This window comes from Acinonyx jubatus, chromosome E1, assembly GCF_027475565.1.
Source record: "Acinonyx jubatus isolate Ajub_Pintada_27869175 chromosome E1, VMU_Ajub_asm_v1.0, whole genome shotgun sequence".
NCBI classification, from domain to species: domain Eukaryota; kingdom Metazoa; phylum Chordata; class Mammalia; order Carnivora; family Felidae; genus Acinonyx; species Acinonyx jubatus.
Window position 1 is genome coordinate 53,899,066 of NC_069397.1, and position 121,148 is coordinate 54,020,213.

Below are 121,148 nucleotides of genomic sequence, written 5' to 3' on the forward strand. Positions count from 1 at the left end.
TCAAGGAGATTGAAGGATGAACTCCATCCGTCACCACCAGAGCCCCCATGCTGAGCACATTTGTCACACCCAGCACCAGGGTGGGTAGGAGCCACTGAATACCAAGCGGCTTCTGCTGCCCAGATACTCTCCCACAGGGAGCTGCCCACCTTCTCTAGGTGGACACCCCGCTGGGATACCCCCAAGGTGCTTTATTGCCTATAGGCTATGGTGCCCCCCCTCCCTCCCAGGGATGCAGAATGAGGCAGCCAGGACCAGTGGGTTGTAAAAGATTTGTTTAATGCCCCAGCGCTCTGAGAAGAAACTCCAGTCAGGGAGGGCAGGGGGTGGGGGTGGGGGTGGGGGGACAGCCCCCCGCCCCCACCCCGAGTTCCAGCCACCATACTCCTACACCAGGCCCCCGCAGTCTTGACTAGAAACTAGTTAACATCAGGGCAGGGAGACATCACTGCTCCCGGTGACTCCAGGACAGGCGGGAAGGGCTTTGCATAAGAGGACAGCAACAGCCCACCCGGACCACACCAGGACCGGAGACCGCCGAGGTCACTCAACTGACCATGGAAGACATCTGTCACTGGGGACCCAAGGCCAGGATTTCAAGGCGGAATCCAGAAACGCCTGCCTGCACTAACCCTGGAAGTGCCAGGCAGAGAATCCAGTTGACCAGGAACCACAGTAGCTGACCCCTCACACTTCTGACTCCAAGCTGGAGATCCGCCTCCAGGTACAAGGTCCAGGGAAGCCGTGTGTCCCACAGGCCACCCTGCTGACCTCTTCCAGCCCCCCATTGTCCCTGTAGCCTGTGCTCAGCCCCAGGGTCCTGCCTCTGTGCCTCGGAGGCCCCCAGGCCCCAGTGAGCCAAGGGCCATGGCTGGCACAGCGGGGGAGGTGGGGACAGATGGCCCCCCAGCAAAGCGGCACGTGGGCGTGCAGGCAGGCGTGCTGTCTGTGCGGCCAGACGGGGACCCTGGCCCACACGCTCTCCTGGCAGGCCTCCCGGTAGGACGGCAGCCGCATCGACGGCGCCTGCGCCAAGCGCCGGCAGGCCGGGCGGCCACACCGAGTGGGCAGCGACCGGGGCTGGACGAAGGCCTCGGCCACCGAGCTGGGCAGGGAAGCGTGGCGCGGGCGTGGACCCTGGGCCCAGGCCTCGCGCAACAGGGCCTCCCGCCGAGCCAGCTGCTCCGGCCCGAGTAGCGGCAGGTCCTCTGGCTCCGGGGGCTCCGGGAAGAGCGGGAGGAAGGGGCGCCCCGACCGGTCGGCTCGAGGGAAGGAGCTGTAGTGGCAGCGCTCGGGCGACAGGGGGCGCGCTGGGAGCGCGCGCCGCTCGGAGGCCGAAAGGTGCCGCCCGCCGCGCCCGGCCTGCACCGGCCGTCGCACCTCCCGGGGCGGCCTGCCCGACACCCGGGACACGTCTGGCGGCGACGGCCCAGGCGTCGGAGGGCGGCCCAGGAGCTGCGGAGCCCTGCGCGCCAGCGCGGCACGACCCCCGCCCGGCGGCCCCCGGCCCGGGGGGCTGGGCGCCGGGGACGGGCCGGGCGTGGGTGGCCGCGGGCCAGGGCAGGCGGGTGGCGGGGGAGCGCGGCGGCTGCTGCCCCAGCTCTCGATGGTGCGCGTGGCGCGGTCCAGGGAGCTGCTCACGCCAGCCGTGGTCACCATGTCACGCGCCGCCTGCAGCATCTTGAGCACGCTGGCCTGGGCCGAGCCGGCGGTCAGGTCCGGGCTGGGCGGCCGCGCGGGGCTGGCCAGGCTCTGCACCCCGCTGAAGCAGCTGTAGATGCCCTGGGCAGCCGGGAGGAGACAGCCATGAGTGGCCAGCTCCTCTCAGGGACCTCCCGCCTCCCGGTCCAAGCACCAGCCCAGGCGTCCGAAGTGGTAGGAAGCTACTAACATTCGTTAAGCGCCTCCTATGCGCCCGGCACTACGCCACTGTGAGAGCAATTGCCAGGGAGCAATCTGAAGCTCCAAGAGGTTATCTCTTCCTAAAGGCACACAGCTTGTAAATAGCAGTGAGGGTTCGAACCCGGTCAGCCTGGCTCCGAAACACTGCCCAGCCTGCGGCAGAAGGGCTCTGCTTCTCTTCTGCTGTGTGATGCTGGAAGGCCCTCAGTTTTTACCTCTGTAAATGGGGCCATAGCCAGCTCTGACTTATCTGGGTTGGTGCCCCTAAAGCTGGGACCTGCCTGGGGTGGGGTGCCACCCACCCTACTGAAAGCCAGCAGGAAGTCCAGCCGAGACGTGTTGGGCACTGAGTGGCGCAGCTTCCAGTAAACCAGGTGCTCCCAGGCAAAGACCAGCAGGGCCAGTCCCATGGCCACCAGCAGCATGTAGAAGACACCCGCCATGTTGTCGATGTCCAGCTTGCTGCTCATTACCTCATTCTTCTCATTCTGGCAGATCCCCGAGAGCCACACCGTCTCCAGCTTCTGTGTCTCCCCTGGCGAGAGGCGGGAGCGGGGGGTGGGGGCACACCTGGCTCAGGAAAGACCCTCCCAATGCTCGCCCAAGCCTGGAGCAAGGAGGGGTCTGGAGCCAGTCCCTTACAGGACCACAGAGGGATCTAGCCAGCAAGGGCAGGATGGGGGTGGGGGAAGGGAGGTGGCAATGAGCAGGAAGAAAGGAAAGCAGAGTGGGGGCTGGGGTAGACAGTGCCAGCCTTGGACATGCCCACCCCCCCCCCCCCACACACACACACCCAGTAAAAGCTGGCAGACGTGGTATGTTACCTATCATTCACACCTGGGTCAAACCTATTGGTCATCTACAAGCCAGGCACAGAGCTTGGCACACAGAGACTAAAAGCCCAGGTCCTCTAGGACATCCCAGCACCTTAACTGCTATCACTCTCAATCTGTGGCACTGATGGAAAATCAGTTTGATCTCATAGCACTGGAAGCTCTGGGTTTGGGGGCAGGTTCCGCTGTACTGCTTACATATGTGAGCCCCCTGTCCCAAGGCAAGCCTGAGCCCCAGCTCTGGGATGAGGCAGGCCCTTGGCACTATCCTAGGTGACCTCAAGATGGAAATGGCCGGGACAGGGGTCTAGAGAAAAAAGACAGGATGTCAGCCTCCCCCAAGCCCCACTGTGTGGCCTGAGCTGCTTCCTGTCTTCCTGCCCTCCAGAGAGCCTCCTGAAATCCTATTTCCCCCTCCCTCCTGGCAAGCCCACCCCTTCCCCAGGTTTCCATGTGGTCCTTCCAAATACCACCCTCCCATCCTCCCTGCCCCAGCCTCACTCCCAGAGACCTCTTCCTGCCCACAGGCCCTGGGACTCAGAGAACGGTAGTGGAGATGCTGACCGGCCATCAGGCAGCTGTCCCCACCTCAGGTTCCACGGCCCACCCTGGACCCCAGGCCCCCAGCAGCAGCACCCACCATCCCCCAGGAACTGCAGGAGCGCCAGGTCTATGGCCCGCTTCCAGTGGGAGTCCTTCTGCATGGCGATGCCGTAGCCAGTGGTGGCAAAAACCTTGCCAGAGCCAATGGTGACCAGCTTGCAGCCCTCGTCCTTGCCCGCCATGTAGTTGAGGACAGCAGCATCATAGATGAAGGCATCCAGCTTCCTGGGGACAAGCCAGGGGTCATGTGAGGTGAGGATAGACAACCTGGGGCCTGACAGGGGTCTGGGCTGCATGAGCCCGCTGAGCACTGACCAGGCGGGATGGGTGGGCAGAGACTTCTCTGGTTCCCCTGGATCCTGAATGCAGAGAAGAGCCCTTTTCCATAGCTCAGGGACCCCACCTCCCCTCCTCTCAGAGAGGCCAGGGGACCCTCTGCCTCCAGAGAACACTCCCTCCGTGCCCAGCCCCTCCGTCTCCCTAGGACCCTAAGAAGGTCACAGCCACACTCAGATGAAGGCTGAACCCTGCTCAGTATCTCAGCTGCATCTGTGGGCCAAATGGCGGGCCTCCAGTTTTGCTTGAAACTTCACTCTGCCCCCAGACCTCCCTCCCCCTTCCCTACGAGTCCTACAGGACACCCCGGCCTCCATGGGTCTCCCAGACAAGGCCAGAGCTGAGGCTGGTCAACGGGGAGACATGTGGGTAGAGACGGTCAGAGGGTGGGTGCAGGGCTGAGGACCCACCCCATCTTGAGGCTGGTGAGCGCATCCTCCACCGAACGCTGGTTGAACTTGACCATGTGGGTGTGCATCTCTCGGTAGTTGCTGCGAATGTTCCGCTCTGTGCTGCCGTTGGGCACCGTGCCGAAGCGGAATGGTGGGTACTGATCTTGAGGCCGCTGAAACTGCGGGCAGAGGGCAGGTGCCATTCGTCACCTCCGTCCAAGCCTGCGGACACACCAGCGCTCCCCGACCCCATCCCCGGCGCCCAGCCCTGGAGTCTGCACTTGCAGAGTGAGGGCACAGGAGTCTGAGAGAGACCGTCTGGGCCACTCCTGCGTTTTACAAACGGTGAAACCTGAGGCCAGGTCAGGAAGAGACTTACCCAAGGCCACTCTGTCGGTGCGCCTGAGCCATCCGCCCCCTCGCCCCAGGCCCCAGCCCTCCCCTCAACCAGGTCTCCAGCTCCTTCCTACTCCCTGCTCCATTTCAGATTCCCCTTTTGTGTCCCACAGGCCTACCCCTGCTCTCAGCACCCCTCGCCCTCTGCTAGCTGTAGCCCCAGAACCTTCTTATCACTGAGGCCAGACACAGTGTCGATGTACTGCTCCTGGATCATGAAGGCGGCCAAGTTGGCGGTGTAGCTGGCGAGGAAAATGACGGCGAAGAAGGCCCAGACTAGGACCATGATCTTGCTGGTGGTGCCTCGGGGGTTCTCGATGGGCACCGAGTTGTTGAAGACCAGCGCCCACAGCAGCCACACAGACTTGCCGATGGTGAAGGATGGGCCCCCAGACTCTGGGGGTGAGAGGGTGGGCACAGAGGGACCCCAGTCTTCACTCTGTCCTGGGTGGGGCCTTATCCCCAGCCATCGCCCCTCCAGGGCAAGCCAACCCACCTTGTCTCCCTTTTCTCTCTCTCATTCTCTCTCTCTCTCTCTCTCTCTCTCTCTCTCTCTCTCTCTCTCTCTCTCTCTCTCTCTCATATATCTGATTGGCCCCTGCTTGCTGTCCAAAAGCCAGAGACCTCCCCCAGGATCCAGCCTTCTCTGTAGGGCCCCTGCAGCCCTGAGCCCACCCGTCCAGAATGCTCCCTCCCTCCCAGGCCTAGGTGAGAGCCTACTCTTGCCACTGGTGAGGTTCTGGTTGTAGCTGACAGGGCTGAAGTACTCAAACATGAAGACTGTGATGGCCACCACGGTGAGACACATGACAAACATCATCACCCACACTGAAGGGCTGTAGGGCTCTGGGAACAGAGGGAGGCAGCTCAGAGGCCTCATTACTGTCCTTCCCACCCACAGCCCAGAGCACTGGGTGCAGACAGGTGCGTCCACATGGTCCAAGTGGGGCCCGTCAGCTCCGAGGACTGAGCCAAGGGGTCTCTGACTCTCAGAGCAGCAGGGCCCCGGGAGAGACCACCCCCAAGAGAGATCAGGCTCTCCAGCATTCTCTGTCTCCCCTTCCCCTCTGCCCTGGGACCAGGTCCCATCACCCCACCCCAGGAAACTTCCCTTTGACTACACATCTCCCCTGGATCCCACACCGACCCCCAACTTCCTTTCACAAAAAGGGAGTTTACACCCCATGCTCTCTCCCCTTCCTCTCCCACCCCCTTGCCTGCAACCCACTCCATCTCCCATCCCCCTCCTCCTCCCCACCCAGCCTGATCCCAAGTATCACCAGCATGCCCAAGGAATTCTCTTTCCCTCTCCTCCCTCACCGGCCAGCACCGCTAACCACACTCCTGTTCTGGAAGTGCCCCGCCTGGCCCAGCATTGATGGCTGGCTGTTTGTTCTGCCTGGAATCAGGGTCTCTGAGATCAAGTCTCACTCTTGATCCTCCTGACAGGGCCCCAAAGCCCCAGGAGCTGGGGAGACCTACTGAGCTTCTCTGACCAATCTGTTCAGTGGCTTCAGTCTCCCAGAGCAAGCAGGCATTACTGCCATAAGCACTGTGTCCTTTGCCGCAATGCCATCCCGTGGGGCTGGGGCTTGTTGTCTCTTACGCAGCTGAGGAATCCTGATCAGAGAGGTTCAGTGACTTGCTCAAGGCCACACAGCAGGAAGGGGATTCTCTCCTCTGCTCCTGGCTGAGGCTTGCCTGTCCTCGGGGCTCTCTGAAAATCCCCCACTCCAGGGCCCACTGACTTCCTGACAGGACGCTGGGCAGCGGCCAGGACTGTGGCTGTCTCCCCAGCAGCTAGTGTGAGGCCTGGCACGAAGGGGCTTGCCCCCACAAGGCTGAATTCCTACTGCTACTTCCCACTCTCTGGGTTGGCTCCTCCAGCTCCCTGTGAAGCTTCTCCCCTGGTGTGTCCCAGCCTCCCAGGCGCCTCCTGAAGTCGGCCCGCCTTCCCGGTTTCCCTGCCCCTCACAGTGACCCCTCCACCCTCCTTACCCAACACTCAGACTCAGAGGGAACACGGACTTCGCCTCCTATCCCTCTGCATCCTACCGTCCTGCAGCTCAGGCCTCCGGCCAACCTCCAAGGCGCCCGCGGCTGCGCTGGCCCTCTGAGGCCCACCCAAAACTCCCCGTCTCTGCGCCTGCGCCTCAGACCCCAGAGCCATCCCCGCCCACCCAGAGCCGCACCCAGGAAGGCCGAGGGGGACACGGTGCCATTGCTGCGTGCCACCATCACACTGATGCCCGTCTCCACAAAAGGCACAGAGAAGTCCACAATCTCGGAACGCTCCTCGTTGATGGTGAGGGAGCCGATGGCCATGTCTGCCCGCTGGTAGTACACCTGGGGTCATGGGGGCCGGGCCGGGTTGGAGGAGGGGTCCCACAGGCTGGAGCACTCTCCACAGCCCCCACCCCCGTCTACCACCCCCCTGACTGAGTGGGCTGTTCCCATCTGGGGTCCTCAGAGCCCCACTTGCACTACTGACCACCCCAGGGAGCATCACTGGTGACAACCCGTCTCCCCTGCCGACTGGGAGAGCCGTGGGAGCTGGCCCCAGGCTCCGCCCTGACTGACCCCTGGCACAGGAACATCTAGGGGTGGCTGAGCGATGCATGGGGCCTGGGGTGGCGGGCGGACAGGGAGGGTGGGCTCAGGTGGACCGCAAGGGCGGGCCTACCTCCCCAATCATGCCGTTCCACACGCCTCGAACCCTCTTGCCATGCTTGCCGTTGGTCACCAGGTACAGGTCATAGGAGAACTTGACCACCTTGGCCAGCTTCTTGAGGATGTCAATGCAGAAGCCCTTACAGCAGAGCTTGGTGTAGGGGGCCGTGTCACCACTGCTGCCACCAAGAGACCACCAGCAGTCAGAGCCAGCAGCAACTCCCAGTTTGGCAGGTGGCCCCCGCCCCCACACCCAGGCATAAGACACACGCGCCTGCCGTCACACGGCAGCACACAGCTCACACCGGGCCTTCCTCGCACGGACCTGAAGGTGTGGTTGCTCTGCCTGCGGCAGGGCACAGTGTTGGGCACACAGCCGCCCGTGCTGGGGTCAGGGCTCTCCACAATGACAAAGGGCCGTTCTTCCAGTGTGGCCACCGTCAGGTGCCGGCTGTCCACTACAGGCTGCAGGGAGGCACTATAGCGAGGCCACACCGGGTACTTCATGTGGAGGACACCATGGTCCCAGCGACCCACCTGCAAAAGGTGACCAGCTTCAGCCTGGGACCTCCAGCCCGATTACCCCCACCCTCTAGGTGGGGGCCTCTGGTGGGACCTACCAGGGCCAAGAGTCTCCCTCCCTAACCTGGGGAGCTTTGGGGCAGGAGCATTTGGAGAGCAGAGCAAGGGGCTGTGCATGGACCAGAAAGGGGGGGGGCTCCCTACAGTCTCCTCCCAGCCTCTGGCCCCCACGCCTTCCCATCTAGCCACCCCACTGCTGCTGGCCTGCAGCATCTTCCTCGAGCCCAGACCTGAGACATCTCCCCACTCTCCCCACCCCCACCTCGGTACAAAATCCTTTGCCCAGTACTCAAAGTTTTCCACACTCGGGCCCACCTTACCCCTCCCCACACTTCCTCCTCAGTCTGTACACGCCCCCCCAAACAAATCACTTTAAAATGTCCCAGACCCTTCTGCCCCTCTGTCTATACCAGGCTAGTATCCCTTCCTGATGGCCTCCGACTCAACCCTCCACAGCCCAACCCAAACGTCCCAACTTCTGTGAATCTTTCCCCCGTTTCTTCCTTTGAAGGCAGAACCGGTTTCTGGCCCTCCTCTTCCCCCCCCCCCCCCATAATGCTTTGCACACATCTCTCCTCAAGCACTGAGCATCCCCAAATCTATTTGTTTACATGTCCGTCTGGCCAGCATAGCTGTGGGTTACTCCCCCAGGGGCCGGACTAGATGATAAGAGTGTTTGATCAGTTCTGTAGTGGAGGGAGGCTAGGGTGCTAGTCGAGCCCTGAGCCGAGATGCAGCACCCACCCTGGCGCAGGTGCAAATGTTTCAGCTGGGACCTGAAGGATGAGGGGCTGGATGAAGGGCAGAAGGGACCCTCTGCTCAGCTGTGGGACAAGAGGGACTAGGGACAAAATGAGAGGATACCGAGGGACCCTGGGCTCACCCCCTTCTCACCATCTCCCAGAGGCGGTGACGGTTGAGGGCGATCACAACCATGGTGGGCTGGACCAGGTACCCACCAGGGCTGAAGGAGAAGTCTCGGCCCTCCCAGGTGACATTCAGTAGGTGCCTGCGATGGGGGAGAGAAACCAGGGTGTCCCTGGTTAGCTCTGCCAGCAGCCCTGCCCAGGACCAGATGCCCCCTCCCCCACCTTCTACGTCACCACTATCACCACCCCCAAGTAGCACTGACTGTGCAATTATTGTTGTTTCTTTGTATTGACACCCCTCCCCCTGCAATCCTCACCACACCTCATACCTGGCTTTTTTTTCAGTTGAAGAAACTAAGCCCAGAGAGGTGAGGTTAACTTGGTCCCAGGCACACAGCTAGTGGGAGGTGTAGCCACCCAGGTCCGCTGAAGCGGCCCCCTCCCACTCCATGCCCCGGGCAGGTGCCCACCTGTAGAAGGCCTTCCGGGCAGGGCTGATGGGCCCGGGGTGGCCACGACAGTCCCCAGCCGGGGAGGGCAGGGCGCCGTGCTGCCGCTGGTAGCCGTGGGCGCCCAGGGCCAGGATGGCCACGCCGTCGCGGACCTTCTGGCGCAGGCTGAGGCGCCAGCTCTCGGTGACGACGCTGATGAGGCCCACGGGGAAGGAGGCGGGAGGCGCGTCGGTGCTGCCCAGCGCCAGGCTGGGCACCAGCCACACGTGTCCGGGCCCCACCAGGCCGACCTGCGCCGCCTCGGCGAAGAGCACCTCGGCCTCCTCGCGCGAGCAGTAGGCCACCAGCACCGGGGCGTCGAGCTGGCGCAGCAGGCGCTGGGTGTGTGCGCGCTGCCCGCCCGGGCCCAGCTCCAGCGTGAGCACGTCCAGCAGCCGCCAGCTCAGGTAGCTGGCGTCGGCGACGGCGCGCACCCCCTCCAGGAAAAGCGCGTGCCCCGGGTGCAGGCTGGTGATGACGGCGAACGCGCTCCAGTCGTACTCCTCCAGCACCTTGAACAGCACCTGCAGCTGCTGCTCCAGGGAAACGCCCAGCTGCAGGAAGGCCGAGCCCGGCTCCTGGGGGCGGGGCGGGGCCTGAGTCGGGGCGGGGCTCGGAGCGCCCCGCCCCAACTTCTGCCTCCTCCTGCAGTCCCCTAATGCGCCCGCGTCCCCTAGACGCGGGGCGTCCCGGGAGACCCTGTGCTGCAACACCCGCCTCCCGCCCCCGATGTGGTCCCTAGCCCCTGCTGCCCATTAGAATCATCTGGAGGGCTTTTTGCAGGCTCGCGCCCGACCAATGCTGGATCAAAGCCCAGCAGCATCAGCTGTCACCTGGGAGTGTGTCGGAAAATACACATTCTCGGGCGCATCGCACACCTACTGGATCAGAACCTCTGGGAATGGCGCCCATGAATCTGTACCTTGACACGCTCTTCGGGTGATTCTTGAGCCCGCTAGTTTGGGAAGCAGTGCCTCAGACCAACTGAACCAGACTCTCAGAGATGGGACTCTGGGCGTCTGTATTTTTCTAAAGCACTGTTAAGACAGCCACCACGCTGAGAGCTACTGCCAGGACCAAAGCTTCCTAGGAAAACACCCCACGGAGCCCTGTGGGTGAGAAGGTTCCAACTCCCCACTGCCTCCACCATCACAAATGCCAAGGGCACGCCAGCTCGAGCCTGGACTAGCGCAATCCCCTGCTAACTAAGGGGTCCCTCCTGCCACCGCAGGCCCTCCAAGATTTCGCCACACTGCGACTGCTGTCCCGTCTTTAAAAAAGCAAACCGGGGACAACCCTACAGGACAAGTAACCCAGTTCTTCCCACAGGCAAATTGCAAGAAAAAGAGATGTTGGAGGATCCTAGAGATTGTGGCTCCGAAGCCACGTCAGCCAATCGCCACGTGGAAACCTAACTGGTTTCTTGATTCAAGCAACCAAATTTAAAAATAAGCACTTAGGGCGCCTGCGTGGCTCAGTCGGTTAAGCGTCCGACTTCAGCTCAGGTCACGATCTCGCGGTCTGTGTGAGTTCGAGCCCCGCGTCGGGCTCTGGGCTGATGGCTCAGAGCCTGGAGCCTGCTTCCGATTCTGTGTCTCCCTCTCTCTCTGCCCCTTCCCCATTCATGCTCTGTCTCTCTCTGTCTCAAAAATAAATAAACGTTAAAAAAATTAATAAAAATAAGCACTTAAGATGTTTATGAAACAAGGGGGGAATTTGAACGCCGGCTGGATATTTGATGATGTTAAGGAGTTTTTATTATTTTCTAGATGTGATCATGTGGTGGTTCGGTTTTTAAGCCCTTATCTATTAGAGATATATACTGACATATGTCTGGATGGGACAATAGGATGCTTGGGCTTTGCCTCAGAATGACACAGAAGAGAGAGGAGTAGCGGGGAGAAGGATGGGGCAGGGTTGGTCAGGGGTGGACGGTACATGGAGTCATTATACGCTTCTACTTTTATGTATGCTCAAGTTTCTCCCTAATAAAAAATAATCATAAAAGAAAGGCAAATCAGATAGGTCTCTCCCCTCAACACCTTCTTTGGCTCTCCAGTTACTTAGGATAAAACCCAAATATCTTCCTGAGTGCTCAGAATCCCACCCTCTGTCTCCAACCTTCTCTCAAATCCTCCCAGCTCTTTCTACCTAGCTGCCTTCACACCATCTGATGCCTCCGGTGGGAACACTGCCCCCCATTTGAACCCACACACACACACACCTTGCCAACTCTCCCTCATCCTCCAGGCCTCAGCTTCTATATGATTTCTTAGGAGACCTTCTGACCAACCCTCTACCCAAACGGGGCCCTCTTAGACCCTCCTGTGTTTTTCCTTCAGAATGCTTGTCCCAGCTGTGACTGTAGATTAGCGTGTCTTTAAAACTTTGTCTCCACAGCCTGCAGATCTGTGAGGGCATGCCTCCCCCATGCTTGGGACAGCGGCCTGACACTGGGTGTTCCCCTGCGGGTTAACTGCATTGGATCCCCTGCCCAGCCTGGCCTCTGCCCCTGAGTCTGGAGCTTGACCGAGGAAGGCCCGAGAAGCAGAGAGAAGGTGGGCCGGGGCTTCCCACCTAAGCCAGAGGTGAGCTTGCCACCCACCCTGCCTCATCCAGACACAATGTGAAAGCAGCCCAGAAAGTTTATCTTCTAGAACACGAGAACATAATTGCCACAGCCTCTTCCCCCATCACCCATGTCACACCCTCAGCCCCCACCACCCAATCCCAGCTTCCCAGAGCTGAAGTCTCTCCCTGGCCCAGCCTCAGCCCCACTCTTGCAGCCCCAGCCTGGCTCCCGGCCCACGGGATGAGGGGACATGAGTTTGGACAGGCACCTTGGGGGTGAGGACCACAGCAGAGCCCCCACTGATGCTGAGGATGGGCACATGGGTCTGGGAGGAGATGAAGTCCAGGATCTGGGCCACGGCCTCGGTGCCCACGTTGTCCTCAAAGATGATGCCATGGACGCGGGCAGCGCCTAGGAGCCCGCAGATCTGGGTGAGGAGGCTGCTGGGATTGGTGTTGTTGACCCCCACGGTGAGCGGCTGGATCTCCAGAGGCAGGTCCACGAAGCTCTGGGAGGTGAGGCGGGTACGAGCTTGGGCCTGCGGTGGCCCCGAGCTGCCAAACACTATGGCCACCGTCATAGCTTGCTCACCCTGCCCCGGGCCCAGCCCTGCCCAGGCACCGAGGAGTGAGGCGAGCAGCAGGGCGGGCCCCAGGGCACCACCCATGTCCACCAGAGGGTCCTGCAGAGAGATCAGGGTGGGTACAGGGAGGGAGACAGAAGCACGAAGAGAAAAGATGAGCACACAGTGCGGGGGGGGGGGGGGGAAGGGGGGGAGGAGTCAGAGACACACACATCCCAAGGATGAAAGAAAAAAGGAGAAAACCTCCCTCCACAAAGAGAGGCAGAGAGGGAGGGAGAGGCAGACACAGATAAAGAGAAAGAGACAGGTTAGCTGAGCATCCCCAGGGCTCTCTGGAGGGGTGGAGGCAGGAAGAACGGGAGTCCCCATCAGTGCTCATGACTTCCATTCTGCTGTTGAACAGTTTGCTTGGCTGCAAAGGCCGGAGCCTTGGAAACTCATCTGTCTGGGCCCTACCCTGGGAGGACACACTGAAAATGCTAGTCTGGTGTCCAGGTGCATGGATTTGAGTCAGACAGACCTGAGTTCAAGTCCCAGCTCTGCCACTAACTAGCCGTGTGGTCCTGGGGAAGCCACTCAGGTAGGTTTTCTTGAGATAACATGGGACCTACCTCACAGCAGCATGGGGGCTCCCCACTGCTATCAACATCCTTATCCTATAGCGACAGCCCACATCCAGGTGAGAGAAGGCAGCTTCTGTGACACTCTCTGCCCTGCCTCCATGTTCCCCATCCTAAACTGAAACTAACATCCCTAAGGGCCCTGCTCTGCGTGGCCCTGCTTGGCATAGAGCCCCGTCCTCCTGGGCCTGAGACACCCCCACTCAACTTAGTAGTTGAGTGGCCTCAACTTAGTAGTACCTACTCCACAGCAGGGCTGTGACACCACTGACTTGGTCAGGACTCAGGGTCACCTGGGACCCTGAGGTCTCACACACGAGCTGTTTCCCCAGGCCGTCGCTAGTGTGCAGGATTTTTTTGACCTCACCCAAGGGCGTGATGCGTATCCCTGCTAAGTAAACATCATTGCTTTGGATTGGAACCAACAGCCAAGTCAGTGAGTGGTGCCCACTGATGCAGCTCTCTCTCCCAGCTGGACATCGGCCATGGCAGTGCCACCCCTCTCCATCTTCATCACATCCCCAGCAAAACTTCTGAACGGGGGATGCCAAAGGGACCAGGAGCCAAAGGGTGACCAGGGTGAACCCGGTTTAATTTAGGCTGAGAAGACAGGATTTTTGGCAGGGGAGGGAATGGATACTTGTTCTGGTGCCCTTGAAGTCCCCCCCCCCCACACACACACACCCGTGTATGGTTTCCTGGTACATCGACTTAGAACGTCAGCCCAGACACATGTATGAGTCTGAGATTGCAGCCCAAGCCACACCACACCACACCTCAGCTACCACCAATCAGGGATCTCAAGTTATACCCGCAAAAGGGACTGCTATGTCCCCCCTCCCTTGCCAGGCCTTTCTGTGCCCATCTCTGCCCACAGCCGGGTCCCAATAGGTTCCCTACCTCCTGGGCAGCCCCAAGCCTCCCCCGGCTCTGCCTCCCAGCTCTGAGCTCCAGGTCTGTGCTGTGCAGCCACCAGTCACATGTGACTATGGGCACTTGAAATGTGGCTCGTCTGAAGTGAGGTCTGCTCTAAGGGCAAAAGACATTCCCGATATTGAAGACTTAGAATGAAAACAAGAACGTGAAGTATCTCAATATTTTTTATATTGATTACGTGTTGAAATAATGTCACACGCACTGAGTTAAACATATACGGCGAGAACTAACTTCACCCGTTTCTTTTTACTTTTTCTAACGTTGCCACTAGAAAATGTAAAATGATGCATGTAGCTCTCATTTTGCTTCTTTGGAAAAACGTGACTCTAGATGCAGGATCCAGGCCCTCCCCCAACTCTTAGGGGGCCCTGCCCCCAGACACTCCCCCTGTGGGAAGGTGTCCCCTGGGACTGGAGTTGAGAAGAGGAAGTTGAGGCAGGTGGTGCCTCCCGTCAGGAGTGAGCACAGAATGCGACTGGACGGGAGGGGCTCCTTCAGGCAAATTTCTGGGCCTCGAAGAGCAACGGGCAGATTCAAAGAGGTTCAGACCCCAGGGTCTTATCACCACATGACATCCAGTCTCCCCCACAAGGCAGGAGGGTCATAGCCCCAGCCCTGGCCCCCCACCCCTCCACCTCCCATTCACCACCCCACCCTCCCACCCCACTGATCTGAAACGTTGCTCAGAGGGCCACCGCACCCTCTCCTCAGACAGCACAGCTGCTCCCTGGTGCCCACAGATGAAGTCCAGACACCTTGGTCCCATGATTAGGGCCCCACACACCCAGACACCAACGCATTCTCTCCCCTCCATAGACTCCACGTTCCTGCCAGTCTGTTAGCCAGACAGCCCCCACTGTCATCATCCCCAGGTCCCTGCTCTGTTGCTCCCTCTGGCTAGAATGTCCTCTTCCCATGGTCTCTCTCTTGCCTACACAACAAAATTCCAGAACTTTGAGGGCCCAACCTAAATCCCTCTCCCACAGGGCACCTGCCCTAGTCCCTCTGGGCTTGGGACACAGCAGGTGACAAGACATAGGGTCTGGGTGGGGCTGTAGGCCACCTGCCCTTCCTACCCCTACCCCTCAGAGTCTGGGAAGCTCCCTACTATGCCACTGGCAGGTATTTGCCCACCAGATGATGCCCCTGCCACACACCTGACTTTGTCTTAGGAACCTCTGCCCCCTCCCTCAGCGTCTCGCATCTTTCGCTAACAGGCTGGTAAATTACTGAACGCAGGGACCACAAAAAGACCCAGGGGAGGGTGGCAGTGGTCAGTCCTCTGAAACACTCAGCATCACCTTGAGCTGCCTGAGAACCTCCGCGCGCTGAGGGCTCTTCTCGCCCTCCAACCCCCTCCCCCATTCCCAGGCAGGCTCCCGCACACGGATGTGCGCACAGGCACACTCACACACCAGACACTGGTGGTTCCCCCGCCGCCCCCCGCGGCCCAGGCCAGGAGCTTTGGCCCCAGGAAGAGGCCCCACCCACCAGCTGCGCTGCTTCGGGGGAGCAGGGGGATCCCGGCTGCTCGGCCCCGTTATATCCACAGCCCTTTGGTAAGCGGCCTCTCCTTTGCCGTCGGGTTTCCTTCCCTCCTGCAATTCCGCTGAGCTAAAAATCCGAACCCAGGCGTCAGGGGAAAAGACCGCCGCTGCATCTCGCTCCCACTGGCGCGGGCACCAAAGTCTCTCCCTCCAAGATTAACTACCCCGCCCCCTCCACCTCCCCGCAGATTCCGCCCTGGCCCCCCGGGGGGCGCCCCGCCCCCTCCCCTTGGCAGGAATCTCTTACACTCGGGCTGTGAAGTTCGGGGTATTTTTAGGCCGGCGATAAATAATTCATAGGGAACGTGACATCAGGCTCCCCCCGCGGGAGGACGGGGCGCGAGCGGCGAGAGCCACCGTCACCCGCGGCTCAAGGACACTCGCGATGCGGCGGCGGCGGCAGCGGCGGCGACTCCGGGCTCCGGGACCCGTGCCACGCCTCCTGGCGGCCAAACTGGGCACCACGTCCGCGCCCCCCGCCGCGCTGCTACACTCCACCCCCACCCCGCAGGCGTTCCCGGCTCTCGGCCCCCACCCCCACTCACCGCAAGCCCCGCAGGCTGGCGGGGGGCGAGCTCGCCTGGCTGACGGGGCTGTGGGCCGGGGTGCCAGGGCTTGGCGGTGAACCCAGAAGTCTGGTCTCCAGCCTCCCGGACTCCCCTTCACGCTCCTGTTCAAATTCTTAGTACGGAGTTTAGGAGCAGACTTGAAACCGACTGGCGCAGCCAGAAACTAGACGGGCTCCAAGATAGAGCGCACGAGCCTTCCTCGGTTTCCCTGTGGAGCCAGCGGAGGAGACCGAGCCAGGGTGTTACCACCATGGGAGGGCTGGGGCACCCAGCCAGAAGTCCTGCCGGGACAGCAGGGCTAGGAAGCAGGGTGGATCAATGGTGTGAGCGTCAAGAACCCGGCTGGGAGCCCCGCGTCTTCGCCCACCGAGCAGGACCTCTGGAAGGGTCCTGGGACGCACACCCTTGGGGATTTCCTGGCTGCTTGATGCCTTGCCTTCACAAGGCCTGCCAGGCCTGGGCACGAAACGCCTTCTGCAGCAGGAGGCTCCGGGTTTCCCTTCCCCGCCGTCGGGGATCCTTGTCGGAAGCCCCGGGAGACCTGAGCAAACCCGCTGGTGCGACAGCCAGGGCCCAGCGCTGCGGGGCTCACGGTTCTCCCATGGTCCTCTTCGCCCAGCCTTCCTTTTGCGCCCTCGGAGCCCGGGTCCTCCGGGCGTTGGGTCAGCATTTGGGAAGATCCCACCACCCCGTGAACCCCACGCTGATTCCCTGAGGTCAGAGGAGGGAGCGCTATGCCGGGCGGGGGAGAGGAGGAGGAGAGCTGGGGGGATAAGGACCCGGGGGACTCGCAGCGTGCGAAGGGGCGGGGGAGTGTCAAGGGAGATGCGCGCAGAAGGCGCTCAGCAGACCTCCGGGAGGCAGGGGCCCAGCTCCCGGAACCACCCACAGCCCCCTTTCGTCCTCTCTGCCCAGGCCCTCTCCAGCCCCCTCCGCCCGGTCGCGGCCCCAGCCCCCGGCCGGGCTCCCCGGCCCAGCGGGCTTCCAGCAGCAACAGTTGCGGGGGCTGGCAGCCCGGACTCCCGCGTCCCCGCACCGCCCCCTCCCCCGCGGCGCCGCGACGCCCAGCGAAGGAGGAGCTGGAGGGCTCCGCGACCGGGGAGACGAACGTCTTGGGCGCCTCACCCGCGTCCTTCCCTCGCGTCCGCCTCGCGCCTGTCACCTCGGCCTCCCTCTCTCGCCTCCTCTCCATCCGCCCCGGGGCCGAACCCCAGGCCCGGTCCCCGAGGGTCCCGGTGCCCCGGGCCGCCCCCTCCTCGGGCTCCCCGCGCCGGCCAGACTGTCCCCGGGACTCCCGCGTCTGTCTCCGCCGTCCTTGCCCGCGCGGCGCCCGAGCCCAGCCCCAAGTTGGCGGCGAAGTTGGCGTCCCCGGTTCGCCACCCGCCACTCACCGGGGGGAAGGGGCGCTGCGCCCGCGCCGAGAGCCCGCGCCGGCCGCCTCCCGCGCGCTGCATGTCCCGGCGCCTCGGCCCCGCGCGCTGGCGCGCTCCGTCCTAGCTCGGCGGGCACCTGAGCCCGGGCAACGCGGGGCCCGTGTCCGCGGCGCGGCCTGGCGGCCTGGGCAGGGCCGGCCCCCGCCCCGCGCCCGGCGCCCCGCGCCCTCCCGGGGTCCGCTGGGCGCCTGGCTCCGTCCCGGGCTGGGCGGCACGCCGCGCCTCTGGCTCCCAGGGCTCGCCAGCCGGCTGTGGCTGAGCGCTCGCCGCCGCCCGCGCGGGCCCGCCCCGCCGGGGCCCGCCGCCTCCGCCCCGCCCCGCCGCCCGCTCCCCGCTGCTCCAGGCCCCTCCTTGCCCGCCCGCGCGCGGGACGCCTGGGTCCCTTCTCCCCTCTCCGGGACTGCGTCCCCAGACCCGACACTTGGGGCAAGTGCGGCCTCGGAGAAACCAACAGCCCGCCTGGAGCCCTGGGTTCGAGCCCGCAGCTCACTAGCTGTGTGACCTTGGGCCAGTTCGTTCGAGGATCCCTCGCTCTCTAAAGTGAGACCAGCCTCTTGGGGACTGGCACAAAAGACGGTGAACACGCCTCATAAACTGCAAAGTACTACAGAGACTGAGGTGCTGTTTTTAAAAGGCTTGTCCCTGTGGCTGGACACCAAGACAGGTTGGACCATCTGGGCCACAAGGCGGGCCTGAGGCGAGCTGCTGCCTGACTCCTCGCTCCCACTTTTTCTCTTCTTGTTTTGGTTCTACGGGGGGCTAACCAGAAAGGGAACTGGCCCGAGGGACCCGCGGAGCAGGCACGATGGGGTCCCAGGGTGCCTGAGGTGTGAGCAGAAGGCAGGCAGGCTGCAGCAGCAGAGCCAAGCCGCGAGAGGGACAGTGGGTTCCAGGCCTGACTGCCAAACACCCTGGCCCCCAAGAGTCCCCAGAGCAGGGAGCTGGCTCTGCAGCGCCACCTGGTGACAGGCGGGGAGCCGTGGCTGGAAGGTGACCCCGGGCCCCAAAAGAAGCTGCACACCAACCACTGGCCCTCCGTCACAGCTGTTTTATTTCCAGTACATTCCTGACCTGGTGACCCTCCACGGTCCGGCGGGAAAGAGCTGGGAGGGAGGAAAGTCAGCCTGCACTTCCACCCACCCCTAAAGTTATCTCTGGCGAGGGTGACCTTTCGCCAGGGGAAAGCACGCAGAGGGCCCTGGAAAAGAGGCGGCCAAGGCCCCGTGCCAGGGCAGGCAGGCGACACAGCTGTGGCGCAGAGTCCCTCTGGCTGACCCAGGCCCCTCTCCCCTGCACAGCATGCCTTCCGTCCCTGCCAGGCTGGGATCTAGACTCAGCGCCCCAGCAGCCCCAGCATCTCCTGAGGATCCAGCAGCTTCTCCCGGGGCTTCCCAGCACCCTTGCCCCGGGATACTTCCTCGGCATCCAGCTTCTCCCAGTCCGAGAAAGAGACAGGCCGGACCCCTGAGGCACAGGGAAGAGAAGTCACTGCCTCCACCTCCTCCTCCAGCCCCACCTCCAGCCCAGAGCACCCTTCCCAAGCAGCGGAAAGGCCCAGGGCTGCCCACCACACCTCCCAAGAGCTCACATGGGGCCCAGACCTCGGCTGCTGAGCAGGGCCTCGATGGCTGCATAGCCAGGCCTGGGACCCGGTGGCAGCAGCCCAGCCTTCAGGTCCTGCAACAGCATCTGGCCGGTGAGGAAGCTGTCAGTCATGGTGGTGGCGATGACGCCTGTGGGCCCCCGCTTCACCCAGCCACTGCAGTAGAGGCCTGGCAGGGGATAACAAAGGGTCAGGAAAGGACAGGTAGCTGGATACTTCTGGCAAGTCTAAGCCCCCAGGGCACACACCTGTGCATACACACGCGTGCACACCCCAAGCATACCCGCGCTGGCCTGCGGCCTTGGACTCTTCTCAACCTGTTCATATCACACCACCCCTTCCATCTCAATCTCCCTGTCGACGAGGAGCTCCCTGAGGGTAGGAGATGGGTCTTGGCCCGCCTCCAGTCTTAGCAGGCCCTTCTAAATACTAGCAGAATGGGGCGCCTGGGTGCCTCAGTCGGTTGAGCGTCTGACTTCAGCTCAGGTCATGATCTCGCAGTTCGTGGGTTCAAGCCCCACGTTGGGCTCTGTGCTGACAGCTCGGAGCCTGGACCCTGCTTCAGGTTCTGTGTCTCCCTCTCTCTCTGCCCCTCCCCCGCTTATGCTCTCTCTCCATCAAAAATAAATAAATGTAAAACAAATTAAAACAAAAATGCTAGCAGAATGAATGAATGGGTATTTAATCAGACTGGAGGCTCCTTTAGGACAGGGGCTGTGGTTTCCTCTCTAGTCCCAGCACCGAGCACAGGGGCCTAGCCCAAAGCACACCTCAGTCAAGTGACCGACTAGATCACCAGGCATATGTGGGCATGTCGGCTAGACTGAGAACCTCCCTCCTAGCTAGAGCCAGGAGGAGGGTGGCTGGGTCCCAGGACAGCATCCCGGAACAGCGTCCTGGCTCAGAGCGGTTTCTTAGTGCATGTCACTGGCCGAATGAATGAATGAACGGCCCCAGGTGACGCCAGCCTCTCCATCCCCCACCATGATTTCGTGCCCAGATTTCAGCATCCTCTCACCTGGCACATCTACAACCCGGCCTTCCATATTGGGGATGACCCCAAGCTTGGGGTCAAAGGGCACACTGGGGTCGATGGGACGGCTCTTATACCCAACGCTGCTCAGCACCAGCCCACAAGGGAGGTCTTCCGTGTCTCCAGTGGGCACTGCCCGGGCAGCCTCACCGACACCCTGTTGAGGAGAGCGTGGGCAACACCGGGCTGGGGTGGGGAGACTTGAGAAGACGGGTATCTTTGAGTAACATGAGACTTGCCTCCAGTCTGGTGACTGCCAGGCGAATGCCTGCCGCCCGTCGCCCGTCTGGTGATGGCAGCACCTGCTGGGGGCTTCGGAGAAAGCGGAGGCCCCAGGCGCGGGAGGCCGGTGCCTGGCGGGCAGCGTCCTCTGTCCCTGGCTTCTCCGTGGCTGTTCGAAGCAGCAGTTCTGTGAGCCTCTTCCTCGGGCGGGGGACCTCTGTCAGCAATGAGAACATCTCAGGCCTGGCCCTGGGTTACAGCCCTTGCCCCCAGTGCTCTCCCCCGAGCCCTGTCTGACCTAGACCATCCCCTCCCTAGAGAGCTGGGGGGCCAGGTCAGGGCCCCTCACCCTTGATTCTGTCCCGAAGGCCCAAGAAATCCGCAGGATCCAAAATGGGCCGGGTTCCTGGTAACTGAATCATCTCCCGAAGCTCCTTGGGGATGGGAGGTGGGGGAGGAGTTCAGGCCCAGAGCACTGTCCACTCTGGAGCCCACCCCAGAGACCAGACCGCAGGGGAGACACCCCACCCGCCACCACAGAAGGCACTAGGCCCCAGGGCCCTGCCGGGCTCCCCCTCTTCCACCGTAGGCAGGAGCCATTCTCGGGGGCTCAGTCCTGCCACACCTCCCAAGGGCAGACCATCTGTTTGGGACCCTGACCCCTCTCCCGCTGGCCCCGGCACCTTAATGGTGAAGGCTACTTGCAGGGGTCCGCGTCGGCCCACTATCCACACCGTCTTCACCCGACTCTGCCTCAGTACCCCCAGGGCAGCCTCTGTGATGTCCGTTTTCTGGCACAAAAGGAGGGCTTAAAGTCATCGGGCACTGACCAGGCAAGGGGCCTTTTCATTGGCTGTTTCCCTACCCTCAGTGGGGAGCAGCTCCGCAGCCTGAAACGGCACCACTGCCCCACCTGGTGGCCAGATGGAGCACTGCCTCCAATTCTGCAAACGGCTCCAACCAGTAGCCAGCCAGGCTCCTTCCTGCTCTTTCGTTCAACAAGTGTCCACTCAGTGTTTTGCTTGGGCCAGGCACTAGGCAAGGGGCATGGGGGTGGGGTGTCAGTGGTAAGCAAAAGAGACACGGTGCTGGCCCTCACAGAGCTTCTGATTTGGTAAGAGAGAGTGACACTTACCAAATGTTCACTAATAAGTATAAAATTGTCATGGCGGTAACGTGCCTTGAAACAGAAGTAGACAAGTCTATGAGAGGGTATTATAGGGAAACAGACCTATTAAGGCAGTACTGGAGGGCTTCCTGGAGGAAGGGACAGCTGAGCCAAGAACTAAAAGATGAACACAGGTTAACTGGCAGGGGGAGTGATGTACACACTGAATAGGTGTTTGTTTGTTTGTTTGTTTGTTTGTTTGTTTGTTTTTTAGGGCCCACGTAGCTAGAGTGCAGAAAGCAAAGCGGAAACAGTATGAGGCAAAGCTCACGGGCTGCCTTTCGGAAGGCTTCTGCCTGGCACCATAGGGAAACAGAGGCACTGAGCTCAGTTTGGAGGATGAGGCCTGAACCCTGCAGGCAGTGGCACCCTCTCCTCAGTGTGTCCCCAGCCTCCCCACACCCCCCCCCACCCCGCCTCCAGCCCCTGACCTACCCACTCACCTCCAGGTGCTCAGGTGGGGTCAGCAGGATCCGGGCCACATCCAGAGCCACATTCCCTTGCCCCAGAATCACGGCTGTGTCACAGCTCAGGTCTGGTGCCAGCTAGTAGGGAGAGGTCCGGGTAGGGCTCCCCTAGCTTTGGCCCCGGTCAGTCTCATCTCAGCTCATGCCCAATCCCCAGTCGAGCCCCCAGGCTTCCCTACGCTCAGAAAGTCCACCCCACCTGAGCCTCAGAGGAAGCCCCTCCTCTCCTACCCAGCCCCGCCTTCTCCCAGAGGCCTTCCCTGGCTGACCTCCCCCCTCAGGCAGCCTGATGCTTCACATCTCATCTCACTGGGGACCTCCCAGTTTTGGACAGCGGCTCCCTCACCCCCCAGCTGCGGCACCCAAGAGCTGGCTGAGGGGTGGGGAGGAAGAAGTAGCAGGAGTGCTCCCCAAACTCACCTCCCGGTTCTCAGGAAGCCCGTTGTACCAGCCCACAAAGGCCCGGGCCGAGAACACCCCAGGCAGCTCCTCACCAGGAATTTCCAGGGCCCGATGGTCCTCTGCCCCATAGCTCTGAGGAAAGACCCAGAGTGCTTGGCACCAGCTAAGGGGCCAGGCAGACCCTGGTAGCCCTCCTCCCAGCTCCCCTGCCCAGTGGCTTGGGCCTCACCCCTACCACCTTCCATCCCTCGGCCAGCGGCCGCCCTGCCCCAATCCCCTGCCCACCCTGCCCCCCACCCGTGGGCACTCACCAGCACCACAGCGTGGTAGGCCGCCCGGAGCTCCGGCACAGCCACGTCCCTGCCCACCACCACATTGCCACGGAAGGCACATCGGGCCGAGCGAGCCGTCTGGGTAAAGGTGTTGATGACATTCTGCAACAGGCCCCAGAGGGGAAGGGGTTAGGAGCCGGGCACTTCAGGAACCATGCCTGAGCCACCCTCGCCTCACAATGTCCCCAGGCGGGAACCCGTGTGACATAGAGCACCCGGGGTCATTCCATGCAGCCAGGGAGCCCCCTTTCCCTCCTCACCTTAACCCGTCTCCAAACCCCCTCCTCGGGCCCAGAGAGACCCACCTTCACCTCGGGGTGGTCGGGCGCCACGCCAAAGCGCACCAGGCCGAAGGGCACAAGCTGCTTCTCGTAGATGTCCACGTGGGCCTGGGGGTGGTGCTGGGGAGAGGGCGACAGTCGGTGGGGCTGAGGGAGAGGCTGGGCCCTAAGGCTCCTCCCATCCCCGATGGGGCAGGAGAGCCCAGCTCAGCGGGGGGCGGACACAAGGTGAAAGAGGGGCCCCCAACTCCCCAGCAGCCTGGAGACCCGGACAAGAGGACTGGGGCAGCATGGTGGCACGGGCAGCCGAGGTCAGCCCTCGGGACTGCCAGCCCATCACGAGGGGAGGAAGGAGGCAGCTCTCCCGCCACTGGAGTTGCGGCCGGGGAGCTTCATCACCCACTTGGCTCAGGCATGACACGCAGCCCTGCCTTTGAACCCTCCCATACTTCTAGAAATGCTCAGCCAGTCTGATGAGCTGAGAACTACGCTTTGAACTTGAGAGCCGCCTTAGCTCTAGCCTCCACAATCATCCTGTTGGAAAAGGGGTCCACAAGACATGGGAGGGAGGGATGTGGAAGGGAGAAGGAGATCGAAGTGGCTCACTCTCGGTCTTAGAAAAAACGAGCTCACTTATACGGTGGTCCCACGTGGCCTGCCCTCTGGAGCACCTACAGGGGCCACGGGGAAAGCAAAGGGTTGCGGTTGGGCAGACAAGTCGGGTCTGGCTCTGCCACCGACCAGTCACACGGCCCTGGCCAGTCCTGAGATCTGCCTGGGTGTCAGATTCTTCCTCTGCAAACTGGGACAGATAACAGCCCCCTCTCGGGGGTGTTGGGAAGCATCCAGGTCAGGACCGTGAGAGATGCTGGGCCACAGCGGGTTTGGAGTCAAGAGGTTGGGGCTCCCACGGATGACACTGCCCTGCCTTGGGGCACCCCCATCCGAGGCTCTTGCTGTGATGCTCCCGATTCAATGGGACTCCAGCCAAATGAGCTCCTGCCTGCCAGTCGCCCTCACCCCTACAAAGGCTCACACTCACCTCCTCACCTTTGTCCAAATCCCCTCTTGCCCTCCACCCACTGCCTGTGCCCAAGTCCAGGCTCCCCACCACCCACCTGTCCGAACGTGCCGGGGGAGTTATTTCTGGAGAACTGTAAGGCCCCGGGAAAGTGAATGGTGTAATTGCTGAAACGTCAGCGATGTTCGGGTCTCAAGGCTGTCGAGTGCGATAGCACTATGAGAACAGAGCCCCGTGATCGCCCAGGAGCCAGTTAGGGAACAGACCCACTGTAATTGCTTAACAGTCCTTGATACCGCACGGCTTCCCTGCATGCTTTCACGTAAACACCAGATGTGTGTTTGGTCTATGTCTGGAGGCTCCTCGTGTCTTCCTCCCACGCTTTAACATTCTTGCGTGTTTCTACCTGGCGAACATGAAATAGAGACCACGTGCCGTTTGCTGCTGCTGCTGCTGCTGTTTCGCTGGCAGAGGTCAGCCCTGCACGTCCGCTCGGTCTAAGTGTCTGAGGACTTTGTCTACAGTGTGTGGCTACATGTGCCTCCTACTGTCCCCATCCAGGCCAGCCACAGGCAGTGCCCGAACCACCTCCCTCACGCCCCACTGATGCTGTCTCCACTCCGCAGGGACCAACCCCAGCCCCTCCGCGGTCTGGCTCTGTCCCACAGCGAAGTTTCTTAACTTCTCCTACAACAGAACAGCTCTTCTGGGTGATGCTTGTGATCAAATGAGCGAGACCCGAAGCCCTTAGCCCCGCAGTTGACCCCTGTGAGCGTTCAATCAAAAAGCCACCCTTTGAGGAGCACCTGGGTGGCTCAGCCAGTTAAATGTCCGACTTTGGCTCAGGTCAGGATCTCACAGTTCTGTGGGTTCAAGCCCCGCGTCGGGCTCTGTGCTGAGAGTTCAAGAGCCTGGAGGCTGCTTTGATTCTGTGTCTCCTTCTCTCTCTCTGCCCCTCCTCCACTTGTGCTCTCCCTCTCTCTCTCAAAAATAAATGAATAAACATTAAGAAAAACAAAGCTGCCTTTTACCGTTACTGCTGCATGCAATCGCCTTGCCCACAAACCTGCCCTGCCTGCCCACCACCAAGGGACAGAGTGCAAACTGCTCAGCCTGGCAGTCCGTATCATGCACAACCTGGCTTTTCATCTTTCATCCTTCTTTCCTGCTATGGAGCCTTCCCTCCTGGTCACACCACCTCATGCAAGTCCAAGGCCAGCTCCCCAGTGCTAGACCTGCTGGTGTGTTTACTGAGATCTCTCATGGCCGACCTTGTCTTCAGAGAACTCTCTCTTCTCTAACTCAGCTCCCCCCTCCCCCTCTGGCTGTTCTTTCTCAGGCTTCTTCTCTTCTGCCCCTGCCCCCAATGAAAACATTCTCTGAGGTTCTTCCAATGTGGGACCCCTCCCCTCTCCCAGACACACATTCCCTGGGGAAGCTGCAGCCACTCCCTCCTGTGACCTCAGATTCCCATGGACCTGCTGCTGTTCCACTCTCTCCCCTGCCCGGACTGTCCCCTCCAAACCTGACCCCCTGGATGACACTGCAGACACCTCAAACCCATCCAGATGGAAGTCAACTCCCCATTCCCCCCAAACTCTCCCCTTCTGCTCCTCTGTTCCCTCCCATCCCATCCACCCAGAGCCCAAGCTAGAACCTGGGGCTCCTCCCCGGCTCCCCTCAACCTTGCCCAGTCGGTCAGTCATCCTCCCCTCCTGTGCCCGCTGCCACATCCGCAGCTCTCCATTGCTCTCCTGGCCACCTAGTCCTGCCTCCCCGCTCCGCTGTCTACCCTACAGGCAGAGAGACTTTCCTGTCCAAAATGGGCTGCTTGCCTAAAACTTTTCAGTGAAGTCAACCTACTTAGAGCAGTGGGCTTCTGAATCCCCTGGGGGGGGGGGGGGGAGTCTGTTTAAAATTGTTGATTACTGGGGCACCTGGGTGGCTCAGTTGGTTAAGCAACTGACTTCTGCTTAGGATGTGGTCTCACAGCTCATGGGTTCGAGCCCCACATCAGGCTCTGTGCTGGCAGCTCAGAGCCTGGAGCCTGCTTCGAATTCTGTGTCTCCCTCTCTTTCTCTGCAACTTCCCCCACTTTTGCTGTCTCTCTTTCTCTCTCTCTCTCTCTCAAAAATAGATAAACATAAAAAAAGTTTTTTTTAATTAAATTGTTGATTCCTAGGCCCCAGCCCCAGTTTGATCAGGTGTGAGGTAGGCCCAGAAATGTGCATGGAAATACCTATCCCGTGGGACTGATGGAAGGAGGGGGAGGTGAGTGGACAGCACCATGAGAAACTGCCTGCCTGCAGGCCCGGCCGGAGCCTTCCGAGGCGCCCTGGCTCTGGGCTCATCAGCTCTCCACGCTTAACACACAAGCCTGCCTTCCCAAACTCACCTGTCCCCAAAGGGACACTCTCTCCACCCTCCGGGCCTTGCCCATGGGGCTCTCTGCACCTGGGCCTCTCTTGCCTGCCACCTACCCCTTGCCCACCTGGCAGCTCCTTCTGTCCTTCAGACAGCACTTTGGACACCTCCTCCTCCAGGCTGAGTTGGGTGCAGCTCTTTGTACACCACGCCCTCCACCCCCAGTTTCTTACACTATCAGAGGCTTAGAAACTGTAAACTCTCTTCCTCTCCACTCCACAACCCTCCTACATTAGACTGGTATGTCCTTGAGCGTAGGGCTCATGTCTGTCCTGCTCACACCTATGTTCCTACTGTTGAGTCTGTGCCTGGAACGTGTCAGTGTCCAATAAAGGACTATTGAGTGAACAGCCTAGCGTGGTACCTAAGAGCAGCTCTGACCCATAAATACGCAGAATAAGCTCATGGTTGCCAGAGAGGAGAGGGTGGAGGGATGGGTAAAATGGGTGAAGGGGAGTGGGAGGCATAGGTTTCCAGTTATCTAATGAATAAGTCATAGGGATGAAACGTACAGCACAGGCAACACAGTCAACGGTGCTGTGAAAGCCGGGCACGGTGACAGATGGTAGCTACCCTAGGGGGAAACATAACAGCGTAACATACACACTGGGTGGGGGAGAATCACTATGTTGAATGCCTGAAACTAATGCAGCATTGTGTATCAACTATGCTTCGATTAAAATACATTTGAGGGGTGGGGGGTGGGGGCGCAGGTGGCTCACCTCAAGAGTCAGGAAATCTGACTCTTGAATTCCACTCAGGTCATGATCTCACAGTTTGGCAGTTCAAGCCCCACATCGGGCTCCATGCTGACAGTGCAGAGCCTGCTTGGGATTCCGTCTCCCTCTCTCTCTGCCCCTCCCTCGCTTGTTCTCTCTCTCTCAAAAATAAATAAAAATGAACTTAAAAAAAATAAAAAATTGGGGCACCTGGGTGGCTCAGTCGGTTAAGCGTCAGACTTCGGCTCAGGTCATGATCTCGCGGTTTGTGAGTTCAAGCCCCGCGTCGGGCTCTGTGCTGATGGCTCAGAGCCTGGAGCCTGCTTCAGATTCTGTGCCTCTCCATCTCTCGGCCCCTCCCATGCTCATGCTCTGTGTCTCTCTGTCTCTCAATAATAAATAAATGTTAAAAAAAATTTTTTTAAATAAAAAATAAAAATAAATACAGGTTTTTAATTAAAAAAAAAAAAAAAAAAGAGCAGCCCTGCCATCTGCCTGCCTGCATTGAGAGCCTAGCACCTTCCCCGTCCGGGGGGACTCTGGGCAGTGTCACTCAGCCTCAGTGTCCTGACCTGTGAAGTGAGAGTCAGGACACCTGCTTCAGAGGTTGTCATGGGGAGATGAGATGCTGTACGGTACCTGGCTTGGCTAAGTGCCACTGCCCCTGACATGTTGCACTGTGTTCCTGTCTGGGGAGCACACCCAGTAGCTTGGAACACCCAGTGGGCAAGGACTGGCTTGTAACTGGCTCTGTGTCCATCCCCCAGCACCTCTTAAAAGGAAAGCGTGTGCAAGGGTGCAGGTCAGAGCCCCTGCTCACACTGGGGGCACTGAGAAGCCTGCCTGGAAGGCCCAATTTTGCTCCCCAGATTTCAGGCTCAGCTAGCAAGTGCCCCTTACGCAAAACCCTCCCGGTCTCCCCTGACCCTGTGGGATCCCCGGTCTCCATCCCAGGGTCCAGGGCTGTTCTACCACAGGGCGGTTTGCCCATGCATGACCCCTCCACACGCAGCAGGTCCTCCCCAAAGCCCGTGGCCTCCTTCAATGAAGCTGAAATGCACCTTCTCCAGGAAACACTTTCTGACTGACTGCACCTCACTTAGCTCATGCTGTTCACATCACAGTAACTAGCTCTCTCCCCTGTGTTGCTTGGTCACTTTTCAGCAGGGTGTCCAACTCACGCTGGTCCTCCCCAAGACCGCCCCCCATTTAAAAAATTTTTTAATGTTTATTTTTGAGAGAGGGACAGAGTGTGAGTGGGGGAGGGGCAGAAAGAGAGAGGGAGACACAGAATCCAAAGCAGGCTCCAGGCTCTGAGCTGTCAGCACAGAGCCCGATGCGGGGCTCGAACCCACAAACCATGAGATCACGACCTGAGCCGAAGTTGGACGCTTAACCAACTGAGCTGCTCAGGTGCCCCAATCCCCCAGGTTTTAAAACTCCATGTCCTAGGCAAACTAGGAAGATTGGTCATCCTACCTTTTAAGTTTCTGCATGTATGTGTGTATAATAATATATTCATGCTTCCTCCTGTCTCTCCATAGACACCCCAAGTCCCTCCAAAGTAAGGCCACTGTCTCATGTCTTAGCCTAGGTCTCCATCCCTCCCCCCTCCCACCAATATCTGCCCAAGCCTCAAGGGTAACCAGCAGCCTTGGGGCCCTGCCCAGCAAGGCCAACACTGTAAGCCTTGAGACTCTGGCCTTGGGATAGGTGGAATGGGGGGGGGGGGGGTGGAGGGCAGCCTGAAAGAAAAACATAGCATGGGGAGGGCTGGAGCATGACGAAGCACCTATCAGAAAACTCTGAGAAGAGGGGGTAGCCTGAAGACATAGGACGTTGAGGACAGAGGAGAGAAAGAAAGAAGGGAAGATGAGGGGCAGGATACAGTTATCCTGTAGGTCTACACAATCCCTGACGGGTTTGGCCAAAGAGGCATCTCAGACCATCTGCCACTGACCGCTGCCTATGAGGCAAACACACTTCTCCCGTAGTTGAGGACCTAGACTGGGGAGCCCCAGATGGAGGTGACAAAGCATATAGGAAGTGTCCAGTCTAGATGGACTGGGAGACCCTTTCCCATCAGGGATCCAGGAGTGCTTTTAAAACTCACAGGGGTGGTACTTGCCCTCAGGATTGGAGCAGCAGGTGAATCATGGGAGAGGGAACCAGGAAGGCATGGCTTACCTTTAGAAGGTGTTGGGCGGTATAGAAACCAGCTGGGCCACTGCCCACCACACAGATCTGGGGGGGCTGCTCCTGGGTGGAGAACCACTGCTGGAAGCCTTTGTGGGAGGGAATGGGAAATGGGTGGGAGGTCAGATCAACACCCCCTCCCCACTTCCCAAACCAACAACAGTGTCAGAAGATGCAGCTTCCCAAGCTTCACCCCCAATTGCACTCTCCTCCTCTTTTTCCTCAAAGCCTTGGCGTTTGCAGGATCTCTTACTTCATCTGAACCTTCAAAGTCTGTGTCTTCATCCAGAGCCCTACGTTTCACCCATGAATGTATTATGCCTACTCAACACTCCCCATCACCCCTGAAGCTGCCGGCACAGCACTTCATTTTTCTTGCAAGGTTCCCCACCCAGCCAGCTAGAATACCACATCCTTCCAACCGGCTCCATATCCCAGTCTTGCTGGCGTGGACCCCCCCGCCATGCCCAACTGTGCCTCTTCTACCCACTCTCTCTCCACAGAATACTATATTGTCCATATAGACCCCTGTCATTCCTATAGACCCCTGTTTTACTTCGGACTTCCCTCTCGGCCCACAGACCTTCATAGAACCCTCATTCACCTCTTCTCACACCTGTGCACCTCACAGTCTCCCCTTCTCACTTCTGTGGACTAACATCTCACCGCACAGGCCCCCGCCTGCCCCCGTACACCACGCCAATCTCGTCCGCATGAGATGACCTCTCCGGTCTCGCCCCTGGTCCCCTCTCACCCCTCTCCAGCCCTGCCCCAGCTCCGCCGACCCCCACACTTGGCGCTCGCAGGCCTCCCCGCGCAGCCATCCGGCCCTACAGGTGCCCTGCTCCTACTCGGGGTGCTCCCGGGGAGAGGCGGCCGGGTCCGACGCCACGCCGACCAGTGCCACCAGCGCCAGCAACGCGGAGCCATGGCTGGAAAGACCAACCAGCCAGCGGACCCGACCCCGGAGATGGCCCCGCGCTCGGCGCTGGGGAATCCTCGCTGCTCTCGGGCTTCGGCCCCGCCCCTCCCTAGCCCCGCCCCCAAGTCCCGCCTCCCTCGCTTTGGGAGAGCGCAGTGTGGAGGCCACACTCCCCCCGCCCGAAAGAATCCCGCCCCAAAGGAGAAGTCCGCCCTCGGATCCACCCTCTATCGCTGAGGGCCCGCCCCCAGGACGTCCGAACTGTCGTGACTTAATAAATTTCTCCCCAACCTTTACCCTCCCTCCAATCGTCTAGATGCTAGGGTTGGAGGAGAGCGAATCGCCATCGCTGTTCCAATCCCGCCTGAAGGAGGGAGCCAATTAGGAAGGGGCTTACTTTACTTAGCCCCTCCCATTCAGAGACTCTCGTCGCTCTCTGATGACGCACGGGCCCTTCCCTTTTCAAAGCGAACCCTCCCTCCCTGCGTCTGGTTTCTTCCCAACCAATCACGAGTCGAGTTCCAAGGGCGCCTCCCTGTCCATTGCGTAATAACCACGGAGTCCGGAAGTCTGGAAAAAAAGGGCTTCTGCCGGAGCCTTCGGGGCTTTCTGGGCGTTCTACAGGCGTGACCCTGGCCAGATGCTGTCCAGGTCGGGCTAGGGAGCATTTTAAACTTTGGAGATCCAATCCCGTCTCACCCCCCCCCCTCCCCTTTACGTAGGTAAAGAAACGGGAGAAGCGGCCTCGGTTCTAAGGACAGGGCAGATCTCCCACCCTTGCCCAGCAGCACTGGAAGTAAGGGTGAGGCTGCTAAGGCACTGGCCTTGGGTGCAGAATTGAAGGGAGCGCCAAAAGCCCCAGTAATCAAGATAAGTAGTATTTTCATGCAACGTTTTGAAAGATCAAAATTAATGCCAAAAATCCACGGTGACCAAAATATGTATTTAAAAGACAGAATCCCTGGTCAAATCTGACCCAATAAACCTAATGCCAGCTTCAGCTTCCTTTTTCCCCAAGGTCCCTCTTTGTCAGACACTTCGTTGGAGAAGCCTTCCGTGATGCATCTTCTCCCGAGCTGGGTTAAGGTCCCTTCTTGCCCACCGCCCCCCCCCCCCACCCCGCCCTGCCCAAGACTCTACTTTAGCTCATCGTTACTTATTACACTGCCTTACTGTTTTTTAAATTGTCTTTTTTTATTGAAGTATAACAAACATAAAAGTGCGTCAATCATAAGTGTACTGTTTGATGAAACCACAAGATGTAACCATATAAGCACCATCCAGTTCAAGAAATAGGACATGTGCCTCTCCTTGTCACTTCCCCTCCTTCCTATTGAGAAGTGAATGACTGTTCTGCTTTTTAAAAAGTAATTGTATTTTGTGCCTGTCCCACTGGACCAGGAGGAGGCAAACTATGGCTTGCAGGCCAAATCCTGCCCAAGCTGATGGTTTTTACATTCTTAAATGGTTAAGAGAATTGCAAACAATATTTTGTGGCATGTGAAAATTACATAAAGTTCAAAAAAAGTTTTATTGGAACACAGTCATGCTCATTTCTTTATATATTCTCTGTGGCTGTTTTCACACTTTGATGGCACGAAGTGCTTTGAGTAGTTGTGACTGAGGCCACATGGTCCACAAAGCCCAAAATGCTTACTATCTGGCCCTTTACAGAATGTATGTCAATTCCTGCACTAGATGGTAAGCTCCATGAGGTTGGGGCTCAATCTCATTCACTTTTATATCCCCAGAGCTCTGTATAGTGCCTGGCATGTGCAAATGCTCCTGAAGAGTTTGTCTTAGTGATCAAACTATGTGTTATCCTTTCATGGGGAGGAAGAGAAGGACAGTCAGGATCAGACATCTCTGAAAGTCCTACAGGACTCCCCACCCAGAAACAGTATGTCTGGTGGTCGAGAGCGTGGATTCTGGAATCAGACCACTAGGCTTGAATCCTTCTCCTAACACTTACTAGCGATATAATATAGAGAAATTTAATTTTTCCAAGACTTGTCTTCACCATATGAAGGAAAAAATAGCAAAAATGTCTTGTAAAGACTGAAACTAGGTGGCGGAGGTAAAATTGTTGGCCATAAGTTCTGAAAATGTTAACTCTCATCACCATTGTCAATATAATCACCTCCCCTATAATTCTGTAAATTAGACCTCAGGTATCTGTACAGTCCTGGGAGGGCTTCATTCACTCACTTCACCCTTCCCTCCCAAGCCCCATGCTTTCCCAGCCCACATCCTTAGAGTAACAGAAAATTGAGCCTCAAAGAAATCGAGTGACTTGTTCCCAGGCACCTGTAGTCCAGCCAGGTCTCGTACCGGGGCCTTCAGCTACTGCCCAGCTCCCACTCAGGCCCAGGTCAATAACAATGAGTCACTGGTTATAGATTAGGATGGTTTTGATCATTGGCCAGGACTCCGCAATGGGACCTTTTCTGACATGGCATTTTTTTATGCGGAGAATTAGCAGTTTGATTAATCACATTCCCAGACCTGAAGGCAATTTCTGAGCTGTTAATGCATTTCGAAACAGCAGCAATAACATATAGCAAAGAACAAGGCTGGGGAAGCTGCCAAGGCTTTCTTGTTCCAGGAGGGCTGCTTGGATCCAAAACTCTGCTCTATCAGTCAGCCTCCCAGCAGGAAACAGATGGCACACTCCAAAGGACTGACTGAAAAGAGTTTAATGAAGGAACTTTGTACAGAGGTGTGGCCAGGATCAAGGGAATGGTGGAGCACCCCCAGGCTAGCAACGGCGGGAAGCCACTACCACCCCAGGTCCTGAAGAAGCAAAAGGACGGAGCAGTTTCAGAAGTGGTGAGAGCCATAGCTGTAGGAAAGGGCACCGGACAGCAGCTGTGGTCTTTGGTAGAGGAAGGCAGGGTGAAGAAGAGTAGGGAATGGATTTGGAGGCGCAGGGTGGGTGCTCCAACAGGACCAGGCTTCGAGGATGCCTTCGCCGGCTGTCTAGCCCCTCTGCCCATCCCATTCAGCCTCCCCACCATCAGGGCCAGCAGGCCCTTTACCTTGTCCAAAGGCTTCACTGAAAAACAAGGCAATTGTGTGCTCTGAACATGACCCGCATGTTCTCAACCTAAGATGATTTTGCCCCCTAGGGGACAGTTAGTTGGCAATGCCCGGAGACATTTTTGATTGTTACAACTTGAGTTCCTGGCATCCCAGCGGGTAGAAGCTAGGGATGCTGTTAAACACCCCAGGGTGCCCAGGACAAGCCCCAGTGGCAAAGAATGATCTGGCCACGATGTCAATAGTGCCGACGTAAGAAACCCTGCTTTAGACTAACTGCTCTGCTCTCCTGTCATAGGCCTGGCCTACTTCTCTGTTCCTGCCTCAGCCTCCAGCTGGGCCCCATCCTTGCACCCTCTCGCCCAGCCACTAGTTAGGGAGGTTCCCAGCCCTCTCTCAAGGCTGCCCACTTTTGGCTGACCCTCAGTGGTGTCCCAAGCACACTGCTGTCCTCCCCCAGCTGGCATCAGTGATCCCCTGTATCCCTGCCTTCCTCCCTGCACCTGTTCACAGCCAAGCCCAGCTCTTGACTCAAGCCTTTGTAGCTGCACCCTGCCCTCCTTCCCCTCCCCTCTAAGGCTGTCTGTCCTCCAGACCCTGTTCCCATCACCCCCTCCAGCCTCGGCTACCCACCCCCAGTAATTTTTCTCCTTGCAATTGATAGTTCTTCGAGGCCTACCCCTGCTAGACATCATGGAACAAAGCAGACTTTATCTAGAGCTCGCCAAGGTCAAGCTCAAAGCTATTTACACTCTTATCTATGCCCTTATTTCCCCTGGAGTGCCCTCCCCACCAAACACATACACCTTAATTTCACTGATGTTCTCGAGGGTCTTGGTTGCTGCTGAGCCACTGTCTTGCACAGGCTTCTCTGGCAGAGAAATTAGGAGAGTCTGCCAAAAGTAACCTCTCCCAGGGCACCTGGGTGGCTCAGTCCATTAAGCGTCCGACTTTGGCTCAGGTCATGATCTCACAGTTCATGGGTTCGAGCCCCGCATCAGGCTCTGTGCTGACAGCTGAGCCCAGAGCCTGCTTCAGATTCCATCTCTCTCTCTCTCTCTGCCCCTCCCCTGCTCATGCTCTGACTCCGTCTCTCAAAAATAAAGAAAAAAAATTTTTTTTTAATTTTTTAAAAAAGTAACCTCTCCCTGTGGCCCCTGGGGAGAGGCCTCTTTGGGGGACACAGCCTCAAAGAACACAGGAAGAAGCAGTGGGCAGTTGAGCATGGGGTCTCCTGGCGCCTGGGAGGCCCTGAAGGCCTGACCCTTCGCTCTCCTCACCTACTGCCCTGCCCAGGGCCTCTCCTATCCCCATTCCCCATCACCTTCCCATAGCCCTATCAAGGCTCAGACACAGCAGGGGAGGAATCCAGCTGTTTAGCGCCCTCCCCCACCCCCACCCCAAGATGAAGTTGGCTGAGATCCAGACTGACCAGAATGCCCACCACTGTTATTCCTTTCCCCCAGATATCCCTCCAAACCCAGAAAAGCAAGCGGGTTTCTCCAGAAATCCCAGCCTGAGCTCTCCACCTCACTGCCCCCAGTGCCTCCCCACTCCACCACCAGCAGCCAAGCCAACGCCCTGGGGAAGGGCCCATGCCCTCCTGGACTGAGGGAAGGCCAGCAGAAGCAAGAGAGCTAGGACCGGGCTGGGGGGTGGGGAGGCAGGGCGCAGGGGGCGCCCCCCCACCCTTTTACTGCAATCCCACCAGCTCTGTGATGGGAGGGGTCTGCACCATGAACTCCTCATAGCGACTGAGGAACAGCCGGAAGCGAGCCAGGTAGGAGTCCTCGTTGTAAGGCAGCCGCTTCTCCTGGAGGAACCGGGACACCACGGGCTTCACCTGTCAGAAGATGGGCAGGAGGAAAGGCCGCTGAGTCAGGACTGTGGGCAGGTCCCTCCCCACGGGGGGCCACCCTCCTCCCAGTCCCTTGCTCCATGAGGCTTTGGAGGAGATGAGGGGCAGGGACCATTCCTGCCTCTCCCCTCCCAGCAGGCAAGGGAAAAGGGTGAGGGGTTTCTCCCCACTTCCTTCCCCAGGGCTCCCAACTCCATGACAGTCCTCCTTGGCACAGGGGATAAAAGCTAGAGCTCCCTGGGGTGCCTGGGTGGCTCAGTCAGTCAAGTATCTGACTCTTGATCTTGGCTCAAGTCATGATCTCACGGTTCGTGGGTTCGAGACCCACGTCAGGCTCTGCACTGACAGCACCGAGCCTGCGTGGGATTCTCTTTCTTCCTCTCTCTCTGCCCCTCCCTCCCTCACACATACACATTCTCTCTCTCAAAAATAAGCATTAAAAAAAAAAAAAAAGCAAAAGCTAGAGCTCCCTTTTACCAAGCACGTACTGTGTGCCTAGCATTTCAGATCCATTTCATTTCAACCTTAAAGCCTGCTGCTAGCAAGCCCTGCTTACCCTCATTTTCCAGAGGGGGAAGCTGAGGCTCCAAGACATTCAGTTAACTTGTCCAGAGTCACAGTGCTGGTAAGGAACCCACATGCCTCTGGTCAGAAATGCACTCTGCTGCTCGTACACGGGGCAGTCCTTCCAGGGAAACTCTGCCCAGGCCAGCCTGATCCTCGCCTACCTTCAGGCACATGTTGTCAGAGAGCCGGGGGAAGAGGTGGTGCTCCACGTGACAGCTGACAATGGAGTGGCCGAATGCCCATTCCAGTACAGGCAGTCGGGGCAGGTTCAGCACACCCAGGCTCATCATGTGAATCCTCTGAGGCTTCTTGTCCCGAGAGAACATGGGCAGCCCAATGTGCTGTGACAGACACGTGGGTCATAGCTTCAGGCTGGGCTGGGCAGCCCCACGCCTCCCCACCCTGCCCCGGACATCCTCACCCACCACGTGGGGACCCAGAGGGTCCTTCTGCCTCCCTCACCCCCACTGTGGCGAGACTCTCCTGTCTGTGCTCTGAGCTCAGTCTCACCCATCTCTGGGTCTCTCTCTCCACCTGTACAACAAGGGGCATGGCCTGGGTACCCCCTTGAACCCCGTGGTACTGACATGCCCACGACATCCCACTGCGCGCTCTCACGCCACTCTGCCTTTATCTCATCCTGGAGAGACCCTTCTCTGCTCTCTTTCCCCCCATCAAAATCCTGCTCAGGGTTCAAGATCAAGTTTGTGCACCCTCTTGCTGTTTCATTCAACAAGTATGGAAATATGCCTCCTCTGCCAGGCTTGGTCCTGGGTCTTAAGGATTAGCAAGTGAATGGGCACTTCCGCTCCAGTAGGACAGGGAGGCAGGACCCACAGCTGTGTCCTAGGAGATGAAGTCGTCACTGGCAGCACGGCAGGTGTTGGAATGGGGAAGGATACTCTGACCTCCAGGCACCTAGTCTTTGTGTCCAGGGAGCAGGGGCGCTTGCCTATGGAAATGGCCCTAGAACTGAGTGCTGAGCCCCAGGCCTCCCCTGAACACCTCCCATCTCCACCCCCTCCATCTGTGAAGGGCCTCCTCACTTGGGGTCATCACAGTAAGTGCCCTGAGGGCAGGAGATGGGGTCCTAATCACCTGTGCCCCCACAGGGCCTAATCAAGTGCCCTATGCATAGAACTTTCTCAAATCTTGGGACACCTGGGTGGCTCAGTCAGTTGAGCCCCCTCCGACTTCGGCTCAGGTCATGATCTCATGGTTTGTGAGTTTGAGCCCCACGTCGGGCTCCGTACTAACAGCTCAGAGCCTGGAGCCTGCTTAGGATTCGCGTCTCCCTCCCTCTCTGCCCCTCCCCCACTCGTGCTCACTCTCTCTCTCTCTCTCTCTCTCTGTGTCTCTCAAAAATGAATAAACATTAAAAAAAATTTTTTTTAAGTTTCTCAAATCTTCCATCCACGATCCACATGTGAATGGCAGCTGGTGTTGCAGAGAAGCAAACTCTTTACCTGAAATCCAGCTTCTCTGTGATGACCCACGGAGAGAGGTTGGGGTGGGAGGTGGGGGGAGTGCATCTCTCTCCCCAGAACACTGAGTCTAGCCTGGCTCAGGGTTGGGGAGGCCTCACCTGGAAGATGTTGATGTGGAGATAAGGGTGGGCCAGCAGGGACCTGGTGGTGAACATGCACAGCAGGGCCGAGCCGGGGCTCCTGAAGCCAGACACATTCAGAAGCAACCAGTAGTGAGCATAGAGGCCCAGGGAAATCAGGCCCAGCGTCCGCACAGCCGACCTGAGCTCCACCTTTCTCAGCCGCTCTGCCAGAGGGAGCAAGAAAGAGAGTGTGGGGGTGGGGGGAGGAAAAGCCTTCCCCCCCACCCCACCCCCCGGCCCAACGGTGCTAACTAGGGCGTTAACTAGGGCGACCGTTCATCCACACAGCCCTGAAAAGTAGGTTCACCCATTTTATGGATAAGGAAACAGCATTAAGCAACTTGGCCAAGCCCACTCTGCTGGTAGGTGGTAAGAGCCATCCACGGCTGGGACCCGGGTCCGGCTGCCCTCCAGCCCCTCCTTCCACCACACAGTACTGCTCTCACGATATTACAGTCCACAACCCGCAATAGAGCGCAAGGCCTTTGCAAAGTATTTTTACATCTATGACCTCATGATGCTTTCACACTGCCCTTGAGGACCAAGTAAGAACCTGAGGCTCAGACTGGTTAAGTTACCTGCCTGTGGTCATCAGCCAGTAAGTGGCACAGCGAGACTTGGCCCGGGGGCCGAGGCTCCTTCCACCCTGCCTGGCTGTCTCAGAAAGCTTCCGGTCTTAACTTGGGGCTCCCAGCTTCCTCTACAAGCAGCCTCCAGGAAGCCAGGAGGGGGAGTGAGGGAAGTGGGGCCCTGGCATACTCACCAACAGCCACCAATGGGGTGAGGACGGGGATCAAGAGAGGAGCAAGGAACATGTACACGTAGCGGTTGAGGCAAGGCAGCCTCCACGTGCTCGAGTCCCCAAGGCCCAACACATTGGTGTAACCATGGTGCATCTTGACGTGTCCATACTTGCCGTACTCTGCAGAGAAGGACGAGCATACCTAGAGGAGGGAGCCAGGGAGGGCACCGGGGGCCGGGTCAGGCACAGTCAGGCAAAGTAGGACCTCAAGGACACCCATCGTCCCCGGATGCTGCATTTCCGGGACCTTCCTGCCTCACACCCCGGCTAATCAGACCATCTACTCTCAGGTTCCGCGACCACAGAGTAGTAGCAAGTCAAAAGAACAGCGTCCACTAGGGGTGGCGATGCTAAGCGTTTGGAGGTGAGACGCCAACCCCCACGATTGCCACTCTGTCACTGGCCACCCGAGCAAGCCTGCAAGACTGACAGGGCTCTCAGGGGACTGGGCACACTGCAGGAAAAGCTCCGGGCACCCAGCTGCAATTATTTTGTTCATGTTTATCTTGGAAACATCTGTATTTCCATAACGCTGCTTTGCATTCGGAGCCCAGAGCGGCAAGGGGAGGGGCGCAAGAGTGGCCTGGCCATGAGGGTGGCGCCCAGGGTGAGGAGCCCGGGTGGGGGGCTGAGTGTGAACCTCTCCCCAGGGGTGACTCCTCTGGCACGCACCCTCACCCTCGTGGGATTCTTCGTAGCTGCCCAGGAGAAGCAGAGGCTCTGGGACCCCAAGAAGGGCAACCATTCTGAATGCAAAAGAGGCAATAAGGAGTTTCTTATGCAGATATATGCAAATGAAAACGCAGATAACAGCTTCCTCCAGTATTTCATCCAGACCAGAAGATCTTGTTGATTTTATCCAAGATCGCTGCCTGCCTGTTTCCGGAAGGACTTGAAGACTCTTCCAGCGCCAGTCACCACTGTGAGCCTCGAAAAGACAGCCGAACACCCTTCCCTGAGTGCCCAGCGTGCTGCACTTTACAAATGTGATTTGCTCATCTCCCAAACCTAGTGAGTCAGCGGCGTTATTATTCACAGTTGACAGAAGCAGAAACTGAGGCAGAGAGAGGCCACGTGACCACCCCAGGTGACTAACTCCAGGCCACTTGGCTAGGAAGGTGGCAGAGGTAGGATCTGAACCCAGAATCCACCCAAGATAAGCCATAAGGCCCTGGAGATGAGCCGCTAACTCCAAGAGAGCAGGAACCCAGGCTCTGGGCCCCAGGCAGCAGAGGCAAAGCCAGGACAAGACATATAAGGAACGACACTGTCTTCACACTCTGTTTGCAGCAACCTTCTCCCTCGGAATGAAACGGCACTGAAATACAGCCGGAAGGTCTAGCTAAAGGATGCTGGGGCGGGGCGGGGAGGGAGAGGGACAGTTAGGGAGGTCACAACTGCGGTTTTACAACAGACACGTCAACCCCGTATTGCAGGGGCCCCTCTGGAGACAGAGGATGGGGTCCAGCACAGCCCTGCTAGGAGTCCGTGACAGCAGCAGGAGGAGGTAATCTGCCTAGGAATGAGTTCTGCTGTCTGTTTCTATAAGCTCGCAGAGGGACGAGGTTGGGCCAGGCTGCAGAGGGCAGGCAGGTCACATGTCAGCTGAAGTGACATCTCGTGCAGGCCTGCTGGTCTCCAGAGCACGCACCCATCGGGGCCACGTGGTTGGTTTGGGTTCCAGGCAGAAGCTTTCAGCAGCGGGCACACAGGGCTGTGGCTGGGGTCCGCCGGGACATCCTCAGGGGCCAGCCTGCCTCTGTCCAGGGCTTCCAGGTGTGTGTTTTGATCCTCAAGGCTCTCTCCCATGTGACTGGAACCAGCAACTGGTTTTGTTTTTGTTATATTTTACAGAGAGCGGGTGAGAGGGGCAGAGGGGAAGAGAGAGAGAGACAGAGAGAGAATCCCAAGCTGGCTCCATGCTCAGAGCAGGGCCGGATGCAGGGCTCAATCCCACGACCCTGGGATCATGACCTGAGCAGAAATCAAGAGTTGGACGCTCAACCGACTGAGCCATCCAGGTGCCCCAAGAAGCAACTGTTTTTAATTGCTGCTTCTGTGCACCTCTCCGTCAAGGGCCAACCACACCTGTACTGCGCTGGGACGAAGTTGCCTTTCCTTTCCAGCACGGGCTCTGCATCTCCACGCACACTGGCGGCTCACTGCACTCTGACTAATGATGTCACAAACGACCTGGCGCCTGAGCAGGGCTGAGCATGGTAAGAACTGGGCCCTCAGGGACCCCATCGGGTCCTCAGTCAGCTTCTCAGCCACATGGCCAGACCCCAGGAAGCTGGGAGCTGAGCTGCATGTGACTCAGTGCACACTTCCAGAGTCTGTACATGGTTGGCCTTTTTATATGAATAAGAACAGATTTGGAGCTATTTCTATAACACTGGAATTCTCACTCCCTTCTGGATGTTCCTTCCGTAGAGGAAAGGAGGGGGTGGCTTTGGGCTGGAAGAGAAGACTGCACACCCTGCCGCGCGTCTCCTGCGCGTGTACGCCCATCAGCCAGAAGGCAGGGGAGATGGCCAAATGCTGCGGAGGCAGCTGGGAAATGCACTGTCCGCTGTGAAGGATTGGGCAGAGGTCTCACCCAAGAGGATTCCACATGCAGACCCAGGGAGAATTCCAGAAGCCTCAAGGCTTGATGATGTCTCTCCTCCTCCTCCTCGTCCTCCTCCTCCTCCATTCCCCTCCTCCTTCTTCTTCTTCTTCTTCTTCTTCTTCTTCTTCTTCTTCTTTTTAGTAATCTCTACATCCGAAGTGGGGCTCAAATTCATGATCCCAAGATCAAGAGTCACATGCTCCACTGCCTGAACCAGCAGGGTCCCCAACGCTGGTGTTAACCTCTTAATGTCAACATGCAGTCCCTCCAGAAGACTTAAGGGCTCCAATCTCCTAGCAGCAGTCAGGCTCTACAAGTGGCCACAGTGTGCATGGGCAGATACCAGTGAAAGTCCTCTTGCCACCTGCCCTCTGCTAAGTATCAGGGACCCCAAGTCTCCCATCATTCACTTCTTCCTTCACTCAGCTGTTTGCTCTCTCAGGCATCCTCCGCCCTCCGCCGGTGGCCAAAGGTAATTAACAGCTAAGCTGGTAGTTTGAAAACAATTATTTTTTGAATAGGAACTATGCTTACATAATTCTGAATTCAAAAAGTGGGCAGTGACAGGTTGTCTTTCCTTTTTTTCTTTAAAAAAATGTTTAATATTTATTTTGGGGAGAGAGAGAGAGCGTGCGCTCAAGCATGAGTGGGGGAGGGGCAGAGAGAGGGAGAGACCCAGAATCTGAAGCAGGCTCCAGCCTCCGAGCTGTCAGCACAGAGCCTGATGCGGGATCTGAACCCACGAACCATGAGATCATGTCCTGAGCCGAAGTCAAGCACTTAACTGACTGAGCCACCCAGGCACCCCTCTTTTTTTTTTTTTAACATTTATTTATTTTTGAGAGACACCGTGTGAGCAGGGGCAGGGCAGAGAGAGGGAGATAGAATCTGAAGCAGGCTCCAGGCTCCAAGCTGTCAGCACAGAGCCTGATGCAGGGCTTGAGCCCACAAACCACGAGATCATGACTTGAGCCGAATACACTATTTGGGATATACTTCTACAAAAACTGATTGGTTTTTTTACCTGAAACTCGAATTTCTCTGCGAGTCCTGTATTTTTTTTGCTACATCTGAAAGCCTTACTCGGTGAGGATACAAGTTTCTGAGTCTGAGTCCTCAGGTACCAGGCAGGCCCCAGGTGAACATGGCCACCTCTCAGCACTTCTGGATAAGAGAGGGGGCAGCAGTGAGGGCCAAAGCAAGAGGAGACCCTGGGAGCCTCGTCTTGATGGGAGCTGGCTGGATGTGGTCAGCCCTGAGCCATCGAGCAGCCATGATGGGATTCTCTCCCCTTTAAGGCCTTGTCCCCAGAAACTCCCCAGCTCCTCTGCTGGGCACACAGTCCTCCTTACTCCTCTCCAGAGTCCAGATTTGTGTGGGTCCCTCATGTACCATGCTGTCGCCCGTATCCCTGCCGTGCTCTCTCTGTGCTCACGGCCTGCACATCACCTGCTTGATGTCCCTGTCACATTCTGCCTGCCCTGGTCCCGGCTGAGCAGCCTTGGCCAAGTGACTGAACCCCCCAGATCAGTGTTTCCTCATGTACGAAGTGAGGGTAATAACAGCGTCCCACTCATAAGGAGGCATGATTACTAAAGAAGATAATTCGGGGCACCTGGGTGGCTCAGTTGGTTGAGCATCTGACTTCAGCTCGGGTCACGATCTCACAGTTCGTGAGTTCGAGCCCCACATCAGGCTCCATGCTGACAGCTCAGAGCCTGGAGCCTGCTTCAGCTTCTGTGTCTCCCTCTCTGTCTCCACCCCTTCCCCACTTGTGGTGTCTCTCTCTCTCTCTCTCTCTTTTTCTCAAAAATAAATTTTAAAAACGTAAGAAAATAAATTTTTTTTTAAAAAGAAGATAATTCATGTAAAGGACACAGTAAGCACCCAGGAAGAATCGGCCAATATAATCAGCATTTTTATTGCTTCCCCACTTGACTCTGAGCCCTTGGAGAACTAGAGCGGGTCTCGCTTGCCATTGTGTCCCCAGCACGCAGAGGAGGGCTTGGACAAGCTCAGTGACGTGGAGGGCACTGCTCAGCCATCACTGCTCAGCCTGGACCAGCACTGTCTCAGCCCCCCAAGCTCCTCCCTCAACCTGTGAATCCTGTTCGGGCTGGGCAGCCACTGCTGGACTCACAGCAAGCCTGCCCTGTTCTCTCCGAGCCTCTCCCTCAAGGCTGCAACCCTTGGACTCAGGCTGCCATCCACAGATGACTGCCTGGACCACCTAGCCCTGCTCCGGGGTCCTCTGCCACTGAGAGGCCATATGCACGCCCACCACGGTCACCACCACTAAGAGCCAAGCTGTACAGACCCACAGAAATAGGAGTTCCCAGAGTCCTCGGGCTTATCCTTGAGGAAATCACACCAAAGCTGGAGGGGGTGGGGAGGGAGGCTGCCGGAAAGTCCATTTTGCAGATCTACACATGATAAAATAAATGGCAGGTACACACACACACACACACACACAGTGCCTATGTCAATTTCCTGTACACACACACACACACACACACACACACAGTGCCTATGTCAATTTCCTGTACACACACACACACACACACACACACAGTGCCTATGTCAATTTCCTGTACACACACACACACACACACACACACACACACACAGTGCCTATGTCAATTTCCTGTACACACACACACACACACACACACAGTACCTATGTCAATTTCCTACACACACACACACACACACACACACACACAGTACCTATGTCAATTTCCTGTACACACACACACACACACACACAGTGCTTCTGTCAATTTCCTGTACACACACACACAAACACACACACACACACACAGTGCCTATGTCAATTTCCTGTACACACACACACACACACACACACACACACACAGTGCCTATGTCAATTTCCTAGTTTGGCTATTGAAAGACACATATAAATGTAACTATTGGGGGAAGCTGACTAAAGTGGACACTGGACCTCTCTGTCCTATATTTGCAACGGGCCTGTGAATCTATAATTATTTCAAAACGAAAGTTTTTTTTTTTACAAAAGTATATTTTGTACTACAGATCTGGTTTTGCCCTCTAAATTTTTTAAAAATTTAAAAATCACAGTTGGGCATACTCAGACTAACACGCCTCAGGGTTTGAGTACAGATAGAGGAAAGGGCAGAGACACAGACCAGGAGATAATGGCCACACCACAGAACTTGAGAGTATTCAAGAATCATGACCAGGCTGGGGCTTCTGAGCTCTGTTTCCACCACTACATTGGACTCAAAGGAAGGGGATGGCATCCCCCTGTGTGACACCCCTCCCCCAGGTCAGAGCCAGCGCCCCCATGTTCTCCTTGGACCAGCTGTGGCCCCACTCCCGAAGCACAAAGCCAACTTTAGAAGGAGAGCTTGAAGTTGGGACACACTAAAGAGCTTAGTAACTGGTACAGCCTGTTCCCTCCCACTCGGGGAGCATCTTGATTGTGAGTGCAATACAGGGAAGTCCTTAAGGCCTCTGATTTCAGGAGTTAATCCTTCCCAAGCTCCGGGATTTAAGCCAATAATGGCCCTGCCCACTCGACCCTGTCCCTCCCTTCCCGAGGTCTGGTCCAGGCACATAACCTCAGACAGGGAAAGGCAGGTGCTCCTGCAGGGAAGCCATTAGTGCTCCGAGGAGTGGGTCAAAGGCTCACAAGTAGGAGGAATGGAACTTTCTCATGTAGACCAGAGTGCGTCTTCAGAGGGAAGTTCACTCTAGTGTGGGCAGGTGTGTGTGACTGGGGATACTTCAAAGAAACAATAACTGGAGTGTCACTGCCCTGTCCCTCCTGCCTGCCACCCTCCCCCGCCCCGCTCCAGATCCAAGAGGCCAGAGAGGGCCAGGTCTTTGTCCCACCCTGAGCTTGAGTCAGCAGACCTTGGGACAAAACTGGAAAAAGCCAGGTGCCCAGGGACACCAATGATACTTGCTAACGCCTAGGGCTACAGACTAGAGGACTAGATCATTCTATAGTGATGGTGGCTCCTGAGGGTCAAGGTTTGGGCAGAGCACAGGCAGCCAACAAGAGAAGGATCAAAGAGAGAAGACAACAGGATGTGGCAAAAGTGGAGTGTCGGGAGTCCAGGAGGGTCCTGGGCAGCGCGAACTTGTCCTTTGTGCAACACAGAGAATAGGTGCCGCAGCAAACAGCGCCCTTCACACACACACACACACACACACACACACACACTCACTCACACACTCACACACACACTCAGGTCTGTCCAGCTTTGCACAATGCATCAACCTTTCTGTTAAAAACAAACAGCACTGGGGCGCCTGGGTGGCTCAGTCGGTTAAGCGGCTAATTTCGGCTCAGGTCATGATCTCGCTGTCCGTGAGTTCGAGCCCCGCGTCAGGCTCTGTGCTGACAGCTCAGAGCCTGGAGCCTGTTTCAGATTCTGTGTCTCCCTCTCCCTGACCCTCCCCCGTTCATGCTTTGTCTCTCTCTGTCTCAAAAATAAATAAACGTTAAAAAAAATTAAAAAAAAAATAAAAACAAACAGCACTAACAAACAACAACCAAAACTGCTAACTCTCTCCTTGCAGTTTACAGCACGTTCCCTCCAGAGAGAAAGCAAAGCCAACACTTGGTGAGCGTCCAAGAGTCGGCCCAGGCCCTAAATCAAGATCTATGTGGTCTCACTTAATCCTCAGCATGACTTCGTGAGGCCAGTAATGCTCTCATCCTGTTTATTAGGTGAGGAAGCCAACACTGAATTAAAGACCTTGCCCAAGGTCAGGCAGCCAGCCCAAGGTCAGGCAGCCAGCGAGGCTGGGCATGTGGCTTCAAAGGCTGTGCCCAGACACTGTCCCCTGCCTGGCCACCAAGACCAGCACCCTCCCCGAGGACTGCACTTGCCCCACTAAAGCCAGCGGTACAGGGAGACTGAGCCATGCCCTGCCCCACACTGGAAACCAGATCCTCCCCAGAGAGTAGCCAGAACCACACTGTTCGGGGCAGAAAGCAGGGCCATTCCCACACAGGTGAGCTAGTACCTGAGTACTGAGCTGACACGCCCCGCAGCAGTCACAACACTGACATGACAGCCAGGCCTCCCCCACCACAAGGGGGTCACAGGCCTCTAGGCTATGACTGTCCACTAGCTGGCTTTTCCCTAGACTTTGTTGCCGCATCACCTGTAGGGGTAATCATCAACAAACATTAATGAAACACCAAGAACCCAGCCCTGTGCCAAGAGCCAAAGATACAAAGAGACAAAGATGAGGCCACTGCCCTGGGGCTCGTGGGGACAAGACAGCGTGCAGCTGCAAAGCCACGTGGGTCCCCAGGGCAGGTCACATGCTGTGATTCCATGCAAGCTCTTCAGCTGGGGAAACTGGGGAGGCTTCTCAGTGGAGGCGTCCTCAGCTCACTGTCTTTGCCTGGCACCCACGATGGCTACTGTGCTCCCAGAGTCTAGGCCAGGGAGTTCTCAGACTTGGGTGGGTATCAGATTCACCTGGGGACCTTGGTAAATAAAGTGGCCAGGCCTCTCTCCTCCAAGAAACCTGGGCTTCCAGACCATTCAGCTGCACAATGAAGTTTGACAAGGTCACCTCTGTATAGGTAAGTCCCTTGTCATAACTTGTCCAAACTCCACACCTCCTCATCCCCAACTGCTCCCAGGCTCCTGGCACTCAGGACAGCTTTGAAAAGTCCACATGGAACTAATCCTACCTGTCGTGTCCCCAGTTTCTCCCCTGCTCGTGATTACAAACTGGGGCGGGCTGGGGGAGGCACCTGACCCTGGCTCCAGGCCTCAGAGTCTGGCTAGCACCAGTGCCCAGGGATTTCTGGGAAGGGAAGTATCTTGAAATGGACCCTAATTGGGGCGCCTCGGGTGGCTCAGTGAGTTAAGCGTCTGCTCTTGATTTCGGCTCAGATCATGATCTCACGGTTCATGAGTTCAAGCCCCACATCAGCGCAGAGCCTGCTTGAGATTCTCTGTCTCCCTCTCTCTCTGCTCCTCCACCACTCATGTGTGCACTGTCACATGAGAGAGAGAGAGAGAGAGCACAAGCGAGGGAGGGGCAGAGAGAGAGGGAGACACAGAATCCAAAGCAGATGCTAGATAAGAAATGTATAACTTCACTGGGGCGCCTGGGTGGCTCAGTCAGTTGAGCAGCTGACTTCGGCTCAGGTCATGATCTCCTGGCCCGTGAGTTCAAGCCCTGCATTGGGCTCTGTGCTGACGGCTCAGAGCCTGGAGCCTGCTTCAGATTCTGTGTCACCCTCTCTCTCTGCCCCTCCTCTGCTCACACACTCTCTCTCTCTCTCTCTCAAAAATAAATAAACATTAAAAAAATATTAAAAAAAAGAAATGTATCACTTCATAAAATGTCATTTGTGTGTCTGTAGGTGTGCATAGTTCTATAAACCTTTGTAAAGTTACATAAAGTTAATAATTGAGTTAGTTGGTCATGGTAACGAGTGGCAGAAAAGGACTGTTTCTGGTGTCAGCTTTCATATTTGTTCCTAAGGGACCTGGATGCCCTGGTAGGAGAAGGAAGTTCTATCGCCACTTGGTCCGGTGCCACAGAGAGGCAAGCGGGTGCCCCCAGGAGAAACAGGGGTGCCCGGGCTGGCACGGGTACGCACAGGTGCATTCCTCATGCAGCTCTCAGGAGGGGCCCAGCAGTGTAAGCAGCCTCTCAAGGGCTTGGGGACAAGCACACACACATAGACTTGCGAAACTGTAGAGTACGCTGTGCACTCAGACACGCATACCAACGGCTGTAGTGGCCCCTCCGCATGGGCACACAGCCGAACACCCCCGCTCGCTATGGCAGAACAGTGAGGTAGCCCCCACAGGAAGTACCAGCAGCCACGCCCACCCCTCCCAGGCTCACCTCCACAAAGAAAAGCTCCCAGATCCTGCTCCAGCGTTTTGACTGGGTGAGGGCACCGTGTGTGGCCAGGTGGCTGCCCTTGACCGTGAGTGTGTAGTGGCACACACCCAGGATGATGATGCCCAGTGCAAGGACGAGGACATTCTCAGAGCGCAGGCTTAAGAACCCTGTATAGAGGAAGGAGAGTGAGGAGAGGGGGAGAGGGGGCAGACAGGGCCTTTCTCCAGCTCCTGGAGATCTGGGTCCAAACACCCTGGAGATCTGGGTCCAAACTCCAGCGGGTCCCCACCGCTGGAGACCAGGCCAAAGTGGGCCCAGGGCCAGGGGCGGGGTGGGGGTGGGGGGCTGCCACAGGCGGCGGTGGGGCAGGTCCCGGCCAGGAGAGGTCCAGGGGAAACCCCATCCCTGGTGTTCCCCCCCTAGAACATACTCCCCTCCCCCAGTCCCTCTCCTCCCTCTCAACCTTCCCCTCCACCGCCCTTCACGCCATCAGGCCTTCTCCCTCCTCCAGCGCCCCATTCTCTGGGGACACAGGGCAGGTCACTGCAATCAGACTTTCGGATCCGGGGTGTACCCCTCCTTCCGGGGTCCCGGGCACGGGCCATGTCCCCCACGCCCCAGTCCCCAGCCTCTCCCCCACCCTACCCCGCACCCCCTTCCCCAGCCGCAGCGCCGCCCTCTGTCCCCCTGTCCGGTGCTCCTCACCGGCCGGCACCGAGAGGAGGCTGAGCGCGAGGATGGCGCAGTCCACACCGTGGCGCTCCCACCAAGAGCTCGTCCTCACCACGTCCTGAACCAGCGTCTCCAGCTCACCCAGCAGCGCCTCGCCCCCGCCGTGGCCCCGGGGAGCGCCGGGTGCCGGGTCCATGAGGGGCCGCCAGGGCATCCCAGGAGGACTCGGGACAGTCTGCGGCGCCCTGCGAAGCGCCTAGTGCGGGCGGGGGTGGGCAGGGGCGGAGTCACGCGCTGGCTGGGGACACCCGCCCTCCGAGTCACGGTGCGTGCGGGGCACCCGAGCGCCTCCTGCCGCTCGCGGCGTGGGGGGGGGGGGGGACGGGGAGCGACCCGGCCCGGCCCCCGGGGGCGCCCTCGGGGCGGGAGGGAACAGAAATGCCGCAGGAGGAGCGGGCAGGTCCGTGCGGGTAGGGAGGCCACCCTGGATGGAGAATCAGCCCGGGCTAGAGGGAACTCGGGCGGAGAGTGCCGCGGAGACCCCCATGGAGAGGCGCCCACCCCACCTTCCAGACCCTTCTCGGACCCACCTGACCTCAGATCCCTTCCTCGCGTTCTCCCGTCCCCGCAGCCTCTGGAGTTTGCTGTAGCATTTTTATCTCCTAGCCTGTGTATTTTTCTCAGTAGCACTTTGCAGACGCTCCCACGTGCGACCCGGGCACGTCTGTCTCCACCAACAGACTGGACGCTGGGTGCCGGTGGGGCGTTACCTTGACGCTTTTGCTCAGGCCTTATCTTTAGTAGCTAGAACAGTGCTTGGCACATAAACATTTTTGAATTCGTGGGGCAGAAAGTTCAAGGACTCACTCCATCCAGACAGATGGGGAGTGCGGGTCCCTCTGGTCCCAGCCTTTAGCAATGGTGACCCACGGAGAATTGGCTCTCCAGCCCAGCGATTTTTGGAATGAGAAGCTCCAAAAGGAAGAACCATAGAGAAGGGGCTAACCATAGAGAAAACACACCCAGAGGTCACCCAGAGTGGGGTTCCACAGTTCCAGTCGCTCAAGGGCGCCCACGGTCATGGCAAACAGCACCCACCCCCCTGCCTTGGGAGCAACACCACCCTGGCCCCTTTCCATCAGTGTAGCCCCAACCCGGAGCTGCTGGAAGGTCTCCCGTCACAAACCACTGTGCTCTACAGACTCCCTTGTCTGCGTCTGAGGGTCTATTCTCTTTTTTCCTTGGTTTTTGCATTCCCCTTGGTTTCACATTGAAGTCCCTTTCTTTTTTTTTTTTTAATGTTGATTTATTTTTGAGAAAGAGAGACACACACACAGAACAGGGGAGGGGCAGAGAGAGACACAGAATCCAAAGCAGGCTCCAGGCTCTGAGCTGTCAGCACAGAGCCCCATGCAGGGCTCGAACCCACAAACCACGAGATCATGACCTGAGCGGAAGTTAGACGCTTAACCTACTGAGCCACCCAGGCGCCCCTGAAGTCCTTTTCTAAAGGAGGTCTGGCACAGCGAGGGCTGCATTTGCAGAGGGGATCTTTGGGAAGGAGGAAGAAAAGCACGAGGAGAAGGAGGTGGAGAAAAGAAATGGAGGAGAGCTTTGTGAGGAGGTTAGGGACACTGATGACTGATTCCTCTGTCTACCGTGGCATCTTCAGTCGTGAATTCTTATGAGCCAATCCCTCCAATCCTGTATAAAAGGGCAAGACTTCTTTATCAGGTCAGTATTCTAAGGGGCTTACAATCTAATCGACCAATTCTTACCTCACACACGTGCGCGTCCACGCACACACCCACATCTGGCTCCTTATAGTTTCACCACTGGTTTCCATACCCTTATTAGGTTTTGTGTTTTTCCCACAACCCCACAGGGTGGCATCATCCCCATCTGACCCACAGAGGCACAGAGAGATGAACAGATCTGCCCAACACCCACCCCAAAGTTACTAAATGGCAGAACAAGAACTCAAATCCAAATCTGTCTACTCCAAACTCAATTATCGTTTGTTTCTATCGATCCTTTTTCTTTTAATTTTTTAAAAGTTTATTGACTTTGGGAGCCCCTGGGTGGCTCAGCTGGTTAAGTGTCCGACTTCGGCCTAGGTCATGATCTCACCGTCCGAGTTCGAGCCCCCCTGTGGGGCTCTGTGCTGACAGCTCAGAGCCTGGAGCCTGTTTTGAATTCTGTGTGTCCCTCTCTCTCTCTTTGTCTCTGTCTCTCTCTCTCTCTCTGCCCCTCCCCCATTCACACTGTCTCTCTTTCTCTCTCAAAAATAAATAAACATTGGGGCGCCTGGGTGGCGCAGTCGGTTAAGCATCCGACTTCAGCCAGGTCACGATCTCGCGGTCCGTGAGTTTGAGCCCCGCGTCAGGCTCTGGGCTGATGGCTTGGAGCCTGGAGCCTGTTTCCGATTCTGTCTCCCTCTCTCTCTGCCCCTCCCCCGTTCATGCTCTGTCTCTCTCTGTCCCAAAAATAAATAAAAAACGTTGAAAAAAAATTAAAAATAAAGAAATAAATAAACATTAAAAAATTTGTTTTCAGTTTACTTATTTTAGAGAGAGAGAGAGCGCACGCACATGCACACACACACACAGGCATACACATGAGCGGGGGAGGGGCAGAGAGAGAGAGAGAGGGAGACAGAGAATCCCCATGGGTGGGCTGGGCTGGCAGCCTCCCTGGAGAGAGACAGACTTCATTTAGAACAGACTTAAACCCGCGTAAGAAGGAAGAGAAGAAGATATTCTGGGTCTTCAAGACGTGGAGCAGGAGTGGGGCTTGGGAGACTGTGAGGAGAGGCAGGAGAGAAAGGCTGGGGGGCCAGCAGCCGGGAGTACAGACAATGGCAGGCTGAGAAGTCTGGGCTCCCATCCTGCAGACTTGGGGAGCCCTAGCAGACTTTAGAGCCTTGTGTGATGTGTTCAGGAAGGGCCGCCCGGCACAATGGAGCAGCCACTGAGTGCAAGAGACTAGTTTGGAGACTGTTTCAGTACCCTAAAACAAGAGGGTACTGAGGGTGTAGGTGGCAGGGGAGGGACGCTGCAGGATGGGAAGAGGGCGAAATCAAAATCAGGAGGCGATGGACACACGACCAGTCAGCATGTGAAAAGATGCTTCACATCTTTAGCTTTTAAGGAAATGCAGATTTCACACCCCCCCCCCCCAATGAGGTAGCCCTTCCGACCCACTGTACTGGCTAAAATTAAACAGCCAGGCGACACTAAATGTGGGCAATGGGGTGTGGAGAAACTGACCTCTCATTCGTGGCTGACGGGAGCACAAGGTGGTTCCACCCCTTTGGAAAACACTTTGGCAGCTTCGTGTGAGGGTAACTACAGGCTTACCCTGTGACCCAGACATTCAGCTCCGAGGTATTCAACCAACAGAAATAAAAACATGTGTCCCCATAAAAACCTGTGTCTCGCTGATCGTAGCAGCGTTGTTCACGACGGCCAAACTGGAAACAGCCTGAATGTCCGCCAACAGAAGAATGGATGAGCAAACGGATACATTCACGCGGCACGTATAAAGGAGGTTCCGGCAACAGAGCAGACGAGCGGTAGAGATGAGCTGAAGCGATCCCACGGGCCAAATGCTGAGGGCACGAAGCCAGACACAAGCAAGCAGTCACTCTGTGATTCCATATATAGGAAGTTCGACAACAGCAGGACTAGTATATGGTGATAGAAATCAAATCAGTAGTTGCCCAGGGAGGGGTGGGTGGGGAACAGTAATTGCAAAGGGACACTACGAAGCTTTCTGGGGGGGATGGGAGCGGTCTGTGTCTTGATTGTGCACACGTTTGTCTAAAGTCGTTGACCGACACACTTGAAATGGGTGCATTTTATTATAGTTAACAATACCCCAATAAAGCTGATTAAAGCAAAAACAAAACAGGAAGGCAGATTCTCTCTTTAAATGGAAAGAGCTTTATTAGAGCTGAACACAGGCATGCCCTGAGTATATACTCAGCAGAAATGCAAAGAAATATACAAAAATGTTCGTAGCCACAATACTCAAAATAGGCCAAAAAAAAAAGTGTTGGGGGGGGGGGAACAACTCAGGTATCCCCCAACAGTAGAATGATAAATAAAATGTGAAATGTGGATGCCAGGGTGTGTTAGACAGCCCAAGCCTAATGTTGAGTAAACCGAGCGAGACACAACAGAGCACAGACTTCATTTGACTCCATTCCTACAAAATTCAAAAACAGGCTTAGGATGGCCATTACTGATAGAGGTAGTCACAGAAGGGGGTACATACGGGTTTCTGGGGGCTGCTAAGTGTTTTTGTTTCTTGATCTGGGTGTTACTTACCCTTTGTAAAAATTCATCATGCTACTATTATGTGGGCATTTTTCTCTATGTATGTTCTGTTTTATAAATGTTTAATGTTTATTTATTTTTGAGAGAGAGAGAGAGAGATCGCATGAGCAGGGGAGGGGCGGAGAGAGGAGGTACAGAATCTGAAGCAGGCTCCAGGCTCTGAGCTGTCAGCACAAATCCCATCGTGGGGCTCAAACCCACAAACTGTGAGATCATGACCTGAGCTGAAGTCAGATACTTAACCTACTGAGCCACCCAGGTGCCCCTGTATGTTCTACTTTAATTAAAACATTTGTTTTATGTTTCTAGCTGGTAAGAAGTTTTTGTTTGTTTTTTTTTTTTAAGAGATAAAAATCAGGGGCACCTGGGTGACTCAGTCAGTTGAGCATCCGACTTCGGCTCAGGTCACGATCTCATAGTTTGTGGGTTCGAGCCCCGCATCGGGCTCTGTGCTGACAGCTTGCTCAGAGCCTGGACCATATTTCAGATTCTGTGTTTCCTTCTCTCTCTGCCCCTCCCCTCCTTGCGCTCTCTCTCTGCCTCTCAAAAATAAATAAATGTTAAAAAAAAAAAAGAGAGATAAAAGTCAGGAAGTAGACATCATCTGTAAATCCAGCAACAGTGAAGCGTGGGAAAGCAGGTTGGGGCTGGTATCTCCGTTCTCCTGGCCATGGGGGTTGGCAGCTGGGCATGTGGGGTTGGGAAAAGCACCTGGTCTGCCAGACTCTGTCCCATTCCTCTCTGGACCCCACACACACCTTCCTTATGTTTCCTGAGCTTCCTCCATAACCTTCAATCATACTTACACACCCATCACGCCTGGCTGATGTTTACCAGCTGATGGACAGACCAGAGTGAGTCAAAACAGGCTGCCCGAAGGAGAAGGGGCTGGGGCTTGGCACACAGACAGTCCCTCCTGCTCTCTGGACGACACCCATTCCCTGGGGTCTCACACAGTGGGTGGCACATAGTAAGTATTCAGTAAACATTGGTTGAATAAATGAATAGATGCATGAGTGGAAAGATTAGGAAGACAGGCTCAGGAGAAAGGAAGGAGGAGATAAAAGTTAAAAAAATTAGATGATGGGGGCGCCTGGGTGGCTGGGTAGGTTGAATGTCCGACTCTTGATTTCAGCTCAGGTCATGATCTCATGGTTCGCAGGTTCGAGCTCCGCATCAGGCTTCATGCTGACAGTGCGGAGCCTGCTTGGGATTCTCTCTCTCTGCTCCTCCCCTGCTTGTGCTCTCTCTCTATCTGTCTCTTTCTCAAAATAAATGAATAAACTTAAAAAAGACACGGGTCCTAACTTGAGACGGGTGAGCCCTCCTCCCAGGCCCCAATGGGCAGGGTGCCCAGGGACCTACCCAGGCAAAACTGGGGGGCAGGGGGGCTGTATAGGGATAGTGTTAGAAGATGCTGGTTTTGGCCTTCCAGGGACCTCTGGAGTTCCCCACCCGGGGGCAGCTATGATTCCTCCCTTTTGCAATTCACATATTTATTTGCTGGGGTTCATTGGGGTTAATTATCATTGTGGTTGGGGTGGGGTGGGAAGGAGCCTTGCCCCAGCCCCAGGGCCTGGAAGGGGATCGTGAGAATCAGAGATAGGTTTGGACACCTAGAAGGTGGGTACTGGGAGGCTTGGGGCAGGGGTGGGGGGGACATGGGGTGGATTAGAATGGCACCTCCCACCAGCAATGCACCCATTTCTAGGCTCCAGGCCTGGGTGGCTGGATCTGTAAGCCTTCCTTGTCTTCCGCCCATTCGTGCTACCCCCCCCAAATCATCAAAGCCCAGTGAGGCTCAACTCCAGGAGGCAAGCGGCATTATTCACAGGGGCGGGGCTGAGCACTCTGGAGGACAAGTGGCCAGGCCGGGGCTCAGATCTTGATCAGCTGAGAGTGGGACCGGCATCCCAGGTGCCCTTGGCTCCAGCAGGGCAGGGCCACACCAATGGACTGTCAGCATCAGCCTCACCTCCAAGGACCCTGGCCCTGGCCCGCCACAGCTGCCTATGCTGTGCATCCCACCTTCTAGGCCACCAGCCGCTCTGCAGGGACGAAGCCAGGTTGGTGATGGCCCAGAGGGGCAGGCCAGGGAGTGAGACAGGTGAGGGAAAGGGGGCCAGCCTCGAGCGGGGATGCTGCTGAGGCTCTGAGACTATCAGCCTGTCCCCACCTGGCGGGAAAGGACACTGAGACCCAGGCCACCTTTCCAAGTTATAGAGCAAGCTAAGTCCTTAAAAATCCAAGGCTGGAATTGTTAGCAACCCAGACTCCCAACCGGTGAGGTTTTCCAAGGATCCCTTGGTCCCTCTCACCGTGTCAGGTCAGCACCACAGTCCAGTCTGTGTGAGTGACTTTGGAGCATAGATTAGCCTGAAGGGTGTGTTGTTGGGCCTGGTGGGGCCAGCGTCAGGGCTGGAAAGGGAATGAGGGCCACGATTCTTACACAGAGTGGAGGTGACTGAGAACAGTCTACTGTCTACTACACCAGGGCTCTGGACTCAAACACACCCAAGTTTGTTCTTGCTGTGTGACCTTAGGTGAGTTGCTTGACCTCTCTGAGCCTCAGGTCTCTGACAAGGTGGTTTGCAGTGGATGAGGGTGATACTACCTAGCTTACTGGGTCGCTGGAGAAAGTAATAAGATCACTTCTGTACTACGGATATCAATGGACCATAGGGCCAGTGCTCACGGTAATGGCATCGCTAAGCCATTCCTTGTGCTATGGTAATTATAACATTATTGTTATGCTGAATATTGATATGACTGAAATCTAACATCTATTGGCTGGGGTTCAGGGGCATGATGCCTCCTCCCACTTCTGTTCTACAATACTGAACAGGCTGTACAGAAGGTGTGGGGACCAGGGAAGAGGGAGTTGCAGACAACCCGGCATGTGGGTTCTCGGTGCTTCCAGTTCAGGGATGCCCAGGCCTGGCTGATGCCCACCGAGCCCTCCCCATCCCCAGATTCCTGTCGACCAGGTCCTCCGCCTACAGGGTGTCACGACCTGAGCTAAGGGCTTCATATAGTGTAGCCTCCCAACAGGCCTACAATGTGGGGTTTGGTTAGCTCCACTCACAGGTGGAAACCTGGAGGCTTGGAAAGGCAACTTAGCCTTCCCAGCAAGTGGCACAGCTCAGCATCCCAACTGGACACCCCGGCTCAGGGGAAGTTGCCCACCCAGGCCCCTGGGGTTCTGACCCCCAGCAAACCAGTCACCCAGAGAGGGTTTGGGGAAAGCTTGGTGGGAACCCCCGATTCAAGACAAGGGATGGGATGAGGACAGGTGGTGTGGGTGGCTGGGGCTTCAACCTTCCAGGCTAAAGGAGCTGGGGCTCTAAATATAATAAGTGAGAGAAGGAGTTGAAATATAGACCATAGACAAAGTCATGGAGTCCTCTGTGAGTGTGTGTGCACACACATGCACGCACACACGTGCACACGCCCCTCTCCCGGGAAACTTGGCCCTGAAACGAAGATCAGCGAGCAAAACCACAGACACATACAAGCACGCTCAGCTCACAGGAGAGCTCTGGGTCCACTGCACTCACCCTGGGCTTGCATAGAGTCAGTGCCCTCACGCCCATCACACACACACACACACACACACAGGCGCACACAGTGGAAAGCAGTCAGTAGTAGATCTCGAGGCTGAGCAGGAGTGAGGTAAACAGGAATGGAGGAAGAGGGGGAGACAGTGAGTCCGGCCTGTCCCCCCTCCCCCCTCCCCAAATCCTGCCTGCTGAGCCCCTGTTCTGACCTGGGGAACCCACGAGCTGCCCTTGTGCCAGGTGAGAGCCTGGGGAGGTGGCTCAGGGAATGGGGTAGAAAGAACCAGGGTTTGGGGTTTGAATCCCACAGCCCTGACGCTTGTGCTCTTAGGGCTTGGAAAAATGACCCAATCGACATGAGTCCTGGTTTCCTTACCCATGAGGCGGGGCAATGATGCTGTGCTCAAGGGTTTGCCGTGCCTGGTATGTGAAAGTGCTCTGAGAAGACAGCTAGCAGGCAGTGGCAGTGCAAATGCACCAGAATTGACATCCTGGTTTGGGCACTTGCTGGCGGGTCATTGGCTCTCCTGAATCTCAGTTGCCCCATCTGAGAAATGGGGCTAGTAAAGAATGCCTTCCTGCCCTTGCCCACTTGAAGAGACTGTGAGGGTGCTGTGACTCTGTGGAAAGGGGGCAGTGGTGTTGGGGATCAGGGGTCAGACTGGCAGCTACTGTTGTCCCCGCCCCCTCTCCTCCCAGAGCAAGCCCCTTCCCCTGCCCACCAGGGCCCCATCAACTACTGTTCAGGGTCCAGAGGAAACGCTTCTCAGGAGTGTGCATATCCAGAGCAGGGAGAGCGTCCCACAGCCCCCCAAAATGCCCATGCAGACCCACGTGGGCCCATGGAACAAAGAAACCACAGTGAGAGAAGGTAAAAATGAGATTTGTAGCTTTAAAAGCTTTCCAGGGCTCACCACACTGGCACGCCCCAAGGGCCTTTCTCTAAAGACCAGGCATTAGGGGCTCTGAATGGACTTGCCAGAAGTTTCCCTACCTCAGTCTCCAAACCTCATCAGACTTAGTCATTCAGCTATAGAAACCCGGGGAGCAGCTGGTCCAGAGTGCAGCTATGCAGAGTCAGACAGACAAGGAGTCAGGCCCTGTGTGTGCTCTTACTGGCTGTATGAGCCACACAACAACCTAGTGTTCTTGAGTCTCGGTTTTCTCCTCTGTCAAATGGGTTAATTGACCCCCTGTAATTATTAAATGAGGCTGTCATGTGAATTCATAGCCATCACAGATGTAAAGTGCTGACATACAGCAGGTGCTCGATAAATGCTCACCATCATGATGAGACATGGCACAGACAGGAGCCAGCCTGTCTGGGTTGGAGCCCTAGCTCCACCACCGCCAGCCTTGTGAGCTTGGGCACGTTTTACAAACATCTCTGCGCCTTGGTTTCCTCATCTGAAAACCAGGAATCACAACAGCCCTGGAGACCATGTGACTAACACACTTGAAATGCTTGGGTCATACTGCGTGTTACTACTATTATGGATGGGAGGTGAAACTCAGGTCAGAGACCCGTGCTGTGTGCCTGCTGGGTGCCAGACAGCTCTCATACAGGAACCTCAACAGAGAACCCACTTCGCAGATGGGCCTGGGTGGCTCAGTCGGTTAAGTGTTCAACTCTCGGTTTCAGCTCAAGTCATGACCTCACGTTTTGTGAGAGTTCGAGCCCCACATCAGGCTCTGCGCTGACAGCACAGAGCCTCCTTGGGATTCTGTGTCTCCCTCTCTCTCTGCTCCTTTCCTGCCTTTGCATGTGCACCTGTGCAGTGTCTCTCTCTCTCTCTTTCTCCCCCCATCCCTTAAATAAATAAACTTTAAAAAAAATGGGGGCGCCTGAGTGGCTCAGTTGGTTAAGCATCCGACTTTGGCTCAGGTCATGATCTCGCTGTCCGTGAGTTCGAGCCCCATGTCAGGCTCTGTGCTGACAGCTCAGAGCCTGGACCCTGCTTTGGATTCTGTGTCTCCCTCTCGCTCTGCACCTCCCCTGCTTACATTCTGTCTCTCTCTTAAAAATAAATAAACATTTTTAAAAATTTTTAAATTTAAGGAAAGCCATTACACGTCCATATTAAGGAAGAAGAAACACAGCAGTTAAGTGACTTGACCAAAGTCATTGCTTTGCCGTGGCAGGTCTGGGATTTGAACCCATATGCATAGTCGCTATACTGCCCATGTAGTTCAGGCATGACTTCAGTGGTTTTAATGCTGGGTTCCAGGAAACCTTAGGGATCCCTGGGGGGTGCCTCGGGCTGCTGAGTTTGAGGTGTGGGGTGAGGAGAGGAGGGGCCTTTAAGGACAGGCTGGGCTCCAGAGTTCTGGTTCAACCTGAGATAGGACCAGGACCAAGATGGGGAGGGGGACAAGGAGCCTGAATGCATGGGAAGACAGATTGAGAGAAAGACGCCAAATCTGCTCCTCTCCTCACACTTCTGACACCAAATGCGGGCTTTTCCCCACACCAACAACCAATTCTCCAACACTGGGCACCAACCAACCTGTAATTTGATTCCATTCTGAAGTTGACTACGGGTTAGTGTCAGACTCCACAGATCCCAGGGTTCGGTGCCACAAAGACGCCCTCACTTCCTGGGGCCCCGGGCTACCTGCACTTCTGCCCAACTTGGCTACAAATTTGGGGGTTCCCAGAACCTGCCCCTGAGCCTCAATAACTTGCTAGAACAGCTCACAGAGCTGAGAAAAGAGCTTTACTTACATTTATCAGTTTGTTGTAAAGTGTGTTATAATGGATCCGTATTAACAACCAGATGAGGAGATACATAGGGTCCAGAAGGCTCCTGAGTGCAGGAGCTTCTGTCCCTGTGGAGCAGACACTACTCTCTCGTAACATGGATGCATTCATCAACTCAGAAGCTCTCTGAACCCCGTAGTTTAGGGTTGCTTATAGAGGTTTCATTATGAAGGCATGATTGATCATTAATCCAATCTCCAGCTCCTCTCCCCTCCCCAAAGGATGGAGAGGCACTGAAAGTTCCAGGCTGCTAGCCATAGTGACAAGCCCCCATTCTGAATCTGTTCTGGAGCCCACCCAGAGTCACTTCATGTGAACAAAAGATATTCCTATCACCCAGGGACTTCCAAGGGACTCAGGAGCTCTGTGTCAGGAGCTGGGAGCAGTTACCAAACATACATTTCTTATTATGTGACCAACAGCAAGGGAGACAGAGGTCTAGAAAGACAAGGCAACAGAAAGAGGGGATAGAGGAGAGACTGAGCAGGTGCCCTGTGTTACAAGGAGAGATAGGGCAGAGAGACCAAGGGATAGGGAGACAGAAAGGGGGACAGGCAGACTCCCTAGTCACGACAAAATGCTTCAGACCCTTGCTTCCCCATCTGGGCTGGCTTTTACCCTCCCACACAGCCCCCCAGTATCTTGCCCAGCGGACCCACACCCCAACTGGCCCTCTCTCAGCCCAGCCCCTCAGGACAGGTGGGTCAGCCCAGGTGCTTAGGCCACTGAAGTTGCCAGCATCCTCCCCCCACCCCGCCATGCCAGCCTGAGTCTGGCATCTGCCTAGACCAGGCACGACCAGGTCAAGGGGACCTAACACCAAAAACAACTCCCACCAAAGGATACAAGTGCTTGGGGGGGAGGAGCGGGGGGGCGATATGCCATGGTTAGGCATAGTACCACGGAACTTTGTCTCTGAGGCCTGGTTTGTCCACCTAATAGCTCTGTGACCTTGGGCAATTCATATCCCTGCTCTGACCTTCTGTTTTCCCACCCATAAAATGGGGATAATAATCATAATATAGTCCTTGCTTTATAGAGCTGTGGCTTTATTGCGAGCATTGAATGTATATAAAGTAACATAAGCACCTAACATCTTATACGTTCTCAACATTAATAGTGAAAAAACATGAAAGCTTACCTCTGGAGACAGGAGTGGCTGAAGGGACCCGGTTAGGGAGCCTGAATTTTCCTTAATTTACTGGGACCTAAATATGTCACAAAACCTCTCTGATGCTCAATTTTTTCATCTATGGAGTGGGGCTAAAACTCCTCACCCACCTACCTCACAGGAATAGGGAGAGTTTTCGATAAACTCTAACGTTCAGAGAGTAGTATAATGGGGCCAGGCCAATGGACCTGTGATTCTTCCTCCGGAAAAAATGCCCAGCTCCTTGGGCAGCCCAGGAACAACTCTGATTCCCCAGGGGTCTTCCCACTGGATAGTGACCCATTCTTATCTAACCGACGATTCGTTAGCCAGTGGCTGATCCTCAACGCCCCCAGTTGGTCGGAACAGGATGCCTTCAGTACTGTCTCCAGGAGCTAGTGTGACGGGTGGGGTGGCCTATGGGGCTCAAAAAAGCAAAACTGCTCTCTGGAAAGGCCTAGAACCTATCTATGGTTGGGGGAGGGGGCCACAGATGCAGTGAGCACCTCATGGGCCCAAGACCACCGATAACTGGTCATTACTAACGGGTATGTACTGAATACCAGGCAGGTGTGTTAAATGCTTTCTTGTGCATTAACACTGCACGATCATTCCACCTCCTAATGATCCATGGGGTTAGCACTGTGAGTATAATAAGTTATAACCACCTATTTCATTTGAGGAAATAGACCCAGAGAGGCTGAGTAACTTACCCAGGGCCACACAGCTGGGAAGGGCCAGAGCCAGGTTTGCCGCCCAAATCTGGCTGTCTCCTGAGTCCTGCCATGTCCTGTGCAACCCAGGCTTATCTCACAGGTGACACAGGCATGCCCTGGGAGCACAGGGCCGTCGTGCTGTGCAGAACTGGTCTCACACGGGGACAGGAGGCAGCTGACACCATGGAAGGGCATCAGGACACTTAATGCCACTTTGCTCATTTGGCTGCTCTGCTATCTACCGCCAGGCCCTTGCCCTCTGGGCCTCAGTTATCTCATCTGTAAAATGAAGTTGTGCCACATAACCAGAGGCCCTTCCTGCCTGATTCATTCTGACACCTCCATCTCCATCGAATTAGTAATCCCATTTATGATGTGACTTCAGAGCAGTCTAGGGCATCTTAACATGGGGTCCCTGGACCTCTTGGAGCTCCAGGAACTGCCTGGAATTATGAACGAAATTGTATATGAGTGTTTGTCTGCCCGGTGTGCATTTTTCCAGGGAAAGTGGCCCATATTATTAGTAGATTCTAATACCAAAAGGCTAAGAGCAATGGATTTTTCTAAACTTTCCTCGATCTAACCTCGATCTAAATTTAAGGGGAATGGGTGGAGAAGGCTGAACCCCTTACCACGTAAAATTCTTCCCTTCACTGTGTTTAAAGTCCCCTCAGACTTCCCGCAGCTGCACCTGCTCTTGTGCCTCAGGCTTCCACCCTCGGGCCACACTGACCCATGGAGACCCCAGCCCCCAGTGCTTCGGATTAGCTCCTGCCTCTACGCTGAAGTTCCTATCTGCTGTCTTGTTATTCAGTCCTCACCCCCCATGTCCGTTTCCTGGAACATCGGTGCCACGACTGGCCGGTCTTTCCTGAGGTAGGTGCAGTGACCAGGATGGCCAGTAGGGGTCGCAGGGTGGCCAACCCTGTGGAGCATGCGACAGAATCCCACCACTCTGCTGGCCCCCTCAGCAGCCTGGGGGGGGGGGGGGGCAGGAAAGTGTGGCAGCAGTCAGGAGGCTAGTGTTCTGAGTCTGGATCGTCCCCTTGGTAGGCCTCCGTTTTTCCATCTGTAAAGTGGAGGGAGATGACCTAGAACCCCAGATGGTTGCTAAGCAACCTTCCCGCTGGGACATCCTCTGGACCATTCTGATTGATGCTGGAGGGAGAGAGCTGTCTTGAACTCCCTTTAGCAGAAGCACTTGACCCAGCATCCTTAGGGAATGAAATAAAATGATTCCAGGGCCCTTTCTCAGGCTTGACTGAGCAAACAGAGGCCATTGTCCTACAGCTTAAGGAGAAGCCTTACCTCTGGGACAAAGGAAGGTTCTAAATAGGGCTGCCCCAAGAGCTGCCTGGGGTGGTGAGGGAAATGGGGACTGCACTGGTGGCCTCCCAGGGTGGGCTGGGGCCTTGAGATGAGGGCTTATGGGGCCTGGGTGATGAGTGGTGGCCTCCTTGGGTACAGCTTCTGCCCATGTCTGGAGAAGGCCAGGCAGGCCCCATTGGAAACGGAGAAAGCTGTCCTTAGCAGCTGCAGCCTGGACCATCCCCCCCCACTCAGCTTCCAGCTTGCCTGTCCCCATTCTTCTGAACCCTCCCTCTCCCTCAGCTCCAAATTCTGGGCCCAGAAACAGCAGGGTGAAGACCCAGGGATGAGGGAAGGCCCTGCAAGGATGCATGGGGGTGGGGCATGCCCAACCATCCATCCCTGGACCCCCTCCAGGGGGCCAAGAGGACCAAGCCCCCTTCGGTACACAAAGAACTTCTCCCTCTCCCACTCCCCGGTGGTTAAAGAACGAGACACAGGTGTGACAACGATACAAAACATTCTCTACAAAAGTTATAATGAGCCTGCGGGAGGGGTACTTTGTGCGGCAGTAGGAATCCCAGAGCCTGCCCCACCCCGGGAACTGAGAGAACAGGGAGGAAGCTGAGGCAGGACACAGGGAACAGAAGAGAAAGGGCAGCACCTGGGGCTCTGAGAAAGTCGAGTCGGCACTTGGGGGCAGCCCCAGGCCCAGATGACAGGGCAAAGGACTGGCATGGGCTCAGGGTGGCAGCGACAGGCCACCAAGCCCTCTTTGTGGGAACGGAAACCGCTCCCCCGTCCCCCTCCCCCAGCACAGACACAGATGCAGAGGGAGGCCTGTGGCATTCTTTGGGTGTCCCCTCATCTCCTGACCTAGCCAAGGGGGCCCAGGAAAGAGATTGGAGCTGCAGTGGTGCTCCCGGTGGGAGCGGGAGGGTCAGGGATGCGGGTCCGGGGCTGGCCTCCTCCCTGGTCTCACTGCCATCACAGAGCAGGGACACATACTGAGCTCCTGCTGACCTACCTACACAGAACCTCGCAGCTGCCCAGCCGCCTCCAGACCCGGAGGGAAAGCCACCAGCCAGCCCCCAGCACAGACACACATGCAGAGGGCCCTGGGGACCTGGGGACAGTCAGCAGCTTAGATTATCCACATCCCCAGGCTCTTCCATGTCCCAGGACTTGCCCAAACTAGGCTAGACACCCAGCTGAGGCTGTTGGCAGATGCCTTCCTCCAGCCCAGGGCACGCCCGCCAGGCCTCGGGGCCATAATACTGCAGATTATTGCTCTAGCACCTTGCATCTATTGGCCTGACCCTCTGGGGTCCCTGGAGGGGGACCAGGCTGGAGGCAGGGTGAGGAGGGCAGAGTCAGGCCAGGCCCCACCACCAGGTGAGCTGGTGAGGGTGCCAGTCACCCCCACTTCATGCCAGCCTGGCGCTCCAACTCCCGGACATGGCCAATAGGTGAAGGAGAAGGGGGCTGGCTTGGGGCGGGAGTGGGGACCAAAGTCAGGGCATTTGGCTGAAGAGTCTAGCCAGGAACCTCCTCTCTGCGGCGTGGGGGGAGTGGAGGGAGCCAGCCCAAACTCTTCCCTTCACAAAAATGTAAGAAGTGGGCAAGTCTCCAGCCTGAGCACAGCAGGACCCTCAGAGGAGGGGTGGGGAGAGACAGTGGCCCCTGGGACAGGCCATGCCCCCTCCACACACACTCCCATCCAGCTCTAATGGGTATGTCATCTATCCCCTGGGGCCCCAGGGGTCCCCTGCCCTTCCTCTGGAGCTGGCCTCCCAGGAATCCACATGTCCTTTAGGGCCATTCAGACGGGAGTGGCTCAAGGGCTCCTGGACCCCTTGCTGGTACCTCCAGACTACACCTCCGTTGCGGAGTGTGGACAGGCTTTCAAGGGAGATGACCCACACAGTCTTTGCTCCTGGGGAGGGGCCGGGGGGGCTTCAGGGCTGGCGACCGTGAGGACCTCGTGGCCTCACGGTGGGTTGTGGCAACTCGCAATTCATTTGGTCTGGAGAGAGGAGCCCCCTGTTACCTGGAGAGAAAGACACAGAAACAGACTTCAGGTAAGGGCTTTCAAGGCATCATTTTAAACCAAGACCAGCCATTTGGATGACTGACCCTCTCCTGGCAGGCCAACGATCAGGGATGGGGACATTGGCCTAGGGGTGGGATGCCCTGAGAAAGAGATCGGGGCAGGGACGGCCACCAGTGCGATAGCAGACTTGAGCTCTCCCTGACAGCTTTTGAACGCGACAACTCTCCTTCCATGGGAGTCACCTAGTCCCCAGGCTCTAGAGCCACACAGACCGGGGATCAAGCAGCAGCAGGCCCTTGGGGTGAGCCGCTCAAACCCTCTGAGCTTCCACTTGCTCCCCTGGAAAATGGGGATGATACAGCCCCTGCACCCAGGAGCTGGGGAGGACTCAATTAAGGGACACATGCAGCGGTATCTCCAGCACCCAGTAGATGGGAGGGCTCAAAACATCCGGGCTCTGATTACTATGACTACTGGATCTCAACTGTCCTAAGACACCCATTTGGGGGCATTTTGATTATCTCCAAAGTCAAGGTGCATTTTACATTAGCTGTGATAAGAAGGCCTCCTCCCTTGTCATGAAACTGGCAGCTTCGTTTTCAGAATTGGGGGTAAACAAATTCAGTGGGACCTCTTGTAATGGATGGGGACTTAGATTTTATGAAATACGGTATTGACCCCCCCCCCCACATTCCCGAAAAGGCAGATCCCACCCGCAAGGCCTTCTGACCCCCTCTTCCCATCCCCCAAAGCCCAGGACACTCACAACTCTGTGTCCTCCAGAGCAGGCGGGCGTTCCAGCGCCTGCCTCCTCCTCCTCACGGCCCCCAGAATCTTCTTGCGGGGCCCCAGGGGGACGCTGATGCTGCGGAGGTCAAGGTCGGAGCACAGCATCAGCGCTTCGAGGTCAATCTTCTCCTGCCGCAGGAGGGAGGCGAAGTCGTCCATGTGCAGAGAGGCCAGGAAGGTGTCCAGCGGGCTCGTCTCGGGCTCCAGGTCCTCATCCAGGCCCAGGTCCAGCTCGTCCCAGGGCAGCTCCTCCCCGCAGCTGCGGTCCTGCAGGCTGTTGGCACTGCCCAGGCTGTCGTCGTCCAGGCTGGGGGAGCTCTGCAGCCGGCCTCGCGGCGCGCCCCCGCCGTCCAGCGCCGCGTCCTCGCGGCCCAGCCCGTGCAGCCCGCTGGTCACGTAGTTCCGGCGGAACACCATGGTGCCCAGGCCGGGCCGCGTAAACAGGGAGTCGTGGCCTGAGTCGGTGCTGACCTCCGAGTGGGCAGGCTCGGCCGCCAGCGTGGCACGGGAGACGCTGTCCTCGTCCGAGAGGAACATGTCCCGGAGCGGGGAGCGGCCCCACTCCTTGGGGTTGGCGTAGGTGCCCTGGCGCACGAACATCACGTCGCTGCCCAGCTGCAGGCCCGAGAGCGAGCGCACGCTCTTGCGGCCGTCCTCGGAGATCTTGAAGGTGCCCTCGCCGCCCTGCTTGCGCCGCTCCAGCTTCCGCTGGATCTTGGCCTTGCCCCTGGCCGTGCCGTGCAGCGTGGCCTGCGAGTAGGGCAGGTGGCTGCCCAGCGCCAGGTGCTGCAGCCGGCGGCTCAGGGTGCTGGACGTGAGGCTGGAGAAGCTGAGCGTGTCCGACCGCTCGGCCAGCTCGCGCCGGTAGCGCCGCTCCATGCGCTCGTGGTGCTTGCGCTGCATCTTGGCGCACTCGCGGATGCGCCGCTCCGCCTCGCGGAAGGCCTTGTCCTTCAGCTTGCCCACCAGCTTGGGGTTGAGGCTGCTCTGCTTGGCCGCGATGGAGTCCAGGTAGCGCACGCACTCCATGTGGCCCTTCATGGCGGCCATGTCCAGCGGCGTGTGGTAGTCGCTGTCCAGGCACCAGATGTTGGCCCCGAAGGACACCAGGAAGGAGAGGCAGTGCAGGTGGCCATTGGAAGCTGCCAGGTGCAGGGGCGTGTTGCCCCAGATGTCACACTTATCGGGGTCACCCCTGCAGGGAGGACACGCGAGGAAGGGTGATGAACCAACATCATTTGGGGCGGGCAGGCGGCACTGGCTGCAGGTGTAGGGAGCTCCCGGCCCGTGTGGGCCGCCCCACGGGCACACTGGCGGGACCCGAGGGCCCCGAGAGGTCTCCTCTGACTCGGGAGACACCAGGCAGACCTACACAGAGCCCGGGGGCGGGGGGAGTGGCCCCAGACTCGCAAGGGGCGGGGCGACAGAAAAGGCGGGGCCGGGGCGGGGCCTTCCCCAAGAGAACTGATGGCTGGGAATCTCAGGGGATAAATATTTGATGCCCAGAGAGACAGGAGTGAATTATTCATGGAGCCCAGTGGGGAGCTGGCCCAGAGAGGTGGTGGGCCAGGGCGAGTCTGGGTCTCTAGGCAGGCGTGGTGGTGAGTGTGGCTGCGGGTGCAGGGTGCCCACAAAAGAGGAGGAGAGGGTGATGGGTGCTGAGCCTGAGCCCTGGGTGAGTGTGTGTGAGAGTGTGTGCCTGGGCGTCAGCGGGCATGGCCACGTCTGCAGGGAGCAGGGCCAGGCCTGGCAAGGCTGCGTGTGAGAGCAGGTGTCGGGTCTTGGCCTGGGCTGGGAGGGGAGTGTGGGGGCAGCCAGGTCGGAAGGGGAGGAGGAGGCGAGTCTGCAACCTGGGCCCAGCAGCCCTCCCTTCCCAGGGCTGCCCCGTCTTTGGGAGCCCTGTCAGGCAGGCTGGCTTGGGCCTGCCCAGGGGACCCACCCAGCACCCTCCAATCCCCTCCACCACCAGACCGTGCCCCCTTGGGCATGCTCCGGCTGGCTTCTCTAAGCGCTCCCCTCCCGCAGGGGCCTAGCTCACACTAATGAGGCCACGAGGCCACCCCGCAAGGCTGGAGGAAGAATCACCCCCTTGTCTCAACAGTTCCCCCACACACACACAACCCTCTCCACGCTTCTCCTACTGGTGCCAAGTCCTGCAGGACAATGTGGCAAGGAGCTGCTTGGCATCTGGCCCATGCCCCTTCCAACACCAACCCTTGCTGTCTGTAGGAGTTTGGGGACTTGGTGCACCGGGAAGCCACCGTTTTCCCCTCCTCCCATGGACCTCTCTGATGGGAGGAGCAGGATCGCTGTGTGCTCTCTTGGTGTGGGAAGGGGCCGGTCTTGGCTTCTTGGAACGCGGCTTAGCTGCCTGGTGTCAGGGGCTGCTCCCACCTGCTGCCCGCCTGAGGAGCGGGGCCTCGGAGGGAGGGCAAGGGGGCTCCCCAGCCACCACACCCCACCCACCACATGTTCAGGCCACAGGCCAGCATCGGGCACCAGGGACAGCTGGGCCCCTTTTGTCTCCACCGTGATTTCCCAGGGCCTGAGATGCTCATAGTAACCCCCCTGGGGCATGTCTTCCACTCCTTTTCCCTGGCCAGGCGGCCCAGGTGTCCAGTTCAACCAGGTGACCTCTCTGTAGAAAACCGTGGAGGCTGGGGAAGTTGTCCACGGTGTCATTCAGCCCCGGGAGCCCACGTCAGCAGCCCTGGACCCCGAATTCCTTAATCGCTACCTTCAAACCACTTCCCTGGCTCTGACACCTGGACTCTATGCCCACTCTTCCCCCCAAACAACTCCTAAGGGGGGGAGAGGGAGGCCGTCATGGGGGAGGGGCACAGAGGGAGTTAATGAGGTGGCTGTGTGGAGTGACATTTGGTGCTGTGGACAGTGCCCATAAATCCCGAGAATGAGCTGGGAGAGAGCTGTGTGAGCCCTGGCCTGCAGGGAGGTGCAGCACCGGCCGGGGGGGGGGGGGTGCCCTTTGGACCCCAGGCCCTCCCGAGTAAGGAGCCTGTCCTGCCACCACTTCTGCCCCTTCTCTCCCATCCCCACTCTTGCTTCCAGGTGTCACCCAACGCAGGAAATCTCTCCCACCTTCCCCTCACTCTGCAACCCCTCCTGCAATCATGGGCCCCCAAATCCCAGTCGCTCCCCTCCTAGCCCCACATCCAGGTCACCAGGGTCACATGCCTCAAGTTGTGCCCCCTCCCACCACCGCGAGGCTCCAAGCTTCCACCTTAGCGTCAGTAGAGAAGAGGGTGGCTCAGAGGAGTGGGGGGAAGGTATCTTGGAGTCTTGGGGACTGCGTCTCAGGGTCTGGGAGGGGGACCAGGACTCTCTTCTCCCTCCACCACCCCCTCCACCACCGGGCTTAGGCAGGGCCAGAGTGGGTACTCACCCTCGGCTCACGATGAGACGCAGGGACTCCAGGTTGCCATGGTAGGCAGCCCAGAGGGTGGGAGTCATGCCATCCTCGTCGGGGGCGTTCAGCTCCTTCCTGGTGGCCTCTTTGAGGAGCTCCAGGTAGCCGTCCCGGGCCGCCCGGTGGTACTGGTCGTTCATGGCGCCTGACTTGGACGGGGAGGGCAGGGGGCACCAGGAAATGCCCCCCGCGGGGGAGAGCGGAGGGGTTAGGGCTGAGGCATGGGGTTGGGGGATGGGGCCGGGCAGGGGCCGGGCCGCCAGCCCCCGCTGCCGCAGACGCAGGTTGCGGAGCGCCGGGAGCCGCCGCTACTCCGACATCTGAGCCGCTCGCCCCGGGAGGGAGGGGGGAGAAGGATCTCCCGCTGCCTGGGGAGCCGCCCCCGGGCGGCCCCTGGGTCCTAAACACCCTGCTCCCGAGGGCGCAGGAGTGACCCACGCGAGGCCTTGCCCTGTTCCAAAAGTGGTCACCTCAGCACCCCGCCCCATGAGGCCTAGTCTGCGGACAGTCCGGAGTCTGTCGTCACGGGAGCCCCCGCTCTGGGGCTCCCGATGTCTCCACCCGTCAAAGGGACGGGCCAATGGCTGGAGAGGGGTGTCCGAGGGCAGTCTGGATCGCTAGGACAGTGGGCCTAGGAGGGGCCTGAGGACTGACCCCCAGACGGCGAGAAGCACCCTGCGTCCCAGCTGCTACCACCGCCACAGCCCCCCCACCGCGGGGTCGGGAGCCGCGCTCCAGCAGGGGGCGCTGGAAGACTGGACGCGGACTCCGAGCGCCTCTGGCGAACTTGATACCCAAACCCGGCTTGCGGCTTCCAGCCGAACAGAAGACTCCTGGGAGGGATAGAGGAAGTAGGAACTTCGACCACTGTGAGGGTGTCAGGGAAAGGGGCACTGGGGTCCCGATCTTGGGGCAGCAACAGAGGGGCGCGAAGGTATAGGGCGCGCCGGGGCTGGGAGGCTGGGAGGGCGTCGGAGCGCCTGTGAGCCCTCGGGGCGTGTATCGAGCATCATCAGTGCTCGGGGCTCTGGGCGGCCGGGGTCGCGGAGCCCGAGGGCGCGGTGGGCGCCCGGGGCGGGGTGCCCTCTGGGTGTCGCAGTGCGGGGCTGCGCCCGAGCCATGCCGCTCCGAGGTGACGGGACGGCGGGGGCGGGGGAGGGGGCGCCTCTTAACGGGTAAATATAAATCTTACCTTATCTGGCTCCCGCGCGCTCTTCCCTAAATTCAGCTCGGAGAAAAGATGGATCATGTGAGTGGGGCTGAGAGATTTATGGAGCTGAGCTCCCGCGGCTGTAAATCACCCTGCCCTCCCCGGTATAAAGCGCCCGTCCAGCCCGCTGTGGGAAAGAGGAGACGCTCGCCACCCCCTGACCCCCAGCTCAGCGCGGGCTCCCGGCCCAGCCAGGTGGGTGCCCGGACCAGACGGAAAACGGATTGGGGAGCGGGGAGTGGGGACTTAGGACGGGGTCCGACGGGGCTGCCCGCCGCCGCCTTTCTTTCCCTCTGCCCTCGAGCCAGAGACCCGAAGGGTCGCAGAGCCCTCGGGGTTGACTCGGGGTCCTGTTCGCTCCTCCTCCACAGTGACCCCCTCCGACCTCGCCCAGTCGCCCCTGCCATGTCCGAGGAGCTGGCCCAGGGACCCAAGGAGAGCCCGCCGGCGCCGAGGGCAGGCTCCCGCGAGGTGTGGAAGAAGGGCGGCCGCCTGCTGTCGGTGCTGCTGGCCGTGAACGTGCTGCTCCTTGCCTGCACGCTCATCAGCGGCGGCGCCTTCAACAAGGTAGCGGTGTACGACACGGACGTGTTCGCGCTGCTCACCACCATGATGCTGCTCGCCTCCCTCTGGATCCTCTTCTACCTCCTCCGGACCGTGCGCTGTCCCAACGCCGTCCCCTACCGGGACGCGCACGCCGGCCCCATCTGGCTTCGAGGTGCCAGGGGAGGTGGTGGGGGGAGGAAGTGGGAGGCAGGCGGGGAGCCAGAGGCTGGGACTCTCAGAGGAACTGTGGAGTCCGCGTCAAGGTAGGGGGCTGGGAAGTCCCTCCCCTCCGCCCCCCACACACGCACCCCCCCCCCCCCCGGGACTAGATGTGGCTGAGAATGCGATGGGCTGCCCTTGTGAGAGAAGAGGAAGAGAAAGAATCTTGGAAGAAGAGTGAAGTGAGGGGTGGGAGGGGATTTCTCCGCCCTTTCTAAAGATTGGAAGAGGGTGGTCATGGGAGAGCCTTTGATGGACAGCAGAGAACAAACGCCAGCTGTAGCTGAAAGACCCCCACATAGGGCCCTTCTTCCTCCAATCTGTGCAACCCCAAAGAGATAGCGGCTCAGTAGGATACCCATCCATCCACTCACTCGATCTTATAGTCATCCTTCCATCCACCCATTCATCTTTCCATCCATCCATCCATCCATTGTCCAACCATCCACCCATCCATCCTCCAACCATCCACCCAGCCAGCCAGCCATCTATCCATCCCCTCACCCACCCCATTCATCTGTCCCTTGATCCTCCCACCTGCCCCACTCATTCTTCCATCCACCCAACCATCCAACCCACCACCCATCTAGCCATCCATCGCCAGATCTATAAACCATTGCCTCTGACCCATCCCCCACCCCTCACTCCCAGGCGGGCTGGTGCTGTTTGGGATCTGCACTCTCGTCATGGATGTCTTCAAGACTGGCTACTACTCCAGTTTCTTTGAGTGCCAGTCAGCCATCAAGATCCTGCACCCTCTCACCCAGGCTGTGTTTGTCATCGTCCAGGTGGGTGGGAAGAGTGTTCCTGAGTGTGGTGGAAGGAGCCAGCATCTGGCATGAGGTCAGGAGATCTCCACTCCTCTTCGACCCTGAGCAATCAAATAAGGTGGGGATAGGACTGTAGTGTGTATCCTATGAGTGCATAAATCCAGAAGCACTTGGAAATGAAGTAATATCCAAATGTGAGCTCCTACTTAGGGGTCTTGTGATTTCATTTCAACCTAAGCAGTGACAATATCAACATCTAGGATGTCTGGGTTGTGGCAGCTGCCATGTCTCCTAGAACCTGGCTTGCCCTTCCTGGGTGCCAGTAGAGGGCATCATTCTCAGCCCAGGGTCCCGCTGTGGGCATGGCCTGTTTGGCCTCAGCTACTGCCCATATGTTCTCTATTTGTTCAGGAAATAGGGTTCAAACAAGTTCCAGTATATATATATTTTTATTTGTTGCATAAATAACACTGAAAGGTCTCATGATTGAGCTGAGGCAGGACTGGTCTTACATGGGACCAGATCAGATAGATCCCAGCCCTGCATCATGACCAGAATGACCACATGTAGGGTTCCATCTCCTGAAACATCACCCCTGCTGTGCAGATTTCCACAGTTCAACATACTTATGACTTTGGTACTTATATAGTTTTACTCTTTTACATTTTATGGGTTTGAAGGGTACTCGGGTAAAATGAAATTACAGATACCCCCACATCAACAAATACCATGACGAGGATTTATTGGCAACCAGGTGAGAGCAAGCATTTCAAGGAAAGAAAGGATGGAGGTGGGGCAGGGGATGTTGACCCCCAAAATGCCAAGAGTTTACAGGTAACAGTTTGCAGACTGTGAAAGAACACGAGAACTATTTTATATAAACTGTTCCATAGAAAGAAAGAAAGCTCCCAACTCCTTTTGTAAAAACTTGGTAAGCTAGTATGGGGGTTCTTGAGGTAGAGAGAACATTCTGCTGGGTTTGGACATGGGAACTCCAGAGTTTAGCCCATCTGCAGAGTGAGTGACCTCCACCCCCCCCCCCCCGCCCCGCTCTCTCTCAACAGACTTACTTTCTCTGGGTCTCTGCTAAGGACTGTATTCACGTCCATCTGGATCTGACCCGGTGAGTCCCTGCTCCACAGCTCAATGCCCATCTGGCTTGAGAGATGAGGGCTTTCCAACCTGGGGCATGGGGTCCACTTTCTGCCGCCTGGGTGTGGTTTCAGCCAAGGCCCCTTTGCTTCACCAGCAAGATTTCCACCATTTTGTCCTGTGCTGTGTGTATTGTGTATATGTGTGTGCCTGTGTGTTTTGGTGGGATGGGTTGTGTGGTAAATTATATGTGCTTTCCTCTAGAAGAGGGAGCAGCAGTGGCCTGAGCCCCTGAACCCCTTCCCCGCCCCACGCCCTCTCTTGGGTAGCATCCTGGCCAGACTTAGAGTGCCTTCCAAACTCGACTTCTCTGTTCACACAGGGGCCTGACTGCTTTCTTGCTTCCCGGCATCATCTCCTAGTCTAGCTCCCCAGTTCTCCATCTGCCCCAGGGACCCATGAGGGGCCAGACTCCCACTGGCCTCTTTGCTCCCCCTCCCCAAACAGGTGTGGTCTCATGTTCACCCTCACCACCAACCTGGCCATCTGGATGGCGGCCGTGGTGGACGAGTCCGTGCACCAGACTCACTCCTATGACAGTTCCCACAGCAACACCAGCCACCACCGCTTCGCTCCTGACCGTGAGTGTTCATTCCAGATTAACCCTGGTCTGGGACTTCTAGGCCTTGGGTTGGATGCTTGTGCACCAGGACAGTCAGTCTCCCTTGCCCTCCCAAGCGAGGAGAGCCTCCCCTCCTCCAGGCTCCATACAGGCGTAGGTGACACCTGAGGGAGGGTGTCAGGGGGCATCTTCTCATTCTGGAGGATGTGGCCTTGGCCCCATGGTTCAGGTCTCCATTCCACCAAAGACTTGGGCTCCAGAATGAAAAGGCAAGGGTGATCAAAGTGGAGAGAAGGGAAGGGAGGCAGAGTTGGCTCAATGGCAGAAGCATGGGCTAGAGTCTGTCAAGAAGAAGCTAGAAAGAATAATCACAACGACAATAGTGACATTTTACTGACTCTGTATGTCAGGTGCTGTGCTAAGTGTCCTAGACACTTGGTCTTACTTAACCCTCACAACTTCCCAATGAGATGGGCACTATTATTATTCCCATTTTACAGATACAGAAAGTAAGGCATAGACGGTTAAATAGTTTACCCAAGGTCACAGAGCTTGAAATTGGAGAACTAGTGTTGAGATCATCTTTGCTTTGAACCAATATGCTGTACCGAGGAAAAATAGGGTCCATAGGCCCCCTGGTCCTAGTTCTCTCGACTTCTGTAGGGTCTCCCACCAACCAGGACCAGACTAGATGACTAGGTCCATCTGGACTTTGCCTGAACACACACACGCACACAGACGCGCACACACACACACACACACACACACACACAGGATGGAAGGGTCCAGGAACAGAAAGCCTAGAGGAGAGCCCAGCCCAGCAAGACTGATAAAGGACCACCTTGCACATACAGAGAGTTCCTGAGGATGGTTTAAAACAACCCGGAGAGGTGGCCAACTTAACATACTGGGGCCCCAGGGGTGCAGAGAGGCTCATTAGAAAGGTATCTACCCAGGGGTTGGGAGGTAGGTCAATAGCTCTGCCCTCACAAGCCATACTTTACTTATGTGAGCCTCAGTTTCTGCACCTGCAAAACCAGCGGGCATAGTTCTGGGGATTGAAAGAGATGTTTGCCAAGATCCAAGGCATTCTATAAAGTGCACTCTGGACACGGCAGGGTTCTTATAGATGGGCTGCAAACCAAAATGAGGGGAGGTCACAGGAGACTCCCGGGCAAAGCAGCTCACATTCTGGGCTGAGTCAGATGTTGGGGAGAGCTGCGAGGAAGCTTGAACTTTCGGGGTTCCCAGGAGGGCCACCATCTCTCAGGACCAGAACTCTCCTATGCTGGGGAGCCAGGGGTGATTACTAGCCGGGAAGGATCGGAAATGTTTGCCTAAAGGACAAAGGGCAGTTCTGCAGTACAAATGTGTGTTCATCGAGCGCCAGCTACTATTGTTTACTGACATCTCTGGCACATAGTAGGCGCTCAATAAATACCTGGTACAATGAATGACCATGCCAGGCCCAGTGCAGGTGTTTGGGATAAGGTGGTGAACAGGTCCAACTGTGATTCCACCCTAACAAAAGTCACAGTTGAAAGGTGAGGCTCTTCTGGTGGGGTGCCTCCAGGAAGGCGGGAGGGCAGTCCAGCTCTGTGCCCCTCTCTCCACAGCGGAGCGTGCAGGCAGCTCGGTGGGAGGAGACTGTCCGTGCCACACAGCCATCTGCCAGATCTTCCAGCAGGGTTACCTCTACCTGTATCCCTTTAACATTGAGTACAGCCTCTTTGCTTCCACCATGCTGTATGTCATGTGGAAGAATGTGGGCAGGCTGCTGGCCTCCTCCGCCCATGGCCACGGCCACACCCCGTCCCGGGTCAGCCTCTTCCGGGAGACCTTTTTCGCTGGCCCAATCCTGGGCCTGATGCTCTTTGTGGTGGGGCTGGCCGTCTTCATCATCTACGAGGTCCAAGTGAGTGGGGAGGGGGGCCGCACCCAGCAGGCCCTGGTCATCTATTACAGCTTCAACATCATCTGTCTGGGCCTCATGACCTTGGTCAGCCTGAGTGGCTCAGTCATCTACCGTTTTGATCGCCGGGCCATGGATCACCATAAGAACCCCACTCGAACCCTGGACGTGGCACTGTTGATGGGTGCTGCCCTGGGTCAATACGCTATTTCCTACTACTCTATTGTAGCCGTGGTGGTGGGCGCACCCAGGGACCTACTCGGGGGGCTCAACCTAGCCCATGCTCTGCTCATGATTGCCCAGCACACCTTCCAGAATGTGTTCATCATCGAGAGCCTCCACCGGGGACCACCCGGGGTTGAGCCTCGTGATACCACCCCCAAGGAGCCCTGCCGTGGCCTGACCTTTGCCAACCTGGATGCCCTCCACACCTTGCCTGCCTGCCCATCCACCCCCAGGCTGGTTGGTCCCAGCCCAGAGGGCCCTCAGGAAGCAGTGGCCATCATCTTGGCCCCCAGGGGACACTGGAGACGCCGGTGCCTGAAGGACATTTCTCTGTTTCTCCTGCTTTGCAATGTCATCGTGAGTAACTGAGGGTCGGGGTTGGGTGGAGAGATGGGGATGGGCTGGGGGGGAAGAGAAGGCCAAGGAAGGATGTTCTTCCAGGTTTATTCACTCGGCCTTCTCTGTCTTGCCCCCAGCCCACTCGAAAACACTAAAGCTCTCTAGGAGAAAAAGAGGTTCAGAGAGGGTCAGATGCAGCCCCCAGGCAAACAGCATCTCAGGGCCGAGAGGGAAAATGAAATCCCAGCCTTCTGGTGTCTAGGCTGCAGATGGAATTGGAAGGGCCCCGGGAAATGCTGGCGTGGGGGCTGGGTGGAGGTGAGAGGGAGCTGTGATGTGGAGTGGGGGTGCCCTCACCCCTAGGTAGAAGGTGTGACTTCTCCTGGGAACTTGTGACCAGCCTGTTTCTCAGGATAATTGGAGCAGCATCAGGAAGTAGCAGAGACCAGCATAAGTGCGAGCAGTCTCAGCAGAGCGCAGCTGCGGGCTGGCCTGGAAGGGGGGGGGGGGGGGGCGGGTGTTCACAACAGCGCCCCCTCCCTGCTAATTCAGCAAAACCCCTTACTAAGAGAAACTCCTGTGTTAGCAACAGACTCCACTCCAGGGCAGAAACACTCTCCATGAAGGCACACCCCGATCAGGAAATACCCCTCGTGTGGCTATAACCTAATAGAGAAATACTCCAGTATGGATCTAATCCCCAGGAGGGAAAGTTCTCATATGTAAACATGTACTTGTGTGAGCACATCCCACATAAAGAACACGTCTTCTGAAGCTTCATTCGATATAAAAATGGCCCTCTCAGCTGCAACCTCCAACAGAATAAGATCCCTAATATACAAACACCCTTCATGTGGGTCTATCCCGATGTTGGGCACATCTCCAGAGTGATTCCACGCCAGTGCACGCTATGGAAAATATACCAACAGGCCTGCCTTGGGTGCTTTCTCAGTGTGTCCCCACTGTGAATACTTCCCAACCAGCAGATAATCTGCTAAAGAAAAAAAAAAAAAGAAGAAGAAGAAGAAGGAAAAGAGTGATCACCAATCTTTGACCCTCCAGTAAAAGCAATAAGGCTCAAAACCTCCTTGTATCTTGGGCCAACCTGGAAGCCCGCCCCCAGCCTGGCCCCGCCCTCACCTTCCGTCCCCAGGTCCCAACTGCAGGCTGAGAACCACCTTCTGGGAGGCTGTTTTTCTCCAGGTATCTGTTCCTGGGTCAACTCTAGGAACATCGTCTCCAACCCCTTCATTTCGCATGACCCAAAGAGGCTCAGAAAGGGGCTGTGTGCGTCCAAGGGCACAGTGAACTGGGGTTGAAGAGGGTGGGGCTGGCCCAGAAGCCGTCATTCTTTGCCTCATACCCCACATCCCAACCGTCTGAGCTCCAGCCAGAGAGGAAGCATGATTCCAGCTTTCACATCCTCCCAGACCTGAGAAAGGGGTAGAGCCGGAGAACAGAGATCATGGAGGGTGGTGGGGGGTACACTTCTGGGTGGATCCTGACATACCCCCTCCCCCGCCCTGAGCCTGTCTGGTTCCACCAACACCGGGCATACATCTCTCCAGGGCAGAGCTGCTGATTTAGCCATTTGTACCAAATTCTCACATCATCTATTTTCCCCACCTCCGCATCTCACAAATGAGCCATAATAACAGGGTAGATGTGATCACAGGGGGAGCCCCAGCCTGGGGCTGGGCAAATTCAGTTGGCTGCATTTCCTGAGCTGCTTAAGTGAGTGCCAGGTCCTACGCAAGACACCAAAGGTCCCCACTCACCAACACCCAGCCCTTGCCGTCCAACAAACTGGAGGGCTGGGAACCCCATCTTGCCACACCCCTGCCCCAGCAAAGCCCACAGAAATGACCCTCAAGGCCAGCCGGGCCAGGTCCTGATGCGCCCCTCTCTCTGCACAGCTGTGGATCATGCCTGCCTTCGGAGCCCGTCCTCACTTCAGCAACACTGTGGAAGTGGACTTCTATGGCTACTCGCTCTGGGCAGCCATCGTCAACATCTGCCTGCCTTTCGGCATCTTCTACCGTATGCACGCTGTCTCCAGCCTGCTGGAGGTCTACGTGTTGTCTTGAAGCCCCCAAGAGAGACACGCAGGGGTGGGGCTTGGCTTGTGTGTCTATTCAGAGACCCCGCCCCCCCCCAGGAGAGAACCCCAGGCTGGCAGTCACTGTGCCACATTACCACCCATTCCCACTGGCCCCAGGGTAGAATTTTCACAAAAGTTATTTTTCCAGGATGAGTTTTTAAATCATAGTCAGGACATACCCACCCACCCCAGCAGGACCCTGGGGTATGGAGTGACCAGAGAAGGGAGACCTCTCCCCATAGTATCTAGGACCAGGCAAGATCTGCAAGTGTCCGTGGCTCTGGTGCCACCCCTAATCCCAGCCTTGTGGCCTGGCCGGGACTGCTGCCTGGAGCTGGAACCACCTGCAGTTTGCCCCTCCGCCCCCCGCTTCTTGTCTCAGCTTCCCTGTCTGAGCTGATTGCCAGAGAGGCTCTTGTGGGTCAGAGCTGGAAGGAACCCTGGAGATTCTCAAGTCTCAAGCTTTTCAGTGGGTGAACCAAGTGTGAGTTATAGACTGGCTACAGACCAGTACCTGGGTGCCTGGGAGGGGCTGGACGGGGTACCCAGGCTGCCGTCTTCCTCTTCCCCTTATTCTCAAATGACAAATACATTTGTTTATGTGTTCCGTGAGGCATGAAAGGTTAGGAAGGACCGACCTGGTCAATTACCATTTTACAAAGAAAGTAACAGAGGTCCAGAGAGGCAAAGTGACTTGCCCAAGGTCACAGAGCCTTTCCGCTAAGCATAATGATTTTCAAACAGCAGAACTTCTTTTTCCTCAAATAAAATATTTCAGGAACCCAAGTTTATAGCATAAACAGGGCTGTTCTAGTTTAAAAGGTGTCGGGGGACACAGAACCTTACAACAGGGCCTTCTCTTACCCACCACTCCGACTCCATGGGCTTCTAATCTAGGAAAGGCATAGGTAGATTTAGCAGGATGAGAACATGAGGAAGTCTGGCAGACAGAGATTGAAAAGAAGACCCTGCCAGCTAGAAGAGGGGGAAGATTCGGTGTCCAGCCACAGCGAGGTGAAGGGGGACAGGCTAGAGGGGCCGAAGGGTCACTTCAGTGACCACTTCGGTGGACAGCGGTGGGGGCTGGGGCGTGGGGAGCGTGGGGGCAGAAGCACGTAGAACACAGGGAGCTTAAGAGGAAGCCGCATCCGGACTCTGCCCGCAGAATGAGATGGGCAGGTCTCGGAGGCTGCAGGAGGAGTGAGGAGGGCCAGAGGGGGCGGCTGCCCCCACCCCACCTGCCTCCTGTGGGTTGGAATGAGGTCTCTTCTGCCCCAAGTTCACGTTCGACTTAGGGAGACAGAGTGGAGTGGCGAGGTTGCTGCAAGACCGCACCCCTACCAGGTGCTGGGTGGGGTACAGGAAAAGGCGACACCAAACCTGGGAGGGGGGGAGGGGTCCAGTCTGTTCCCTGCTTGGCTGCCTAGGAAAGTGTGGCCTGAGCCCCGCAGGGCCTTTGCCGAGGCCTAATGGCCTAAGGACGGTGCACCCCAGTCCACCCCGGAGGCGGGCTGCCGCGGGTCCTCTGACCCTGAGGCCCTAAGCACGCACGGCCTCCGGCCCCGCCCGCCCGCCTAGCTGCCTCGCTATTGGCTGCAGCGTCTGGGAGCCCCTGGCTGGGTAATTAACGAAGGATTAATGAGATCCCCAAAGTCAACAGAAAAATCGATGGGCCACGGAGCCTGAGCAGCGGCTGCGCAGTCCCGCAGGGGAGGGCGTCGGGGGCATCGGTGCGGGCCCCGGGGTCTCACCTGGACTGAAGATCCGCGCTGCGTCGGCAGTCGGTCAGCCGGGGGCGATGCCAGCCCAGGCCTCAGGTAAGGCTCCCGGCGGCGGCGCCAGGCTCCGGAGCTCCCTTCGACTGCCGGCGGGACTTCTCGGGCGTGCCCATCCTTGACATTTACACCTGCTTCGGGTTCAAGGACTAGGGGCTGTAGGGGTAAGGGAGGGAGGGCGGGATGACTAGGGGGAGGCCAACCCCTGGCGACCCGAGAACCAACCCTTCTCTATCCCGCACCGCAACCCTGGCTCCGCTGCCCACCTTCTTTCCGCGAATAGGGGACACACAAAAATCAGCAAGGCGGGTCCCACCCTAGCCGGTCTGGGGGCGCACAGCCAAAAGTGGGTGCTGAGGCCAGGAAGAATCAAAACCCAGGATGGCTGGGTCAAGGGCTGTGGGGTTGGGGCTGCCTGGACATCTGGTCTGAGGTGTATGTGTAGCGGCTGCCCCGGGCACCGCGGTCCCTCGAGTGGCTCAGAGAGAAACCCCCAAGGTCCCAGCCCGCGCTCAGCTGCCTCCTCCGGAGCTGGTCCTGCGGCTCCGGGCCAGGCGCCACGCCCCGACGGCTCCGCGGCTTTCATCATCACCTGTCTCTAATCGCGACCCACAAACCAGTTTGGTGTCCGGGCCCTCCCTTGGACTGGCGTCGCGCCAAGGGACGTGCCAGAGGGCGGTGGATTCCTCCTTGTCAGTCCTGGGTGCCCTAGCCTCTTTCCCGCGCCCCCCACTTGTCCCACCCTGGCACCCTCCCCGGCCGCAGACCGAATTCGACCACTTCCAGGACTCCCTCTAGCGGCCGTTGGAGGGTAGGATTTGGGGGTGGGGAGGGCAGGGAAGGGGACCCTGAAGAGAGAGGACCTGGAACCTTGTCCTGGAGTGTCCCCTCTAGGCCTGCAGTCCAAGCAAAAACCACCCCTGAAATTTACCAGTAATCCTGACCCTTCCAGTCTCTCCAGGACCTCGACAGAACTGAAAGGAAAGACACAGATAACTAACACTGAGAGTTTTCTGTGTGCCAGACATGGCTCTACATGCATTTACACGCATTAAATCATTTAATTTTCACGAAACCCCGATGAGGTAGGCATTATGCATTAAGTGCTTCATTTATTTGTTCAAGAAATCTTTACTCAGTATCTTCTATGCACCAGGTACTATTCCATAGTTGTACATCCATTTTACATATGAGGAAACTGAGGCACAGAGAGTCTCGGTAGCTTATCCAAGATCACAGAGATAGTAAGTGCCAGAATTGGGCTCATTAGGCTCTACTGCCCTGGGAAGATGAGGGACATTGTGGGGAAGGCAAGAAGAAGGAGTCAGGGTTGGGACAAAAGGAGCAGGGAGGTGTCCCTGTGAGTCTCATACTTGCTCAACTTGGAGGACAGATAAAGATTATGTCTAAAGTCTCTGGGATTGGGTCCGGATGGAAAGCATTTAATGGGAAGGGTCTCTGTCCATGGCTCTGGTGCTGAAAGTTCCCCCAGAAAATGGCAGAGTCAGTCAGCAAGAGCAGCGTGCCTGTGATAGGTTTGGAGGGTTCGAGTTCAGCAGGACCTGGTCCCTGCCCTGGAGGCTCTCCTGACCTTGAGGGGGTCCAGCCATGCCCACAGCACCTCACCAGACAGTGCACATGCACTCCCAATAGATGCTTGGGCAGGGAAAGAATGCTTCCCGGGAGAGGTTCTTAAGGTAGGTGGAGAAGATGGGCAAGAGCCATTGGTGGAAGGTAACAGGTGAGGCAGAGGAACAGCAGCCTCCAGAAGTGATGGGGGGGAGGGGTGTGGGAAGCCACACAAGGATGGATGGAGCCTTGGAGCCTTCTGGCTGGGCCTGGATCGACATGGGGAGTAGGTGTCCAGAGTGTGACGAGGGGGCTGGACAGGGAGAGGGCAAAAGACGACAGAGGGGACTGGGAAAGGGGGACAAAATCATTTGTAGAATCTTGAATACAGGACCAAGTGTTATTCTATTTGCCATAACAGAACCACAGAAGGTATGAATATTGAACAAAGAGCACATGGGAGCCTGGGGGTTTGGAAAGGCTGTCTTTTAGAGCCAAATGTGGTGAGGGTCTTCTGGTGGTTACAGAGAGGGAAAAGCTGAAGCTCCTGAAGCTGAGTTAAAGGGTAGAGACAGAGCAAAGAGCAGTGAGTTAGAAGAGAATGAGCATGACAGGTGATGCCCCAGGGGGCCCATGGGGCACCTAGTGTAGCCTTGGCCTGGGGCTCAGGGAGGGCCACTTAGAGGAGGTGGGGTTCTGCTCTAAGCTGCAGTCAGCCAAAGGGCAAGGGGGTGGGCATTATGGGCAAAAGGCGGCGTGGGCAGACGGGGTGGTGAACAAAAGCAGGCACATTCTGAGAGCTACAGCAGGATGACACAGTCCGTGGCAGGGAGTGGGGTCTAAGGACAGTGCTAGAGAGCTAAGTCAAGGCCAGACCAGGAAGCAAAAGCAGCTAGCCTCCAAGCCTGTACTAAACATGCACCGTAAGTTTTCATTTTGAAAGGCAGTGCAGGCCGTGCTAGATAGTTTGGACTTTATACTGAGGGCAATTGTCTTATTTTTATTTTTATTTCTTTAGTTCCATTGTAATTAACATACAGTGTTATATTAGTTTCAGATGTCCAAATAGTGATTCAACAACTCTATACATTCAGCAGTGCTCGTCACAGTAACTATACTCTTAATCCCCATCACCTATTTCACCCATTCCCCCCACCCACCTCCACTCTGTAACCACCAATTTGTTCTCTACATTTAAGAGTCTAATTTTTCATTTGTCTCCTTTTTGCTTTATCTGTTTTGTTTCGTAAATTCCATATATGAGTGAGATCTTACGGTATTTGTCTTTCTCTGATTGACTCATTTCCCCTCAGCAATTGGGAACTTTGGCGGGCTTACAGTAGGGGAGAGGCACAGTGGGTAGGGAAACCAGTGCAGGAGAGAGCAGAAGAGGCCCTGAACTAGGGTAGAGGTTGAGGTCAAGAAAAATCTAAGGGAGGGGCGCCTAGGTGACTCAGTCGTTGAGCATCCGACTTTGGTTCAGGTCATGATCTCACAGTTCGTGGGTTAGAGCCCCGTGTTGGGCTCTGTGCTGACAGCTCAGAGCCTGGAGCCTGCTTCAGATTCTGTGTCTCCCTCTCTCTCCCTGCCCCTCCCTTGCTTGTGCTCTCTCTCTCTGTGTCAAAAATAAATAAACATTTAAAAGTTTTTTTAATAAACATTAAAATGTTTTAATAAAAATAATAAAATAAAACAGTAAGTAAAGAAAGAACAATCTAAGAGAGGTTTGCAGGCTGGAATGGACAGGCTTAGACCTGAGAGGTTGATAGGGGAGAGGCGAGGAGGGTACCTGGCTACCTGCTGGGAGAGGTGGGAATGGAGAGGCCTCTGACTGAGGTAGTTAAGAAGCAGACCTTCTGCCCGCCTGGAGGATGGGCACAGAGAGCACTTGGCACCCCGAGCCCAGAGTACCAGGGATGTGGGCAGTGGCAGCACCAAGGGAGAGCTTCAGAGATGGCCAGGGATGGCGAGAGGGCCTCCCGGGTCAGCTCAGGAGAAGCCTTCCACGGGGACGGCACCCGGAACCACCAGACCATCCTCACTGTCTAGTGTAGCTTCAGCCCCACAAGGAATGAGTACCCAAAGGGCCCACCGGGGATCATGCTGGACTCCCAGCCTGTCCCGTGTTCACAGCGGATATTGAAAGTCAATCCCAGAACTTTGCCCCTAAATCTTAATGTGCTTTAAAATTACTTTCAATCCCATAAAAAATGTGCCTTTAAACACTAGAGCATTGGGGGGGCACCTGAGTGGCTCAGTCAGTTAAGCGTCCGACTTCAGCTCAGGTCACGATCTCGCGGTCCATGAGTTCGAGCCCCGCGTCGGGCTCTGGGCTGATGGCTCAGAGCCTGGAGCCCGCTTCCGATTCTGTGTCTCCCTCTCTCTCTCTGCCCCTCCCCCGTTCATGCCCTGTCTCTCTCTGTCTCAAAAATAAATAAACGTTAAAAAAAAAAAAAACAACTAGAGCATTGGGGCACCTGGGTGGCTCAGTTGGTTAAACGTCCAACTCTTGGTTCAGGCTCAGGTTTGTGAATTCGAGCCCCACGTATGGCTCTGTGCTGACAGTGCAGATCCTGTTCAGGGTTGTCTCTCTCTCCCTGCCCCTCCCCTGCTCACACACACACACAGACATACACACTCAAAATAAATAAATAGGCTTTAAAAAAAATTACAAAATAGAAACTAGAGTGTTAAACCACTCCCAATCCTAGTACCCTACTCCCTTCCCTAGAAGAAACTCCTATTGTGAATCTGGTGGATGTCTTCTAGACTTTTATTCTTTTTTTGATGTTTATTTATTTATTTTGGAGAGAAGGAGGGAGGGAGGAGCAGACAGAGCGGGAGAGAGAGAATCCCAAGCAGGCTCTGCACTGTCAGCACAGAGCCCGACCTGGGGCTTTCTCGCACGAACTGTGAGATCAGAACCTGAGCTGAAATCGAGAGTCAGATGTTTAACCAACTGAGCCACCCTGGCGCCCCTCCTCTAGACTTTTAAAAGTAATTTTATATATACACATATACATCCATAATCAAGTATCATTCAAATCACAGCATTCTTTCCCACCAACCTCACACTCAGCCTCAGGATCCTTCTCAACACATTGTAGGTAAACATTACCCAGCTAATCAAAGTCAGAACAAGAGAGGACACCTTCTTGCTCTCCCTGCCTTCCAGAGGGAAATTCCTCCCGGAAGTCAGCAGAACACAATCTGCCATTTAGTGGTGACGAGTCACAAAATGTCCAGTGGCCAGACATTATGCAGATGCCTCTGGCTCCCTTGACAGAGTTATTTTCCGTCTTCAGATCAGGCACTGAGGCAGAAAGTGGGATAACCTTGCAGGGCGTTGGGAGGGAGGTATTCCTCAAGCCAGTCGAAATAATCCCTATCTTTATTTGGAGCACAAAGGATTCCCATATCCCCTGGTTTGTTTTTTGTTTTTTGTTTTTATTTTAGAGAGAGAGAGCACAAGCAGGGGAGAGGGGCGGAGGGAGAGAGTATCCTAAGCAGGTTCCGCACTCAGCACAGAGCCCGACGTGGGGCTCAATCCCACGGCCCTGGGATCATGACCCGAGCCAAAATCAAAAGCCAGATACTCAACTGACTGAGCCACCCCTGGTCTGTGTGAACCTCCTCAGGTGCTGTAAAGTAGACAAGGAAGCTGCTATTATTTCCAGTGTCTGACCAGGGAGGTTGCATAGCTTGCCCTAGGTCACACAGCAGTTAAGGGCAGGGGTAGAATGAAACCAGGAAAGCCTGGCAGCCAACCAGGACCCTGTGTCCCCAGCCCCTTCTCAGCCTGCATCCATGGCCTCTCCAGAAGCACAGAAGACTGGAGCGGCCCCAGCCGAGGAGAACCAAGTCGGCACGGGGGCCGAGAAAATGGGAGCTCCTGCCCCCCCGTACCAGAAGTCCTGGCTGGCGCGGCATTTCTCACTGCTGCGGAGAGACAGGCAGGCCCAGAAGGCAGGGCAGCTCTTCTCGGGGCTCCTGGCCCTCAATGTGGTGTTCCTGGGTGGAGCCTTCATCTGTAGCATGATCTTCAACAACGTGGCTGTCACGCTGGGCGACGTGTGGATCCTGCTGGCCGCCCTGAAGGCCCTGTCCCTTCTCTGGCTCCTCTATTACGCCACCTGCACCACCCGCCACACACACGCCATGCTCTTCCGGGACCCTCATGCAGGATCCATTTGGGTGCGGGGTGAGTGTTGGGGCATGGGGTGGCCGGAGAGGGGTGGGGAGGGAGACCCGGGTCCAGGGAAGGCGCCAACGGCCACCTGGCCCGGCCAGGCTCCCTGGTGCTCTTCGGCAGCTGTGCCATCTGCCTGAACGTCTTCCGAGTGGGCTACGACGTGAGCCACATCCACTGCAAGTCGCAGCTGGAACTCATCTTCCCCGTCATCGAGATTGTCTTCATTGGCGCCCAGGTGACAGGCCTCTTCCGTCCCCATGCCGCATGCACACACACACCCCGACCATGCCTAGGCGCAGCTTGCAGGGCCTAGCATATGTGCACACAGGCCGCAGCCCCCCACTAATGCCTGCCTCCACATACCCACGTCCATGCACAGCTACGTGTACCTGCATCACTGAAATGCAGACCACTATAAATACACCTGCCTGTGCATACTTGCATATCCCTAAATCCACACCCCCCAGGAATACAGAGCTACTCTTAGGAACCAACATCACTCACACTCCTGAGTCCCTGTCCTGTGCCGGGCATTGTGCTGGCTGTTTCTTTGCATCATCCCATCCATTTCCCCGATAAGTAGGCATTCCCCTAAGAGGTGGGCATTTTAGCCCCATTTTAGAGATGAGGAGACTGAGCCTCTGAGATATTTTGCCACTGACCCAAGACGACACAGCAAGGGAACGGCAGAGCCAGGATTCCAGTCCAGACGTCCTCACTGTCACTTCCATTGTACATACATACAAGCAACTGGGGCACATACCCCACGCTCCCGCCACCCCTGCCCCCAGCCCCTGGGCTCAAGGCCCCATCTCTTTCAGACCTGGGTGCTCTGGAAACACTGTAAGGACTGTGTTCAGGTCCAGACCAATTTCACTAGGTAAGATGGGGTACCTTCTCTCCCTCCAACCCCTGGGGCTCCCTGTCCCCTGCCAGTGCCTGCTCCCACAGATTCCTTGGACAGGGTGTCCCTGGGGTGGCACGTCTGTCCGGGAAGGGGTCCCAAGAGGCCTCTAGGGCTGCCTCTCCTGAAGTCCTAATGCCAGATGGGATCTGGCTTTGGGAGAGAGCTGTCTCCCCCAAGGCAGTGATGGTGAGGGCGGAGCACGCGGGAGCCAGCCAGGCTGTGTGGACACAGTGTGGCACCTCCTCCAGGTGTGGCCTGATGCTGACCCTGGCCACAAACCTGCTGTTGTGGGTTCTGGCTGTCACCAACGACTCCATGCACCGCGAGATCAAGGCTGAGCTCAGCGCCCTTGTGGAAAACTTATCAGGTACAGAGGAGACATGATCCCCCAGCCCCAAATGCACATACACACACACACACACACACACACACACACACTCGCACGCACACGCACATTCCCTCCCAGAGTGGGAGCAAACTCTGGATCGTGACTACACACTGGTCCTCGTCCTGCCCCATCGGTGCTGGCACCGCGCAGCCCGGCTCCAGGCATCTAGCTGTCACCTTAACTAGCCACAAATCCTGGCTGAGCTACTCGCTGATAAGTCCAGGTATGCGCCCCACCCCTAGCATTCGCATTTTACTTGCAAGAAATTAAAAAGGCTTCAGGACTGAAAGGAACGGATGTCTTCCTAACACAGTTGTGGATCCCCGGACATATCAGGAGAGACAGAAGATTTCTGGGCAGAAGGCCCTCCCGCAGATTGTTCCATGACCCAGTCCCCTACCTGTACAGTCTGCCCTTAGAGGCTACATCCCACACACCTACATGGGGGTTTCAGCCACACCTGTATATGTAAAGCACACCCCTCCCCAGGTGGCATCACCATCCTGACCCGTGTACAGCCAAGCCTTCCCAGCACATTCATGCATTTGCACCCCCGCTGCAAAAATCCCAGCCTGCCTATGGACTGCGGACATTCTTTAGACTCAGATACATTTTTCAGAAGAGCTGTGCTGAGAATTTTTGACAAGTGACACCACGGATTCTTTTAGTAAAAGTCAAACATACAGATGAGTAAAAAAACGGGATATATCCATCACCTAGAGGTAATCATTATTAACACGTTGCTATAATTTCAGTGTCTTGCCGAATTACATCATGGAGATCACAACATTTCATCTCAAAACATTTTCATGCACATCTCTTTAAAATAAGTATATTTCCCTCCACTACCACAATGTTATAATTTCTTTTAATTTTTTTAATGTTTATTTGTTTTTTGAGGGAGAGAGAGAGAGAGTGCAAGCAGGGGAGGGGCAGGGAGAGAGGGAGACACAGAATCCGAAGCAGGCTCCAGGCTCTGAGCTGTCAGCACAGAGCCTGACGTGGGGCTCAAACCCACGAACCATGAGAAATGACCTGAGCCGGATCATAATCTCTAACAGAATTCCTCAACATGATCCCCATCCTCTCCATCGACCTGTTCAGCTTTCCCCAACCAGCCTGTGAAATGTCTCCTACGATGCTGTGTTCAAACATGGTTCTGTCTCTTGCATCTCTGTTTTCCTAATGGCATTGAGGTTTGTCAGGCTGCTTCCTAGTGGTGGCATTTGACTTGTTCTCCTCTTCCCTGCTCAGCCTGCCACCTGGAAGTATGGACCAACGCCTCGATCAGATCCAGGTTAAACGCTTTGGACACTGGCATTCCACAGTTGATGCTGTGAGCTTTGCAAGGGACCTCATCACGAGGCAAGGTGTCTGATTGCCCCACAGAGCATGTAGCCGAGGGTTCAGATGCAGCAGCCAGATCCTCCTGTTGTAAAGTCATAGACTTCCCCTCGTGCCCGAGAAGTAATCTGTTGAGGTGACATTTGGCCCCAAAGACATGATGTGTCTTTACAAAAGCTTGGCTCCTGAAGTCTGAAATCCCTTTGTAAAGAAACGACCATCCCGCGATTTCTGATTTCTGTCTCTGGACCTCAGTTTCCAAGTCTGTAAAATGGGTGCCATACTCCCGGAGTGTGGGACTGACTGGTGCGGCCAGTTTCCTCAGAACGAGGTCCACCTGAACAACTATCCCTTCCCACCCTGCCCCCTCCCAGGCAATGACACCAACACCTGCGTGTGCCTCAATGCCACGGTGTGCGAGGTCTTCCAGAAGGGCTATCTGATGCTCTACCCCTTCAGCACCGAGTACTGCCTCATCTGCTGTGCTGTGCTCTTTGTCATGTGGAAGAACGTGGGCCGCCGCCTGGCACCCCATGCAGGTGCCCACCCCGGCACGCCTCCCTTCCACCTGCACGGGGCCATCTTCGGGCCACTGCTTGGCCTGCTGGCCCTGGTGGCAGGCGTGTGCGTCTTCGTGCTCTTCCAGATCGAAGCAAGTGGCCTCGCCATCGCACGCCAATACTTCATCCTCTACTATGCCTTCTACGTAGCCGTGCTGCCCGCCATGAGCCTGGCGTGCTTGGCGGGCACGGCCATCCACGGGCTGGAGGAGCGAGAGCTGGACACGCTCAAGAACCCCACCCGCAGCCTGGACGTGGTGCTGCTGATGGGCGCGGCGCTGGGCCAGATGGGCATCGCCTACTTTTCCATCGTGGCCATCGTGGCCACTCGCCCCCACGAGCTGCTCAACCGCCTCATCCTGGCCTACTCGCTGCTGATTATCTTGCAGCACATCGCCCAGAACCTCTTCATCATTGAGGGCCTGCATCGGCGTCCGCTCTGGGAGACGGCAGGGAAGCAGGAGGCCGAGCTGCCCCGCCAGGGCTCCCTGCTGGAGCTGGGCCAGGACCTGCGGCGGGCCTCGCTGGCCTACATCCACTCCTACAGCCACCTCAACTGGAAGCGGCGGGCGCTCAAGGAGATCTGTCTCTTCCTCATCCTCTGCAATCTCACAGTGAGTGGACAGGGCGGGAGCGTGGGGACGGAGCTGCCCGGGTGGCCTCAGGGACCCTCAGGAAGGAAGGAATGGTGCGTTCGTTGAGCATCGACTGTCCCAAGGGCAACGGGCCTGTCCCTTTTATTGTCAGGGACACATGCACCTTTCCCACCAGCTCCACGCTGAGAGCAGTGTCCCCCAGCTCGCTGTAAGGTGCCCGCATGAATGAACGTGCCAAGCATATAGCTAAGTGCTCTTTACAAACATGGAAGATTTCCACCCTCAGGAAGTGTACTGTCCAGCTGGAGAGACACCAGGGGGCCAGTGAGGGAATTGCCAAATAATTGATCATCCACTGAATTGGGTCAAAGGGCAGAGATCATCAAGTGCCTGGTTTCCCAAAAGCTCTCTGGGGGAAGGTGTTGACGATGGCTGCTGGCTGTCTGGCAGCTAAAGTCTTGCGTCCACCTCCCCATGCCGTAGCTCAGCTCCTCACTGAATCATCACAGGAAACCCCTGCAGCAGCCACCGTTATGCACCATCCCTGTCCCCATTTGACAGATGGGGAAACGGAGGCTTAGGTTGTCCCACAGCCCGTCAGGGGCAGTGCCGGGACACCCAGGGTCGTTGGAGCGCATGAGGAACACATTCTAGGCGCACCGTGCTGGAAACACCTCAGGTGGTGAAGCCCCTGACACAGACCACCATACATCATCACCTGGCCCTACGTGCAGTAGGAGTTCAGAGAAGGAAATGTGGGCCCAGTGGGCCAAGGAAGGCCTCGTGAAGATTTAGTCTGGGTCTTGAGAAAGGGGCAGGATTTGGACAGAAGACAGGACCAGGCAGACAGAGCAGAGAGTCAAGACTGGCAGAGAAATGGAGCCAGAGCGGAAGAAGGTGGTTGAGGTCAAGGCACAGGGGAGCCCAGAGCAGGTTGGGCCATGGCTGGTGGCAACGTGAGGCCACATGATCCACCTAGAGTTCAGGCTGGCAAGCCAGGGAGGTGGCTGTGGTACGGGGTGGGGGATTTAGGGAGGAACGGCTTGCTTTGAAAGCCCAGGGCTGAAGGGATGAAGGGCTGAAGGGGGGGCGGTGTGCTAGCAGCTTTTGGGGCCTGCCTCCCTTGGGTGGAGTGCCGGTGGACGCAGAGAGCCCTCTCCCTCACTCAACCCCCTCCTCTCCTCCCCAGTTGTGGATGATGCCCGCGTTTGGTATACGCCCGGAGTTTGAGAACGGGCTGCAAAAGGACTTCTATGGCTACCGGACGTGGTTCACCGTCGTCAACTTTGGTCTGCCTCTGGGGGTCTTCTACCATATGCATTCTGTTGGAGGGCTGGTGGAGGTCTACTTGGAGGCCTGAGGCTGCCCAAGGACCCACCCCTGGCAGAACACCAAAGTGCCAAGGCTGGGCAGAGGGTAGCCCAGAGTCTCTGAGCAAACACTCCATTTCAGGGGGACCTAGACCAGACTGGATTCCCCAAAGCCTCCCCCTCCCCCAGATCCTCACCGAGGTGGGAGGCACCGTCTGCAGCCCAAGACCAAGGGCAGGGCCTGGACACTGAGCTTCTGATGCTCACACCCACGACTGGGAGCGTGCCTGCCCCTGTTCACCACCACAATCAGTACAGCCCAGGGGACATCCCAGGAAGCCCCCCACGGCTACTCTCCAGGACCAACAGCCCTAAATGACAGAGTCTGGTGGGAGGGGGGGGGTGCTGCCGCCCAGACTGATCTCAGGGGTCTGCCTCATTCTGTGGGGAGGGTACTTGGTTCAAGCTCAGCCCAGGACATTCTAGAAGCTTGCAGCCCAGCGAGCGGGCCTGGCCCTCCCTCCCCACATACCCTGTCTCCTAATGAGCTCATTAATTAGCTACCAGGAAGAGTTCAACAGCTCTCTCCTGCTGCCATAAACCCTGTTTGTTTGATCGATTACATTCAAGCTTTGTGACATTTGTTCTCAGGGACAGAGCTGTCACTTCGAGTATGGTAGGAAGGGACAGTCTTCCTGGTCAGGGCTCTGGGGCCGGGATGGTCCATTTCTGGGCCAGGAGGTGTCTAACCCAGTCCCTCCCTTGCCTGGTTCATGGGAGGAGGTGAGGAGAGGGGCTAGGGCTCTCACATGCCCCCACCCCTCACTAACACGCTCCTCCCTGGCACAGAGCCCCAGGTGACTTTCTGCACCTGGCTTAGCACAGGGACTGCAGCCTCTGGCCCGCTGGATCCTCCGAGGCACTGGGTGGAAGGGGCAGAGGCGCTGATGGCCCATCCATCACCCTGAGCCCAGTGTAAACAGTGGGCTGGGCCCCAGGTGAAGCCCAGGGTGAGGCTCAGGGAGGGCAGCCCAGGCTTTGCAGGCCTCTGGGCCCCTCCCCATGATGCTGGGCACTGCCAGGCACAAGGCCGCAGCCCCAGGGATCCCCAGTGCTGTTTTGGTGGCTTCCTGGGACCAGCACAGCCCCTGGGGGCCTTGCAGAAGGCTGGGAGGCAAACTTCTGTCCTCTCCTGCCTGGGCGCTTTCTCTGGGTGGCCAGAGCCCAGGGGGGCGCATCCTGGGTGAGAGGATGCAAGCCTCCATTTCCCTACCCGAGAAAATGATAAATGCTGGTTCCCAGGAATATGCTGAGGGCCCTCTGGGGACTGACTTTGGGAGACAGAGTCCCCAGCTCCCCTGAAGACAAGAGCCACGGCCCGAGCCCCTCCCCTCCAAGCAAAAAGAGCCAGGACATGGAGAGGACGGTTTATTGTGTAAAGAGGCCGATTGTACACAGCAAAGATTGTACTGACACAAATAGGGTGAGGGAGATCCAGAGGCCAGAGCTGGAGGGTGGAGGGGTGGCATCCTGCCCCCTCCGCCCCCCAGTCATCCAGGCAGCGGGTGGGGGCAGGGAGGATCGAATGGTTCCCTCCCCACCCTTCTCTGCCCCTACTGGATAAGAGAGTCAGGCTACATCCATTGACCAGAGAGAATATAGCAGGAGACCCTCAACACCCCACTCCAAACCCCTAAAATGCAGGAGGTCCCCCAGTCTGGCTTCTGCAGTCTAGTAGCCCCTAGTCTCCTCCTCAAGTGACCCGGACACTGTCCTTCCTCCTTTGGGCCCCAGCAGCAAGCCTGGTCCTGGACTAGGTGGTTCCAGGTTAGGAGGCTTGGAAAGGCTCCCCTGTCCCTGCCAGGTGCCTTAAGGGACAGCTCACAGCTCCCTGTAGGGCAGCCCATTAGGGGACCGTGGCCCCAGGGGGTGGGTAGCACAGAAAAGGGGTCTTGAGGGGGAGCCAGAGTGAGGCGGGGGCTCTGGCCAGGGCCTGAAGCCCTGGAGACAGGAGTCTCCTGTGAGTCCACAGCCACCCAGATGCCCCTCTGGGGAGGGGGAGGGCAGGGAAAGGGGTTTGATCACAGCCTGTCCCCACCATCCCAGCTACAAGGGGCCTTTAGAGCCTGCCCCCCAGGACTCAGCCACTCTGTCAGCCCCGGCTCTGATTGTGGTCATTTAAAGCCCAGAACACGGAGTCAGGGGAGCATCAAGGGGCCAGGGCCCCACCCTCCCCTGGTCCCAGCCTCACACCCGCTGGATCTCAAACAGCTTCACATCCGTGTCGTACCAGACAGGTGGGTCCACATTCCTGCGGAGGGAGTCAGCTGTCACGGGGGTGCTGGGAGGCCTTGCAGGAAAGACTGGGGAGGAGCTAGGACGTGGTACAGCCCAAACCCCTTCCACCCTGCTGTCCCACCCTAGGCAGTGGGAGCCCACCCTCGACTAGACGAGACCCTCCTGGTTGACCGTCTTGACATTAAGCCTACTGCCATGCCGGGACCCAGAGCGGAGACCCCCGCTGAGTCCCCGCCGCCCCCCCACCCCCGCCGGGCAGACCCACCTCAGGTAGATGACGCCCCACATGTAGGTGCGGAACCACATGGCCGTGCCCGAATTGGCCTGGTACTTGCGGATGAGGATGGGGTGGGGCACGGGCAGCAGCCCCACCAGGGTGCCATGCTGCAGGAACCTCAGGATCTCTGACTCGTCCGTCAGGCCCCTGCCAGGAAGAGGGGATGGTTTCCAACTTGCCCACATGGGGAAACCCACCCTGAAAGTCGAGGGGAGCATGGGACCCATGCTCCCGGTCACACCCAGCCCCGCCCCGGCCCACCTGCTGCCCCCCCCTCCCCAGGCCTCACTTGTCAATGCAGATCTTCTCCACCTGGGGAACCAGCACCTGAAGCAGCCTCATGATCGTCTGCAGTGGCAGCTTGGACTTCCACGAGAGAACCTGGGGGAGGGACGGGGGTTCCCGGGGCTGGGAGAGCAGCCCCCACCGGCGAGGGGATAGGCCTGACCCCTGACCCAGAAGCACGGGCTCCCCGGGGCAGAAAGGGTCCCCGCTCACCACAACAAGGGCCTGGCCCAGGGCAGGGCCCATGAACACTGACGGTTATTCATGGCAAGAGCTGTGGCCTGTCATCGAGCATAAACTACGTGCCAAAAGCTGTCCCCTTGGATCCTCGCAATGACATGACCAAGTAGGACGTTTATGCCCACTGAAGCACAATTAGTGGTGATCACAGGACACACACAAGGGAGTGGACAAGTGAACTGGGGAAGGAAGCTGGAAAGGAAAGCTTAGTAAGGAAGCCAGCGCTGTGGGCAACTGGAGTTCAACCCTGCAGCATATTCCGGAACAATGTAGACAGAGGAAGCAACCCAGCCAGAGTCCAAGGTCACCCAGCCGGAAGGAGTGATCTGGAGCCTGGCTCCCAGGCTCGTTCTTGGATTTGGACACATTCCCCTCCGAGCCTTCACTGAGCTGTTCGTAGGGCCAAGAGCCCCCGCCCCGCCCCCACCTCAGAGCCACCTGCCCAAACCCTCACCCACTCCGATGTTGGGCTCCACTGCCCACTGGCTGACACGCTGGACAGTCGCCGCTGCTCCCGCCATGCCTGGCCGGGCTCCTGCACCCAGGGAAGGGACAGGAGTGAGGGGTACAGGGAGCAGGCATGGGGCAGAGGACAGAGGGAAAGCCCTTCTTCCCAGGCCCTCCCATAGCCTGGAATCTAGGAGGCAATGACACTGGCCCCCTTGGCGGGGGGCTCACTCCGAACGGTGGGGACAGCCCAGCCCAGTATCCTTTGCCCTGGGCTTCAGGCCCTGCCCGACCCAGCCCAGCCTGATGACAGGTTTCAGGCTAGGGGCTGACTGGGCTGGTCGGGTAAAGGCCAGCTCAGCTCAGATAAGATTGATGGATGAGGAGTCTGAAGGCCAAGGGCTTAAACCTGGGACCAGTAAACAAGGGAGAGGTCTGTGAAAGCACCCCCAGTCCCCAGATGCCCTGGGCACTGGGTTTCTGCCCTCTGTTGCAGGTAATCCCAGAGCACCCTGGCCCGGCCCCCACCGCAGAGGCTGGGGAGAAAGGGAAGTCCCAACCTCACCCCACTGTGGGAGTCCCCGTCACCCACCTCTGCAGTGGGACTGCCATCCGCCGAGCTCTTCTGGGACGTGGGCTCCAGGGATCGCAAGGTGCCATCCTCCGACACCTGGGACTTCTCCGTCAGCTTGTCAATGCCTGGGGGTGGGGGCAGGTGGGTGTGAGGACACCTGCTGTGGGGCCCCTCCGAGGAAGCATCTGCGCTGGGCCCCGCAAGGCCCTCTCTTTCCCCCACTTTAGCGATGCCATGCCCGACCCCCGCACACCCAGTTCTGAGGCACAGTCCCACCCCCCAACCAAGCTAGTCCTCCTCTGCCTCCCAATATCCTCACCCCCACCCCTGCGGCCATTCCTGTACCCTCGGCTTCCCAACTCGGGCCATGCCCTTTGCCAGAGATTGCATGACATCCCAGAGACCCTGTCTGTCCCCCAACCACGCAGGCACCCACACCCCCCTGCCACCCGCCAGGGCCACACCTGGGGTGGCCACCAGGCTGGTCTTGAGAGTGCCGGGCTCGGCGGGGGCGGCAGGGCGGGAGCCCTCCATGGAGGCGCCCTCTTGTGAGCCGGTTCGGGACAAGGGCTCAGCCGTCCGTCGGCGCCGTTGCAAGGCCTTGTGGATGGCAGGCGGGTCGGTGGGCAGGTTGGCCAGCTGGTGGAAGACGCTGCGCTTTCGGATGATGGCGTAGACCAGGTTGGAGTTTCCTGTAGAGAGGGAGCACGCCTCACCTCGGGGAGGCCCCCTCGCCTCCCCCTCCAGCCGGGCAGGTTTCTGGGAGGGGGAGTCTGGAGGACAGGAGGGCGTCTGACCCCAGAGGTAGGAGAGGGTACAGGGCGCCCAAGAGACAGAGCTGCAGGACTGGCACCCGGCAGTGGGGGTGGCAGTGGCTATACCGAGATGTCACATTGTTGGAGAAGAGCTTCTAGGATGAGCTCCCCCCGTGCCCCTCCCCAGTCCCTTCCAGACCCCCTCACGGCCCAGCACACTAAGGGGTAACACTGGCAAAGTGGGGCAGGCCCAGTGTGTCAGTGTCCACACCAAGCCAGCTGTTCAATATTTTGACCACGTCCCTAAGCCAGGTCACCAGGAAGGAAGGACAATAAGGACAATATGGCCTGGGCCTGTGCTCTGCTGCCCACACTGAATCCCCTCGGCTCTGGGCCTTCAATGCCCCATCCAGCTCTCTAGTCCTGCCTCTCACCACACTGTTCTGCTTTCAGTTCAGCATCTCACCCCAGGGCCTTTGCATATGCTGCCACCCCACACGATGCTTTTCTACCCTCCCCCACCCCCATTCCTCCCTCACGATCAGTGCAAATATTCCTTTTGGAAACAATAATAACCACTAATATTGAAGTTGCCAGACACTCTGCTAAATGCTTCTTGTGGGGTATTATTTATTCTTCCCAACACCCTCAGAGATAAGGACTCTTAGTACTATCGTTATGACTGTCTTATAGCCAAAGAAACTAAAGCTCAGAGAGGTTATGTGCCCACAGTCACAGAGCTAACAAGTGGCCAGGCCCGAATTTACAGCAGGCAGCCTGGCATTTACAACATTCACAGGGCCGGTGCCACTCCGAACTTCCCTTTCATCAGATTTAAGGTGACCTGTTTGTTTGGGTGACCGTCCACTTGAAGCCTCCCTCTGTGCCTCCATCCCCAGCTGGGAGCTCCATAGGGGAGGAAGCATTCTGCTTTGCTCTCCACCGTATCCCCTCCACCCAGCACTGAGCTTGGTATACAGCAGGTGCTTAATAAATGCATGTTGCATGGACTGGGGGCGGCGGGACAGGGAGCTGTGTCCTCCTTAGACGGGAAGGTGTCCTTGCGCACTGCCCGCCCTGATTCCCATCTAGGCCAGGGGCTCGGGCTGCTGCCTCACCATCAAACTGGTACTGGATGATGTTGTTGAAGGCCTCCAGGAGGAAGAAGACCAGGTGGTGGTTCTGGGCAGCAGAGAAGAGGAACCAGGTGGTGGAGAAGGCCTCCAGCAGGTGCAGGAGCTTATTGGCAGCTACCATGGACAGGCTCTTGAGGTAGGGGGACACTGCAGGGGAGGAGCCGGCTCACTCCTGGGGCCCCCGCCAGCCCTCCCTGCACACCCCCAGCCTGAACAGGACTTCAAACCCCTGCTTCAAACCCCTGCCTGCCCCTTGCCTGTAAAGCCCCCCACAAAGCCAGGAAGAACGAGTCCTCAGAGGCCAAGGCCACACTGGCCACGCCTTCTACAGGACTCCAGGGGGACAGCCCTACTGTTCACAGAGCCACTCACACAAGGCCTCTCGCCCACTCCTCGCCACACCTCTGAAAGGTGGGGGGGTGGGGAGGCGGGTCCGGACACAGATGAAACCATCCCCATTTTTATACAGACTCGGAGAGGTTTGTAAACTTGCCCAAATTTCCCCGTTATAAAATGATTGAGCAGGGATACAAACTCAGGATCCGTGAGTCTTTCTGGAATATGAAACGGATACTCCACGCATAATTAGAAACTTATTTTTTGCAGGGCGTGTGAGGGGGAGTCAGAGATAAAGCGCTGTGCATGGCATGAAGCCATATATCGATCTGTGAGCTTCTTTGTCTCGTGTCTTTCTCCCTCACCAGGCTGGGGCAGGGACGGTGGCTTTCTCGTTCACAAATGCATTTCTCAGAAGCAGCTACACTTAGACAGTGCTCAGTTAAAATGTGTGAGACAGAGCCAGGGAGTGAACCAGTAAGGGAAGGTGCGGTTCTGGCCCCAGAGCTCAGGGTGCACCTAGGGGCCTCCAGGGCCCAGCTCCGGCCCATCAACTCTGGAGTCCAATCCACTCCCTCCCAAGATGTCCTCTCCAAAAGTCAGCCGCACATAAGTCATTCTGCCTCAGTCCACAGCCACCCTGCTTCCTGGGTCCGGCATGCCAGCCAGCCTGAGCCCCTCCCCTGGGACACAGGGGTCTGCAGTCCTTGCGGGAGGCTGGGGCACATCCTGGCGCCCTGAGACCACACTGTCCAAATCCGTGCTGTCCAGCACAGTCACCACAAGCTGTTTGTGGCCATTTAAACACTTGAAACAAAGCTACTTCTAGCCGAGATGTGCTGCACATGTGAAATACACAAGATTTTGGAGACTGGATGTGAAAAAGAATATGAAATATCCCAATAATTTGGGGGGGCGCCTACGTGGCTCTGATTTTTTAGTTCAGCTCAGGTCATGATCTCACGGTTTGTGAGATTGCTGAAAGCACGAAGCCTGCTCCAGATTCTCTCTATCCTCCTCTCTCTGCCCCTCCCCCACTCGTTCGTTTGTTTTTTTTTCCTCTCTCTCTCTCTCTCTCTCAAAAATAAATAAATTTAAGGGGCGCTTGGGTGGCTCAGTTGGTTAAATGTCTGACTTCAGCTCGGGTCATGATCCCAAGTTTGTTGGGTTCAAGTGCCGTATCAGGCTTTGTGCTGACAGCTCAGGGCCTGGTGCCTGCTTTGGATTCTGTGTCTCTCTCTCTGTCTGCCCATTCCCCTGCTCACGCTCTGTCTCTCTCTCTCTCTCTCTCAAAAATAAACATTTTAAAACTTTTATATAAATAATTAAATTTTAAAAATTAAGAAATGTATATCCTAATAATTTGCATGGGGTATAATTATATGTTGAGATGATGGTATTTTGGATAGAGTGGATTACATAAAATATATTATAAAATTATTGTCACCTGCTTCTGTTTTGTTGTTGTTGTTGTTGTTGTTTTTAATGTGGCTACTAGAAAATTGACCAGTGTAAAGGAAGCTACCATCATACTGCTATTGGAAGGGAGGGGTTTGAGCCAGGGAGGCACGGCCGGTCAGCCCGTGGCCTGGCGCCACCTGGTGGTGAGCACTGGGAAGGCGGGCTCCCAGCCCCCCTACCGTTGACCACGATGGTGAGCAGGCAATCGAAGAGGGGTTGCAGCCGCTGGTGACCGCTGGTGATGATCTTGTGGAATACCTGTACGAGGAGGCAGAGGGGTGGCCGTGGGGTCCCCTCCACCTCCATACTGGGCCAAAAGGACATCCCCCCGTCCCCGGGCCCTGGCTGAGGGAGGCCCCTCACCACAATGAGCAGGTCTGCGTGAGTACCGGTAAAGACCGGGATGTCCATGGGCACGCGCACTGAGTAGGGCTTGTTGAGCCGCACCCCAAAGTTCCGCTCGCCGCTCAGAAGCAACAGGATGAAGACTCCGATGTGCATCAGGCCCACCCGAGCTGCGGCAGGCGGTAATGAGAGTAAGTCACCACACAGGGTGCGGAGGGGAGGAAGGGAGCCCGGGGCAGAGACCCATCTCAGAAGCCCAGGAAGAAGTCCCTTCTGGGAGGTCAGAGCCCCAAGCCTGAGCTCCCGGGGGGCAGCACAGACCGGCCCGACCCACCCCCTCTACAAGGAAGCCCCCTCCCCCCCCCCCCCCCCCCGGGATCTCATGCCCGCCCCCAGCCTTACACTGATCCGCTCGGGCATCATTGAGGAAATAGAGGGTGGGGACCAGGATGTCCAGCACATCACTGCTCTTCAGCACAAAGAAGAGGAATTTCTGGGGGGGGAGGGGGGGACAGGTGGGCAGGGTCAGGGGGGAGACGGCTCTGCCCCACCCCCTTCCCATCCTGGGAGTGTCCCCAGACACTGTCCCCAACCCTGGGCTATCCAGAGTGGCCGCTCCCCATCTCAGGGGAGACCGCTGCCCGCCAGGCCAGGTCCCCGAGGCCAGCCCACCTTATTGAAGTCACAGAGCTTCCAGAAGAGGACCAGCAGCTCCTGATGGAACTGGATCTTCTTGGTGGAGTTGGGCAAATAGGTCTGGAGCAGAGGGTTGGAGAGTAGCCGGGCTATGCCCTTGAGGATGAACTGAAAGTCCTGAGTGGGGAACAGCGGGAACCTGTCCAGTCCAGCCCTCTGTGGCTGCGGCTTCCCCACAAACGCCTCCTCATTCCCCCGGAGCCTGGTCCCCCCTCTAGAGCCTGAAAGGCCTAGGTTCTGTCATCAATAGCTGTCCGGATGCAGGCCCCTCAGGAAGCTGAGTCCAGGGCAGGTCCGGAGGGAACTCCTGCCCCTCCCCCAGACCACAGGCTCCCCTGTCCCCGAGCAAGGCTGCTCTTAGTGACCCCCCACACCCACACTCTGAACTGGACTCTGTGTTAACCGATGCCATGCCCCCACCCCTCCCCATCGCCCTGTCACACCAGAGGCACACTCTACTATTCTCAAAGAGCGGTCACTCACTCAGCACCTGCTACAAGAAATCCTCTCAACAAGGCAAGGGGGCAGTTACTGTTTCCATGTTACAGCCGCAGAAGCCAGCGCTCTGGGAACACAAGAACCTCCCCCAAGGTCCCAGGACACAAGAATTCAGGTCTGCCTGGCCTCTAAGGCCACTGTCATTCCCCTGACCAAAACCTGACCTCAGAGCCACCTCCTCCTGGAAGCCTGCCCAGTTGTCCTTACCCAGTTGAGGCCATCAGCCCTTTTCTGCGTCTCAAAACCCTCGAAGTCCTGCCATCACGGTTTCACCAGGGGTGGCCAAGTCCACAGGGACCCTGGTTCCTTCCTGTAGGGGTCAGGACTCCCCCTACCCCATCTCGTCTCCAACCCCTCACCCCCCTGCAAGGCCATAACCATTGTGGGGGGTGGGCATTGAGAATCCACCGGAGCAAGAGGAGTGTTCAACTCACCTCTTCACGATGGATGCGGGACAGGTAGTTCACAAACAGGTTCTCAGGTCCTGGAGGCTGCCAAGAGTGGAGCCTGAGATAAGCGGGTGGCTTCACCCTTGCCCCTACCCCAGGGCTCCCTCAGACATCCCCAGGCTCACCACGAGGTGCCCACCTGGTATCCCTTGCCCAGCTCTGCTAAAGAGAGTGCCCCGAGCCTGGCAGGGCCAGCTGCCCTCCCCCCACTCCCATCCTTACGTCCGTGTCATCCATGGCAGTGCCTGTCGTGGTGCCGTCCACGGTGGGGCTGGCGCTGGTGGCACTGTCATGGTCCAAGGTGACAATGAGCACCTGGGCAGCCTCCTCCACCAGGGGTTCCCGGTAGTCGGAGAAGAGCAGGTGGTTGTAGGGGATCCCGTAGCCCACAGGGTCATAGGCACACACGGTGTTGAGGAGGGAAGTAAACAGGGGCAGGGCATGTCTGCGGCAGAGGAGGGGCGAGGCTGTGGAGACCACGAGACCAGCCCTCGTCCACCTCCCAGGTGGCCACGCAGGAGGGTCAGCCAGGCCACCCCCTCGTTCCACAAGTGTTCCGGTACTCGCCCTAGGCTGGGAGCCAGATTACAGAACCAGGCTGATCCCCTCCTGAGCTAAGAGAGACACCCCACCTTGTCCTTGCCTGCATCCAGAACCCAGGCCAGGCTGGGCCAAGCGCAGAGGAATTTATTACCAAGAGTGGGATGGCCAGTTATATGGGAAATCGTGTCGATACCCCTTAGATTTTTCTCCCAAGGGCTAAAGCCTATTTTTTTTTAATGCAAGACTATTTTTAGAGCAGTTTTAGGTTCACGGCAAAAATCACAAGGAAGGAACAGAGATTCCCCTGTACCCCCTGCACCCACACACGCACAGCCTCCCACACTACCGATAGCCCACGCCAGAGCGGCTCTTTGCCACACCGAACCTACGTGGACACATCACCAAAGCCCATAGTTTACATCAGGGTCCATTTTTGGCACTGCACCATCTACAGGCTTGACAATGACCCTCAGGTCTTTGAGAGGCAGATACCCTCCCTTGGGACTTCAAAAAACGGGCTGGGGTCCCACAGGGTGGGGGGCTTCCCCTCAGGGAGCCTCCTGAGCTGCCTGCACCAACCTGGGCACAGCTCTGCACAGCATGTGTAGTTGCTAAGTCCCACCATGTGCCCCCAGAGCCCAGGGACGCCCCCATGTGGGCCAGGCTTCCCCATCCTTCGGGGTATTTCACGATGCCTTCTCCCCAGCCACTCTTCAGTGGCACTGCTGGATACAAGCCTCATGTAGCCGTTGAGAGTTTACAACGTGGCTGGTCTGAATGCAGATGTAAGTATAAACTACACGGCGGATTTTGAAAACTTAGCATGAAGGGAATGTAAAACCGCTCAATAATTCTGCACACTGGTTACATGCTCAATGGTAGTAGTATTTCGGATATATTCGGTTAAATGAAAAATTAGAATTAAGTCCACCTGTTTCTCTTTTATTCTTTTACTGTCACCACTGGAAATGTTCGGCTTGCATATGCGGTTGGCGTTATATTTCTACGGGACAGCACAGCTCTAGATGGAGGACCCAGGCACCATTCCCCTACCCCAACCTCCCCCCCCCTCCCCGCCCCACACAGTTGGGACATTGGACTTTGAGAGCACAACGTGTGGCCGGTACATTACAAGCCATCACCACCAGGGGGCAGCACCTCCCCTCAACTAAGACTCGGGGCTGGAGAGCAGCCTCCGCTCCCAGCTGCCTAGAACCAGAAGAATGGAAGGAAAGGCCGGGGGCCCCTCACCTGTTCTCCGTGGAACAAAAGAACTGCACCCACGGGTTGGTACTGCCACTGTCCGGAGCTGGGGGCAGGTACATGGCCTCAGAGAAGCATGTCAGCAGCAGTTTCAACAGCTCCATCCTTAGGGAGGGGGGGTTACGGCAGGGGGTTCAGTACCTGAGGATGGCAATTCTCCTGTAGGAGGGCATGCCCACCCTGCCCGGCCCCAGCTCAAGTCCATGAAAAGCAATGACCCCACTTTATGTCTATCAGATTGATGTTGGGTCCCAAGTGGACAGGGTCTCCTTGAAAGACCCCATGCGTGGTTCCCTCTCTGAGCCGGGGAGTGGGGGGAAGGCCTGGCGTCCAGCCACACCGTGGGCTCCGGGTCCAACCAAAGCTCACCGGTTCACGTCATGAATGTAGTTGGGCTGGGGAGAGTGAGCAAAGCCCACGCCAGCCTCCCAGATGTATTCACAGCTGTCCAGGGAGTGGACATCCTCTGCCGAGTCCTGGGGACACGGTCAGAGAGTGATCAGGCTGGGAGTGAGTGATCAAGACCCCCCATTGTCATCCCTGGGGGCAGAGACCCTCATATTATCCTAAAGACAGAGCCTCAAAATGCCCCAGGTGATAATGCACAAGGGAAGAAATTAATGTTCTTGAAAGTTCATTTTTCTCCTCTGGTTCTTTTACTTCCTCGGTCCAGCTTGAGGCAGGGAGAGAGAGAGAGGGGGCGGGAAGGGAACGGAATTGGGTTAACCTGGAGGTGCGTGGGGGTGGGGGGCAGAGAACACTCAAGGTCGAGTCCATGGGCCCCCAGGAAGTGAAAGGGCCAGACCTCCTCCGTCCAAGCCCCACACCCCCCACCCACTGCCTAGGCGAGGACAATGGGTGCTTGTGCCAGCCTCCCGGATACAGGGGGCAGGGCCAGGCACCAGCTGGCTCCTCTCCAGCTGTACCAGCCACCAGCCCTTCCCAGACCTGCCCGGCTCTCCCAGAGCAGACCCTGCCCTCACAGCGTCCCGCCCCAGGGAACTTCAACCAGCCCCAACCCAGGACCAGAGCCCTCCCCGGTCTGGGGGGTGGAAGACTGGGGGGCTCTCACCACAGTGCTCCTGCGGTGGCTCTGGACAGTGAAATCTGGGCAGAAGAGAAGGTCAGCGATGGCCAGAAGCAAGGACTCAGCCAAGGGCCGGGCATTCTCGTCGTCGTCCTCTCCCTGCTAGGGACATAACATATAGGCCCCCTCAGTGGTCGCTGGCCAAGGAGAGGTGGCCCCAGAAGGCGGCTGGGATCTGGGCCCAGGCAGGCACCCATGGGCAGTGGGATGAAGATAGAGGCAGAAGAGAAAGGAAGTAGATTCCCAATCACCTCAAACCTCCTTAGGCAGAAGGGGGCCAGAGCAGGAGCAGGGCTGGGACCCTGGGAGGAAAAACCCTCCCCACTGACTGGGAGGAGCCAGGCCAGGTCCCTAAAACTCTAGAGCCTCAGGCCTGCTGGGAATCACTGGGGTCCTGCCCTCGGCCCGGGAGGGGGCAGCCAGGGAGGGCAAGTGCCCAGCTGCCCTGCCCCACATCTGCCCAGCTGCAGGGGCAGAGACCCCTGTGGGAGAAGCCCCCTCCTCAGTAGCACCCCCTACTCGCCTACTCGCGTACTTCCCAAACGCCACAAGAGATTTGGAGGAATATGACCAACCCCAAATGGGTTCTCTCCCTGTCTCCCCATCACCTCCCACCCAGCCCCACAGCCAGGCCCACAGACCCCTCCTCGCCCTGCCCCGGGCACTGTGGACCAGAAGAAGCCCCTCCAGTCAGGGTCCTCAAAGATGTAGGGCAGCACACGGGTGAGAAGCCGGCTGCAGTTCAGAACGATCTGCTTCTCCTTCTCCGAATGGCAGCCGCTCTCCGCTCCCTGCACCAGCTTCTCCACGGCCTGTGGGGACACGCAGAGGGGTACACTAGAAGGGTGGGGAGTGGGGCTCTGACACTTGGGGTCATTCCAGGCTTTGGAGGGGTAGAGGCAGACGGGCTCAGTCAGCCCAGGGGGACGGGAAGTGGCCCAGAGAGCAGCCTCACTGGAGAGCCCAGCCCGCCGCTCACTGGCTGAGACCTTGCTAAGTGACCACCTGTCTGAATCTGTCTCGTCATCTGTAAAATGGTGACAGTAACAGCGTCCACCACACAGGATGAGTTGAATAAGCGGATGTGTGGGAAGGTGCTCAGCAAGGTGGGGGCCGGAGGAAGCCCTCACAGGGAGTGGGTGCCTGGATCACTTCCCTGCCAGAGCCCAGCCAGCGGGTCCAGGTGGGTGCCACCTTGAGACTGCCCAGACCTGGGCAGGTGGGATGTCATTGGGGACCTGCTCTGTCGGTCCCCAGGGCTGGGCCAGCTTCCACGCCCCCCTGGGAGGGTGGGAAATGGCCCAGCAGGGAGTGGCAGCGAGGGACGGGGTACCTTGCGCTCACCTTGTAGCACAGAGTGGCCAGGTTGGAGGGTGACTCCTCCCGCACAGCCCGGATCTCTGCCGCTGGCACCAGGGCAAAGACATCCTGCACCGAGGTGGCCGTGTCCGCCCAGAACTGGTCCCAAAAGGCATCATCGGTGGCTTCCACAGGCTGTGGGGGGACCCGGTGTGTCCACAGTGATTACACTATCCCTTGCCGACAGGCCCACAGTTTGACCAGTCTGTAGCCAAGGGAGCCCCAGCAAGGAAGCCACGGTCCCCTTGTGCCATCCCTGCTGGTGCCCAGGAGCCCTCCCATGTGGGGGCCATGCTGCAGCCATCACGAGCCCGGGCTGGCACAGGCAGGCTGGAGACACTTGGTGCGGATGCCAGAGGTGAGCCGGGCACTGAGTTCAGCAGCCAAAGCCTAACTCAGTCCCTGAGGGACAGGGAAACTCACCGTCCTCCTCTGGCAGGGCCTCCCCACCTGGGGACCTCCCCAGGCCAAGCTGCTAGGTCAAGTGCCCGGGGACCAGACCCAGGTCATGCCCCTCCCCAAGGAAGAAGGCAAGACGATGGATGATCGATGGATGATCATTTCGCCTAAGCCCAGCCTCACCGTCTCCCCTCGGTCCCGGCTTCCACCCTCTCCCGGCGCACCCAAGTCTAAAGGAGTCAACCCGCGTGGCTCTCTGACTGCCCCTGCTCCTCTCAGCACTCACCGCCAGCACCGCAGCTCAGTCCACTCTTGCCAGGGCCCCACCTCCAAATTTATCTCCTCAATCCTGCCTCCACACTGCCCCCAACCCATGTTCAAAGCACAGCACCGAAGGCACTGTTCCCTCCACAGAGACCTTTAGGGCTCCCCACTGCCTGCAGGACTGAGTCCAGACCTGGGCCAGACAGTCAGCCAAGATCTGACCTAACATACCTACATGCGTGCACACATGTGTGCACACGTATCTACACACGTATGCACACACACACATATTGTACACGGACGCACACACACCAGTATGTCCTATCCCTATGACACAACCCTGTCACAACTTCTCTTTGCCTTTGCTCGGACTGTCCCCTCTTCCCCGCATGCCCACCCTTCTAGCACATTCCAAAGTTCCACCGGTCCTAGGGAAGTGACACATCTTAAACACAGTTGTGCATTTTGAATCACATAGGCAGTTCACAGAGGGCACCAATTTGAATCATCAATTCCACTTCTAGAAACCCTAAAGAAATGATCAGACAGGTGCACGTATAAGGATGCTCACTGACGTGCTATGGTTGATAATAGTGAGAAGTTGGAATCGACCTAACTAGCCAACAATCAGGGAACACTCAAAAAGTTAAGACACTTCCATATAACTGGTTATTATGCAAGCCACCAGAACCGTGTTCCCAAGGAGTGTTAATGAATGAAAAACACTCAAGGTACAACACTGTGTGGAAAAGATAAGGTAAAAACTAACTGCAAGGTGGTCACAATCTTTGCTAAATTATACAGCAATAAAAGCCTAGAAGAAAATGACAGAATGTTCACAGAGATTAACTCTCTGGGTGGTTTTTATTTTTTAACTGATATTTTTTGGCAAGCGCACGCATCACTACTTTTTCCTTTTGAATGTTCGTCTGCTGAGGGCCAGGGTGTCCGAGGCACCCTCTGAACAGCAGCTCCCACAAGAGACCCTGGTTGCTCCATCAACCCAGCCTTCTCCCTTCTCTGAAAGCGCTGATAAATGCCCTGCTACCACACAAATCCACACACAGTGTGCATTACTCTTACCATCAAAAAAAAAAAAAAATATATATATATATATATATATATATATCTCATTTAAAAATAACTCCGTCCTCTGAATCCCCTTCTTCCAAGAATTCTCCCAGAGCTCTAGATCCAGACAGGATTGCTTCCACCTTGGAACCCTGCTCCCCACCCTCAGTCACTCCTCATAGGCACTGACTCCAGGGTCTCAATGCACCTGCCTCAAGGCCCCATTAGCCCACCAGCCCTGTTTCCTTGACCCTGCACTTAGGGCATATGGCAGATGTTCAGCCAATATTTGTTCAGGGAAAGGCCATCATTAGTCCTAGAGATCGCTTCAATCTAGTCCCTGGGCAGGGCTGAGCACCAGTGGGGCTGTCCAAGCTCCGGGTGGGGTAGAAAGCCTCACCAAGGTCCAAGTGTACCCTGGCCCACTCCCCAAGCAGCGCCCCCCACCTTCCAAGTTACAGGGGAGCACTTGGGGGACAGCACATGGCCATGGCCCTCAGGCCAGGCCTGGTACCAGGGCCTGCTCAGTCTCAGAACTGGTAGAGCAAGTTAGCTGGGGAGAAGAACAAAGGCCAAAGGAGGGGCCCTGGGGCTGGGGTTTGCTGGCCCTCCTGCCCTCAGCCTGGACAGCCCTCTGACAGTCACTGGAGTCACAGGATGCCACAACCCACCCCCCCCCACACACACACACAGTGTGGGTGACCAGGATTGGGATGGGGAAGGACATCCTAGAAAACCTGGGAGCACCTCTGGGAAGCCCCCATCTCTGACACTTTCCCCACCACCCAGGTGGTTACTACCCCCTTAAAGGGGCAGAAACTCATCTGAGCACCAGTGGACTTGACCTCTGGCCCAGTTCATCAGGCAAGTATCACCTAGGGACTGAATTCAAAATGAGGAGAGAGACTTAGAAGGAAACTTAGGAGGCCCCAGGCTAGTCCAACCAAGAAGCAGAAGAGAGTCCCAGCTCTCTGGCTCCCATTGCGGCTCGGTCACCATCACCTGGCTTCAGCTCGGTCACCATCACCTGGCTACCCCAGGCTGGCCTGATGCTATGGGTATTGGCCAGGGTCACTGGGGCCTCTCAGGCTTCTGAGGGGAGAAACACAGCTTAGCTCTGGTCCCAGTTACCTGAGCTGGGCTCCACACAACTCGCGGAAGCTTCTAGAGTCAAGCCAGTCTTTTTTGAAAAGAGTATTTTTGCTGGAGGTAGGAACGCTCTTGCTGCCAGGGCATAGGAACTGAACTACCCTGGTGGGAAACCAGATATTCTTAGCCCGGTTTTGCCAACATCTGCTCAGGCCAGACCCCCCACCAGCTTAGGGGCCCAGCTACATCTTTTTAACTTGCTGGGGGTGAGAGGGAAGGAAGGACCACAAGTGCTCTAGTCTGCTAAGGGTGACCTGTCCTGGAGGACCGCGTCACCACAGATTCACACGCACATATATGTGCACACACGTAAACATGGACCCACCAGGTTTCACCTGGCCTACAGAGAGAATCTCCAAAAAGGCAGGATCTAGGGGAGGGTTCCGGGTCCAGGAAGGTCCTCCTTCTAGCGCCCCACCCATCCTAGGGAAGGTTCAGGAAACACAGCCCAAATTGCTAAGCCTCAGGACCAGGGTCGGGCCTAGCCCAGGGCAGGAAGAAAACAGGATGCAGTGCAGGAAGACAGGGAAGGCCCAGCAGTGGTGGCTCACGTCCACGCCACAGGAAAAGGTGCTGGGTCGGTTTGTCTGCGGCCCAGAACAAACATCTGTGTTCACAGCACAGCCTCTAAGGATCTGAGACTAGAGGACACCCTGTGGACCACTGGCCTGAGTCTCCTTGGGGATTCTGAGTGGCAAGGTCTGGAACAACCAACTGGGATCTGGTCTTCACTCCCCAGCTGCCCAAGCCAAGTTACTCTGCAGGACCGGAGGCTTCAGGGTCTCTCCCTCAGGCCACCCCAGGTCCCTTCCCACCTGCAGGGCCCTACTGGTCTCTGGAGGGAGACCCAACCTGGTCTCCAGCTCCAGTCTTGACCCAAGCCAACTCACTGTCCTCAGCTGGGAAACGGGACAGTAGCATCGCAGCCAGCTGCATAACAGGGCCGGGAAAGCCATGGGCACACTGTATTTTGGGGAGAGGGCTAGCGCAGGTAGGATTCTAATCTACCCAGATCCTTTGGGACCTGGCTGAGCTAGTCCTGCTGGTCTGGCAAAGGACCCTGCCTGCTGAGCCAACAGCCCATAGTTCATTCCTCCAACAAGGTGTTTCCTTCCCCTGGTAGGTAAACATGGGAGTCTGCCTCCCTCCCTCCTCTCCCTGTGGCCCCACACAGAGGGACTGGCCCACTTCCCACCCATAGACCTAGAAGCCCCATCCCCAAAAAGCCAAGTGCTAGAATGAATCAGGAGCCATCAGGGAAGTGGCTGAGAAGCAAATCTGGTTTCTATCAAATGCCTCTTAGCTGGGTCTGGACTCTCCAGAGGCCCTGGGCATTTGCCAGGCACCTGACCTATCTCTCGTGGGAATGAGAGAGTATAAGACGAGAGGCCCAGCCTCTGGAGCTGTGACCAGCTGGCTGTGGGGAGATGGCTCCCTCAGTCCCACTCTAACTGCCATGAGCAAGAGAGAGCCTTTGGGGGTAAGGGTAAGAGGAAAGTCCCAGACAGCAGTCCTGACTCCCTTGAATGTGGGGGATCTGCGGAATCAAGGCTGGGCATCTCTGTAGCCAGGGCAGCCTGGTTCAAGGGGTAAGGAGAGAAGGGGTAGGCAGAGAAGCAGCTTTGCTGGGGCCAGGTCCTATATGTTGGGGGCAAGGAGGTGATCCCTGTGCCACTTGCGAATTCAGGGGAGTGTGCAGGCATGGACTAGGCTGAAAGACATCCCCAGGCCCCACACCAGCCAGTCAAAGACAACTTGGAGGGTTGTCAGCCCTGACCCAGAGAACAGAGGGTACCTGAAAACACAGCCATCCCCACCGCTGGGCCTCAGAGGAGGAGCCCCCTGGAGCAGTGATCCCCAGCTGGGAAACCGGACTTCATGGGCCTGGGAACAGGTCTCTTTGCTAGGCTGCAGTGCTGCCCGCCACTCTTTGCACGTTCTCAGGAAGACCCGGGCCTTCCCTTGCTGTGGACATCGACCTGGGCCCAGAGAGGCCGCTACCAGCGCGCACCAGCTGTTTTCCCCGACCCGGCAGGCGCCGGCCCGGCTTTGTTTGCATTGAATCAGCCAGGGTCTGTGCGTCTGGGAACCTCGGGCACCGAGGGGCAGGGAGGGGAGCAGGGAGGTGGATGGGTGGATGGGGGCGGGAAGGAGGGGAAGCTGGAGACGCGAGGCTGGAGGGGCGGGAGCGGAGGTGGGGTGGGGGGAGGGGGCGGGACAGGTGGCGGACAGCAGCGATGCCGGCTCTGGGAGTAGGCACACGTCAGCCTAAGGTGGCAACAGCGGCTGCGGATAGAGGGATATTCCCGGGAGAGGAGGCTGGGCGTGAGGGACTAGGGCTAGGGGATGAAGCCTTGGGCTACAGGCCAAGGGTCCCACTCCGGCCCTGGCTTCAGCGTCACCCTGCAGGCCAGCCGGTCCCCCATCTCCTGACAAGCCAAGTTCGCGCAGCCCCCCGGCCCTGCCCAGCCCCCAGCCCGGCAGGTGGGTGGGGAGGCCAGGGCCCCGGTCGCACCTGCGTCTTGGTGGTGAGCTGGATCACCGCCTTTCGGAAATTCAGCTTAGAGTCGGCCGACCCCATATCGCTGGAGCCCGCTCCGGCCCGGCCCCGGCCCCGACTCCCGCCCCGGCCCGGGCTCCGGCTCCAGCTCCAGCTCCGCGGCCCCCGCTGCTCTCGCAGAAGAGGAGCGGCGCACCCCGCCTGCGGGCCCGGCGTCGGCCCCGCCCCCTCCAGGCTCCTCCCCACTTGGCTCCGCCCTCACGTGGCTCCGCCCCCGCACCTGCCGCGCCCCGCCCCGCCCGCTGCGTGCGCCGGGAGTCTCCCCCTCGGATCCACTGTGGCCACACACTCCAGGCGTCCTGCTCCCCCGGACCCCGTACCTCTGCGCCCTCCCTTCGGCTTCAGAGCGCTGTCCCTGTTCCAGCTCTCCCATTTCCACTCGGCCGCCAGGGCCCGCAACGCTCCCAGCCTCCCATTCCCTGCCCCCATCCTCACCATTGGTCCCACGCAACTCTGGGCCCGTACTTTCCCAGGCAGCCCTCTCCTTTGAGTTTCTTCCTTGTCAATCCCGATTCTCCCCATTCCTTTTTTTTCCCCCCCTCGGTATTTGCTTTCCTGGTTCCCTTTTATTTGACCTGTCAAACCCACATCACCAGACAGCCCCGCTTTTTTCCAGCCACAAGCCCCAGGCTCCAGAAAAGCAGCTCCCTGGCCTGATGAGAGTGGGAGGGTCCCCCAGGTCCCACAACTCCTTTCTGGCCACCTGCCTTCCCTGAGAATGCTTGGAGGTCCATCTGTTTTCAACAAAATGTGTTGCGGGACTATTATTTACTAACACTGTGTCAAGGACAGGGACATTGGGAGCTTAAGTCACGGGGCCTGCCCTTTATGAGCAATTGGCTTGGGAAAGAAACGAGGAAAGAAGTAAATATGGTTCAGCTGAGTGAGCCTTTGATAGAGGCAAATTAATATTATCAATGATGATGATGCCTCTAACACAAGAAAAACCTACCTCTGAGGTAAGTGTTATCCCCATTTTACAGGAGGGGAAACTGAAGTTCAAAGCAATTACATTACTTGCCCAAAGTAATGACAACTCACACAACTGCTAAAGAACAAAACCAAAACAGCAAATCCAACTCTGGCACCAAAAGAGGCAGCATGTTTTCCATATCATCTTGCATGCTGTGTCTGGAAGCTTCTGGAAATCCTAAGGTGCTTCAAAGAAAGGTGGCATTTAGCTTAAATAGGAATCCCACAGGTGAAAAATGAGGGGTGGTCCATCTATCCAGTGAAAGGGTGGCACAAAGCAGGGTAGGACAGGCATGGAGGCAGAGAGGAGGGGGACAGGGATGTTGCCCTGTCACCCAAGGAGCAGACTCTGAAGGATAGCTCTGTCCTTGCTCCAGAGGTGGGTTTTCCCTGCCCTGGATAACATTCTGGGCAGGCTCTGTGGCTTTTCTAATCCCTCCAAGATAACAAAGGAATAGTGTCTTTATTTGGCATTAAAAAAATAATTAAAATCCAGTCTACTCTACAAATCACCCAACCTCAGTCCAGGCCGCAGTGACATTAAAAATTCAGAATCTTGGGGCACCTGGGTGGCTCAGTCGGTTGAGCGACTGACTTTGGCTCAGGTCATGATCTCACAGTTCATGAGTTCGAGCCCCACAATTGGGCTCTGTGCTGACAGCTCGGAGCCTGGAGCCTGCTTTGGATTCTGTGTCTCCCTCTCTCTCTGCCCCTCCCCCTCCCACACTCTGTTTTTTTCTCTCTCTCTCAAAAATAAAATAAAACATTAAAAAATTTTTCAGAATCTTGGGGAGCCTGGGTGGCTCAGTCGGTTGAGCGTCCAACTTCAGCTCAGATTGTCGAGATCTCACTCTTCATGAGGTCAAGCCCCACACTGGGCTCACTGCTGTCAGAATGGAGCCCGCTTCGAATCCTCTGTCCCCCTCGAGCTCTCTCTCTCTCAAAAATAAATAAACATTAAAAATTTTTTGGAATATTAGTCATCAAGGAGATGCAAATTGAAACCATAATGTAATAATTATGACACACCTATTAGAATGGGTTAAAAAAATAAAAACAACAATACCAAATACTGGTGAGGATGGGGAGCATTTATATTTTCTTATAAAGTTAAATTATACAGTTACCACATGACTCACTAGTCCCACTTGTGGTATTTACCCAGGAAAAATGAAGACATATATCCAAACAAAAAGCCTGTGTAATGCTTACAGCAATTTCATTTATAATCACCAAAGAGTGGAAACTGCCCAAATGTCCATCATCTGGCGGATAAACGGATTGGGGGTCACCGGCACAATGGGACTAGTATTTAGCAACAAAAAGGAGCAAACCACTGATCCAGGCAGCAACAATGTGAATGAATCTCAAAAGTACTGTGCCAGACACAGAAGGCAGCTTACTGTATTATATCATTTATAGGACATTCTGGAAAAAGACAAAACATTGGGACAGAAAACAAAGAAGGGATTGTTGCCTTGGGCTGGGAGTAGGCTGAGAGATGGGACTATGGAAAGATATGAGGAGGGGCACCTGGGTGGCTCGGCTGAGCATCTGACTTCAGCTCAGGTTATGATCTCCTGGTTTGTGAGTTTGAGCCCCGCATCAGGCTCAGAACCTGGAGCCTGCTTCAGATTCTGTGTCTCCCTCTTTCTCGGTCCCTCCCCTGCTCAGACTCTGTCTCTCGCTGTCTCTCTCAAAAATAAATAAACATGAAAAAAAATTTTTAGGGACGCTTGGGTGGCTCAGTCGGTTAAGCATCCAACTTCAGCTCAGGTCATGATCTCGCAGTTTGTGAGTTCGAGCCTCACGTCAGGCTTGGAGCCTGCTTCGGATTCTGTGTCTCCCTCTCTGTCTGCCCTTTCCCTTCTCACTCCCTCAAGAATAAATAAACATTTTTAAAAAACTGTAAAAAAATTTTTTTGAAAAGAAAAAAAGGTATGAGGAAACTTTTTGGGGTGATGAAAACATTCTGTGCTATGATCATGGTGGTAGTTCAATGACTGCATATGTTTGTCGAAGTTCACATACACCTAAGAGGGATAGATTTTATGGTATGTAAACTATGCCTCAATAAATTTTACTTCAAAAAAAAACAAAACAAAAACAAAAACCAAGAGCAGGTGTTAACTGGCCATCCCAAGGGAGTAATTGTGAGCCCTTTGGTCTTGTCCATCACTCGGAGCCATTTCAGGGATTTGCAACCGCTCCCAGTGGCACCAAAATATTACTCGACATCCAGAGACCTTGCTCCCCCCGTCAGCTTTCACGGGATGGATTTAAATAAATCCACTTATCCTCCTCCAACCTCAGGAGGTCTTCTCCTGTTCACTGGGTACTCTGCTCCTCAGGAAGTCTTGGTGTCCATCTTGAGGAAATCTTATAAGGTCCCTGGGCACTCTTGCCCCTATAGGCTGGAAAAAATATTATCTTGAGGAATGTGACCACTGATACATCTAGGTGGAAAGATATCCATTTATCCCCACCACGTATTTACTGTCTCTAAGTTAAACTTAACATCCTCCTTAATCCCACCAATGATTGTTGTTTGTTTAAGTTTATTTATTTATTTTGAGAGAGAGAGAGAGAGAGAGAGAGAGAGAGCACGCAAGCAGGGGAGGGGCAGAGAGAGAAGGAGAGGGAGGATCCCAAGCAGTCTCTGCGCTGATCAGCACAGAGCTGGACGCGGGGCTCGAACACACAAACCGCAAGATCATGACTTAAGCCGAAACCAAGAGTTGGGTGCTTAAATGACTGAGCCACCCAGATGCCACCCAGTGATTGCTTTTTAACCACTGTTGATATTGTTTAGTGCATATACTGAAGACAGGCAGGGTGGCCTAATGACCAGGGTTTGCTCCAAAATACTGTAGCAAAGAAAACACAAGACGGAGAACACACAGGCAAGAGGGGGCAAATGTGTCAGTCTTGGTCACTGTGGAACCTGTGGAGTCTGTGGAGATTCGCTGTTCTCTCTACTTCTGTGCATGTGCTTGAAAACTCATGTAGTCAAAATCGATTTATACAGGAAAAATAGTAGTCAAACAGAGCTTTTAAAACTTTAAAGAAATTAGTTGGGGTGTCTGGGGGGCTCAGTCCGTTGAGCAGCTGACTTGGGCTCAGGTCATGATCTCATGGTTGGTGAGTTTGAGCCCCACATCGGGCTCTGTGCTGATGGCTCGGAGCCTGGAGCCTGCTTCGGATTCTGTCTCCCTCTCTCTCTGCCCTTCTCCCGCTCACACTCTGTGTCTCTCTCTCAAAATAAATAAATAAACAAACAAACATTTAAAAAAAGAAATTAGTTATCTTTATTAATTTGATGATTCTCTAGTAGGCTCTTAGCTATGATTTCCTATGTGGAAACCATGCCATGCCCCTCCTTTTATGCCCAGCATAAAGGAAGAGTCGCTGTCTGCGGCTCCAATGAGCCCTTTTTTTCTGAGTTTAACCATCAGTCCCGCAACAAACATTAACTCCATACCTGCTAAGGGCACATCCTTTGCAAGGTGTTAGGGCCTGAGCGACAAAGGCAAGTTCCTACTGCCAAGACAGGACAACCATACAGGCACTAAAGAGCCTTGGGGTCGAGACTGGAGTCTGTCCAGGACCCTGGCAAGGGAGGAATCCAGAGGAAGAGAGCCCCGTGGTAAGAGAGGACCAACAGGAACAGGGACCTCACAAGGTCTGGAAGGGAGGGAGCCATGGGGTGGATACCCTACCTTCACTGTTCTGCTCTCTGACTTCCCGCTGGTGCCTCCCATCAGTGGACTCCCAGACAGCAAGAGAACAAGGGAGGCCATTGATCCGGCCCACAAAAGCTTCAGCCTCGGGCCACCGAGCAGATAGAGAGGATGGAAAGAGAGCGGAACAGGCCAATGGAACCTGCCCCACATCCAGGTGGAAGTAACAAGTAGAAAGCCCAAAAGTGCAGACAGCCTGGTTTGCGCAGGGCCCAGAAAGACCTGGTTCGGATGAAATGTGGAGTGATACGAGATAAAGCTGGAGAGGCAGGCCAGGACTGGACCATAAAGGGCTTCATATCCTGTCCAAGAGCTTTTATCTCACTCTGTGAGCACTGAGGAGCCTCTGAAGCAGGGGAAGAATGTCATCGGATGTCATTATGTCTTGGCAAAGCCGTTCTGTCTGTTGCAGGAAAGATAAAGTGATCTGAACACTGGGAACCCAGCATGGAGGGGGAGAGAGGACCAGGGCTGAGCCCAGGCAGTCACAGGTGGAATGGGGAGGAAGGATGCAGGTGATGTGTCAAGGTGGAAGCTTGGGACTTGCTTGTCAATCGGATGTGTGTTCGCCGTGTAACCACCTCCTACCAAACGCGGGTGGAAAACAAGCACCACTTTATTGTAAATTCTGTGCTCAGTAATTCAGACAGGACCCAGCTGAGCTGGCTTTGCATCTGTTCGACGGTGTCTGTGGTCTCAGCTGGGGAGACTAGCAGAGGTAGGGGAGGGTTCACCCGGAAGAGCTGGGACCTGGAGTCATCTGGAGGCTTCTTCACTCATACATCTGGCGCCCGGGCTGGGCAGACTCAGAGGCTGGGCTCAGCTGGGGGTGAAGATGGTCACAGCAATATTGGACTTCTGCATGTGGCTTGGGTGTCACAGCTCTGAGAGGGAGTGTCCCAAAGGGTGCATACAAAAAGAGGGTGTCTGGAGAGAAAGAGGAGGCAGCTGCATGGCTGTTTAGTACTGAGCCTGGGAATAACATTTAAGTCATTTCCACCAGGGGCACCTGGGTGGCTCATTCGGCTGAGCGTCCGACTTCAGCTCAGGTCATGATCTCACAGTTTGCAGGTTTGAGCCCCACATTGGGCTTGCTGCTGTCAGTGCAGAGCCTGCTTTGGACCTCTGCCCCTGCCCCATTTGTGTTTTCTCTCTCTCTCAAAAAGTAAACGTAAAAAAAAAAAATCTTTTTTCTTAAATATAAATTTTAAATAAAGTCACTTCCATCACATTCTGTTCGTCAAGGCAATCAAAATCCCACCAGGTTCAAGGGGAGGGGACCTCCACCCACCTCCCCATGGGAGAAGTGTCAAAGGAGTCAGTGCCGTATTTAAGACTGCCCCACTGTGGGTGATTCTGTCTCCCACACCTCATTCCCCCAGGCCCATTCTCTCTCCTGACCTTTGCCTGTCTTCTCATCTCAGTAAATGGTACCTCCCAGGGGTACCTCTGCCCCTCCCCTGCTTGTGCTCAGGCTGTCTCTCAAAAATAAACAAACGTTAAAAAAAACCTTTTTTAAAAATTTTTAATGCTTATTTATTCTTGAGAGAGAGACACACACGCACAGAGTGCGAGTGGGGGAGGGCAGAAAGAAAGAGAGGGAGACACAGAATCCGAAGCAGGCTCCAGGCTCAGAGCTGTCAGCACAGAGCCCGACTCCGGGCTCCAACTCACAGACCGCGAGATCATGACCCGAGCTGAAGTCAGACGCCCAACCAACTGAGCCACCCAGGCGCCCCCACCAAAAAAAAAATTTTTTTTTAATAAATAAAATAAAATGCAGCTCACAATACTCCCCCACTGAAAACACCTTGCAGCCCTTTGTTAGGAACAATTTTCGCTGGGCCCCCACCCTGACCTCCAAGGCCCTGCATGGGCTGGGGCCCTGCTCACCCTCCCTGGGAGCCCCCAGCATCCACTCATGCCACACAGGTCTTCCTCCATTTCCTCAAACCCTCTGACCTCTTTCTGCCTGGGACATCTCCTTCCAGTCTCCATGTGGCTGCCCCGTTCTCTTCCTTGGGGTCTTATCTTCCATTTCTCCTTCCCTGGGAGATTTCCCATCCCAGGCTGTTGCTATTTTAGCTACCGGTGTGTTTACCAAAAAGTTGCCATCGTTTAAAATAGTTTCGCCTTTTTGTTCAGTTTATGTCTGTCTCTCCTACTGAAATGTAAGCTTCTCACGAGCAGGGACTGGGTTTGTCTTGCTCCCTGGGCCGCCAGCACCTAGCACTGGCCTGGCACCCAATTCTTTATTGGGTAAATGAATAAAGATAACTCCCGCGTCACAGAAGACAGAGCCAATTTGGCAGTTCCCTTCAGTCGATAGGAACCACACATGTTCACGAACTCCTTCTCAGATTCATTTTGTAGTTATTTCAGGAGCCTCTGAGGTGGGGCAAGGGGAGGGACAAAGAAGGAAAGTCAAGGAATATGGTGCTGCCCCTGGTTTCAGAGCGTTTATTTGTTCATTCATCAGGCACCTGCTCTGTACCGCACAGAGTTCCTGCCCTCGACCAGCTCTCCACCTGCCCAGAGGCAAATGGATCCCATGTGGTGGGGCCGTGATCTGTGACCAGGTATGCAAGTTGCAGTGGGAGCTGGGCAGCCGAGGCCCCTGGCTCCCACCCTGACTGCAGGCCTCACCTGCCCCCCAGCAATCCCCCACCAGGAAGGTAAGGTCCCTGGACGGGTCTCCCCAACCCGCCTCAGGAGCCCTGCCAGAAGAGATCTCGTGATGGGCAAGAAATAGGTCCTGCGGGTAATAAAGGTCCTGAATAGTGTATGCTCCCATGACCCAGACACGGTGCTAAGCACTTGGCCTGTGTCAGCTCACTGAATCTTCTCCATAACCCCACGGGGAGGTCTCAAAGGAGTAAGGGTGAGGCCACAGGAGGACACTCAGCATTTGCACCCTAGAGGTCACTCCACTGATGGCAGGCCTGGAGGGTTTAAACTGCAGGGATTTGAGGTAGACATACGGAAGCATTTTCTGACCACAAGGACGGTGAGAATCTAAAATAATTCCCTGCTCAGAGCAGACAGTTGTCCGGGACACAATGAGATGGTGTATGGAGGCAGGGGGGCTGGGCACCAGATGACCTCACTCACGCCTTACCCCGCCTGGCACTGACTTCAGACTGGTGTTGGGGGGGGGGGGGGGGGGGAGGGGGCAGATGGGGCGAGATCGTTCAGTGCAATGTGCGCCCGGCGCTGAAACGATGCGTCTGGGGACTGGGAGGGCAGCGTGGCCTGCAAGGCTGGGGGCACCCGAGGAAAGTGTCCTGGGGTCGCCCGATCCCCTGAACCCAACCCAAGATGCGCAGCGGGCGGGGGGCGGTCCGTCGCCCGAGGGCGGCCCAGCGACGCGGGCTGGGTACCTGCCCCTCCCCCAGGGTGACTCGGGCGACTGGGAGCTGCCGGGACCCTCCGACGTCAACCTGCGCAAGTGCCGTCATTTCCGGTGGGCCGGGCTGGGAGGGTGGGTGGCAAGTGGCGACTCAGCCATCGTGTCGGGATGTCCATCCCCGCCCTGCGCCCAAGCAGCGCAGGCGGGAGGGCGTTTGCGTCGCGGGGTCCCGGCTCCCAGCTCCCCCGCCGTCCCCAGCTGTGCTCTGGTCCCACATCCAGGAGCTGGGCTTGCGTCCCCGGGGAGATCGGGTGAGAGCTCGGGAAGCGCTCCTTCCTGGTCGCTAGAGTGTGAAGCCAACCCCAGGGAATCATAACGCCCACGGCTTGGGGATATCCGGTCCACCGAGGGCTCTGGCCATCAGCGCCGAGTCCTGATGCCTCCAACAAGGAACACCCAGTAGGTCCTCCTGACACACCTATGCGGTACCAGGCTGGGGACTAGGAAGAACTCAAGCTTCTGACCCCTGAAGAGCCTCCTCTCTACCTACTTAGAGGGAAAGGCCTGAAATGGATCCCAGGGCTTGTTGGCCCCTGGCTCGGAGAGGCTGAGGAATTTCCTCAAAAGCAGAGCTGAGGGGCGCCTGGGGGGCTGAGCCTCTGACTTCGGCTCAGGCCATGATCCTGCATTGTCGGTTGGAGCCCCCCATCCGGCTCTGCACTGACAGCTCAGATCCTGGAGCCTGCTTCAGATTCTGTGTCTCCCTCTCTCTCTGCCCCTCCTCTGCTCCCGCTCTGTCTCTGTCTCTCAAAAAATAAAATAAAACGTTTAAAAAAAAAAGGCAGAGCTGACTTTCCTCCTGGAATAGTTTAAACAGTATTAAGTCTGGCCTGAAGGTGCAGGGAGTGGTCCCACTGGGCAAGGAGCCTGGGGTTCCAGTACCCCAAATCAGGCAAAGGGCGGGGCCTGGGCCTGGCCCACAGCATACATCTCCCTGCCCTCAGTCAGCCACAGCTCTGCAGGTCACCTGGACCTCCACTCTGTGTCCCCCTGCAGAGCGGGACAGGGAAGTCCCACTGACCTGACAGGGTTGCCTTCCCAGCTTTGGCCCATACCAGCCTCGTGAGATCCAGGAGGACCTGGCCTGAATCACCCTGCCTATTGCTGCGATGGCAGTGAGAACCCAGCCTTTGTGACATGTTGATCCCTGCCAGGTGATGCTTCTGGGGCTGGGGCAGGGGGAGGATGGCCACAGGAGAGGAGAGCCATGCTGAGGGTGTGGCCAGTATGGTAAAGGCTGAGAGGTGACCCAGGAGCTGGATGTTTTCACACATAGGGGTCATCTAAGTCACCACTGAAAGCATCAGTGAATCTTCAGGTTGGGGCTGCCTTTAATTGCTCTAACTAGCATCCTCACTGCCCAGGCTGGGGAAACTGAGGCAGCCCTCCCCAGGCCCTGGCCCTCAGCTCTTTGCCCCTGCTCTCCCCTGGGACTTCCTAAACTCCCTAGGGGCAGCACTCCCACAGAGCTGCAGAATGAAGAAATGAGCAAATGGGAAGGAGACTTGGTGGGCATGAAACGCTGACCAGATCCTTCTAGAACTTACCCCCCACCCCAACCTGCTGGTCCCTTAGACTCACTTTTGCCTCCAGCTCAATATATGGCATCACTATCGCCCAGTTACTAGAGTCTAAGGCAGTCAGTTCATCTGCACGCAAAACGCAAAATGTTTCTCGTCTTGCTCCATTTCCACTGCTACCAGCCTTGCCCATCCCACCATTACTTCCCTTCCAGATGATCACAAGGGTCTCCAAACCAGTCTTGCCTCCACTCTTGCTCCTTCCCCTCCACTTCATGCTCCAAAATTGCCATTGATCTTTTTTTTTTTTAAGTTTATTTATTTATTTTGCAAAGGGTGAGGTTAGGGGCAGAGAACGAGGGAGAGAGAGAGTCCCACGCAGGCTCTGCACTGTCAGCACAGAGCCTGAGATGGGGTTTGAACTCACTAACCAAGAGATCGTGACCTGAGCCAAAACCAAGAGTTAGACCCTTAACCAACTAAGCCACCCAGGCACCCCACCACCGATCTTTTACAACTGAAAATAACAAGCCTTGTCCAGTTGGGGGCGGGGGGAAATCGCAATTTATTCTCTTGTCCCTAACTCCCATTTCATCCACTCCACTCAGTTACACTGGCCTTTTGTCAGTTCCTAATATAGGTCAAGCTCTTTTTGCCTTAAGGTCTTTGACCTTGCTGTTGCTTCTGCCTGGAACACTCTCCCCCCAGAGCTTGGCATGGCTGGCACCATTGCATCCTTTAGGTATTAGCTTAGATGTCCCATTCTGAGGGAGGTCTTTCCTGAATGCTAAACCTAAACCTTGCCCCAAACTTTCTCCCAGAACCCTGTTAATTTCCTTCATGGCACATGTTACAGGTCGCAGTAACTTATTTATTTATCCCCACTAGAAGGAAAGCTGCACAGGGACAGAGACTGCTTATGTGTCAACCATAGATTTATTTTTCTTCTTAGGTAAACTATGTTATTAACGTATGTAACATATATTCAAAGAAATGTACACATCCTAAGTGTACATTTGTCGCAAAGGAACACACCTGTGTGACCGGCACCTGGGCCAGGAAAGAAAATACCCCCAGCCCCTCAGAGTTCCCCACATGGATCCTCACTCATAGGTAAACACTATCCTGATCAGATTCCTTTTTGCCAGTTTGGAACTTTACGTAAATAGAATGACCCCTAAAGATGCTCGCATCCTAATCGTTACCTTTAAATACGTCACCTTGCATAGCAAAGGGAACTTTGCAGACGTGATTGAGTTAAGGACCTTGAGATGGGGAGATTATGCTGGCTTATCGGGCAGCCTCAGTGTCATCACAGGGTCTTTAAAAAGCGGAAGAGAGTCAGAATGATGCAGTGTGAGAAGGGTGCAACCTACTGTTGATGGCTTTGAAGATGGAGGAAGAGGGCCATGAGCCAAGGTATGTGGGGTGGCCTCTAGAAGGTGGAAAACTCATGGAAACTGATTCTCCCCTAGAGCTTCCAGAAGGGAATACAGCTTTGCAGACTCCTATATTTCAGCCAGTGAGAGCCATGTTGGACTTCTAACCTAAAAAACTGTCAGCAAGTTTGTGTTGTTTCAAGTTGCCAAATTCAGGGTAACTTGTTATAGAAACAATAGGATGCCAATTCGAGTATTTACTTTTTTGTGGCTGGCATCTTTCGCTCAACATTTTATTTGTACTATATAATATTCCATTGCACACGGATACCACATTTTATTCATTGACTATTGTTGGACATTTAGGTTGTTTCCAGTTTGGGCTATTATCAGTCGTGCTGCTATGAACATTTTTGTACATGTCTTTTGCTAACAGATGTACATATTTCTTTTTTGTTTTAAGTTTATTTATTTATTTATTTGTGAGAGAGAAAGAGAGCACAAGCGAGGGTTAGAGAGGGAAGGAGAGAAAGAATGCCAAGGCAGGCTTCGCACTGTCAGCATAGAGCCCAATACAGGGCTCAAACTCATGAAGGTGAGATCATGACCTGAGCTGAAACCGAGAGTCAGACGCTTAACGGACTGAACCACCCAGGTGCCCCATGTACATACTTCTGTTGCACATATATAAGAAACAGAATGG

The 121,148-nt window shown here is 56.6% G+C and overlaps 7 protein-coding genes and 1 long non-coding RNA gene across 24 annotated transcripts; 2 read left to right on the forward strand and 6 right to left on the reverse strand.

Annotated features, from left to right (window-relative positions):
- Positions 1-370: 370 nt before the first annotated feature.
- On the reverse strand, positions 371-17,539 carry GRIN2C (glutamate ionotropic receptor NMDA type subunit 2C). 3 transcript variants are annotated; one of them, XM_027052599.2, is made up of 13 exons: positions 17,293-17,539; positions 11,915-12,328; positions 9,054-9,652; positions 8,609-8,723; positions 7,458-7,669; positions 7,146-7,311; positions 6,655-6,808; positions 5,183-5,308; positions 4,629-4,858; positions 4,085-4,245; positions 3,376-3,563; positions 2,205-2,437; positions 371-1,782 (listed from the first exon to the last, which is right to left on the reverse strand). In XM_027052599.2, the coding sequence occupies exons 1-13, from the start codon at positions 17,353-17,355 to the stop codon at positions 688-690; spliced, it is 3,756 nt and encodes a 1,251-aa protein (XP_026908400.2). In that variant the 5' UTR covers positions 17,356-17,539; the 3' UTR covers positions 371-687. The 3 variants fall into 3 exon arrangements, with proteins under 3 accessions (XP_026908400.2, XP_053068467.1, XP_026908401.2); XM_053212492.1 differs by having other exon boundaries at positions 7,146-7,308; positions 17,293-17,537; XM_027052600.2 differs by lacking the exon at positions 17,293-17,539 and adding an exon at positions 15,878-16,841.
- An 827-nt stretch (positions 17,540-18,366) lies between these two features.
- Positions 18,367-30,249, reverse strand: FDXR (ferredoxin reductase). Of its 7 annotated transcripts, XM_027052608.2 has the most exons (13): positions 30,054-30,248; positions 29,357-29,475; positions 29,194-29,265; positions 22,867-22,962; positions 22,541-22,663; positions 22,248-22,361; positions 21,804-21,905; positions 20,876-20,983; positions 20,542-20,626; positions 20,210-20,409; positions 19,956-20,127; positions 18,936-19,106; positions 18,518-18,798 (listed from the first exon to the last, which is right to left on the reverse strand). In XM_027052608.2, the coding sequence occupies exons 1-13, from the start codon at positions 30,130-30,132 to the stop codon at positions 18,668-18,670; spliced, it is 1,572 nt and encodes a 523-aa protein (XP_026908409.1). In that variant the 5' UTR covers positions 30,133-30,248; the 3' UTR covers positions 18,518-18,667. The 7 variants fall into 7 exon arrangements, with proteins under 7 accessions (XP_026908403.2, XP_026908404.2, XP_026908407.1 ...); XM_027052602.2 differs by lacking the exon at positions 29,357-29,475 and having other exon boundaries at positions 18,367-18,798; positions 18,923-19,106; positions 29,194-29,291; positions 29,988-30,248; XM_027052603.2 differs by lacking the exon at positions 29,357-29,475 and having other exon boundaries at positions 18,367-18,798; positions 18,923-19,106; positions 29,194-29,291; positions 30,054-30,247.
- Positions 30,250-32,802: 2,553 nt separating this feature from the next.
- FADS6 (fatty acid desaturase 6) lies at positions 32,803-48,442 on the reverse strand. 2 transcript variants are annotated; one of them, XM_053211491.1, is made up of 7 exons: positions 48,189-48,442; positions 47,484-47,650; positions 37,961-38,141; positions 37,174-37,361; positions 35,750-35,929; positions 35,578-35,643; positions 34,808-35,006 (listed from the first exon to the last, which is right to left on the reverse strand). In XM_053211491.1, exons 1-6 carry the CDS (start codon positions 48,367-48,369, stop codon positions 35,617-35,619), a joined length of 924 nt encoding a protein of 307 aa, XP_053067466.1. In that variant the 5' UTR covers positions 48,370-48,442; the 3' UTR covers positions 34,808-35,006; positions 35,578-35,616. The 2 variants fall into 2 exon arrangements, with proteins under 2 accessions (XP_026908410.2, XP_053067466.1); XM_027052609.2 differs by lacking the exon at positions 35,578-35,643 and having other exon boundaries at positions 32,803-35,006; positions 48,189-48,439.
- LOC128313357 (uncharacterized) lies at positions 43,104-45,376 on the reverse strand. Its single transcript, XR_008293943.1, has 2 exons — positions 45,148-45,376; positions 43,104-44,909 (listed from the first exon to the last, which is right to left on the reverse strand). It is a non-coding gene; the product is annotated as an uncharacterized LOC128313357 (long non-coding RNA).
- A 14,066-nt stretch (positions 48,443-62,508) lies between the features above and the next one.
- On the reverse strand, positions 62,509-70,295 carry USH1G (USH1 protein network component sans). 2 transcript variants are annotated; one of them, XM_053211483.1, is made up of 3 exons: positions 68,233-70,295; positions 64,807-66,024; positions 62,509-64,037 (listed from the first exon to the last, which is right to left on the reverse strand). In XM_053211483.1, exons 1-3 carry the CDS (start codon positions 68,394-68,396, stop codon positions 64,034-64,036), a joined length of 1,386 nt encoding a protein of 461 aa, XP_053067458.1. In that variant the 5' UTR covers positions 68,397-70,295; the 3' UTR covers positions 62,509-64,033. The 2 variants fall into 2 exon arrangements, with proteins under 2 accessions (XP_053067458.1, XP_026908101.1); XM_027052300.2 differs by lacking the exon at positions 62,509-64,037 and having other exon boundaries at positions 64,803-66,024.
- On the forward strand, positions 69,521-78,083 carry OTOP2 (otopetrin 2). Its single transcript, XM_027052297.2, has 7 exons — positions 69,521-69,661; positions 69,838-70,184; positions 70,883-71,019; positions 72,066-72,124; positions 72,601-72,734; positions 74,332-75,209; positions 77,108-78,083. Exons 2-7 carry the CDS (start codon positions 69,872-69,874, stop codon positions 77,276-77,278), a joined length of 1,692 nt encoding a protein of 563 aa, XP_026908098.1. The 5' UTR covers positions 69,521-69,661; positions 69,838-69,871; the 3' UTR covers positions 77,279-78,083.
- Positions 78,084-78,385: 302 nt separating this feature from the next.
- OTOP3 (otopetrin 3) lies at positions 78,386-90,555 on the forward strand. Of its 3 annotated transcripts, none has more exons than XM_053211481.1 (7): positions 78,386-79,109; positions 84,457-84,837; positions 84,927-85,063; positions 85,650-85,708; positions 85,984-86,102; positions 87,842-88,641; positions 89,813-90,555. In XM_053211481.1, exons 1-7 carry the CDS (start codon positions 79,091-79,093, stop codon positions 89,981-89,983), a joined length of 1,686 nt encoding a protein of 561 aa, XP_053067456.1. In that variant the 5' UTR covers positions 78,386-79,090; the 3' UTR covers positions 89,984-90,555. The 3 variants fall into 3 exon arrangements, with proteins under 3 accessions (XP_053067456.1, XP_053067457.1, XP_026907958.1); XM_053211482.1 differs by having other exon boundaries at positions 78,387-79,109; positions 84,093-84,837; XM_027052157.2 differs by having other exon boundaries at positions 78,387-79,109; positions 84,424-84,837.
- Positions 90,556-91,348: 793 nt separating this feature from the next.
- Positions 91,349-109,590, reverse strand: HID1 (HID1 domain containing). 5 transcript variants are annotated; one of them, XM_053211480.1, is made up of 19 exons: positions 109,381-109,590; positions 103,968-104,117; positions 103,265-103,435; positions 102,612-102,722; positions 101,906-102,012; positions 101,525-101,641; positions 99,953-100,175; positions 99,716-99,772; positions 98,760-98,900; positions 98,490-98,580; positions 98,106-98,257; positions 97,922-98,000; positions 95,928-96,092; positions 94,519-94,827; positions 94,073-94,179; positions 93,488-93,568; positions 92,798-92,889; positions 92,497-92,655; positions 91,349-92,244 (listed from the first exon to the last, which is right to left on the reverse strand). In XM_053211480.1, the coding sequence occupies exons 1-19, from the start codon at positions 109,444-109,446 to the stop codon at positions 92,181-92,183; spliced, it is 2,442 nt and encodes an 813-aa protein (XP_053067455.1). In that variant the 5' UTR covers positions 109,447-109,590; the 3' UTR covers positions 91,349-92,180. The 5 variants fall into 5 exon arrangements, with proteins under 5 accessions (XP_053067455.1, XP_053067454.1, XP_053067453.1 ...); XM_053211479.1 differs by having other exon boundaries at positions 102,609-102,722; XM_053211478.1 differs by having other exon boundaries at positions 102,612-102,725.
- Between the last annotated feature and the right edge of the window lie 11,558 nt (positions 109,591-121,148).

Coding starts and splice junctions, on each gene's coding strand:
- USH1G (XM_053211483.1), bottom strand. CDS start 68,396: ATGAACGACCAGTACCACCGGGCGGCCCGGGACGGCTACCTGGAGCTC. Junction 66,025..68,232: donor CGTCTCATCGTGAGCCGAGG/GTGAGTACCCAC, acceptor TCCTCCCTGCAG/GGGTGACCCCGATAAGTGTG.
- FADS6 (XM_027052609.2), bottom strand. CDS start 48,369: ATGCCCTGGCGGCCCCTCATGGACCCGGCACCCGGCGCTCCCCGGGGC. Junction 47,651..48,188: donor CCTCCTCTCGGTGCCGGCCG/GTGAGGAGCACC, acceptor TCCTCTATACAG/GGTTCTTAAGCCTGCGCTCT. Junction 37,362..37,960: donor CACCCCATTGGTGGCTGTTG/GTGAGTATGCCA, acceptor TCCCTCTGGCAG/AGCGGCTGAGAAAGGTGGAG.
- GRIN2C (XM_027052599.2), bottom strand. CDS start 17,355: ATGCAGCGCGCGGGAGGCGGCCGGCGCGGGCTCTCGGCGCGGGCGCAG. Junction 4,859..5,182: donor GAACCTCACCAGTGGCAAGA/GTAGGCTCTCAC, acceptor TCTCACCCCCAG/AGTCTGGGGGCCCATCCTTC. Junction 2,438..3,375: donor CCTGCAGTTCCTGGGGGATG/GTGGGTGCTGCT, acceptor GCCTCTCGCCAG/GGGAGACACAGAAGCTGGAG.
- HID1 (XM_053211477.1), bottom strand. CDS start 109,446: ATGGGGTCGGCCGACTCTAAGCTGAATTTCCGAAAGGCGGTGATCCAG. Junction 98,258..98,489: donor TGATGCCCGAGCGGATCAGT/GTAAGGCTGGGG, acceptor CGCCTGCCGCAG/CTCGGGTGGGCCTGATGCAC. Junction 94,180..94,518: donor CAGCCTGGTGGCCACCCCAG/GTGTGGCCCTGG, acceptor CCCCACCCCCAG/GCATTGACAAGCTGACGGAG.
- OTOP2 (XM_027052297.2), top strand. CDS start 69,872: ATGTCCGAGGAGCTGGCCCAGGGACCCAAGGAGAGCCCGCCGGCGCCG. Junction 72,125..72,600: donor GTCCATCTGGATCTGACCCG/GTGAGTCCCTGC, acceptor CTCCCCAAACAG/GTGTGGTCTCATGTTCACCC. Junction 75,210..77,107: donor TCCTGCTTTGCAATGTCATC/GTGAGTAACTGA, acceptor CTCTCTGCACAG/CTGTGGATCATGCCTGCCTT.
- OTOP3 (XM_027052157.2), top strand. Junction 84,838..84,926: donor AGGATCCATTTGGGTGCGGG/GTGAGTGTTGGG, acceptor TGGCCCGGCCAG/GCTCCCTGGTGCTCTTCGGC. Junction 85,064..85,649: donor TTGTCTTCATTGGCGCCCAG/GTGACAGGCCTC, acceptor CATCTCTTTCAG/ACCTGGGTGCTCTGGAAACA.
- FDXR (XM_027052602.2), bottom strand. CDS start 30,132: ATGGCTCCGCGTTGCTGGCGCTGGTGGCACTGGTCGGCGTGGCGTCGG. Junction 20,627..20,875: donor AAGTAGCCTTCACCATTAAG/GTGCCGGGGCCA, acceptor CCCATCCCCAAG/GAGCTTCGGGAGATGATTCA. Junction 18,799..18,922: donor AGCCGAGGTCTGGGCCCCAT/GTGAGCTCTTGG, acceptor CCTGTGCCTCAG/GGGTCCGGCCTGTCTCTTTC.